Raw genomic sequence first — 144,179 nt, forward strand, 5'->3', positions numbered from 1 at the left:
AATGGAATGGAATAGAATCAACCCGAATGGAATAGTATGGAATGGAATGGAATGGAATGGAAAGCAATGAAATGGAATAGAATCAACCCGCATGGAATAGTATGGAATGGAAAGGAATAGAATGGAATGGAATGGCATGAAATGGAAAGGAATGGAATGGAATAAACCCGAATGTAATGGAATGTAATGGAATGGAATGGAATGGAATGAAACGGAATGGAATCAACAAGAATGGAATGGGTTGCAATGGAATGGAATGGAATGGAATGGAATGGAATGGAATCAACTGGAATGGAATGGAATGGAATGGAAAGGAATGGAATCATCCCGAATGGAATGGAATGGAATACAATGCAATGGAATGGAATGGAATGGAATGGATTGGAATGGAATCTACCCGAATGAAATGGAATGGAATGGAATGAAATGGAATGGAACGGATTTGAATGGAATCAACTTGAATAGAATGGAATGGAATGGAATGGAATGGAATGGAATGGAATGGAATGGAAAGGAATGTAATCAACCAAAAGGAATGCAATGGAAGGGAAAGGAATGGAATGGAATGGAATCAACCCGAATGGAATGGAACGGAATGGAATGGAATCGAATGGAATGGAATGGAATCAGCACGAATTGAATGGAATGGAATGGAATGGAATGGAATGGAATGGAATGGAATGGAATGGAAAAAACCCGAATGGAGTGGAGTAGAATGGAATGGAATGGAATGGATTGGAATGGAATGGAATCAACACGAATCTAATGGAATGGAATGGAATGGAATGGAATTTAATGGAATGGACTGCAGTCAACTCGATTGGAACGGAATGGAATGGAATGGAATGGAATGGAATGGAATGGAATGGAATGGAATCAACCGGAATGGAATGGAAAGGAATGGAATCAACCCGAATCCTATGGAATGGAATGGAACGGAATGGAATGGAATCAACCCGAATTGGATGGAATGGAATGGAATGGAATGGAATGGAATGGAATCAACCCGAATGGAATGGAATGGAATGGCATGGAATGGAAAGGAATGGAATAGAATCAACCCGAATGGAATGGAATGGAAATGAATGGAATGGAATGGAATTGAATGGAATGGAATAACTACGAATGTAATGGAATGGAATTCAATGGAATGGAATGCAATGGAATCAACCCGAATGGAATGGAATGGAATGGAATGCAATGGAATCAACTGGAATGCAATGGAATGGAAAGGAATGGAATGGAATGGAATCAACACGAATGGAATGGAATGCGATGGAACGGAATGGAATCAACCCGAATGGAAAGGAATGGAATGGAATGGAATCAACACGAATCTAATGGAATGGAATGGAATGGAATGGAATGGAATGGAATGGAATCCACACGAATGGAAAGGAATGGAATGGGATGGAATGGAATCCACACGAACGGAATCGAGTGCAATTTAATGGAATGGAATTGAATCAACCGGAATGGAATGGAATGGAATGGAATGGAATGGAATGGAATGCAATGGAAAGGAAAGGAATGGATTGGAATGGAATCAACATGAATGGAGTGGAATGGAATTGAATGGAATGGACTGGAATGGAATGCAATCAACCGGAACGGAATGGAATGGAATGGAATGGAATGGAATGGAATGGAATGGAATGGAAAGGAATCATCCCGAATGGAAAGGAATGGAATGGAATGGAATGGAATGGAATGGTATGGAATGGAATTGAATGGAATCAACCCGAATAGAATGAAATGGAATGGAATGGAATTGAATCAATCCGAATGGAATGGAATGGAATGGGATGGAGTGGAATGGGATGGAATCAACCCGAATGGAATGGAATGGAATGGAAGAGAATGGAATGGAATGGAACGGAATGGAATCAACCCGAATGGAATGGAATGGAATGCAATGGAATGGAATCAACCCGGATGGATTGGAATGGAATGGAATGGAATGGAATGAAATGGAATGGAATGGAATTGACCCAAATGGAATGGAATGGAATGCAATGGAATTGAATCAACACGAATGGAATGGAATGGAATGGAATGGAATGGAATGGAAGGGAATGGAATGGAATGGAATGGAATGGAAAGGAATGGACTGGAATCAACCCGAATGGAATGGAATGGAAAGGAATGGAATGGAATGGAATGGAATGGAATGGAATCAACCCGTATGGAATATAATTTAATTGAATGGAATGGAATGGAATGGAACGAAATGGAATCAAACCGAATGGAATGGAATGGAATGGAATGGAATCAACCCGAATGGAATGGAATGGAATGGCATGGAATGGAATTGAATCAACACGAATGGAATAGAATGAATGGCATGGAATGGAATGGATAGAAATGGAATGGAATGGAATGGAACGAAAGGAATCAACCCGAATGGATTGGAATGGAATGAAATGGAATGGAATGGAATCTACCCAAATGCAATGGAATGGAATGGAATGGAATCCACCCAAATGCAATGGAATGGAATGGAATGGAATAGAATCAACCCGAATGGAATAGTATGGAATGGAATGGAATGGAATGGAAAGCAATGAAATGGAATAGAATCAACCCGCATGGAATAGTATGGAATGGAAAGGAATAGAATGGAATGGAATGGCATGAAATGGAAAGGAATGGAATGGAATAAACCCGAATGTAATGGAATGTAATGGAATGGAATGGAATGGAATGAAACGGAATGGAATCAACAAGAATGGAATGGGTTGCAATGGAATGGAATGGAATGGAATGGAATGGAATGGAATCAACTGGAATGGAATGGAATGGAATGGAAAGGAATGGAATCATCCCGAATGGAATGGAATGGAATACAATGCAATGGAATGGAATGGAATGGAATGGATTGGAATGGAATCTACCCGAATGAAATGGAATGGAATGGAATGAAATGGAATGGAACGGATTTGAATGGAATCAACTTGAATAGAATGGAATGGAATGGAATGGAATGGAATGGAATGGAATGGAATGGAATCAACCGTAATGGAATGGAATGGAATGGAAAGGAATGGAATCAACACGAATGGATTGGAATGGAATGAAATGGAATGGAATGGAATGGAATCAACCCGAATGGATTGGAATGGAATGGAATGAAATGGATCGAAATGGAATCAACCTGAATGGAATGGAATGGATTGGAATGGAATGGAATGGAATGGAATCAACCCGAATGGAATGAAATGGATTGGCATGGAAAGGAATGGAATGGAATGGAATCAACCCGAATGGAATGGAATGGAATGGAATGGAATGCAATGGAATGGAATGGAATGGAATCAACCGGAATGGAATGGAATGGAATGGAATGGAATGGAATGGAATGGAATGGAATGGAATGGCATGGAATAGAATGGAATCAACCCGAATGGAATGGAACGAAATGGAATGGAATGGAATGGAATGGAATGGAATGGAATGGAATGGAATGGAATGGAATCAACACGAATGGAATGGAATGTAATGGAATGGAATGGTATGGAATCAACCCGAATGGAATGGAATGGAATGGAATGGAACGGACTGGAATCAACACGAATGGAATGGAATGGAAGGGAATGGAATGGAAGGGAATGGAATGGAATCAACCCGAATGGAATGGAATGTAATTGAATGGAATGGAATGGAATGGAATGAAATGGAACGAAATGGAATCAACCCGAATGGAATGGAATGCAATAGAATGGAATGGAACGGAATCAACCCGAATGGAATGGAATGTGATAGAATGGAATGGAATGGAACAGAATGAAATGGAACGAAATGGAATCAACCCGAATGGAATGCAATGGAATGCAATGGAATGGAATCAACCTGGATGGATTGGAATGGAATGGAATGGAATGGAATGAAATGGAATGGAATGGAATTGACACAAAGGGAATGGAATGGAATGGAATGGAATTGAATCAACCCGAATGGAATGGAATGGAATGGAATGGAATGGAAAGGAATGGAATCATCCCGAATGGAACGGAATGGAATACAATGCAATGGAATGGAATGGAATGGAATGGATTGGAATGAAATCTACCCAAAGGAAACGGAATGGAATGGAATGAAATGGAATGGAACGGATTTGAATGGAATCAACCTGAATAGAATGGAATGGAATGGAATGGAATGGAATGGAATGGAATGGAATGGAATGGAATGGAATGGAATGGAATCAACCGTAATGGAATGGAATGGAATGGAAAGGAATGGAATCAACACGAATGGAATGGAATGGAATGAAATGGAATGGAATGGAATGGAATCAACCCGAATGGAATGGAATGGAATGGAACGGACTGGAAACAACACCAATGGAATGGAATGGAATGGAATGGAATGGAATGGAATGAAATGGAACAAAATGGAATCAACCTGAATGGAATGGAATGGAATGGAATGGAATGGAATGGAATCAACCCGAATGGAATGAAATGGATTGGCATGGAAAGGAATGGAATGGAATGCAATCAACCCGAATGGAATGGAATGGAATGGAATGGAATGGAATGCAGTGGAATGCAATGGAATGGAAACAACCGGAATGGAATGGAATGGAATGGAATGGAATGGCATGGAATAGAATGGAATCAACCCGAATGGAGTGGAACGAAATGGAATGGAATGGAATGGAATGGAATGGAATGGAATGGAATGGAAAGGAATGGAATCAACCCGAATGGAATGGAATGGAATGGAATGGAACGGACTGGAATCAACACGAATGGAATGGAATGGAAGGGAATGGAATGGAAGGGAATGGAATGGAATCAACCCGAATGGAATGGAATGTAATTGAATGGAATGGAATGAAATTGAACGAAATGGAATCAACCTGAATGGAATGGAATGCAATAGAATGGAATGGAATGGAATCAACCCGAATGGAATGGAATGTAATTGAATGGAATGGAATGGAATAGAATGAAATGGAACGAAATGGAATCAACCCGAATGGAATGGAATGGAATGAAATGGAATGGAATGGAATGGAATCAACCCGAATGGAATTGAATCAACCCGAATGGAGTGGAATGGAATGGAATGGAATGGAATGGAATGGAATGGAATGGAATCAACCCGAATGGAATGGAATGGAAGGGAATGGAATGGAATGGAATGGAATGGAATTAACCTGAATGGAATGGAATGTAATTGAATGGAATGGAATGGAATGGAATGAAATGGAACGAAATGGAATCAACCCGAATGGAAAGGAGTTGAATGGAATGGAATGGAATGGAATCAACCCGAATCGAATGGAATCAACCCGAATGGAATGGAATGGAATAGAATGGAATGGAATGGATTCAACCCGAATAGAATGGAATGTAATTGAATGGAATGGAATGGAATGGAATGAAATGGAACGAAATGGAATCAACCCGAATGGAAAGGAATTGAATGGAATGGAATGGAATGGAATCAACCCGAATGGAATGAAATCAACCCTAACAGAATGGAATGGAATAGAATGGAATGCAACGGACTGGATTCAACACGAATGGAATGGAATGGAAGGGAATGGAATGGAATGGAATCAACCTGAATGGAATGGAATGTAATTGAATGGAATGGAATGGAATGGAATGAAATGGAACGAAATGGAATCAACCCGAATGGAATGGATTGGAATGGAATGAAATGGAACGAAATGGAATCAACCCGAATGGAATGGAATGGAATGGAATGGAATGAAATGGATTCAACCTGAATGGAATGGAATGGAATTGCATGCAATGGAATGGAATGGAATGGTATCAACATGAATGAAATGGAATGGAATGGCGTGAAATGGAATGGAATGGAAGGGAGTCAATCTGAATGGAATGGAATGGAATGGAATGGAATGGAATAGAATGGAATGGATTGGAATGGAATGGCATGGAATGAAATGGAATATAATGGAATGCAATCAACCCGAATGGAATGGAATGCAGTGGAAAGGAATGGAATGGAATCAACACGATTGGAATGGAATGGAATGGAATGGAATAGAATGGAATCAACCCGAATGGAATAAAATGGAATGGAATAGAATGGAATGAAATGGAATCAACACGAATGACATGGAATGGAATGGAATGGAAAGGAATGAAATCAACCCGAATGGAATGGAATGGAATGGAATGGAATGGAATGGAATCAACCTGAAAGGAATGGAATGGAATGGAATGGAAAGAAATGCAATGAAATGGAACGGAATGGAATCAACCCGAAAGGAATGGAATGGAATGGAATGGAATGGAATGAAATGCAATGAAATGGAACGGAATAGAATCAACCCGAATGGAATAGAATGGAATGGCATGGAATGGAATGGAATCGAATGTAATCAACCCGAATGGACTGGAGTGGAATGGAATGGAATGGAATGGAATGGAATGGAATGGAATGGAACGGAATGGAATGGAATGGAATGGAATAGAAAGGAAAGGATTGGAATTGAATGGAATGGAATGAAATGGAATATAATGGAATGGAATCAACCAGAATGGAATGGAATGGAATGGAATGCAATGGAATGGAATGGAATGGAATCAACACGATTGGAATGGAATGGAATGGAATAGAATGGAAACAACCCGAATGGAATGGAATGGAATGGAATGGAATGGAATGGAATGGAATGGAATGGAATCAACCCGAATGGAGTGGAGTGGAATGCAATGGAATGGAATGGAATGGAATGGAATGGAATGGAATGGAATGGAATCAACCCGAATGGAATGGAATGGAATGGAACGGAACGGAGTGGAATGTAATGGAATCAACCTGAATGAAATGGAATGGAATGGAATAAAATGGAAAGGAATCAACCCGAATGGAAGGGAATGGAATGGAATGGAATGGAATGGAATGGAATGGAATGGAATGGAATGGAATGGAATGCAATGCAATGCAATGCAATGGAATCAACCAGAATGGAATGGAATGGAATGCATTGGAATGGAATGGCATGGAATCTAATCAACACGAATGGAATGGAATGGAATGGAATGGAATAGACTTATCACGAATCTAATGGAATGGAATGGAATGGAATGGAATGGAATGGAATGGAATAGAATGGAATCAACCCGAATGGAATGGAATGGGATGGAACGGAATGGAATGAACCCAAATGGAAAGGAATGGAATGGAATGGAATGGAATGCAATGGAATCAACACGAATGAAATGGAATGGAATGGAATGGAATGGAATTAAATCAACCCGAATGAAATGGAATGGAATGGAATGGAATGGAATGGAATGGAATGGAATGGAGTGGAATGGAATCAATCTGAAAGGAATGGAATGGAATGGAATGGAATGAAATGCAATGAAATGGAACGGAGTGGAACCAACGCGAATGGAATGGAATGGAATGGCATGGAATGGAATGGAATGGAATGTAATCAACCCGAATGGAGTGGAGTGGAATGCAATGGAATGGAATGGAATGGAATGGAATGGAATGGAATGGAATGGAATGGAATCAACCCGAATGGAATGGAACGGAATGGAATGGAATGGAATCAATCAGAATGGAATGGAATGCAATGGCATGAAATGGAATGGAATCAACCAGAATGGAATGGAATGGAATGGCATGTAATGGAATCAACACGAATGGAACGGAATGGAATGGAATGGTATGGAATAGATTCAACACTAATCTAATGGAATGGAATGGAATGGAATGGAATGGAATGGAATGGAATGAAATGGATCGAAATGGAATCAACCCGAATGGAATGAAATGGATTGGCATGGAAAGGAATGGAATGGAATGGAATCAACCCGAATGGAATGGAATGGAATGGAATGGAATGGAATGGAATGGAATGGAATGCAATGGAATGGAATGGAATGGAATCCACCGGAATGGAATGGAATGGAATGGAATGGAATGGAATGGAATGGAATGGAATGGCATGGAATTCAATGGAATCAACACGAATGGAATGGAACGAAATGGAATGGAATGGAATGGAATGGAATCAACACGAATGGAATGGAATGTAATGGAATGGAATGGTATGGAATCAACCCGAATGGAAAGGAATGGAATGGAATGGAACGGACTGGAATCAACACGAATGGAATGGAATGGAAGGGAATGGAATGGAAGGGAATGGAATGGAATCAACCCGAATGGAATGGAATGTAATTGAATGGAATGGAATGGAATGGAATGAAATGGAACGAAATGGAATCAACCCGAATGGAATGGAGTGCAATAGAATGGAATGGAATGGAATCAACCAGAATGGAATGGAATGTAATTGAATGGAATGGAATGGAATAGAATGAAATGGAACGAAATGGAATCAACCCGAAAGGAATGGAATGGAATGCAATGGAATGGAATCAACCCGGATGGATTGGAATGGAATGGAATGGAATGGAATGAAATGGAATGGAATGGAATTGACACAAATGGAATGGAATGGAATGGAATTGAATTGAATCAACCCGAATGGAATGGAACGAAATGGAATGGAATGGAATGGAATGGAATGGAATGGAATGGAATGGAATCAACACGAATGGAATGGAATGTAATGGAATGGAATGGTATGGAATCAACCCGAATGGAATGGAATGGAATGAAATGGAATCAACCCGAATGGAATGGAATGGAATGCAATGGAACGGACTGGAATCAACACGAATGGAATGGAATGGAAGGGAATGGAATGGAAGGGAATGGAATGGAATCAACCCGAATGGAATGGAATGTAATTGAATGGAATGGAATGGAATGGAATGAAATGGAACGAAATGGAATCAACCCGAATGGAATGGAATGTAATTGAATGGAATGGAATGGAATAGAATGAAATGGAACGAAATGGAATCAACCCGAATGGAATGGAATGGAATGAAATGGAATGGAATGGAATGGAATCAACCCGAATGGAATTGAATCAACCCGAATGGAGTGGAATGGAATGGAATGGAATGGAATGGAATGGAATGGAATGCAATGGAATGGAATGGAATGGAATCAACCCGAATGGAATGGAATGGAAGGGAATGGAATGGAATGGAATGGAATGGAATGGAATCAACGTGAATGGAATGGAATGTAATTGAATGGAATGGAATGGAATGGAATGAAATGGAACGAAATGGAATCAACCCGAATGGAATGGAGTTGAATGGAATGGAATGGAATGGAATCAACCCGAATCGAATGGAATCAACCCGAATGGAATGGAATGGAATAGAATGGAATGGAATGGAATCAATCCGAATGGAATGGAATGTAATTGAATGGAATGGAATGGAATGGAATGAAATGGAACGAAATGGAATCAACCCGAATGGAAAGGAATTGAATGGAATGGAATGGAATGGAATGGAATGGAATCAACCCGAATGGAATGAAATCAACCCGAACGGAATGGAATGGATTACAATGGAATGCAACGGACGGGATTCAACACGAATGGAATGGAATGGAAGGGAATGGAATGCAATGGAATGGAATGGAATCAAGCTGAATGGAATGGAATGTAATTGAATGGAATGGAAAGGAATGCAATGAAATGGAACGAAATGGAATCAACCCGAATGGAATGGAATGGAATGGAATGGAATGGAATGAAATGGATTCAACCTGAATGGAATGGAATGGAATGGCATGCAATGGAATGGAATGGAATGGTATCAACATGACTGGAATGGAATGGAATGGCGTGAAATGGAATGGAATGGAAGGGAGTCAATCTGAATGGAATGGAATGGAATGGAATGGAATAGAATGGAATGGATTGGAATGGAATGGAATGGAATGAAATGGAATATAATGGAATGGAATCAACCCGAATGGAATGGAATGCAGTGGAAAGGAATGGAATGGAATCAACACGATAGGAATGGAATGGAATTGAATGGAATGGAATAGAATGGAATCAACCCGAATGGAATAAAATGGAATGCAATAGAATGGAAAGAAATGGAATCAACACGAATGACATGGAATGGAATGCAATGGAAAGGAATGAAATCAACCCGAATGGAATGGAATGGAATGGAATGGAATGGATTGGAATGGAATGGAATGGAATGGAATCAACCTGAAAGGAATGGAATGGAATGGAATGGAAAGAAATGCAATGAAATGGAACGGAATGGAATCAACCCGAAAGGAATGGAATGGAATGGAATGGAATGAAATGCAATGAAATGGAACGGAATAGAATCAACCCGAATGGAATAGAATGGAATGGCATGGAATGGAATGGAATCGAATGTAATCAACCCGAATGGAGTGGAGTGGAATGGTATGGAATGGAAAGGAATGGAATGGAACGGAATGGAATGGAATGGAATGGAATAGAAAGGAAAGGATTGGAATGGAATGGAATGGAATGAAATGGAATACAATGGAATGGAATCAACCCGAATGGAATGGAATTGAATGGAAAGCAATGGAATGGAATGTAATGGAATCAACACGATTGGAATGGAATGGAATGGAATAGAAAGGAAACAACCCGAATGGAATGGAATGGAATCGAATGGAAAGGAATGGAATGGAATCAACACGAATGAAATGGAATGGAATGGAATGGAATGAAATCAACCCAAATGAAATGGAATGGAATGGAATGGAATGGAATGGAATGGAATGGAATGGAATGAACCCGAATGGAGTGGAGTGGAATGCAATGGAATGGAATGGAATGGAATGGAATGGAATGGAATCAACCCGAATGGAATGGAATGGAATGGAACGGAACGGAATGGAATGTAGTGGAATCAACCTGAATGAAATGGAATGGAATGGAATAAAATGGAATGGAATCAACCCGAATGGAAGGGAATGGAATGGAATGGAATGGAATGGAATGGAATGGAATGGAATGGAATGGAATGCAATGGAATCAACCAGAATGGAATGGAATGGAATGGCATGGCATGGAATGGCATGGAAACTAATCAACACGAATGGAACGGAATGGAATGGAATGGAATGGAATGGAATGGAATAGACTTATCACGAATCTAATGGAATGGAATGGAATGGAATGGAATGGAATAGAATGGAATCAACCCGAATGGAATGGAATGGAATGGGATGGAACGGAATGGAATGAACCCAAATGGAAAGGAATGGAATGGAATGGAATGGAATGGAATGGAATGGAATGGAATCAACACGAATGAAATGGAATGGAATGGAATGGAATGGAATTAAATCAACCCGAATGAAATGGAATGGAATGGAATGGAATGGAATGGAATGGAATGGAATAGACTCATCACGAATCTAATGGAATGGAATGGAATGGAATGGAATGGAATGGAATAGAATGGAATCAACCCGAATGGAATGGAATGGGATGGAACGGAATGGAATGAACCCAAATGTAAAGGAATGGAATGGAATGGAATGGAATGGTATGGAATCAACCCGAATGAAATGGAATGGAATGGAATGGAATGGAATGGAATGGAATGGAATGGAATGGAATCAACCCGAAAGGAATGGAATGGAATGGAATGGAATGAAATGCAATGAAATGGAACGGAATGGAATCAACGCGAATGGAATGGAATGGAATGGCATGGAATGGAATGGAATGGAATGTAATCAACCCGAATGGAGTGGAGTGGAATGCAATGGAATGGAATGGAATGGAATGGAATGGAATGGAATGGAATGGAATCAACCCGAATGGAATGGAATGGAATGGAACGGAACGGAATGGAATGGAATGGAATCAACCCGAATGGAATGGAATGCAATGGAATGAAATGCAATGGAATCAACCCGAATGGAATGGAATGGAAGTGTATGGAATGGAATGGAATGCAATGGAATCAACCAGAATGGAATGGAATGGAATGGCATGGCATGGAATGGCATATAATGGAATCAACACGAATGGAACGGAGTGGAATGGAATGGAATGGAATAGATTCAACACGAATCTAATGGAATGGAATTGAATGGATTGGAATGGAATGGAATAGAATGGAATCAACCCGAATCGAATGGAATGGAATGTTATGGAATCAAATGGAATGGAATAGAATGGAATGGAATGGAATTTAATGGAATGGAATCAACCCGAATGGAATGGAATGGGATGGGAGGGAATGGAATCAACCCGAATGGAATGGAATCGGATGGGAGGGAATGGAATCAACCCGAATGGAAAGGAATGGAATGGAATGGAATGGAATGGAATGGAATGGAATGGAATCAACACGAGTCTAATGGAAAGAAATGGAATGGAATGGAATGGAATGGAATGGAACGCAATGAACCCGAATGGAATGGAATGGAATGGAATAGAATCAACTGGAATGGAATGGAATAGAATGGAATGGAATGGAATGGAATGGAATGGAATGGAATGGAATCAACCCCAATGGAATGTAAAGGGATGGAACGGAATGGAATCAACCCACATGGAAAGGAATGGAAAGGAATGGAATGGAATGGAATGGAATGGAATCAACGCGAATGGAATGGAATGGGATGGAACGGAATGAAATCAACCCGAATGGAAAGGAATGGAATGGAATGGAATGGAATGGAATGGAATGGAATCAACACGAGTCTAATGGAAAGAAAAGAAATGGAATGGAATGGAATAGAATGGAATAGAATGGAATCAATCGGAATGGAATGGAATGGAATGGAATGGAATGGAATGGAATGGAATGGAATGGAATCAACTCGAATGGAATGGAACGGAATGGAATTGAAAGGAATGTAATCAACCGGAAAGGAATGCAATGGAAGGGAATGGATTGGAATGGAATGTAATCAACACGAATGGAATGGAATGGAATGGAATGGAATAGAATCGAATGGAATGGAATGGAGTCAGCAGGAATTGAATGGAACGGAATGGAATGGAATGGAATGGAATGGAATGGAATGGAATGGAATGGAATGGAATGGAATGGAGTGGAATCAACCCGAATGGACTGGAGTGCAATGGAATGGAATGGAATGGATTGGAATGGAATGGAAACAAAACGAATCTAACGGAATGGAATGGAATGGAATGGAATTTAGTGGAATGGACTGGAGTCAACTCGATTGGAATGGAATGCAATGGAATGGAATGGAATGGAATCAATCGGAATGGAATGCAATGGAATGGAATCAACCCGAATGGTATGGAATGGAATGCAACGGAATGGAATGGAATGGAATGGAATCAACCCGAATGGAATGGAATGGAATGGAATGGAATGGAATGGACTGGAATGGAATCAACCCGAATGGAATGGAATGGAATGGAATGGAATGGAATGGAATGGAATGGAATGACATGGAATGGAATACACCCGAATGGAATGGAATGGAATGCCATGGAATGGAAAGGAATGGAATGGAATCAACCCGAATGGAATGGAATGGAAATGAATGTAATGGAATGGAATGGAATGGAATGGAATCAACCCGAATGGAATGGAATGGAATGGAATGGAATGGAATGGAATGGTATGGAATGGAATCTAATTGAATGGAATGAACCCGAATGGAATGGAGTGGAAGGGAATGGAATGGAATGGAATGGAACGGAATCAACCTGAATGGAATGGAAAGTAATTGAATGGAATGGAATGGAATGGAATGACATGGAAAGAAATGGAATCAACCCGAATGTAATGGAATGGAATGGAATGGAATGGAATGGAATGGAATGGAATCAACCCAAATGTAATGGAATCAAACCGAATGGAATGGAATGGAATAGAATGGAATGGAATGGAATGAACCCGAATGGATTGGAATGTAATTGAATGGAATGGAATGGAATGGAATGAAATGGAACGAAATGGAATCAACCCGAATGGAATGCAATTGAATGGAATGGAATGGAATGGAATGGAGTGGAATCAACACGAATGGAATGGAATCAACCCGAATGCAATGGAATAGAATAGAATGGAATGGAACGGACTGGAATCAACCCGAACGGAATGGAATGGAAGGGAATGGAATGGAATGGAATGGAATGGAATCAACACGACTGGAATGGAATGGGATGGATTGGAATGGAATCAACCCGAATGGAAAATAAAGGAGTGTAATGGAATGGAATGGAATGGAATGGAATCAACACGAGTCTAATGGAAAGAAATGGAATGGAGTGCAATGGAATGGAATCAACCCGAATGGAATGGAATGGAATGGAATGGACTCAAATGGAATGGAATGGAATGGAATGGAATGGAATGGAATGGAATGGAATGGAATGGAATCAACCCAAATGGAATGGAATGGGATGGAACGGAATGGAATCAACCCGAATGGAAAGGAATGGAATGGAATGGAATGGAATGGAATTGAAAGAATTGGAATCAACATGATTCTAATGGAAAGAAATGGAATGGAATGTAATAGAATGGAATGAATCCGAAAGGAATGGAATGAAATGGAATGGAATGGAATGGAATGGAATGGAATGGAATCAACTCGTATGGAATGCAATGGAATGGAATGGAAAGCAATGTAATCAACCCAAAAGGAATGCAATGGAAGGGAAAGGAATGGAATGGAATGGAATCAACCCGAATGGAATGGAACGGAATGGAATGGAATCGAATGGAATGGAATGTAATCAGCACGAATTGAATGGAATGGAATGGAATGGAATGGAATGGAATGGAATGGAATGGAACGGAATCAACCCGAATGGAGTGGAGTGGAATGCAATGGAATGGAATGGATTGGAATGGAATGGAATCAACACGAATCTAATGGAATGGAATGGAATGGAATGGAAATTAATGGAATGGACTGGAGTCAACTCGATTGGAACGAAACGGAATGGAATGGAATGGAATGGAATGGAATGGAATGGAATCAACCGGAATGGAATGGAAAGGAATGGAATCAACACGAATCGTATGGAATGGAATGGAACGGAATGGAATGCAATGGAATGGAATCAACACGAATGGAATGGAATGGAATGGAATGGAATGGAATGGAATGGAATGGAATGGAATCAAACCGAATGGAATGGAATGGAATGGCATGGAATGGAAAGGAATGGAATAGAATCAACCCGAATGGAATGGAATGGAAATGAATGGAATGGAATGGAATTGAATGGAATGGAATAACTACGAATGTAATGGAATGGAATTCAATGGAATGGAATGCAATGGAATCAACCCGAATGGAATGGAATGGAATGGAATGCAATGGAATCAACTGGAATGCAATGGAATGGAAAGGAATAGAATGGAATGGAATCAACACGAATGGAATGGAATGCGATGGAACGGAATGGAATCAACCCGAATGGAAAGGAATGGAATGGAATGGAATCAACACGAATCTAATGGAATGGAATGGAGTGGAATGGAATGGAATGGAATCCACACGAATGGAATGGAATGGAATGGAATGGAATCCACACGAATGGAATGGAATGCAATTTAATGGAATGGAATGGAATCAACCGGAATGGAATGGAATGGAATGGAATGGAATGGAATGGAATGGAATCAACCCAAAAGGAACGGAATGTGATGGAACGGAATGCAATGGAATGGAATTGAACCAACCGGAATGGAATGGAATGGCATGGAATGGAATGGAATGCAATGGAAAGGAAAGGAATGGATTGGAATGGAATCAACATGAATGGAGTGGAATGGAATGGAATGGAATGGACTGGAATGGAATGCAATCAACCCGAACGGAATGGAATGGAATGGAATGGAATGGAATCAACCCGAATGGAATGGAATGGAATGGAACGGAATGGAATGGAATGGAAGCAACCCGAATGGAATGGAATGCAATGGTATGAAATGGAATGGAATCAACCAGAATGGAATGGAATGGAATGGCATGTAATGGAATCAACACGAATGGAACGGAATGGAATGGGATGGTATGGAATAGATTCAATACGAATCTAATGGAATGGAATGGAATGGAATGGAATGGAATGGAATGGAATGAAATGGATCGAAATGGAATCAACCCGAATGGAATGAAATGGATTGGCATGGAAAGGAATGGAATGGAATGGAATCAACCCGAATGGAATGGAATGGAATGGAATGGAATAGAATGCAATGGAATGGAATGGAATGGAATCAACCGGAATGGAATGGAATGGAATGGAATGGAATGGAATGGAATGGAATGGCATGGAATTGAATGGAATCAACACGAATGGAATGGAACGAAATGGAATGGAATGGAATGGAATGGAATGGAATGGAATCAACACGAATGGAATGGAATGTAATGGAATGGAATGGTATGGAATCAACCCGAATGGAAAGGAATGGAATGGAATGGAACGGACTGGAATCAACACGAATGGAATGGAATGGAAGGGAATGGGATGGAAGTGAATGGAATGGAATCAACCCGAATGGAATGGAATGTAATTGAATGGAATGGAATGGAATGGAATGAAATGGAATGAAATGGAAACAACCCGAATGGAATGGAGTGCAATAGAATGGAATGGAATGGAATCAACCAGAATGGAATGGAATGTAATTGAATGGAATGGAATGGAATAGAATGAAATGGAACGAAATGGAATCAACCCGAAAGGAATGGAATGGAATGCAATGGAATGGAATCAACCCGGATGGATTGGAATGGAATGGAATGGAATGGAATGAAATGGAATGGAATGGAATTGACACAAATGGAATGGAATGGAATGGAATTGAATTAAATCAACCCGAACGGAATGGAATGGAATGGAATGGAAAGGAATGGACTGGAATCAACCCGAATGGAATGGAATGGAAGGGAATGCAATGGAATGGAATGGAATGGAATGGAATGGAATGGAATGCAATGAAATCAACCAGTATGGAATATAATTTAATTGAATGAAATGGAATGGAATGGAATGGAACGAAATGGAATCAAACCGAATGGAATGGAATGGAATGGAATGGAATCAACCCGAATGGAATGGAATAGAATGGCATGGAATGGAATTGAATCAACACGAATGGAATAGAATGAATGGAATGGAATGGAATGGATAGGAATGGAATGGAATGGAATGGAACGAAATGGAATCAACCCGAATGGATTGGAATGGAATGAAATGGAATGGAATGGAATCTACCCAAATGCAATGGAATGGAATGGAATGGAATCAACCCAAATGCAATGGAATGGAATGGAATGGAATAGAATCAACCCGAATGGAATAGTATGGAATGGAATGGAATGGAATGGAATGGAATGGAAAGCAATGAAATGGAATAGAATCAAACAGCATGGAATAGTATGGAATGGAAAGGAATAGAATAGAATGGAATGGCATGAAATGGAAAGGAATGGAATGGAATAAAGCCGAATGGAATGGAATGAAATGGAATGGAATGGAATGGAATGAAACGGAATGGAATCAACAAGAATGGAATGGGTTGCAATGGAATGGAATGGAATGGAATGGAATGGAATGGAATGGAATGGAATGGAATCAACTGGAATGGAATGGAATGGAATGGAGAGGAATGGAATCATCCCGAATGGAACGGAATGGAATACAATGCAATGGAATGGAATGGAATGGAGTGGATTGGAATGGAATCTACCCGAATGAAACGGAATGGAATGGAATGAAATGGAATGGAACGGATTTGAATGGAATCAACCTGAATAGAACGGAATGGAATGGAATGGAATGGAATGGAATGGAATGGAATGGAATCAACCGTAATGGAATGGAATGGAATGGAAAGGAATGGAATCAACACGAATGGAATGGAATGGAATGAAATGGAATGGAATGGAATGGAATCAACCCGAGTGGAATGGAATTGAATGGAAAGGACTGGAAACAACACGAATGGAATGGAATGGAATGGAATGGAATGGAATGGAATGGAATGAAATGGAACGAAATGGAATCAACCTGAATGGAATGGAATGGAATGGAATGGAATGGAATGGAATCAACCCGAATGGAATGAAATGGATTGGCATGGAAAGGAATGGGATGGAATGGAATCAACCCGAATGGAATGGAATGGAATGGAATGGAATGCAATGGAATGGAATGGAATGGAATCAACCGGAATGAAATGGAATGGAATGGAATGGAATGGAATGGCATGGAATAGAATGGAATCAACCCGAATGGAATGGAACGAAATGGAATGGAATGGAATGGAATGGAATGGAATGGAATGGAATGGGATCAACACGAATGGAATGGAATGTAATGGAATGGAATGGTATGGAATCAACCCGAATGGAATGGAATGGAATGAAATGGAATCAACCCGAATGGATTGGAATGGAATGCAATGGAACGGACTGGAATCAACACGAATGGAATGGAATGGAAGGGAATGGAATGGAAGGGAATGGAATGGAATCAACCCGAATGGAATGGAATGTAATTGAATGGAATGGAATGGAATGGAATGAAATGGAACGAAATGTAATCAACCCGAATGGAATGGAATGTAATTGAATGGAATGGAATGGAATAGAATGCAATGGAACGAAATGGAATCAACCCGAATGGAATGGAATGGAATGAAATGGAATGGAATGGAATGGAATCAACCCGAATGGAATTGAATCAACCCGAATGGAGTGGAATGGAATGGAATGGAATGGAATGGAATGCAATGGAATGGAATGGAATGGAATCAACCCGAATGGAATGGAATGGAAGGGAATGGAATGGAATGGAATGGAATGGAATGGAATCAACGTGAATGGAATGGAATGTAATTGAATGGAATGGAATGGAATGGAATGAAATGGAACGAAATGGAATCAACCCGAATGGAATGGAGTTGAATGGAATGGAATGGAATGGAATCAACCCGAATCGAATGGAATCAACCCGAATGGAATGGAATGGAATAGAATGGAATGGAATGGAATCAATCCGAATGGAATGGAATGTAATTGAATGTAATGGAATGGAATGGAATGAAATGGAACGAAATGGAATCAACCCGAATGGAAAGGAATTGAATGGAATGGAATGGAATGGAATGGAATGGAATCAACCCGAATGGAATGAAATCAACCCGAACGGAATGGAATGGATTACAATGGAATGCAACGGACGGGATTCAACAATAATGGAATGGAATGGAAGGGAATGGAATGCAATGGAATGGAATGGAATCAACCTGAATGGAATGGAATGTAATTGAATGGAATGGAAGGGAATGCAATGAAATGGAACGAAATGGAATCAACCCGAATGGAATGGAATGGAATGGAATGGAATGGAATGGATTCAACCTGAATGGAATGGAATGGAATGGCATGCAATGGAATGGAATGGAATGGTATCAACATGAATGGAATGGAATGGAATGGCGTGAAATGGAATGGAATGGAAGGGAGTCAATCTGAATGGAATGGAATGGAATGGAATGGAATGGAATAGAATGGAATGGATTGGAATGGAATGGAATGGAATGAAATGGAATATAATGGAATGGAATCAACCCGAATGGAATGGAATGCAGTGGAAAGGAATGGAATGGAATCAACACGATAGGAATGGAATGGAATTGAATGGAATGGAATAGAATGGAATCAACCCGAATGGAATAAAATGGAATGCAATAGAATGGAATGAAATGGAATCAACACGAATGACATGGAATGGTATGGAATGGAAAGGAATGAAATCAACCCGAATGGAATGGAATGGAATGGAATGGAATGGATTGGAATGGAATGGAATGGAATGGAATCAACCTGAAAGGAATGGAATGGAATGGAATGGAAAGAAATGCAATGAAATGGAACGGAATGGAATCAACCCGAAAGGAATGGAATGGAATGGAATGGAATGAAATGCAATGAAATGGAACGGAATAGAATCAACCCGAATGGAATAGAATGGAATGGCATGGAATGGAATGGAATCGAATGTAATCAACCCGATGGAGTGGAGTGGAATGGAATGGAATGGAAAGGAATGGAATGGAACGGAATGGAATGGAATGGAATGGAATAGAAAGGAAAGGATTGGAATGGAATGGAATGGAATGAAATGGAATACAATGGAATGGAATCAACCCGAATGGAGTGGAATTGAATGGAATGCAATGGAATGGAATGGAATGGAATCAACACGATTGGAATGGAATGGAATGGAATAGAATGGAAACAACCCGAATGGAATGGAATGGAATCGAATGGAAAGGAATGGAATGGAATCAACACGAATGAAATGGAATGGAATGGAATGGAATGAAATCAACCCAAATGAAATGGAATGGAATAGAATGGAATGGAATGGAATGGAATGGAATGGAATGGAATCAACCCGAATGGAATGGAATGGAATGGAACGGAATGGAATGGAATGGAAGCAACCCGAATGGAATGGAATGCAATGGTATGAAATGGAATGGAATCAACCAGAATGGAATGGAATGGAATGGCATGTAATGGAATCAACACGAATGGAACGGAATGGAATGGGATGGTATGGAATAGATTCAATACGAATCTAATGGAATGGAATGGAATGGAATGGAATGGAATGGAATGGAATGAAATGGATCGAAATGGAATCAACCCGAATGGAATGAAATGGATTGGCATGGAAAGGAATGGAATGGAATGGAATCAACCCGAATGGAATGGAATGGAATGGAATGGAATAGAATGCAATGGAATGGAATGGAATGGAATCAACCGGAATGGAATGGAATGGAATGGAATGGAATGGAATGGAATGGAATGGCATGGAATTGAATGGAATCAACACGAATGGAATGGAACGAAATGGAATGGAATGGAATGGAATGGAATGGAATGGAATCAACACGAATGGAATGGAATGTAATGGAATGGAATGGTATGGAATCAACCCGAATGGAAAGGAATGGAATGGAATGGAACGGACTGGAATCAACACGAATGGAATGGAATGGAAGGGAATGGGATGGAAGTGAATGGAATGGAATCAACCCGAATGGAATGGAATGTAATTGAATGGAATGGAATGGAATGGAATGAAATGGAATGAAATGGAAACAACCCGAATGGAATGGAGTGCAATAGAATGGAATGGAATGGAATCAACCAGAATGGAATGGAATGTAATTGAATGGAATGGAATGGAATAGAATGAAATGGAACGAAATGGAATCAACCCGAAAGTAATGGAATGGAATGCAATGGAATGGAATCAACCCGGATGGATTGGAATGGAATGGAATGGAATGGAATGAAATGGAATGGAATGGAATTGACACAAATGGAATGGAATGGAATGGAATTGAATTAAATCAACCCGAACGGAATGGAATGGAATGGAATGGAAAGGAATGGACTGGAATCAACCCGAATGGAATGGAATGGAAGGGAATGCAATGGAATGGAATGGAATGGAATGGAATGGAATGGAATGCAATGAAATCAACCAGTATGGAATATAATTTAATTGAATGAAATGGAATGGAATGGAATGGAACGAAATGGAATCAAACCGAATGGAATGGAATGGAATGGAATGGAATCAACCCGAATGGAATGGAATAGAATGGCATGGAATGGAATTGAATCAACACGAATGGAATAGAATGAATGGAATGGAATGGAATGGATAGGAATGGAATGGAATGGAATGGAACGAAATGGAATCAACCCGAATGGATTGGAATGGAATGAAATGGAATGGAATGGAATCTACCCAAATGCAATGGAATGGAATGGAATGGAATCAACCCAAATGCAATGGAATGGAATGGAATGGAATAGAATCAACCCGAATGGAATAGTATGGAATGGAATGGAATGGAATGGAATGGAATGGAAAGCAATGAAATGGAATAGAATCAAACAGCATGGAATAGTATGGAATGGAAAGGAATAGAATAGAATGGAATGGCATGAAATGGAAAGGAATGGAATGGAATAAAGCCGAATGGAATGGAATGAAATGGAATGGAATGGAATGGAATGAAACGGAATGGAATCAACAAGAATGGAATGGGTTGCAATGGAATGGAATGGAATGGAATGGAATGGAATGGAATGGAATGGAATGGAATCAACTGGAATGGAATGGAATGGAATGGAGAGGAATGGAATCATCCCGAATGGAACGGAATGGAATACAATGCAATGGAATGGAATGGAATGGAGTGGATTGGAATGGAATCTACCCGAATGAAACGGAATGGAATGGAATGAAATGGAATGGAACGGATTTGAATGGAATCAACCTGAATAGAACGGAATGGAATGGAATGGAATGGAATGGAATGGAATGGAATGGAATCAACCGTAATGGAATGGAATGGAATGGAAAGGAATGGAATCAACACGAATGGAATGGAATGGAATGAAATGGAATGGAATGGAATGGAATCAACCCGAGTGGAATGGAATTGAATGGAAAGGACTGGAAACACCACGAATGGAATGGAATGGAATGGAATGGAATGGAATGGAATGGAATGAAATGGAACGAAATGGAATCAACCTGAATGGAATGGAATGGAATGGAATGGAATGGAATGGAATCAACCCGAATGGAATGAAATGGATTGGCATGGAAAGGAATGGGATGGAATGGAATCAACCCGAATGGAATGGAATGGAATGGAATGGAATGCAATGGAATGGAATGGAATGGAATCAACCGGAATGAAATGGAATGGAATGGAATGGAATGGAATGGCATGGAATAGAATGGAATCAACCCGAATGGAATGGAACGAAATGGAATGGAATGGAATGGAATGGAATGGAATGGAATGGAATGGGATCAACACGAATGGAATGGAATGTAATGGAATGGAATGGTATGGAATCAACCCGAATGGAATGGAATGGAATGAAATGGAATCAACCCGAATGGATTGGAATGGAATGCAATGGAACGGACTGGAATCAACACGAATGGAATGGAATGGAAGGGAATGGAATGGAAGGGAATGGAATGGAATCAACCCGAATGGAATGGAATGTAATTGAATGGAATGGAATGGAATGGAATGAAATGGAACGAAATGTAATCAACCCGAATGGAATGGAATGTAATTGAATGGAATGGAATGGAATAGAATGCAATGGAACGAAATGGAATCAACCCGAATGGAATGGAATGGAATGAAATGGAATGGAATGGAATGGAATCAACCCGAATGGAATTGAATCAACCCGAATGGAGTGGAATGGAATGGAATGGAATGGAATGGAATGCAATGGAATGGAATGGAATGGAATCAACCCGAATGGAATGGAATGGAAGGGAATGGAATGGAATGGAATGGAATGGAATGGAATCAACGTGAATGGAATGGAATGTAATTGAATGGAATGGAATGGAATGGAATGAAATGGAACGAAATGGAATCAACCCGAATGGAATGGAGTTGAATGGAATGGAATGGAATGGAATCAACCCGAATCGAATGGAATCAACCCGAATGGAATGGAATGGAATAGAATGGAATGGAATGGAATCAATCCGAATGGAATGGAATGTAATTGAATGTAATGGAATGGAATGGAATGAAATGGAACGAAATGGAATCAACCCGAATGGAAAGGAATTGAATGGAATGGAATGGAATGGAATGGAATGGAATCAACCCGAATGGAATGAAATCAACCCGAACGGAATGGAATGGATTACAATGGAATGCAACGGACGGGATTCAACAATAATGGAATGGAATGGAAGGGAATGGAATGCAATGGAATGGAATGGAATCAACCTGAATGGAATGGAATGTAATTGAATGGAATGGAAGGGAATGCAATGAAATGGAACGAAATGGAATCAACCCGAATGGAATGGAATGGAATGGAATGGAATGGAATGGATTCAACCTGAATGGAATGGAATGGAATGGCATGCAATGGAATGGAATGGAATGGTATCAACATGAATGGAATGGAATGGAATGGCGTGAAATGGAATGGAATGGAAGGGAGTCAATCTGAATGGAATGGAATGGAATGGAATGGAATGGAATAGAATGGAATGGATTGGAATGGAATGGAATGGAATGAAATGGAATATAATGGAATGGAATCAACCCGAATGGAATGGAATGCAGTGGAAAGGAATGGAATGGAATCAACACGATAGGAATGGAATGGAATTGAATGGAATGGAATAGAATGGAATCAACCCGAATGGAATAAAATGGAATGCAATAGAATGGAATGAAATGGAATCAACACGAATGACATGGAATGGTATGGAATGGAAAGGAATGAAATCAACCCGAATGGAATGGAATGGAATGGAATGGAATGGATTGGAATGGAATGGAATGGAATGGAATCAACCTGAAAGGAATGGAATGGAATGGAATGGAAAGAAATGCAATGAAATGGAACGGAATGGAATCAACCCGAAAGGAATGGAATGGAATGGAATGGAATGAAATGCAATGAAATGGAACGGAATAGAATCAACCCGAATGGAATAGAATGGAATGGCATGGAATGGAATGGAATCGAATGTAATCAACCCGATGGAGTGGAGTGGAATGGAATGGAATGGAAAGGAATGGAATGGAACGGAATGGAATGGAATGGAATGGAATAGAAAGGAAAGGATTGGAATGGAATGGAATGGAATGAAATGGAATACAATGGAATGGAATCAACCCGAATGGAGTGGAATTGAATGGAATGCAATGGAATGGAATGGAATGGAATCAACACGATTGGAATGGAATGGAATGGAATAGAATGGAAACAACCCGAATGGAATGGAATGGAATCGAATGGAAAGGAATGGAATGGAATCAACACGAATGAAATGGAATGGAATGGAATGGAATGAAATCAACCCAAATGAAATGGAATGGAATAGAATGGAATGGAATGGAATGGAATGGAATGGAATGGAATCAACCCGAATGGAGTGGAGTGGAATGCAATGGAATGGAATGGAATGGAATGGAATGGAATCAACCCGAATGGAATGGAATGGAATGGAACGGAACGGAATGGAATGTAGTGGAATCAACCTGAATGAAATGGAATGGAATGGAATAAAATGGAATGGAATCAACCCGAATGGAAGGGAATGGAATGGAATGGAATGGAATGGAATGGAATGGAATGGAATGGAATGCAATGGAATCAACCAGAATGGAATGGAATGGAATGGCATGGCATGGAATGGCATGGAATCTAATCAACACGAATGGAACGGAATGGAATGGAATGGAATGGAATGGAATGGAATGGAATGGAATAGACTTATCACGAATCTAATGGAATGGAATGGAATGGAATGGAATGGAATAGAATGGAATCAACCCGAATGGAATGGAATGGAATGGGATGGAACGGAATGGAATGAACCCAAACGGAAAGGAATGGAATGGAATGGAATGGAATGGAATGGAATCAACACGAATGAAATGGAATGGAATGGAATGGAATGGAATTAAATCAACCCGAATGAAATGGAATGGAATGGAATGGAATGGAATGGACTCAAATGGAATGGAATGGAATGGAATGGAATGGAATGGAATGGAATGGAATCAACCCAAATGGAATGGAATGGGATGGAACGGAATGGAATCAACCCGAATGGAAAGGAATGGAATGGAATGGAATGGAATGGAATTGAAAGAATTGGAATCAACATGAGTCTAATGGAAAGAAATGGAATGGAATGTAATAGAATGGAATGAATCCGAATGGAATGGAATGAAATGGAATGGAATGGAATGGAATGGAATGGAATCAACTCGTATGGAATGGAATGGAATGGAATGGAAAGCAATGTAATCAACCCAAAAGGAATGCAATGGAAGGGAAAGGAATGGAATGGAATGGAATCAACCCGAATGGAATGGAACGGAATGGAATGGAATCGAATGGAATGGAATGTAATCAGCACGAATTGAATGGAATGGAATGGAATGGAATGGAATGGAATGGAATGGAATGGAATGGAACGGAATCAACCCGAATGGAGTGGAGTGGAATGCAATGGAATGGAATGGATTGGAATGGAATGGAATCAACACGAATCTAATGGAATGGAATGGAATGGAATGGAAATTAATGGAATGGACTGGAGTCAACTCGATTGGAACGAAACGGAATGGAATGGAATGGAATGGAATGGAATGGAATCAACCGGAATGGAATGGAAAGGAATGGAATCAACACGAATCGTATGGAATGGAATGGAACGGAATGGAATGCAATGGAATGGAATCAACACGAATGGAATGGAATGGAATGGAATGGAATGGAATCAAACCGAATGGAATGGAATGGAATGGCATGGAATGGAAAGGAATGGAATAGAATCAACCCGAATGGAATGGAATGGAAATGAATGGAATGGAATGGAATTGAATGGAATGGAATAACTACGAATGTAATGGAATGGAATTCAATGGAATGGAATGCAATGGAATCAACCCGAATGGAATGGAATGGAATGGAATGCAATGGAATCAACTGGAATGCAATGGAATGGAAAGGAATGGAATGGAATGGAATCAACACGAATGGAATGGAATGCGATGGAACGGAATGGAATCAACCCGAATGGAAAGGAATGGAATGGAATGGAATCAACACGAATCTAATGGAATGGAATGGAGTGGAATGGAATGGAATGGAATCCACACGAATGGAATGGAATGGAATGGAATGGAATCCACACGAATGGAATGGAATGCAATTTAATGGAATGGAATGGAATCAACCGGAATGGAATGGAATGGAATGGAATGGAATGGAATGGAATGGAATGGAATGGAATCAACCCAAAAGGAACGGAATGTGATGGAACGGAATGCAATGGAATGGAATTGAACCAACCGGAATGGAATGGAATGGCATGGAATGGAATGGAATGCAATGGAAAGGAAAGGAATGGATTGGAATGGAATCAACATGAATGGAGTGGAATGGAATGGAATGGAATGGACTGGAATGGAATGCAATCAACCCGATCGGAATGGAATGGAATGGAATGGAATGGAATCAACCCGAATGGAATGGAATGGAATGGAATGGAACGGAATGGAATGGAATGGAAGCAACCCGAATGGAATGGAATGCAATGGTATGAAATGGAATGGAATCAACCAGAATGGAATGGAATGGAATGGCATGTAATGGAATCAACACGAATGGAACGGAATGGAATGGGATGGTATGGAATAGATTCAATACGAATCTAATGGAATGGAATGGAATGGAATGGAATGGAATGGAATGGAATGGAATGAAATGGATCGAAATGGAATCAACCCGAATGGAATGAAATGGATTGGCATGGAAAGGAATGGAATGGAATGGAATCAACCCGAATGGAATGGAATGGAATGGAATGGAATAGAATGCAATGGAATGGAATGGAATGGAATCAACCGGAATGGAATGGAATGGAATGGAATGGAATGGAATGGAATGGAATGGCATGGAATTGAATGGAATCAACACGAATGGAATGGAACGAAATGGAATGGAATGGAATGGAATGGAATGGAATGGAATCAACACGAATGGAATGGAATGTAATGGAATGGAATGGTATGGAATCAACCCGAATGGAAAGTAATGGAATGGAATGGAACGGACTGGAATCAACACGAATGGAATGGAATGGAAGGGAATGGAATGGAAGTGAATGGAATGGAATCAACCCGAATGGAATGGAATGTAATTGAATGGAATGGAATGGAATGGAATGAAATGGAATGAAATGGAATCAACCCGAATGGAATGGAGTGCAATAGAATGGAATGGAATGGAATCAACCAGAATGGAATGGAATGTAATTGAATGGAATGGAATGGAATAGAATGAAATGGAACGAAATGGAATCAACCCGAAAGGAATGGAATGGAATGCAATGGAATGGAATCAACCCGGATGGATTGGAATGGAATGGAATGGAATGGAATGAAATGGAATGGAATGGAATTGACACAAATGGAATGGAATGGAATGGAATTGAATTAAATCAACCCGAATGGAATGGAATGGAATGGAATGGAAAGGAATGGACTGGAATCAACCCGAATGGAATGGAATGGAAGGGAATGCAATGGAATGGAATGGAATGGAATGGAATGGAATGGAATGCAATGAAATCAACCAGTATGGAATATAATTTAATTGAATGAAATGGAATGGAATGGAATGGAACGAAATGGAATCAAACCGAATGGAATGGAATGGAATGGAATGGAATGGAATCAACCCGAATGGAATGGAATAGAATGGCATGGAATGGAATTGAATCAACACGAATGGAATAGAATGAATGGAATGGAATGGAATGGATAGGAATGGAATGGAATGGAATGGAACGAAATGGAATCAACCCGAATGGATTGGAATGGAATGAAATGGAATGGAATGGAATCTACCCAAATGCAATGGAATGGAATGGAATGGAATCAACCCAAATGCAATGGAATGGAATGGAATGGAATAGAATCAACCCGAATGGAATGGAATAGAATGGCATGGAATGGAATTGAATCAACACGAATGGAATAGAATGAATGGAATGGAATGGAATGGATAGGAATGGAATGGAATGGAATGGAACGAAATGGAATCAACCCGAATGGATTGGAATGGAATGAAATGGAATGGAATGGAATCTACCCAAATGCAATGGAATGGAATGGAATGGAATCAACCCAAATGCAATGGAATGGAATGGAATGGAATAGAATCAACCCGAATGGAATAGTATGGAATGGAATGGAATGGAATGGAATGGAATGGAAAGCAATGAAATGGAATAGAATCAAACAGCATGGAATAGTATGGAATGGAAAGGAATAGAATAGAATGGAATGGCATGAAATGGAAAGGAATGGAATGGAATAAAGCCGAATGGAATGGAATGAAATGGAATGGAATGGAATGGAATGAAACGGAATGGAATCAACAAGAATGGAATGGGTTGCAATGGAATGGAATGGAATGGAATGGAATGGAATGGAATGGAATCAACTGGAATGGAATGGAATGGAATGGAGAGGAATGGAATCATCCCGAATGGAACGGAATGGAATACAATGCAATGGAATGGAATGGAATGGAGTGGATTGGAATGGAATCTACCCGAATGAAACGGAATGGAATGGAATGAAATGGAATGGAACGGATTTGAATGGAATCAACCTGAATAGAACGGAATGGAATGGAATGGAATGGAATGGAATGGAATGGAATGGAATCAACCGTAATGGAATGGAATGGAATGGAAAGCAATGGAATCAACACGAATGGAATGGAATGGAATGAAATGGAATGGAATGGAATGGAATGGAATGAAATGGAACGAAATGGAATCAACCTGAATGGAATGGAATGGAATGGAATGGAATGGAATGGAATCAACCCGAATGGAATGAAATGGATTGGCATGGAAAGGAATGGGATGGAATGGAATCAACCCGAATGGAATGGAATGGAATGGAATGGAATGCAATGGAATGGAATGGAATGGAATCAACCGGAATGAAATGGAATGGAATGGAATGGAATGGAATGGCATGGAATAGAATGGAATCAACCCGAATGGAATGGAACGAAATGGAATGGAATGGAATGGAATGGAATGGAATGGAATGGAATGGAATGGAATGGGATCAACACGAATGGAATGGAATGTAATGGAATGGAATGGTATGGAATCAACCCGAATGGAATGGAATGGAATGAAATGGAATCAACCCGAATGGAATGGAATGGAATGCAATGGAACGGACTGGAATCAACACGAATGGAATGGAATGGAAGGGAATGGAATGGAAGGGAATGGAATGGAATCAACCCGAATGGAATGGAATGTAATTGAATGGAATGGAATGGAATGGAATGAAATGGAACGAAATGTAATCAACCCGAATGGAATGGAATGTAATTGAATGGAATGGAATGGAATAGAATGAAATGGAACGAAATGGAATCAACCCGAATGGAATGGAATGGAATGAAATGGAATGGAATGGAATGGAATCAACCCGAATGGAATTGAATCAACCCGAATGGAGTGGAATGGAATGGAATGGAATGGAATGGAATGCAATGGAATGGAATGGAATGGAATCAACCCGAATGGAATGGAATGGAAGGGAATGGAATGGAATGGAATGGAATCAACGTGAATGGAATGGAATGTAATTGAATGGAATGGAATGGAATGGAATGAAATGGAACGAAATGGAATCAACCCGAATGGAATGGAGTTGAATGGAATGGAATGGAATGGAATCAACCCGAATCGAATGGAATCAACCCGAATGGAATGGAATGGAATAGAATGGAATGGAATGGAATCAATCCGAATGGAATGGAATGTAATTGAATGTAATGGAATGGAATGGAATGAAATGGAACGAAATGGAATCAACCCGAATGGAAAGGAATTGAATGGAATGGAATGGAATGGAATGGAATGGAATCAACCCGAATGGAATGAAATCAACCCGAACGGAATGGAATGGATTACAATGGAATGCAACGGACGGGATTCAACAATAATGGAATGGAATGGAAGGGAATGGAATGCAATGGAATGGAATGGAATCAACCTGAATGGAATGGAATGTAATTGAATGGAATGGAAGGGAATGCAATGAAATGGAACGAAATGGAATCAACCCGAATGGAATGGAATGGAATGGAATGGAATGGAATGGATTCAACCTGAATGGAATGGAATGGAATGGCATGCAATGGAATGGAATGGAATGGTATCAACATGAATGGAATGGAATGGAATGGCGTGAAATGGAATGGAATGGAAGGGAGTCAATCTGAATGGAATGGAATGGAATGGAATGGAATGGAATAGAATGGAATGGATTGGAATGGAATGGAATGGAATGAAATGGAATATAATGGAATGGAATCAACCCGAATGGAATGGAATGCAGTGGAAAGGAATGGAATGGAATCAACACGATAGGAATGGAATGGAATTGAATGGAATGGAATAGAATGGAATCAACCCGAATGGAATAAAATGGAATGCAATAGAATGGAATGAAATGGAATCAACACGAATGACATGGAATGGAATGGAATGGAAAGGAATGAAATCAACCCGAATGGAATGGAATGGAATGGAATGGAATGGATTGGAATGGAATGGAATGGAATGGAATCAACCTGAAAGGAATGGAATGGAATGGAATGGAAAGAAATGCAATGAAATGGAACGGAATGGAATCAACCCGAAAGGAATGGAATGGAATGGAATGGAATGAAATGCAATGAAATGGAACGGAATAGAATCAACCCGAATGGAATAGAATGGAATGGCATGGAATGGAATGGAATCGAATGTAATCAACCCGAATGGAGTGGAGTGGAATGGAATGGAATGGAAAGGAATGGAATGGAACGGAATGGAATGGAATGGAATGGAATAGAAAGGAAAGGATTGGAATGGAATGGAATGGAATGAAATGGAATACAATGGAATGGAATCAACCCGAATGGAGTGGAATTGAATGGAATGCAATGGAATGGAATGGAATGGAATCAACACGATTGGAATGGAATGGAATGGAATAGAATGGAAACAACCCGAATGGAATGGAATGGAATCGAATGGAAAGGAATGGAATGGAATCAACACGAATGAAATGGAATGGAATGGAATGGAATGAAATCAACCCAAATGAAATGGAATGGAATAGAATGGAATGGAATGGAATGGAATGGAATGGAATGGAATCAACCCGAATGGAGTGGAGTGGAATGCAATGGAATGGAATGGAATGGAATGGAATGGAATCAACCCGAATGGAATGGAATGGAATGGAACGGAACGGAATGGAATGTAGTGGAATCAACCTGAATGAAATGGAATGGAATGGAATAAAATGGAATGGAATCAACCCGAATGGAAGGGAATGGAATGGAATGGAATGGAATGGAATGGAATGGAATGGAATGCAATGGAATCAACCAGAATGGAATGGAATGGAATGGCATGGCATGGAATGGCATGGAATCTAATCAACACGAATGGAACGGAATGGAATGGAATGGAATGGAATGGAATGGAATGGAATAGACTTATCACGAATCTAATGGAATGGAATGGAATGGAATGGAATGGAATAGAATGGAATCAACCCGAATGGAATGGAATGGAATGGGATGGAATAGACTCATCACGAATCTAATGGAATGGAATGGAATGGAATGGAATGGAATGGAATGGAATGGAATGGAATAGAATGGAATCAACCCGAATGGAATGGAATGGGATGGAATGGAATGAAATGTACCCAAATGTAAAGGAATGGAATGGAATGGAATGGAATGGAATGGAATCAACACGAATGAAATGGAATGGAATGGAATGGAATGGAATTAAATCAACCCGAATGAAATGGAATGGAATGGAATGGAATGGAATGGAATGGAATGGAATGGAATGGAATAGACTCATCACGAATCTAATGGAATGGAATGGAATGGAATGGAATGGAATGGAATGGAATGGAATGGAATAGAATGGAATCAACCCGAATGGAATGGAATGGGATGGAATGGAATGAAATGTACCCAAATGTAAAGGAATGGAATGGAATGGAATGGAAAGGTATGGAATCAACACGAATGAAATGGAATGGAATGGAATTAAAACAACCCGAATGAAATGGAATGGAATGGAATGGAATGGAATGGAATGGAATGGAATGGAATCAACCCGAAAGGAATGGAATGGAATGGAATGGAATGAAATGCAATGAAATGGAACGGAATGGAATCAACGCGAATGGAATGGAATGGAATGGCATGGAATGGAATGGAATGGAATGGAATCAACCCGAATGGAGTGGAGTGGAATGCAATGGAATGGAATGGAATGGAATGGAATGGAATGGAAAGGAATGGAATGGAATGGAATCAACCCGAATGGAATGGAATGGAATGGAATGGAACGGAACGGAATGGAATGGAATGGAATCAACCCGAATGGAATGGAATGCAATGGAATGAAATGCAATGGAATCAACCTGAATGGAATGGAATGGAAGGGTATGGAATGGAATGGAATGCAATGGAATCAACCAGAATGGAATGGAATGGAATGGCATGGCATGGAATGGCATGTAATGGAATCAACACGAATGGAACGGAGTGGAATGGAATGGAATGGAATAGATTCAACACGAATCTAATGGAATGGAATTGAATGGATTGGAATGGAATGGAATAGAATGGAATCAACCCGAATCGAATGGAATGGAATGTTATGGAATCAAATGGAATGGAATAGAATGGAATGGAATGGAATATAATGGAATGGAATCAACCCGAATGGAATGGAATGGGATGGGAGGGAATGGAATCAACCCGAATGGAAAGGAATGGAATTGAATGGAATGGAATGGAATGGAATGGAATGGAATCAACACGAGTCTAATGGAAAGAAATGGAATGGAATGGAATGGAATGGAATGGAATGGAATAGAATGAACCCGAATGGAATGGAATGGAATGGAATAGAATCAACTGGAATGGAATGGAATAGAATGGAATGGAATGGAATGGAATGGAATGGAATGGAATGGAATGGAATCAACCCCAATGGAATGTAAAGGGATGGAACGGAATGGAATCAACCCACATGGAAAGGAATGGAAAGGAATGGAATGGAATGGAATGGAATGGAATCAACGCGAATGGAATGGAATGGGATGGAACGGAATGAAATCAACCCGAATGGAAAGGAATGGAATGGAATGGAATGGAATGGAATGGAATGGAATGCAATGGAATCAACACGAGTCTAATGGAAAGAAAAGAAATGGAATGGAATGGAATAGAATGGAATAGAATGGAATCAATCGGAATGGAATGGAATGGAATGGAATGGAATGGAATGGAATGGAATGGAATCAACTCGAATGGAATGGAACGGAATGGAATGGAAAGGAATGTAATCAACCGGAAAGGAATGCAATGGAAGGGAATGGATTGGAATGGAATGTAATCAACACGAATGGAATGGAATGGAATGGAATGGAATGGAATGGAATCGAATGGAATGGAATGGAGTCAGCAGGAATTGAATGGAACGGAATGGAATGGAATGGAATGGAATGGAATGGAATGGAATGGAATGGAATGGAATGGAATGGAGTGGAATCAACCCGAATGGACTGGAGTGCAATGGAATGGAATGGAATGGATTGGAATGGAATGGAAACAAAACGAATCTAACGGAATGGAATGGAATGGAATGGAATTTAGTGGAATGGACTGGAGTCAACTCGATTGGAATGGAATGCAATGGAATGGAATGGAATGGAATCAATCGGAATGGAATGCAATGGAATGGAATCAACACGAATGGTATGGAATGGAATGGAACGGAATGGAATGGAATGGAATGGAATCAACCCGAATGGAATGGAATGGAATGGAATGGAATGGAATGGAATGGAATGGAATGGAATGGACTGGAATGGAATCAACCCGAATGGAATGGAATGGAATGGAATGGAATGGAATGGAATGGAATGGAATGGAATGACATGGAATGGAATACAACCGAATGGAATGGAATGGAATGCCATGGAATGGAAAGGAATGGAATGGAATCAACCCGAATGGAATGGAATGGAAATGAATGTAATGGAATGGAATGGAATGGAATGGAATCAACCCGAATGGAATGGAATGGAATGGAATGGAATGGAATGGAATGGTATGGAATGGAATCTAATTGAATGGAATGAACCCGAATGGAATGGAGTGGAAGGGAATGGAATGGAATGGAATGGAACGGAATCAACCTGAATGGAATGGAAAGTAATTGAATGGAATGGAATGGAATGGAATGACATGGAAAGAAATGGAATCAACCCGAATGTAATGGAATGGAATGGAATGGAATGGAATGGAATGGAATGGAATCAACCCAAATGTAATGGAATCAAACCGAATGGAATGGAATGGAATAGAATGGAATGGAATGGAATGGAATGAACCCGAATGGATTGGAATGTAATTGAATGGAATGGAATGGAATGGAATGAAATGGAACGAAATGGAATCAACCCGAATGGAATGCAATTGAATGGAATGGAATGGAATGGAATGGAGTGGAATCAACACGAATGGAATGGAATCAACCCGAATGCAGTGGAATAGAATAGAATGGAATGGAACGGACTGGAATCAACCCGAACGGAATGGAATGGAAGGGAATGGAATGGAATGGAATGGAATGGAATCAACACGACTGGAATGGAATGGGATGGATTGGAATGGAATCAACCCGAATGGAAAATAAAGGAGTGTAATGGAATGGAATGGAATGGAATGGAATCAACACGAGTCTAATGGAAAGAAATGGAATGGAGTGCAATGGAATGGAATCAACCCGAATGGAATGGAATGGAATGGAATGGACTCAAATGGAATGGAATGGAATGGAATGGAATGGAATGGAATGGAATGGAATGGAATGGAATGGAATCAACCCAAATGGAATGGAATGGGATGGAACGGAATGGAATCAACCCGAATGGAAAGGAATGGAATGGAATGGAATGGAATGGAATGGAATTGAAAGAATTGGAATCAACATGAGTCTAATGGAAAGAAATGGAATGGAATGGAATAGAATGGAATGAATCCGAATGGAATGGAATGAAATGGAATGGAATGGAATGGAATGGAATGGAATGGAATCAACTCGTATGGAATGGAATGGAATTGAATGGAAAGCAATGTAATCAACCCAAAAGGAATGCAATAGAAGGGAAAGGAATGGAATGGAATGGAATCAACCCGAATGGAATGGAACGGAATGGAATGGAATAGAATGGAATGGAATGGAATCAGCACGAATTGAATGGAATGGAATGGAATGGAATGGAATGGAATGGAATGGAATCAACCCGAATGGAGTGGAGTGGAATGCAATGGAATGGAATGGATTGGAATGGAATGGAATCAACACGAATCTAATGGAATGGAATGGAATGGAATGGAAATTAATGGAATGGACTGGAGTCAACTCGATTGGAACGAAACGGAATGGAATGGAATGGAATGGAATGGAATGGAATCAACCGGAATGGAATGGAAAGGAATGGAATCAACACGAATCGTATGGAATGGAATGGAACGGAATGGAATGCAATGGAATGGAATCAACACGAATGGAATGGAATGGAATGGAATGGAATGGAATGGAATGGAATGGAATGGAATCAAACCGAATGGAATGGAATGGAATGGCATGGAATGGAAAGGAATGGAATAGAATCAACCCGAATGGAATGGAATGGAAATGAATGGAATGGAATGGAATGGAACGGAATGGAATAACTACGAATGTAATGGAATGGAATTCAATGGAATGGAATGCAATGGAATCAACCCGAATGGAATGGAATGGAATGGAATGCAATGGAATCAACTGGAATGCAATGGAATGGAAAGGAATGGAATGGAATGGAATCAACACGAATGGAATGGAATGCGATGGAACGGAATGGAATCAACCCGAATGGAAAGGAATGGAATGGAATGGAATCAACACGAATCTAATGGAATGGAATGGAGTGGAATGGAATGGAATGGAATCCACACGAATGGAATGGAATGGAATGGAATGGAATCCACACGAATGGAATGGAATGCAATTTAATGGAATGGAATGGAATCAACCGGAATGGAATGGAATGGAATGGAATGGAATGGAATGGAATGGAATGGAATGGAATCAACCCAAAAGGAACGGAATGTGATGGAACGGAATGCAATGGAATGGAATTGAACCAACCGGAATGGAATGGAATGGCATGGAATGGAATGGAATGCAATGGAAAGGAAAGGAATGGATTGGAATGGAATCAACATGAATGGAGTGGAATGGAATGGAATGGAATGGACTGGAATGGAATGCAATCAACCCGAACGGAATGGAATGGAATGGAATGGAATGGAATGGAATCAACCCGAATGGAATGGAATGGAATGGAATGGAACGGAATGGAATGGAATGGAAGCAACCCGAATGGAATGGAATGCAATGGTATGAAATGGAATGGAATCAACCAGAATGGAATGGAATGGAATGGCATGTAATGGAATCAACACGAATGGAACGGAATGGAATGGGATGGTATGGAATAGATTCAACACGAATCTAATGGAATGGAATGGAATGGAATGGAATGGAATGGAATGGAATGAAATGGATCGAAATGGAATCAACCCGAATGGAATGAAATGGATTGGCATGGAAAGGAATGGAATGGAATGGAATCAAACCGAATGGAATGGAATGGAATGGAATGGAATAGAATGCAATGGAATGGAATGGAATGGAATCAACCGGAATGGAATGGAATGGAATGGAATGGACTGGAATGGAATGGCATGGAATTGAATGGAATCAACACGAATGGAATGGAACGAAATGGAATGGAATGGAATGGAATGGAATGGAATGGAATCAACACGAATGGAATGGAATGTAATTGAATGGAATGGTATGGAATCAACCCGAATGGAAAGGAATGGAATGGAATGGAACGGACTGGAATCAACACGAATGGAATGGAATGGAAGGGAATGGAATGGAAGTGAATGGAATGGAATCAACCCGAATGGAATGGAATGTTATTGAATGGAATGGAATGGAATGGAATGGAATGAAATGGAACGAAATGGAATCAACCCGAATGGAATGGAGTGCAATAGAATGGAATGGAATGGAATCAACCAGAATGGAATGGAATGTAATTGAATGGAATGGAATGGAATAGAATGAAATGGAACGAAATGGAATCAACCCGAAAGGAATGGAATGGAATGCAATGGAATGGAATCAACCCGGATGGATTGGAATGGAGTGGAATGGAATGGAATGAAATGGAATGGAATGGAATTGACACAAATGGAATGGAATGGAATGGAATTGAATTAAATCAACCCGAATGGAATGGAATGGAATGGAATGGAAAGGAATGGACTGGAATCAACCCGAATGGAATGGAATGGAAGGGAATGGAATGGAATGGAATGGAATGGAATGGAATGGAATGGAATGCAATGAAATCAACCAGTATGGAATATAATTTAATTGAATGTAATGGAATGGAATGGAATGGAACGAAATGGAATCAAACCGAATGGAATGGAATGGAATGGAATGGAATCAACCCGAATGGAATGGAATGGAATGGCATGGAATGGAATTGAATCAACACGAATGGAATAGAATGAATGGAATGGAATGGAATGGATAGGAATGGAATGGAATGGAATGGAACGAAATGGAATCAACCCGAATGGATTGGAATGGAATGAAATGGAATGGAATGGAATCTACCCAAATGCAATGGAATGGAATGGAATGGAATCAACCCAAATGCAATGGAATGGAATGGAATGGAATAGAATCAACCCGAATGGAATAGTATGGAATGGAATGGAATGGAATGGAAAGCAATGAAATGGAATAGAATCAAACAGCATGGAATAGTATGGAATGGAAAGGAATAGAATAGAATGGAATGGCATGAAATGGAAAGGAATGGAATGGAATAAAGCCGAATGGAATGGAATGAAATGGAATGGAATGGAATGGAATGAAACGGAATGGAATCAACAAGAATGGAATGGGTTGCAATGGAATGGAATGGAATGGAATGGAATGGAATGGAATGGAAGGGAATGGAATGGAATCAACTGGAATGGAATGGAATGGAATGGAGAGGAATGGAATCATCCCGAATGGAACGGAATGGAATACAATGCAATGGAATGGAATGGAATGGAGTGGATTGGAATGGAATCTACCCGAATGAAACGGAATGGAATGGAATGAAATGGAATGGAACGGATTTGAATGAAATCAACCTGAATAGAACGGAATGGAATGGAATGGAATGGAATGGAATGGAATCAACCGTAATGGAATGGAATGGAATGGAAAGGAATGGAATCAACACGAATGGAATGGAATGGAATGAAATGGAATGGAATGGAATGGAATCAACCCGAATGGAATGGAATTGAATGGAAAGGACTGGAAACAACACGAATGGAATGGAATGGAATGGAATGGAATGGAATGGAATGGAATGAAATGGAACGAAATGGAATCAACCTGAATGGAATGGAATGGAATGGAATGGAATGCAATGGAATGGAATGGAATCAACCCGAATGGAATGAAATGGATTGGCACGGAAAGGAATGGAATGGAATGGAATCAACCCGAATGGAATGGAATGGAATGGAATGGAATGCAATGGAATGGAATGGAATGGAATCAACCGGAATGAAATGGAATGGAATGGAATGGAATGGAATGGCATGGAATAGAATGGAATCAACCCGAATGGAATGGAACGAAATGGAATGGAATGGAACGGAATGGAATGGAATGGAATGGAATGGAATGGAATGGAATGGAATGGGATCAACACGAATGGAATGGAATGTAATGGAATGGAATGGTATGGAATCAACCCGAATGGAATGGAATGGAATGAAATGGAATCAACCCGAATGGAATGGAATGGAATGCAATGGAACGGACTGGAATCAACACGAATGGAATGGAATGGAAGGGAATGGAATGGAAGGGAATGGAATGGAATCAACCCGAATGGAATGGAATGTAATTGAATGGAATGGAATGGAATGGAATGGAATGAAATGGAACGAAATGGAATCAACCCGAATGGAATGGAATGTAATTGAATGGAATGGAATGGAATAGAATGAAATGGAACGAAATGGATTCAACCCGAATGGAATGGAATGGAATGAAATGGAATGGAATGGAATGGAATCAACCCGAATGGAATTGAATCAACCCGAATGGAGTGGAATGGAATGGAATGGAATGGAATGGAATGCAATGGAATGGAATGGAATGGAATCACCCCGAATGGAATGGAATGGAAGGGAATGGAATGGAATGGAATGGAATGGAATGGAATCAACGTGAATGGAATGGAATGTAATTGAATGGAATGGAATGGAATGGAATGAAATCGAACGAAATGGAATCAACCCGAATGGAATGGAGTTGAATGGAATGGAATGGAATGGAATCAACCCGAATCAAATGGAATCAACCCGAATGGAATGGAATGGAATAGAATGGAATGGAATGGAATCAATCCGAATGGAATGGAATGTAATTGAATGGAATGGAATGGAATGGAATGAAATGGAACGAAATGGAATCAACCCGAATGGAAAGGAATTGAATGGAATGGAATGGAATGGAATGGAATCAACCCGAATGGAATGAAATCAACCCGAACGGAATGGAATGGATTACAATGGAATGCAACGGACGGGATTCAACAAGAATGGAATGGAATGGAAGGGAATGGAATGCAATGGAATGGAATGGAATCAACCTGAATGGAATGGAATGTAATTGAATGGAATGGAAGGGAATGCAATGAAATGGAACGAAATGGAATCAACCCGAATGGAATGGAATGGAATGGAATGGAATGGAATGGAATGGATTCAACCTGAATGGAATGGAATGGAATGGCATGCAATGGAATGGAATGGAATGGTATCAACATGAATGGAATGGAATGGAATGGCGTGAAATGGAATGGAATGGAAGGGAGTCAATCTGAATGGAATGGAATGGAATGGAATAGAATGGAATGGATTGGAATGGAATGGAATGGAATGAAATGGAATATAATGGAATGGAATCAACCTGAAAGGAATGGAATGGAATGGAATGGAAAGAAATGCAATGAAATGGAACGGAATGGAATCAACCCGAAAGGAATGGAATGGAATGGAATGGAATGAAATGCAATGAAATGGAACGGAATAGAATCAACCCGAATGGAATAGAATGGAATGGAATGGAACGGAATGGAATGGAATGGAATGGAATAGAAAGGAAAGGATTGGAATGGAATGGAATGGAATGAAATGGAATACAATGGAATGGAATCAACCCGAATGGAGTGGAATTGAATGGAATGCAATGGAATGGAATGGAATGGAATCAACACGATTGCAATGGAATGGAATGGAATAGAATGGAAACAACCCGAATGGAATGGAATGGAATCGAATGGAAAGGAATGGAATGGAATCAACACGAATGAAATGGAATGGAATGGAATGGAATGAAATCAACCCAAATGAACTGGAATGGAATGGAATGGAATGGAATGGAATGGAATGGAATGGAATGGAATCAACCCGAATGGAGTGGAGTGGAATGCAATGGAATGGAATGGAATGGAATGGAATGGAATGGAATCAACCCGAATGGAATGGAATGGAATGGAACGGAACGGAATGGAATGTAGTGGAATCAACCTGAATGAAATGGAATGGAATGGAATAAAATGGAATGGAATCAACCCGAATGGAAGGGAATGGAATGGAATGGAATGGAATGGAATGGAATGGAATGGAATGCAATGGAATCAACCAGAATGGAATGGAATGGAATGGCATGGCATGGAATGGCATGGAATCTAATCAACACGAATGGAACGGAATGGAATGGAATGGAATGAAATAGACTTATCACGAATCTAATGGAATGGAATGGAATGGAATGGAATGGAATAGAATGGAATCAACCCGAATGGAATGGAATGGAATGGGATGGAACGGAATGGAATGAACCCAAATGGAAAGGAATGGAATGGAATGGAATGGAATGGAATGGAATCAACACGAATGAAATGGAATGGAATGGAATGGAATGGAATTAAATCAACCCGAATGAAATGGAATGGAATGGAATGGAATGGAATGGAATAGACTCATCACGAATCTAATGGAATGGAATGTAATGGAATGGAATGGAATGGAATGGAATGGAATGGAATAGAATGGAATCAACCCGAATGGAATGGAATGGGATGGAATGGAATGGAATGTACCCAAATGTAAAGGAATGGAATGGAATGGAATGGAAAAGTATGGAATCAACACGAATGAAATGGAATGGAATGGAATTAAAACAACCCGAATGAAACGGAATGGAATGGAATGGAATGGAATGGAATGGAATGGAATGGAATGGAATGGAATCAACCCGAAAGGAATGGAATGGAATGGAATGGAATGAAATGCAATGAAATGGAACGGAATGGAATCAACGCTAATGGAATGGAATGGAATGGCATGGAATGGAATGGAATGGAATGTAATCAACCCGAATGGAGTGGAGTGGAATGCAATGGAATGGAATGGAATGGAATGGAATGGAATGGAATGGAATGGAATGGAATCAACCAGAATGGAATGGAATGGAATGGAATGGAACGGAACGGAATGGAACGGAATGGAATCAACCCGAATGGAATGGAATGCAATGGAATGAAATGCAATGGAATCAACCCGAATGGAATGGAATGGAAGGGTATGGAATGGAATGGAATGCAGTGGAATCAACCAGAATGGAATGGAATGGAATGGCATGGCATGGAATGGCATGTAATGGAATCAACACGAATGGAACGGAGTGGAATGGAATGGAATGGAATAGATTCAACACGAATCTAATGGAATGGAATTGAATGGATTGGAATGGAATGGAATAGAATGGAATCAACCCGAATCGAATGGAATGGAATGTTATGGAATCAAATGGAATGGAATAGAATGGAATGGAATGGAATATAATGGAATGGAATCAACCCGAATGGAATGGAATGGGATGGGAGGGAATGGAATCAACCCGAATGGAAAGGAATGGAATTGAATGGAATGGAATGGAATGGAATGGAATGGAATCAACACGAGTCTAATGGAAAGAAATGGAATGGAATGGAATGGAATGGAATGGAATGGAATGGAATGAACCCGAATGGAATGGAATGGAATGGAATAGAATCAACTGGAATGGAATGGAATAGAATGGAATGGAATGGAATGGAATGGAATGGAATGGAATAAACCCCAATGGAATGTAAAGGGATGGAACGGAATGGAATCAACCCACGTGGAAAGGAATGGAAAGGAATGGAATGGAATGGAATGGAATGGAATCAACGCGAATGGAATGGAATGGGATGGAACGGAATGAAATCAACCCGAATGGAAAGGAATGGAATGGAATGGAATGGAATGGAATGGAATGGAATGGAATGGAATCAACACGAGTCTAATGGAAAGAAAAGAAATGGAATGGAATGGAATAGAATGGAATAGAATGGAATCAATCGGAATGGAATGCAATGGAATGGAATGGAATGGAATGGAATGGAATGGAATCAACTCGAATGGAATGGAACGGAATGGAATGGAAAGGAATGTAATCAACCGGAAAGGAATGCAATGGAAGGGAATGGATTGGAATGGAATGTAATCAACACGAATGGAATGGAATGGAATGGAATGGAATGGAATGGAATGGAATGGAATGGAGTCAGCAGGAATTGAATGGAACGGAATGGAATGGAATGGAATGGAATGGAATGGAATGGAATGGAGTGGAATCAACCCGAATGGACTGGAGTGCAATGGAATGGAATGGAATGGATTGGAATGGAATGGAAACAAAACGAATCTAACGGAATGGAATGGAATGGAATGGAATTTAGTGGAATGGACTGGAGTCAACTCGATTGGAATGGAATGCAATGGAAAGGAATGGAATGGAATCAATCGGAATGGAATGCAATGGAATGGAATCAACCCGAATGGTATGGAATGGAATGGAACGGAATGGAATGGAATGGAATGGAATCAACCCGAATGGAATGGAATGGAATGGAATGGAATGGACTGGAATGGAATCAACCCGAATGGAATGGAATGGAATGGAATGGAATGGAATGGAATGGAATGGAATGGAATGACATGGAATGGAATACACCCGAATGGAATGGAATGGAATGCCATGGAATGAAAGGAATGGAATGGAATCAACCCGAATGGAATGGAATGGAAATGAATGGAATGGAATGGAATGGAATGGAATGGAATCAACCCGAATGGAATGGAATGGAATGGAATGGAATGGAATGGTATGGAATGGAATCTAATTGAATGGAATGAACCCGAATGGAATGGAGTGGAAGGGAATGGAATGGAATGGAATGGAACGGAATCAACCTGAATGGAATGGAAAGTAATTGAATGGAATGGAATGGAATGGAATGACATGGTAAGAAATGGAATCAACCCGAATGTAATGGAATGGAATGGAATGGAATGGAATCAACCCAAATGGAATGGAATCAAACCGAATGGAATGGAATGGAATAGAATGGAATGGAATGGAATGAACCCGAATGGATTGGAATGTAATTGAATGGAATGGAATGGAATGGAATGAAATGGAACGAAATGGAATCAACCCGAATGGAATGCAATTGAATGGAATGGAATGGAATGGAATGGAATGGAGTGGAATCAACACGAATGGAATGGAATCAACCCGAATGCAATGGAATAGACTAGAATGGAATGGAACGGACTGGAATCAACCCGAACGGAATGGAAGGGAATGGAATGGAATGGAATGGAATGGAATGGAATCAACACGAATGGAATGGTATGGGATGGATCGGAATGGAATCAACCCGAATGGAAAATAAAGGAGGGTAATGGAATGGAATGGAATGGAATGGAATCAACACGAGTCTAATGGAAAGAAATGGAATGGAGTGCAATGGAATGGAATCAACCCGAATGGAATGGAATGGAATGGAATGGACTCAAATGGAATGGAATGGAATGGAATGGAATGGAATGGAATGGAATCAACCCAAATGGAATGGAATGGGATGGAAAGGAATGGAATCAACCCGAATGGAAAGGAATGGAATGGAATGGAATGGAATGGAATGGAATGGAATGGAATTGAAAGAATTGGAATCAACATGAGTCTAATGGAAAGAAATGGAATGGAATGGAATAGAAAGGAATGAATCCGAATGGAATGGAATGAAATGGAATGGAGTGGAATGGAATGAAATGGAATCAACTCGTATGGAATGGAATGGAATGGAATGGAAAGCAATGTAATCAACCCAAAAGGAATGCAATGGAAGGGAAAGGAATGGAATGGAATGGAATCAACCCGAATGGAATGGAACGGAATGGAATGGAATCGAATGGAATGGAAAGGAATCAGCACGAATTGAATGGAATGGAATGGAATAGAATGGAATGGAATGGAATGGAATGGAATGGAATCAACCAGAATGAAGTGGAGTGGAATGCAATGGAATGGAATGGATTGGAATGGAATGGAATCAACACGAATCTAATGGAATGGAATGGAATGGAATGGAATGGAAATTAATGGAATGGACTGGAGTCAACTCGATTGGAATGGAACGGAATGGAATGGAATGGAATGGAATGGAATGGAATCAACCGGAATGGAATGGAAAGGAATGGAATCAACACGAATCGTATGGAATTGAATGGAACGGAATGGAATGCAATGGAATGGAATCAACACGAATGGAATGGAATGGAATGGAATGGAATGGAATGGAATGGAATCAAACCGAATGGAATGGAATGGAATGGCATGGAATGGAAAGGAATGGAATAGAATCAACCCGAATGGAATGGAATGGAAATGAATGGAATGGAATGGAATTGAATGGAATGGAATAACTACGAATGTAATGGAATGGAATTCAATGGAATGGAATGCAATGGAATCAACCCGAATGGAATGGAATGGAATGGAATGCAATGGAATCAACTGGAATGCAATGGAATGGAAAGGAATGGAATGGAATGGAATCAACACGAATGGAATGGAATGCGATGGAACGGAATGGAATCAACCCGAATGGAAAGGAATGGAATGGAATGGAATCAACACGAATCTAATGGAATGGAATGGAATGGAATGGAATGGAATGGAATCCACACGAATGGAATGGAATGGAATGGAATGGAATCCACACGAATGGAATGGAATGCAATTTAATGGAATGGAATGGAATCAACCGGAATGGAATGGAATGGAATGGAATAGAATGGAATGGAATGGAATGGAATGGAATCAACCCAAAAGGAATGGAATGTGATGGAACGGAATGCAATGGAATGGAATTGAACAAACCGGAATGGAATGGAATGGCATGGAATGGAATGGAATGCAATGGAAAGGAAAGGAATGGATTGGAATGGAATCAACATGAATGGAGTGGAATGGAATGGAATGGAATGGACTGGAATGGAATGCAATCAACCCGAACGGAATGGAATGGAATGGAATGGAATGGAATGGAATGGAAAGGAATCATCCCGAAAGGAAAGGAATGGAATGGAATGGCATGGAATGGTATGGAATGGAATTGAATGGAATCAACCCGAATAGAATGAAATGGAATGGAATGGAATGGAATCAATCCGAATGGATTGGAATGGAATGGAATGGAGTGGAATGGGATGGAATCAACCCGAATGGAATGGAATGGAATGGAAGAGAATGGAATGGAATGGAACGGAATGGAATCAACCCTAATGGAATAGAATGGAATGCAATGGAATGGAATCAACCCGGATGGATTGGAATGGAATGGAATGGAATGGAATGAAATGGAATGGAATGGAATTGACCCAAATGGAATGGAATGGAATGGAATGGAATTGAATCAACCCGAATGGAATGGAATGGAATGGAATGGAATGGAATGGAATGGAATGGAAAGGAATGGACTGGAATCAACCCGAATGGAATGGAATGGAATGGAATGGAATGGAATGGAATGGAATGGAATCAACCCGTATGGAATATAATTTAATTGAATGTAATGGAATGGAATGGAATGGAACGAAATGGAATCAAACCGAATGGAATGGAATGGAATGGAATCAACCCGAATGGAATGGAATGGAATGGCATGGAATGGAATTGAATCAACACGAATGGAATACAATGAATGGCATGGAATGGAATGGATATGAATGGAATGGAATGGAATGGAACGAAATGGAATCAACCCGAATGGATTGGAATGGAATGAAATGGAATGGAATGGAATATACCCAAATGCAATGGAATGGAATGGAATGGAAACAACCCAAATGCAATGGAATGGAATGGAATGGAATAGAATCAACCCGAATGGAATAGTATGGAATGGAATGGAATGGAAAGGAATGGAATGCAATGAAATGGAATAGAGTCAACCCGCATGGAATAGTATGGAATGGAAAGGAATAGAATGGAATGGAATGGCATGAAATGGAAAGGAATGGAATGGAATAAACCCGAATGGAATGGAATGAAATGGAATGGAATGGAATGGAATGGAATGGAATGGAATGGAATGGAATGAAACGGAATGGAATCAACAAGAATGGAATGGGTTGCAGTGGAATGGAATGGAATGGAATGGAATCAACTGGAATGGAATGGAATGGAAAGGAATGGAATCATCCCGAATGGAATGGAATGGAATACAATGCAATGGAATGGAATTTAATGGAATGGATTGGAATGGAATCTAGCCGAATGAAATCAAATGCAATGGAATGAAATGGAATGGAACGGATTTGAATGGAATCAACCTGAATAGAATGGAATGGAATGGAATGCAATGGAATGCAATGGAATCAACCGTAATGGAATGGAATGGAATGAAATGGAATGGAATGGAATGGAATCAACCCGAATGGAATGGAATCAACCAGAATGGAATGGAATGGAATGGAATGGAATGGAATGGAATGGAATGGAATGGAATGGAATCAAACCGAATGGAATGGAATGGAATGGCATGGAATGGAAAGGAATGGAATAGAATCAACCCGAATGGAATGGAATGGAAATGAATGGAATGGAATGGAATTGAATGGAATGGAATAACTACGAATGTAATGGAATGGAATTCAATGGAATGGAATGCAATGGAATCAACCCGAATGGAATGGAATGGAATGGAATGCAATGGAATCAACTGGAATGCAATGGAATGGAAAGGAATGGAATGGAATGGAATCAACACGAATGGAATGGAATGCGATGGAACGGAATGGAATCAACCCGAATGGAAAGGAATGGAATGGAATGGAATCAACACGAATCTAATGGAATGGAATGGAATGGAATGGAATGGAATGGAATCCACACGAATGGAATGGAATGGAATGGAATGGAATCCACACGAATGGAATGGAATGCAATTTAATGGAATGGAATGGAATCAACCGGAATGGAATGGAATGGAATGGAATGGAATGGAATGGAATGGAATGGAATCAACCCAAAAGGAATGGAATGTAATGGAACGGAATGCAATGGAATGGAATTGAACCAACCGGAATGGAATGGAATGGCATGGAATGGAATGGAATGCAATGGAAAGGAAAGGAATGGATTGGAATGGAATCAACATGAATGGAGTGGAATGGAATGGAATGGAATGGACTGGAATGGAATGCAATCAACCCGAACGGAATGGAATGGAATGGAATGGAATGGAATGGAATGGAATGGAAAGGAATCATCCCGAAAGGAAAGGAATGGAATGGAATGGCATGGAATGGTATGTAATGGAATTGAAAGGAATCAACCCGAATAGAATGAAATGGAATGGAATGGAATGGAATCAATCCGAATGGATTGGAATGGAATGGAATGGAGTGGAATGGGATGGAATCAACCCGAATGGAATGGAATGGAATGGAAGAGAATGGAATGGAATGGAACGGAATGGAATCAACCCGAATGGAATAGAATGGAATGCAATGGAATGGAATCAACCCGGATGGATTGGAATGGAATGGAATGGAATGGAATGAAATGGAATGGAATGGAATTGACCCAAATGGAATGGAATGGAATGGAATGGAATTGAATCAACCCGAATGGAATGGAATGGAATGGAATGCAATGGAATGGAATGGAATGGAATGGAATGGACTGGAATCAATCCGAATGGAATGGAATGGAATGGAATGGAATGGAATGGAATCAACCCGTATGGAATATAATTTAATTGAATGGAATGGAATGGAATGGAATGGAACGAAATGGAATCAAACCGAATGGAATGGAATGGAATGGAATCAACCCGAATGGAATGGAATGGAATGGCATGGAATGGAATTGAATCAACACGAATGGAATACAATGAATGGCATGGAATGGAATGGATATGAATGGAATGGAATGGAATGGAACGAAATGGAATCAACCCGAATGGATTGGAATGGAATGAAATGGAATGGAATGGAATATACCCAAATGCAATGGAATGGAATGGAATGGAAACAACCCAAATGCAATGGAATGGAATGGAATGGAATAGAATCAACCCGAATGGAATAGTATGGAATGGAATGGAATGGAAAGGAATGGAATGCAATGAAATGGAATAGAGTCAACCCGCATGGAATAGTATGGAATGGAAAGGAATAGAATGGAATGGAATGGCATGAAATGGAAAGGAATGGAATGGAATAAACCCGAATGGAATGGAATGAAATGGAATGGAATGGAATGGAATGGAATGGAATGGAATGGAATGAAACGGAATGGAATCAACAAGAATGGAATGGGTTGCAGTGGAATGGAATGGAATGGAATGGAATCAACTGGAATGGAATGGAATGGAAAGGAATGGAATCATCCCGAATGGAATGGAATGGAATACAATGCAATGGAATGGAATTTAATGGAATGGATTGGAATGGAATCTAGCCGAATGAAATGAAATGCAATGGAATGAAATGGAATGGAACGGATTTGAATGGAATCAACCTGAATAGAATGGAATGGAATGGAATGGAATGGAATGCAATGGAATCAACCGTAATGGAATGGAATGGAATGAAATGGAATGGAATGGAATGGAATCAACCCGAATGGAATGGAATCAACCAGAATGGAATGGAATGGAATGGAATGGAATGGAATGGAATGGAATGGAATGGAATGGAATCAACCAGAATGGAATGGAATGGAATGAAATGGAATGGAATGGAACGGACTGAAATCATCCCGAATGGAATGGAATGGAAGGGAGTGGAATGGAATGGAATGGAATGGAATCAACCCGAATGGAATGGAATGGAATGGCATCAAATGGAATGGAATGGAATGGAGTCAATCCGAATGGAATGGAATGGAATGGAATGGAACGGAATGGATTGGAATGGAATGGAATGGAATGAAATGGGATATAATGGAATGGAATCAACCCGATTGGATTGGAATGGAATGGAATAGAATGGAATCAACCCGAATGGAATGGAATGGAATGGAATGGAATAGAATGGAATGGAATGGAATCAACCCGAATGAAATGGAACGGAATGGAATGGAATGGAATGGAATGGAATGGAATGGAATGGAATGGAATGGAATCAACCCGAATCAAATGGAATGGAATGGAATGGAATGGAATGGAATCAACCCGAAAGGAATGGAATGGTAGGGAAGGGCATGGAAAAGAATAGAATGGAATGGATTCAACTCGAATGGAATGGAATGGAATGGAATGAAATGCAATGAAATGGAACGGAATGGAATCAACCCGAATGGAATGGAATGGAATGGCATGGAATGGAATGGAATGGAATGGAATGGAATCAACCCGAATGGACTGGAGTAGAATGGAATGGAATGGAATGGATTCAACAAGAATGGAATTGAATGAAATGGAAAGGAAAGGAATGGAATGGAATGAAACAAACCCGAATGGAATGGAATGGAATGGAATGGAATGGAATGGAATGGAATGGAATGGAATGGAATCAACCCCAATGGAGTGGAATGGAATGGAATGGAATGGAATGGAATGGAATGGAATGGAATGGAATGGAATCAACCAGAATGGAATGCAATGGAATGGCGTGGCATGGAATGGCAAGTAATGGAATCAACACGAATGGAACGGAATGGAATGGAATGGAATGGAGTAGCATGGAATCAAACCGAATGGAATGCAATGGAATGGAATGGAATGGAATGGAATGGAATAAACACGAATGAAATGGAAAGGAAAGGAATGGAATGGAATGAAACCAACCCGAATGGAATGGAATGGAATGGAATGGAATGGAATGGAATGGAATGGAATCAACCCGAAAGGAATGGAATGGAATGGAATGGAATGAAATGCAATGAAATGGAACGGAATGCAATCAACGCGAATGGAATGGAATGGAATGGCATGGAATGGAATGGAATGGAATGTAATCAACCCGAATGGAGTGGAGTGGAATGCAATGGAATGGAATGGAATGGAATGGAATGGAATGGAATGGAATGAAATCAACCCGAATGGAATGGAATGGAATGGAACGGAACGGAATGGAATGGAATGGAATCAACCCGAATGGAATGGAATGCAATGGAATGAAATGGAATGGAATCAACCCGAATGGAATGGAATGGAATGGAAGGGTATGGAATGGAATGGAATGCAATGGAATCAACCAGAATGGAATGGAATGGAATGGAATGGCATGGAATGGCATGTAATGGAATCAACACGAATGGAACAGAATGGAATGGAATGGAATGGAATAGATTCAACACGAATCTAATGGAATGGAATGGAATGGATTGGAATGGAATGGAATAGAATGGAATCATCCCGAATTTAATGGAATGGAATGTTATGGAATCAAATGGAATGGAATAGAATGGAATGGAATGGAATATAATGGAATGGAATCAACCCGAATGGAATGGAATGGGATGGAACGGAATGGAATCAACCTGAATGGAAAGGAATGGAATGGAATGGAATGGAATGGAATGGAATGGAATGGAATGGAATCAACACGAGTCTAATGGAAAAAAATGGAATGGAATGGAATGGAATGGAATGAACCCGAAAGGAATGGAGTATAATGGAATCAACTGGAATGGAATGGAATGGAATGGAATGGAATGGAATGGAATCAACCCCAATGGAATGTAAAGCGATGGAACGGAATGGAATCAACCCGCATGGAAAGGAATGGAAAGGAATGGAATGGAATGGAATGGAATGGAATGGAATGGAATCAACACGAGTCTAATGGAAAGAAATGGAATGGAAAGGAATGGAATGGAATGGAATGGAATGGAATAGAATGGAATCAATCCGAATGGAATGGAATGGAAGGGAATGGAATGGAATGGATTGGAATGGAATGAAATGGAATGAAATGGAATATAATGGAAAGGAATCAACCCGAATGTAATGGAATGGAATGGAATGCAATGGAATGCAATGGAATGGAATCAACACGATTGGAATGGAATGGAATGGAATGGAATGGAATGGAATAGAATGGAATCAACCCGAATGGAATGGAATGGAATCGAATGGAATGGATTCAACCCGAATGTAATGGAATGTAATGGAATGGAATGGAATGCAATGAAATGGAATGGAATGGAATCAACACGACTGGAGTGGAATGGAATGGAATGAAATCAACCCGAATGAAATGGAATGGAATGGAATGGAATGGAATGGAATGGAATGGAATGGGATGGAATCAACCCGAAAGGAATGGAATGGAATGGAATGGAATGAAATGCAATGAAATGGAACGGAATGGAATCAACCCGAATGGAATGGAATGGAATGGCATGGAATAGAATGGAATGGAATGTAATCAAACCGAATGGAGTGGAATGGAATGGAATGGAATGGAATGGAATGGAATGGAATGGAATCAACCCGAATGGAATGGAATGGAATGGAAAGAAAAGGAAAGGAATCAACCCGAATGGAGTGGAATGGAATGGAATGGAATGGAATGCAATGGAATGCAATGGAATCAACCAGAATGGAATGGAATGGAATGGCATGGCATGGAATGGCATGGAATGGAATCAACACGAATGGAACGGAATGGAATGGAATGGAATGGAATGGAATGGAATGGAATGGAATAGATTCAACACGAATCTAATGGAATGGAATGGAATGGAACGGAATGGAATGGAATAGAATGGAATCAACCCGAATGGAATGGAATGGAATGGAATGTTATGGAATCAACTGGAATGGAATGGAATGGAATGGAATGGAATGGAATGGTATATAACGAATTGGAATCAACCCGAATGGAAAGGAATGGAATGGAATGGAATGGAATGGAATGGAATGGAATGGAATCAACACGAGTCTAATGGAAAGAAATGGAATGGAATGGAATGGAATGAACCCGAATGGAATGGAATGGAATGGAATGGAATCAACTGGAATGGAATGGAATGGAATGGAATGGAATGGAATGGAATGGAATGGAATGGAATGGAATCAACCCGAATGGAATGGAATGGGATGGAACGGAATGGAATCAACCCGAATGGAAAGCAATGGAATGAAATGGAATGGAATGGAATGGAATCAACTCGAATGGAATGGAACGGAATGGAATGGAAAGGAATGTAATCAACCGGAAAGGAATGCAATGGAAGGGAATGGATTGGAATGGAATGTAATCAACACGAATGGAATGGAATGGAATGGAATGGAATGGAATCGAATGGAATGGAATGGAGTCAGCAGGAATTCAATGGAACGGAATGGAATGGAATGGAATGGAATGGAATGGAATGGAATGGAGTGGAATCAACCCGAATGGACTGGAGTGCAATGGAATGGAATGGAATGGATTGGAATGGAATGGAATCAAAACGAATCTAACGGAATGGAATGGAATGGAATTATTGGAATGGACCGGAGTCAACTCGATTGGAATGGAATGCAATGGAATGGAATGGAATGGAATCAATCGGAATGGAATGCAATGGAATGGAATCAACCCGAATGGTATGGAATGGAATGGAACGGAATGGAATGGAATGGAATGGAATCAACACGAATGGAATGGAATGGAATCAACCCGAATGGAATGGAATGGAATGGAATGACATGGAATGGAATCAACCCGAATGGAATGGAATGGAATGCCATGGAATGGAAAGGAATGGAATGGAATCAACCCGAATGGAATGGAATGGAAATGAATGTAATGTAATGGAATGGAATGGAATGGAATCAACCCGAATGGAATGGAATGGAATGGAATGGTATGGAATGGAATCGAATTGAATGGAATGAACCCGAATGGAATGGAGTGGAAGGAAATGGAATGGAATGGAATGGAACGGAATCAACCTGAATGGAATGGAAAGTAATTGAATGGAATGGAATGGAATGGAATGAAATGGAAAGAAATGGAGTCAACCCGAATGTAATGGAATGGAATGGAATGGAATCAACCCAAATGGAAAGGAATCAACCCGAATGGAATGGAATGGAATAGAATGGAATGGAATGGAATGAACCCGAATGGATTGAATGTAATTGAATGGAATGGAATGGAATGGAATGAAATTGAACGAAATGTAATCAACCCGAATGGAATGGAATGGAATGGAATGGGATGGAATGGAATGGAATGGAGTGGAATCAACCCGAATGGAATGGAATAGAATAGAATGGAATGGAACGGACTGGAATCAACCAGAATGGAATGGAATGGAAGGGAATGGAATGGAATGGAATGGAATGGAATCAACACGAATGGAATGGAATGGGATGGATCGGAATGGAATCAACACGAATGGAAAGGAAAGAAGTGTAATGGAATGGAATGGAATGGAATGGAATAAACACGAGTCTAATGGAATGAAATGGAATGGAGTGCAATGGAATGGAATCAACCCGAATGGAATGGAATGGAATGGAATGGACTGGAATCAACTGGAATGGAATGGAATGGAATGGAATGGAATGGAATGGAATGGAATGGAATGGAATGGAATGGAATGGAATCAAGCCAAATGGAATGGAATGGGATGGAACGGAATGGAATCAACCCGAATGGAAAGGAATGGAATGGAATGCAATGGAATGGAATGGAATTGAAAGAATTGGAATCAACACGAGTCTAATGGAAAGAAATGGAATGTAATGGAATAGAATGGAATCAATCCGAATGGAATGGAATGAAATGGAATGGAATGGAATGGAATGGAATCAACTCGAATGGAATGGAATGGAATGGAATGGAAAGGAATGTAATCAACCCAAAAGGAACGCAATGGAAGGGAAAGGAATGGAATGGAATGGAATCAACCCAAGTGGAATGGAACGGAATGGAATGGAATCGAATAGAATGGAATGGAATCATCACGAATGGAATGGAATGGAATGGAATGGAATGGAATGGAATGGAATGGAATGGAATGGAATCAACCCGAATGGAGTGGAGTGGAATGGAATGGAATGGATTGGAATGGAATGGAATCAACACGAATCTAATGGAATGGAATGGAATGGAATGGAATTTAATGGAATGGACTGGAGTCAACTCTATTGGAACGGAATGGAATGGAATGGAATGGAATGGAATGGAATGGAATGGAATCAACCGGAATGGAATGGAAAGGAATGGAATCAACCCGAATCGTATGGAATGGAATGGAACGGAATGGAATGCAATGGAATGGAATCAACACGAATGGAATGGAATGGAATGGAATGGAATGGAATGGAATGGAATGGAATGGAATCAACCCGAATGAGATGGAATGGAATGGAATGGAATGGAATGGAATGGAATGGAATCAACCCGAATGGAATGTAATGGAATGGCATGGAATGGAAAGGAATGGAATGGAATCAACCCGAATGGAATGGAATGGAAATGAATGGAATGGAATGGAATTGAATGGAATGGAATAACTACGAATGTAATGGAATGGAATTCATTGGAATGGAAAGCAATGGAATCAACCCGAATGGAATGGAATGGAATGGAATGCAATGGAATCAACTGGAATGCAATGGAATGGAAAGGAATGGAATGGAATGGAATCAACACGAATGGAATGGTATGCGATGGAACGGAATTGAATCAACCCGAATGGAAAGGAATGGAATGGAATGGAATCAACACGAATCTAATGGAATGGAATGGAATGGAATCCACACGAATGGAATGGAATGGAATGGAATGGAATCCACACGAATGGAATGGAATGCAATTTAATGGAATGGAATGGAATCAACCGGAATGGAATGGAATGGAATGGAATGGAATGGAATGGAATGGAATGCAATGGAAAGGAAAGGAATGGATTGGAATGGAATCAACATGAATGGAGTGGAATGGAATGGAATGGAATGGACTGGAACGGAATGCAATCAACCCGAACGGAATGGAATGGAATGGAATGGAATGGAATGGAATGGAAAGGAATCATCCCGAATGGAAAGGAATGGAATGGAATGGAATGGAATGGTATGGAATGGAATTGAATGGAATCAACCCGAATAGAATGAAATGGAATGGAATGGAATGGAATCAATCCGAATGGAATGGAATGGAATGGAATGGAGTGGAATGGGATGGAATCAACCCGAATGGAATGGAATGGAATGGAAGAGAATGGAATGGAATGGAACGGAATGGAATCAACCCGAATGGAATGGAATGGAATGCAATGGAATGGAATCAACCCGGATGGATTGGAATGGAATGGAATGGAATGGAATGAAATGGAATGGAATGGAATTGACCCAAATGGAATGGAATGGAATGGAATGGAATGGAATCAACCCGAATGGAATGGAATGCAATGGAATGCAATGGAATGGAATGGAAAGGAATGGACTGGAATTAACCCGAATGGAATGGAATGGAAGGGAATGGAATGGAGTGGAATGGAATGGAATGGAATGGAATGGAATGGAATGGAATGGAATCAACCCGTATGGAATATAATTTAATTGAATGTAATGGAATGGAATGGAATGGAACGCAATGGAATCAAACCGAATGGAATGGAATGGAATGGAATGGAATGGAATCAACCCGAATGGAATGGAATGGAATGGCATGGAATGGAATTGAATCAACACGAATGGAATAGAATGAATGGCATGGAATGGAATGGATAGGAATGGAATGGAATGGAATGGAATGGAACGAAATGGAATCAACCCGAATGGATTGGAATGGAATGAAATGGAATGGAATGGAATCTACCCAAATGCAATGGAATGGAATGGAATGGAATCAACCCAAATGCAATGGAATGGAATGGAATGGAATAGAATCAACCCGAATGGAATAGTATGGAATGGAATGGAATGGAATGGAATGGAATGCAATGAAATGGAATAGAATCAACCCGCATGGAATAGTATGGAATGGAAAGGAATAGAATGGAATGGAATGGCATGAAATGGAAAGGAATGGAATGGAATAAACCCGAATGGAATGGAATGAAATGGAATGGAATGGAATGGAATGGAATGAAACGGAATGGAATCAACAAGAATGGAATGGGTTGCAATGGAATGGAATGGAATGGAATGGAATGGAATGGAATGGAATGGAATCAACTGGAATGGAATGGAATGGAATGGAAAGGAATGGAATCATCCCGAATGGAATGGAATGGAATAGAATGCAATGGAATGGAATGGAATGGAATGGATTGGAATGGAATCTACCCGAATGAAATGGAATGGAATGGAATGAAATGGAATGGAACGGATTTGAATGGAATCAACATGAATAGAATGGAATGGAATGGAATGGAATGGCATGGAATGGAATCAACCGTAATGGAATGGAATGGAATGGAAAGGAATGGAATCAACACGAATGGAATGGAATGGAATGAAATGGAATGGAATGGAATGGAATCAACCCGAATGGAATGGAATGGAATGGAACGGACTGGAAACAACACAAATGGAATGGAATGGAATGCAATGGAATGGAATGGAATGGAATGAAATGGAACGAAATGGAATCAACCTGAATGGAATGGAATGGAATGGAATGGAATGGAATGGAATGGAATCAACCGGAATGGAATGAAATGGATTGGCATGGAAAGGAATGGAATGGAATGGAATCAACCCGAATGTAATGGAATGGAATGGAATGGAATGCAATGGAATGGAATGGAATGGAATCAACCGGAATGGAATGGAATGGAATGGAATGGAATGGAATGGCATGGAATAGAATGGAATCAACCCGAATGGAATGGAACGAAATAGAATGGAATGGAATGGAATGGAATGGAATGGAATGGAATGGAATGGAATGGAAAGGAATCAACACGAATGGAATGGAATATAATGGAATGGAATGGTATGGAATCAACCCGAATGGAATGGAATAGAATGGAATGGAATGGAACGGACTGGATTCAACACGAATGGAATGGAATGGAAGGGAATGGAATGGAAGGGAATGGAATGGAATCAACCCGAATGGAATGGAAAGTAATTGAATGGAATGGAATGGAATGGAATGAAATGCAGCGAAATGGAATCAACCCGAATGGAATGGAATGGAATGGAATGGAATGGAATGGAACGGACTGGATTCAACACGAATGGAATGGAATGGAAGGGAATGGAATGGAAGGGAATGGAATGGAATCAACCCGAATGGAATGGAAAGTAATTGAATGGAATGGAATGGAATGGAATGAAATGCAACGAAATGGAATCAACCCGAATGGAATGGAATGGAATAGAATGGAATGGAATGGAATCAACCCGAGTGGAATGGAATGTAATTGAATGGAATGGAATGCAAAGGAATCAAATGGAACGAAATGGAATCAACCCGAATGGAATGGAATTGAATGGAATGGAATGGAATGGAATGGAATCAACCTGAATGGAATGGAATCAACCAGAATGGAATGGAATGGAATGGAATGGAATGGAATGGAATGGAATCAACCAGAAGGGAATGGAAAGGAATGAAATGGAATGGAATGGAACGGACTGGAATCAACCCGAATGGAATGGAATGGAAGGGAATGGAATGGAATGGAATGGAATTGAATCAACCCGAATGGAGTGGAGTGGAATGCAATGGAATGGAATGGATTGGAATGGAATGGAATCAACACGAATCTAATGGAATGGAATGGAATGGAATGGAAATTAATGGAATGGACTGGAGTCAACTCGATTGGAATGGAACGGAATGGAATGGAATGGAATGGAATGGAATGGAATCAACCGGAATGGAATGGAAAGGAATGGAATCAACACGAATCGTATGGAATGGAATGGAACGGAATGGAATGCAATGGAATGGAATCAACACGAATGGAATGGAATGAAATGGAATGGAATGGAATGGAATGGAATGGAATGGAATGGAATCAAACCGAATGGAATGGAATGGAATGGCATGGAATGGAAAGGAATGGAATAGAATCAACCCGAATGGAATTGAATGGAAATGAATGGAATGGAATGGAATTGAATGGAATGGAATAACTACGAATGTAATGGAATGGAATTCAATGGAATGGAATGCAATGGAATCAACCCGAATGGAATGGAATGGAATGGAATGCAATGGAATCAACTGGAATGCAATGGAATGGAAAGGAATGGAATGGAATGGAATCAACACGAATGGAATGGAATGCGATGGAACGGAATGGAATCAACCCGAATGGAAAGGAATGGAATGGAATGGAATGGAATCCACACGAATGGAATGGAATGGAATGGAATGGAATCCACACGAATGGAATGGAATGCAATTTAATGGAATGGAATGGAATCAACCGGAATGGAATTTAATGGAATGGAATGGAATGGAATCAACCCAAAAGGAATGGAATGCGATGGAACGGAATGCAATGGAATGGAATTGAACCAACCGGAATGGAATGGAATGGCATGGAATGGAATGGAATGCAATGGAAAGGAAAGGAATGGATTGGAATGGAATCAACATGAATGGAGTGGAATGGAATGGAATGGAATGGACTGGAATGGAATGCAATCAACCCGAACGGAATGGAATGGAATGGAATGGAATGGAATGGAATGGAAAGGAATCATCCCGAAAGGAAAGGAATGGAATGGAATGGCATGGAATGGTATGGAATGGAATTGAATGGAATCAACCCGAATAGAATGAAATGGAATGGAATGGAATTGAATCAATCCGAATGGATTGGAATGGAATGGAATGGAGTGGAATGGGATGGAATCAACCCGAATGGAATGGAATGGAATGGAAGAGAATGGAATGGAATGGAACGGAATGGAATCAACCCGAATGGAATAGAATGGAATGCAATGGAATGGAATCAACCCGGATGGATTGGAATGGAATGGAATGAAATGGAATGGAATGGAATTGACCCAAATGGAATGGAATGGAATGGAATGGAATTGAATCAACCCGAATGGAATGGAATGGAATGGAATGGAATGGAATGGAATGGAAAGGAATGGACTGGAATCAACCCGAATGGAATGGAATGGAATGGAATGGAATGGAATGGAATGGAATGGAATCAACCCGTATGGAATATAATTTAATTGAATGTAATGGAATGGAATGGAATGGAACGAAATGGAATCAAACCGAATGGAATGGAATGGAATGGAATGGAATGGAATGGAATGGAATGGAATCAACCCGAATGGAATGGAATGGAATGGCATGGAATGGAATTGAATCAACACGAATGGAATACAATGAATGGCATGGAATGGAATGGATATGAATGGAATGGAATGGAATGGAACGAAATGGAATCAACCCGAATGGATTGGAATGGAATGAAATGGAATGGAATGGAATATACCCAAATGCAATGGAATGGAATGGAATGGAATCAACCCAAATGCAATGGAATGGAATGGAATGGAATAGAATCAACCCGAATGGAATAGTATGGAATGGAATGGAATGGAAAGGAATGGAATGCAATGAAATGGAATAGAGTCAACCCGCATGGAATAGTATGGAATGGAAAGGAATAGAATGGAATGGAATGGCATGAAATGGAAAGGAATGGAATGGAATAAACCCGAATGGAATGGAATGAAATGGAATGGAATGGAATGGAATGGAATGGAATGGAATGAAACGGAATGGAATCAACAAGAATGGAATGGGTTGCAGTGGAATGGAATGGAATGGAATGGAATGGAATGGAATCAAGTGGAATGGAATGGAATGGAATGGAAAGAATGGAATCATCCCGAATGGAATGGAATGGAATACAATGCAATGGAATGGAATTTAATGGAATGGATTGGAATGGAATCTAGCCGAATGAAATGAAATGCAATGGAATGAAATGGAATGGAACGGATTTGAATGGAATCAACCTGAATAGAATGGAATGGAATGGAATGGAATGGAATGCAATGGAATCAACCGTAATGGAATGGAATGGAATGGAAAGGAATGGAATCAACACGAATGGAATGGAATGGAATGAAATGGAATGGAATGGAATGGAATCAACCCGAATGGAATGGAATCAACCAGAATGGAATGGAATGGAATGGAATGGAATGGAATGGAATGGAATGGAATGGAATGGAATCAACCAGAATGGAATGGAATGGAATGAAATGGAATGGAATGGAACGGACTGAAATCAACCCGAATGGAATGGAATGGAAGGGAGTGGAATGGAATGGAATGGAATGGAATCAACCCGAAAGGAATGGAATGGAATGGAATGGAATGGAATGGAATGGAATCAACCAGAATGGAATGGAATGGAATGAAATGGAATGGAATGGAACGGACTGAAATCAACCCGAATGGAATGGAATGGAAGGGAGTGGAATGGAATGGAATGGAATGGAATCAACCCGAATGGAATGGAATGGAATGGCATCAAATGGAATGGAATGGAATGGAGTCAATCCGAATGGAATGGAATGGAATGGAATGGAACGGAATGGATTGGAATGGAATGGAATGGAATGAAATGGGATATAATGGAATGGAATCAACCCGATTGGATTGGAATGGAATGGAATAGAATGGAATCAACCCGAATGGAATGGAATGGAATGGAATGGAATAGAATGGAATGGAATGGAATCAACCCGAATGAAATGGAACGGAATGGAATGGAATGGAATGGAATGGAATGGAATGGAATGGAATCAACCCGAATCAAATGGAATGGAATGGAATGGAATGGAATGGAATGGAATGGAATCAACCCGAAAGGAATGGAATGGTAGGGAAGGGCATGGAAAAGAATAGAATGGAATGGATTCAACTCGAATGGAATGGAATGGAATGGAATGAAATGCAATGAAATGGAACGGAATGGAATCAACCCGAATGGAATGGAATGGAATGGCATGGAATGGAATGGAATGGAATGGAATGGAATCAACCCGAATGGAATGGAATGGAATGGCATGGAATGGAATTGAATCAACACGAATGGAATAGAATGAATGGCATGGAATGGAATGGATAGGAATGGAATGGAATGGAATGGAATGGAACGAAATGGAATCAACCCGAATGGATTGGAATGGAATGAAATGGAATGGAATGGAATCTACCCAAATGCAATGGAATGGAATGGAATGGAATCAACCCAAATGCAATGGAATGGAATGGAATGGAATAGAATCAACCCGAATGGAATAGTATGGAATGGAATGGAATGGAATGGAATGGAATGGAATGCAATGAAATGGAATAGAATCAACCCGCATGGAATAGTATGGAATGGAAAGGAATGGAATGGAATGGAATGGCATGAAATGGAAAGGAATGGAATGGAATAAACCCGAATGGAATGGAATGAAATGGAATGGAATGGAATGGAATGGAATGGAATGAAACGGAATGGAATCAACAAGAATGGAATGGGTTGCAATGGAATGGAATGGAATGGAATGGAATGGAATGGAATCAACTGGAATGGAATGGAATGGAATGGAAAGGAATGGAATCATCCCGAATGGAATGGAATGGAATACAATGCAATGGAATGGAATGGAATGGAATGGATTGGAATGGAATCTACCCGAATGAAATGGAATGGAATGGAATGAAATGGAATGGAACGGATTTGAATGGAATCAACATGAATAGAATGGAATGGAATGGAATGGAATGGAATGGCATGGAATGGAATCAACTGTAATGGAATGGAATGGAATGGAAAGGAATGGAATCAACACGAATGGAATGGAATGGAATGAAATGGAATGGAATGGAATGGAATCAACCCGAATGGAATGGAATGGAATGGAACGGACTGGAAACAACACAAATGGAATGGAATGGAATGCAATGGAATGGAATGGAATGGAATGAAATGGAACGAAATGGAATCAACCTGAATGGAATGGAATGGAATAGAATGGAATGGAATGGAATCAACCGGAATGGAATGAAATGGATTGGCATGGAAAGGAATGGAATGGAATGGAATCAACCCGAATGTAATGGAATGGAATGGAATGGAATGCAATGGAATGGAATGGAATGGAATCAACCGGAATGGAATGGAATGGAATGGAATGGAATGGAATGGCATGGAATAGAATGGAATCAACCCGAATGGAATGGAACGAAATAGAATGGAATGGAATGGAATGGAATGGAATGGAATGGAATCAACACGAATGGAATGGAATATAATGGAATGGAATGGTATGGAATCAACCCGAATGGAATGGAATGGAATGGAATGGAATGGAACGGACTAGATTCAACACGAATGGAATGGAATGGAAGGGAATGGAATGGAAGGGAATGGAATGGAATCAACCCGAATGGAATGGAAAGTAATTGAATGGAATGGAATGGAATGGAATGAAATGCAACGAAATGGAATCAACCCGAATGGAATGGAATGGAATGGAATGGAATGGAACGGACTGGATTCAACACGAATGGAATGGAATGGAAGGGAATGGAATGGAAGGGAATGGAATGGAATCAACCCGAATGGAATGGAAAGTAATTGAATGGAATGGAATGGAATGGAATGAAATGCAACGAAATGGAATCAACCCGAATGGAATGGAATGGAATAGAATGGAATGGAATGGAATCAACCCGAGTGGAATGGAATGTAATTGAATGGAATGGAATGCAAAGGAATCAAATGGAACGAAATGGAATCAACCCGAATGGAATGGAATTGAATGGAATGGAATGGAATGGAATGGAATCAACCCGAATGGAATGGAATCAACCAGAATGGAATGGAATGGAATGGAATGGAATGGAATGGAATGGAATCAACCAGAAGGGAATGGAAAGGAATGAAATGGAATGGAATGGAACGGACTGGAATCAACCCGAATGGAATGGAATGGAAGGGAATGGAATGGAATGGAATGGAATTGAATCAACCCGAATGGAGTGGAGTGGAATGCAATGGAATGGAATGGATTGGAATGGAATGGAATCAACACGAATCTAATGGAATGGAATGGAATGGAATGGAAATTAATGGAATGGACTGGAGTCAACTCGATTGGAATGGAACGGAATGGAATGGAATGGAATGGAATGGAATGGAATGGAATCAACCGGAATGGAATGGAAAGGAATGGAATCAACACGAATCGTATGGAATGGAATGGAACGGAATGGAATGCAATGGAATGGAATCAACACGAATGGAATGGAATGAAATGGAATGGAATGGAATGGAATGGAATGGAATGGAATGGAATGGAATCAAACCGAATGGAATGGAATGGAATGGCATGGAATGGAAAGGAATGGAATAGAATCAACCCGAATGGAATGGAATGGAAATGAATGGAATGGAATGGAATTGAATGGAATGGAATAACTACGAATGTAATGGAATGGAATTCAATGGAATGGAATGCAATGGAATCAACCCGAATGGAATGGAATGGAATGGAATGCAATGGAATCAACTGGAATGCAATGGAATGGAAAGGAATGGAATGGAATGGAATCAACACGAATGGAATGGAATGCGATGGAACGGAATGGAATCAACCCGAATGGAAAGGAATGGAATGGAATGGAATGGAATCCACACGAATGGAATCGAATGGAATGGAATGGAATCCACACGAATGGAATGGAATGCAATTTAATGGAATGGAATGGAATCAACCGGAATGGAATTTAATGGAATGGAATGGAATGGAATGGAATGGAATCAACCCAAAAGGAATGGAATGCGATGGAACGGAATGCAATGGAATGGAATTGAACCAACCGGAATGGAATGGAATGGCATGGAATGGAATGGAATGCAATGGAAAGGAAAGGAATGGATTGGAATGGAATCAGCATGAATGGAGTGGAATGGAATGGAATGGAATGGACTGGAATGGAATGCAATCAACCCGAACGGAATGGAATGGAATGGAATGGAATGGAATGGAATGGAATGGAAAGGAATCATCCCGAAAGGAAAGGAATGGAATGGAATGGCATGGAATGGTATGGAATGGAATTGAATGGAATCAACCCGAATAGAATGAAATGGAATGGAATGGAATGGAATCAATCCGAATGGATTGGAATGGAATGGAATGGAGTGGAATGGGATGGAATCAACCCGAATGGAATGGAATGGAATGGAATAGAATGGAATGGAATGGAACGGAATGGAATCAACCCGAATGGAATAGAATGGAATGCAATGGAATGGAATCAACCCGGATGGATTGGAATGGAATGGAATGAAATGGAATGGAATGGAATTGACCCAAATGGAATGGAATGGAATGGAATGGAATTGAATCAACCCGAATGGAATGGAATGGAATGGAATGGAATGGAATGGAATGGAAAGGAATGGACTGGAATCAACCCGAATGGAATGGAATGGAATGCAATGGAATGGAATGGAATGGAATGGAATGGAATCAACCCGTATGGAATATAATTTAATTGAATGTAAAGGAATGGAATGGAATGGAACGAAATGGAATCAAACCGAATGGAATGGAATGGAATGGAATGGAATGGAATGGAATGGAATGGAATCAACCCGAATGGAATGGAATGGAATGGCATGGAATGGAATTGAATCAACACGAATGGAATACAATGAATGGCATGGAATGGAATGGATATGAATGGAATGGAATGGAATGGAACGAAATGGAATCAACCCGAATGGATTGGAATGGAATGAAATGGAATGGAATGGAATCTACCCAAATGCAATGGAATGGAATGGAATGGAATCAACCCAAATGCAATGGAATGGAATGGAATGGAATAGAATCAACCCGAATGGAATAGTATGGAATGGAATGGAATGGAAAGGAAAGGAATGCAATGAAATGGAATAGAGTCAACCCGCATGGAATAGTATGGAATGGAAAGGAATAGAATGGAATGGAATGGCATGAAATGGAAAGGAATGGAATGGAATAAACCCGAATGGAATGGAATGAAATGGAATGGAATGGAATGGAATGGAATGGAATGGAATGGAATGAAACGGAATGGAATCAACAAGAATGGAATGGGTTGCAGTGGAATGGAATGGAATGGAATGGAATGGAATGGAATCAACTGGAATGGAATGGAATGGAATCGAAAGAATGGAATCATCCCGAATGGAATGGAATGGAATACAATGCAATGGAATGGAATTTAATGGAATGGATTGGAATGGAATCTAGCCGAATGAAATGAAATGCAATGGAATGAAATGGAATGGAACGGATTTGAATGGAATCAACCTGAATAGAATGGAATGGAATGGAATGGAATGGAATGGAATGCAATGGAATCAACCGTAATGGAATGGAATGGAATGGAAAGGAATGGAATCAACACGAATGGAATGGAATGGAATGAAATGGAATGGAATGGAATGGAATCAACCCGAATGGAATGGAATCAACCAGAATGGAATGGAATGGAATGGAATGGAATGGAATGGAATGGAATGGAATGGAATCAACCAGAATGGAATGGAATGGAATGAAATGGAATGGAATGGAACGGACTGAAATCAACCCGAATGGAATGGAATGGAAGGGAGTGGAATGGAATGGAATGGAATGGAATCAACCCGAATGGAATGGAATGGAATGGCATCAAATGGAATGGAATGGAATGGAGTCAATCCGAATTGAATGGAATGGAATGGAATGGAACGGAATGGATTGGAATGGAATGGAATGGAATGAAATGGGATATAATGGAATGGAATCAACCCGATTGGATTGGAATGGAATGGAATAGAATGGAATCAACCCGAATGGAATGGAATGGAATGGAATGGAATGGAATAGAATGGAATGGAATGGAATCAACCCGAATGAAATGGAACGGAATGGAATGGAATGGAATGGAATGGAATGGAATGGAATGGAATGGAATCAACCCGAATCAAATGAAATGGAATGGAATGGAATGGAATGGAATGGAATGGAATCAACCCGAAAGGAATGGAATGGTAGGGAAGGGCATGGAAGAGAATAGAATGGAATGGATTCAACTCGAATGGAATGGAATGGAATGGAATGAAATGCAATGAAATGGAACGGAATGGAATCAACCCGAATGGAATGGAATGGAATGGCATGGAATGGAATGGAATGGAATGGAATGGAATGGAATCAACCCGAATGGAATGGAATGGAATGGCATGGAATGGAATTGAATCAACACGAATGGAATAGAATGAATGGCATGGAATGGAATGGATAGGAATGGAATGGAATGGAATGGAATGGAACGAAATGGAATCAACCCGAATGGATTGGAATGGAATGAAATGGAATGGAATGGAATCTACCCAAATGCAATGGAATGGAATGGAATGGAATCAACCCAAATGCAATGGAATGGAATGGAATGGAATAGAATCAACCCGAATGGAATAGTATGGAATGGAATGGAATGGAATGGAATGGAATGGAATGCAATGGAATAGAGTCAACCCGCATGGAATAGTATGGAATGGAAAGGAATAGAATGGAATGGAATGGCATGAAATGGAAAGGAATGGAATGGAATAAACCCGAATGGAATGGAATGAAATGGAATGGAATGGAATGGAATGGAATGAAACGGAATGGAATCAACAAGAATGGAATGGGTTGCAATGGAATGGAATGGAATGGAATGGAATGGAATGGAATCAACTGGAATGGAATGGAATGGAATGGAAAGGAATGGAATCATCCCGAATGGAATGGAATGGAATAGAATGCAATGGAATGGAATGGAATGGAATGGATTGGAATGGAATCTACCCGAATGAAATGGAATGGAATGGAATGAAATGGAATGGAACGGATTTGAATGGAATCAACATGAATAGAATGGAATGGAATGGAATGGAATGGAATGGAATGGAATGGCATGGAATGGAATCAACTGTAATGGAATGGAATGGAATGGAAAGGAATGGAATCAACACGAATGGAATGGAATGGAATGAAATGGAATGGAATGGAATGGAATCAACCCGAATGGAATGGAATGGAATGGAACGGACTGGAAACAACACAAATGGAATGGAATGGAATGCAATGGAATGGAATGGAATGGAATGAAATGGAACGAAATGGAATCAACCTGAATGGAATGGAATGGAATGGAATGGAATGGAATGGAATCAACCGGAATGGAATGAAATGGATTGGCATGGAAAGGAATGGAATGGAATGGAATCAACCCGAATGTAATGGAATGGAATGGAATGGAATGCAATGGAATGGAATGGAATGGAATCAACCGGAATGGAATGGAATGGAATGGAATGGAATGGAATGGCATGGAATAGAATGGAATCAACCCGAATGGAATGGAACGAAATAGAATGGAATGGAATGGAATGGAATGGAATGGAATGGAATCAACACGAATGGAATGGAATATAATAGAATGGAATGGTATGGAATCAACCCGAATGGAATGGAATGGAATGGAATGGAATGGAATGGAACGGACTGGATTCAACACGAATGGAATGGAATGGAAGGGAATGGAATGGAAGGGAATGGAATGGAATCAACCCGAATGGAATGGAAAGTAATTGAATGGAATGGAATGGAATGGAATGAAATGCAACGAAATGGAATCAACCCGAATGGAATGGAATGGAATAGAATGGAATGGAATGGAATCAACCCGAGTGGAATGGAATGTAATTGAATGGAATGGAATGCAAAGGAATCAAATGGAACGAAATGGAATCAACCCGAATGGAATGGAATTGAATGGAATGGAATGGAATGGAATGGAATCAACCCGAATGGAATGGAATCAACCAGAATGGAATGGAATGGAATGGAATGGAATGGAATGGAATGGAATCAACCGGAAGGGAATGGAAAGGAATGACATGGAATGGAATGGAACGGACTGGAATCAACCCGAATGGAATGGAATGGAAGGGAATGGAATGGAATGGAACGGAATTGAATCAACCCGAATGGAGTGGAGTGGAATGCAATGGAATGGAATGGATTGGAATGGAATGGAATCAACACGAATCTAATGGAATGGAATGGAATGGAATGGAAATTAATGGAATGGACTGGAGTCAACTCGATTGGAATGGAACGGAATGGAATGGAATGGAATGGAATGGAATGGAATCAACCGGAATGGAATGGAAAGGAATGGAATCAACACGAATCGTATGGAATGGAATGGAACGGAATGGAATGCAATGGAATGGAATCAACACGAATGGAATGGAATGAAATGGAATGGAATGGAATGGAATGGAATGGAATGGAATGGAATGGAATCAAACCGAATGGAATGGAATGGAATGGCATGGAATGGAAAGGAATGGAATAGAATCAACCCGAATGGAATTGAATGGAAATGAATGGAATGGAATGGAATTGAATGGAATGGAATAACTACGAATGTAATGGAATGGAATTCAATGGAATGGAATGCAATGGAATCAACCCGAATGGAATGGAATGGAATGGAATGCAATGGAATCAACTGGAATGCAATGGAATGGAAAGGAATGGAATGGAATGGAATCAACACGAATGGAATGGAATGCGATGGAACGGAATGGAATCAACCCGAATGGAAACGAATGGAATGGAATGGAATGGAATCCACACGAATGGAATGGAATGGAATGGAATGGAATCCACACGAATGGAATGGAATGCAATTTAATGGAATGGAATGGAATCAACCGGAATGGAATTTAATGGAATGGAATGGAATGGAATCAACCCAAAAGGAATGGAATGCGATGGAACGGAATGCAATGGAATGGAATTGAACCAACCGGAATGGAATGGAATGGCATGGAATGGAATGGAATGCAATGGAAAGGAAAGGAATGGATTGGAATGGAATCAACATGAATGGAGTGGAATGGAATGGAATGGAATGGACTGGAATGGAATGCAATCAACCCGAACGGAATGGAATGGAATGGAATGGAATGGAATGGAATGGAATGGAATGGAAAGGAATCATCCCGAAAGGAAAGGAATGGAATGGCATGGCATGGAATGGTATGGAATGGAATTGAATGGAATCAACCCGAATAGAATGAAATGGAATGGAATGGAATGGAATCAATCCGAATGGATTGGAATGGAATGGAATGGAGTGGAATGGGATGGAATCAACCCGAATGGAATGGAATGGAATGGAAGAGAATGGAATGGAATGGAACGGAATGGAATCAACCCGAATGGAATAGAATGGAATGCAATGGAATGGAATCAACCCGGATGGATTGGAATGGAATGGAATGAAATGGAATGGAATGGAATTGACCCAAATGGAATGGAATGGAATGGAATGGAATTGAATCAACCCGAATGGAATGGAATGGAAGGGAATGGAATGGAATGGAATGGAAAGGAATGGACTGGAATCAACCCGAATGGAATGGAATGGAATGGAATGGAATGGAATAGAATGGAATGGAATGGAATGGAATCAACCCGTATGGAATATAATTTAATTGAATGTAATGGAATGGAATGGAATGGAACGAAATGGAATCAAACCGAATGGAATGGAATGGAATGGAATGGAATGGAATGGAATGGAATCAACCCGAATGGAATGGAATGGAATGGCATGGAATGGAATTGAATCAACACGAATGGAATACAATGAATGGCATGGAATGGAATGGATATGAATGGAATGGAATGGAATGGAACGAAATGGAATGAACCCGAATGGTTTGGAATGGAATGAAATGGAATGGAATGGAATATACCCAAATGCAATGGAATGGAATGGAATGGAATCAACCCAAATGCAATGGAATGGAATGGAATGGAATAGAATCAACCCGAATGGAATAGTATGGAATGGAATGGAATGGAAAGGAATGGAATGCAATGAAATGGAATAGAGTCAACCCGCATGGAATAGTATGGAATGGAAAGGAATAGAATGGAATGGAATGGCATGAAATGGAAAGGAATGGAATGGAATAAACCCGAATGGAATGGAATGAAATGGAATGGAATGGAATGGAATGGAATGGAATGAAACGGAATGGAATCAACAAGAATGGAATGGGTTGCAGTGGAATGGAATGGAATGGAATGGAATCAACTGGAATGGAATGGAATGGAATGGAAAGAATGGAATCATCCCGAATGGAATGGAATGGAATACAATGCAATGGAATGGAATTTAATGGAATGGATTGGAATGGAATCTAGCCGAATGAAATGAAATGCAATGGAATGAAATGGAATGGAACGGATTTGAATGGAATCAACCTGAATAGAATGGAATGGAATGGAATGGAATGGAATGCAATGGAATCAACCGTAATGGAATGGAATGGAATGGAAAGGAATGGAATCAACACGAATGGAATGGAATGGAATGAAATGGAATGGAATGGAATGGAATCAACCCGAATGGAATGGAATCAACCAGAATGGAATGGAATGGAATGGAATGGAATGGAATGGAATGGAATGGAATGGAATCAACCAGAATGGAATGGAATGGAATGAAATGGAATGGAATGGAACGGACTGAAATCAACCCGAATGGAATGGAATGGAAGGGAGTGGAATGGAATGGAATGGAATGGAATCAACCCGAAAGGAATGGAATGGAATGGAATGGAATGGAATGGAATGGAATCAACCAGAATGGAATGGAATGGAATGAAATGGAATGGAATGGAACGGACTGAAATCAACCCGAATGGAATGGAATGGAAGGGAGTGGAATGGAATGGAATGGAATGGAATCAACCCGAATGGAATGGAATGGAATGGCATCAAATGGAATGGAATGGAATGGAGTCAATCCGAATGGAATGGAATGGAATGGAATGGAACGGAATGGATTGGAATGGAATGGAATGGAATGAAATGGGATATAATGGAATGGAATCAACCCGATTGGATTGGAATGGAATGGATTAGAATGGAATCAACCCGAATGGAATGGAATGGAATGGAATGGAATAGAATGGAATGGAATGGAATCAACCCGAATGAAATGGAACGGAATGGAATGGAATGGAATGGAATGGAATGGAATGGAATGGAATGGAATGGAATGGAATGGAATCAACCCGAATCAAATGGAATGGAATGGAATGGAATGGAATGGAATGGAATGGAATCAACCCGAAAGGAATGGAATGGTAGGGAAGGGCATGGAAAAGAATAGAATGGAATGGATTCAACTCGAATGGAATGGAATGGAATGGAATGAAATGCAATGAAATGGAACGGAATGGAATCAACCCGAATGGAATGGAATGGAATGGCATGGAATGGAATGGAATGGAATGGAATGGAATCAACCCGAATGGAATGGAATGGAATGGCATGGAATGGAATTGAATCAACACGAATGGAATAGAATGAATGGCATGGAATGGAATGGATAGGAATGGAATGGAATGGAATGGAATGGAACGAAATGGAATCAACCCGAATGGATTGGAATGGAATGAAATGGAATGGAATGGAATCTACCCAAATGCAATGGAATGGAATGGAATGGAATCAACCCAAATGCAATGGAATGGAATGGAATGGAATAGAATCAACCCGAATGGAATAGTATGGAATGGAATGGAATGGAATGGAATGGAATGGAATGGAATGCAATGAAATGGAATAGAATCAACCCGCATGGAATAGTATGGAATGGAAAGGAATAGAATGGAATGGAATGGCAAGAAATGGAAAGGAATGGAATGGAATAAACCCGAATGGAATGGAATGAAATGGAATGGAATGGAATGGAATGGAATGAAACGGAATGGAATCAACAAGAATGGAATGGGTTGCAATGGAATGGAATGGAATGGAATGGAATGGAATGGAATCAACTGGAATGGAATGGAATGGAATGGAAAGGAATGGAATCATCCCGAATGGAATGGAATGGAATACAATGCAATGGAATGGAATGGAATGGAATGGATTGGAATGGAATCTACCCGAATGAAATGGAATGGAATGGAATGAAATGGAATGGAACGGATTTGAATGGAATCAACATGAATAGAATGGAATGGAATGGAATGGAATGGAATGGCATGGAATGGAATCAACTGTAATGGAATGGAATGGAATGGAAAGGAATGGAATCAACACGAATGGAATGGAATGGAATGAAATGGAATGGAATGGAATGGAATCAACCCGAATGGAATGGAATGGAATGGAACGGACTGGAAACAACACAAATGGAATGGAATGGAATGCAATGGAATGTAATGGAATGGAATGAAATGGAACGAAATGGAATCAACCTGAATGGAATGGAATGGAATGGAATGGAATGGAATGGAATCAACCGGAATGGAATGAAATGGATTGGCATGGAAAGGAATGGAATGGAATGGAATCAACCCGAATGTAATGGAATGGAATGGAATGGAATGCAATGGAATGGAATGGAATGGAATCAACCGGAATGGAATGGAATGGAATGGAATGGAATGGAATGGAATGGAATGGAATGGAATGGCATGGAATAGAATGGAATCAACCCGAATGGAATGGAACGAAATAGAATGGAATGGAATGGAATGGAATGGAATGGAATGGAATCAACACGAATGGAATGGAATATAATGGAATGGAATGGTATGGAATCAACCCGAATGGAATGGAATGGAATGGAATGGAATGGAACGGACTGGATTCAACACGAATGGAATGGAATGGAAGGGAATGGAATGGAAGGGAATGGAATGGAATCAACCCGGATGGATTGGAATGGAATGGAATGAAATGGAATGGAATGGAATTGACCCAAATGGAATGGAATGGAATGGAATGGAATTGAATCAACCCGAATGGAATGGAATGGAATGGAATGGAATGGAATGGAATGGAAAGGAATGGACTGGAATCAACCCGAATGGAATGGAATGGAATGGAATGGAATGGAATGGAATGGAATGGAATCAACCCGTATGGAATATAATTTAATTGAATGTAATGGAATGGAATGGAATGGAACGAAATGGAATCAAACCGAATGGAATGGAATGGAATGGAATGGAATGGAATGGAATGGAATCAACCCGAATGGAATGGAATGGAATGGCATGGAATGGAATTGAATCAACACGAATGGAATACAATGAATGGCATGGAATGGAATGGATATGAATGGAATGGAATGGAATGGAACGAAATGGAATCAACCCGAATGGATTGGAATGGAATGAAATGGAATGGAATGGAATATACCCAAATGCAATGGAATGGAATGGAATGGAATCAACCCAAATGCAATGGAATGGAATGGAATGGAATAGAATCAACCCGAATGGAATAGTATGGAATGGAATGGAATGGAAAGGAATGGAATGCAATGAAATGGAATAGAGTCAACCCGCATGGAATAGTATGGAATGGAAAGGAATAGAATGGAATGGAATGGCATGAAATGGAAAGGAATGGAATGGAATAAACCCGAATGGAATGGAATGAAATGGAATGGAATGGAATGGAATGGAATGGAATGAAACGGAATGGAATCAACAAGAATGGAATGGGTTGCAGAGGAATGGAATGGAATGGAATGGAATGGAATGGAATGGAATCAACTGGAATGGAACGGAATGGAATGGAAAGGAATGGAATCATCCCGAATGGAATGGAATGGAATACAATGCAATGGAATGGAATGGAATGGAATGGATTGGAATGGAATCTACCCGAATGAAATGGAATGGAATGGAATGAAATGGAATGGAACGGATTTGAATGGAATCAACATGAATAGAATGGAATGGAATGGAATGGAATGGAATGGCATGGAATGGAATCAACTGTAATGGAATGGAATGGAATGGAAAGGAATGGAATCAACACGAATGGAATGGAATGGAATGAAATGGAATGGAATGGAATGGAATCAACCCGAATGGAATGGAATGGAATGGAACGGACTGGAAACAACACAAATGGAATGGAATGGAATGCAATGGAATGGAATGGAATGGAATGAAATGGAACGAAATGGAATCAACCTGAATGGAATGGAATGGAATGGAATGGAATGGAATGGAATCAACCGGAATGGAATGAAATGGATTGGCATGGAAAGGAATGGAATGGAATGGAATCAACCCGAATGTAATGGAATGGAATGGAATGGAATGCAATGGAATGGAATGGAATGGAATCAACCGGAATGGAATGGAATGGAATGGAATGGAATGGAATGGCATGGAATAGAATGGAATCAACCCGAATGGAATGGAACGAAATAGAATGGAATGGAATGGAATGGAATGGAATGGAATGGAATCAACACGAATGGAATAGAATATAATGGAATGGAATGGTATGGAATCAACCCGAATGGAATGGAATGGAATGGAATGGAATGGAACGGACTAGATTCAACACGAATGGAATGGAATGGAAGGGAATGGAATGGAAGGGAATGGAATGGAATCAACCCGAATGGAATGGAAAGTAATTGAATGGAATGGAATGGAATGGAATGAAATGCAACGAAATGGAATCAACCCGAATGGAATGGAATGGAATGGAATGGAATGGAACGGACTGGATTCAACACGAATGGAATGGAATGGAAGGGAATGGAATGGAAGGGAATGGAATGGAATCAACCCGAATGGAATGGAAAGTAATTGAATGGAATGGAATGGAATGGAATGAAATGCAACGAAATGGAATCAACCCGAATGGAATGGAATGGAATAGAATGGAATGGAATGGAATCAACCCGAGTGGAATGGAATGTAATTGAATGGAATGGAATGCAAAGGAATCAAATGGAACGAAATGGAATCAACCCGAATGGAATGGAATTGAATGGAATGGAATGGAATGGAATGGAATCAACCCGAATGGAATGGAATCAACCAGAATGGAATGGAATGGAATGGAATGGAATGGAATGGAATGGAATCAACCAGAAGGGAATGGAAAGGAATGAAATGGAATGGAATGGAACGGACTGGAATCAACCCGAATGGAATGGAATGGAAGGGAATGGAATGGAATGGAATGGAATTGAATCAACCCGAATGGAGTGGAGTGGAATGCAATGGAATGGAATGGATTGGAATGGAATGGAATCAACACGAATCTAATGGAATGGAATGGAATGGAATGGAAATTAATGGAATGGACTGGAGTCAACTCGATTGGAATGGAACGGAATGGAATGGAATGGAATGGAATGGAATGGAATGGAATCAACCGGAATGGAATGGAAAGGAATGGAATCAACACGAATCGTATGGAATGGAATGGAACGGAATGGAATGCAATGGAATGGAATCAACACGAATGGAATGGAATGAAATGGAATGGAATGGAATGGAATGGAATGGAATGGAATGGAATGGAATGGAATGGAATGGAATCAAACCGAATGGAATGGAATGGAATGGCATGGAATGGAAAGGAATGGAATAGAATCAACCCGAATGGAATGGAATGGAAATGAATGGAATGGAATGGAATTGAATGGAATGGAATAACTACGAATGTAATGGAATGGAATTCAATGGAATGGAATGCAATGGAATCAACCCGAATGGAATGGAATGGAATGGAATGCAATGGAATCAACTGGAATGCAATGGAATGGAAAGGAATGGAATGGAATGGAATCAACACGAATGGAATGGAATGCGATGGAACGGAATGGAATCAACCCGAATGGAAAGGAATGGAATGGAATGGAATGGAATCCACACGAATGGAATCGAATGGAATGGAATGGAATCCACACGAATGGAATGGAATGCAATTTAATGGAATGGAATGGAATCAACCGGAATGGAATTTAATGGAATGGAATGGAATGGAATGGAATGGAATCAACCCAAAAGGAATGGAATGCGATGGAACGGAATGCAATGGAATGGAATTGAACCAACCGGAATGGAATGGAATGGCATGGAATGGAATGGAATGCAATGGAAAGGAAAGGAATGGATTGGAATGGAATCAGCATGAATGGAGTGGAATGGAATGGAATGGAATGGACTGGAATGGAATGCAATCAACCCGAACGGAATGGAATGGAATGGAATGGAATGAAATGGAATGGAAAGGAATCATCCCGAAAGGAAAGGAATGGAATGGAATGGCATGGAATGGTATGGAATGGAATTGAATGGAATCAACCCGAATAGAATGAAATGGAATGGAATGGAATGGAATCAATCCGAATGGATTGGAATGGAATGGAATGGAGTGGAATGGGATGGAATCAACCCGAATGGAATGGAATGGAATGGAATGGAATGGAATGGAATGGAACGGAATGGAATCAACCCGAATGGAATAGAATGGAATGCAATGGAATGGAATCAACCCGGATGGATTGGAATGGAATGGAATGAAATGGAATGGAATGGAATTGACCCAAATGGAATGGAATGGAATGGAATGGAATTGAATCAACCCCAATGGAATGGAATGGAATGGAATGGAATGGAATGGAATGGAAAGGAATGGACTGGAATCAACCCGAATGGAATGGAATGGAATGCAATGGAATGGAATGGAATGGAATGGAATGGAATCAACCCGTATGGAATATAATTTAATTGAATGTAATGGAATGGAATGGAATGGAACGAAATGGAATCAAACCGAATGGAATGGAATGGAATGGAATGGAATGGAATGGAATGGAATGGAATCAACCCGAATGGAATGGAATGGAATGGCATGGAATGGAATTGAATCAACACGAATGGAATACAATGAATGGCATGGAATGGAATGGATATGAATGGAATGGAATGGAATGGAACGAAATGGAATCAACCCGAATGGATTGGAATGGAATGAAATGGAATGGAATGGAATCTACCCAAATGCAATGGAATGGAATGGAATGGAATCAACCCAAATGCAATGGAATGGAATGGAATGGAATAGAATCAACCCGAATGGAATAGTATGGAATGGAATGGAATGGAAAGGAATGGAATGCAATGAAATGGAATAGAGTCAACCCGCATGGAATAGTATGGAATGGAAAGGAATAGAATGGAATGGAATGGCATGAAATGGAAAGGAATGGAATGGAATAAACCCGAATGGAATGGAATGGAATGGAATGGAATGGAATGGAATGGAATGGAATGGAATGGAATGAAACGGAATGGAATCAACAAGAATGGAATGGGTTGCAGTGGAATGGAATGGAATGGAATGGAATGGAATGGAATCAACTGGAATGGAATGGAATGGAATGGAAAGAATGGAATCATCCCGAATGGAATGGAATGGAATACAATGCAATGGAATGGAATTTAATGGAATGGATTGGAATGGAATCTAGCCGAATGAAATGAAATGCAATGGAATGAAATGGAATGGAACGGATTTGAATGGAATCAACCTGAATAGATTGGAATGGAATGGAATGGAATGGAATGGAATGCAATGGAATCAACCGTAATGGAATGGAATGGAATGGAAAGGAATGGAATCAACACGAATGGAATGGAATGGAATGAAATGGAATGGAATGGAATGGAATCAACCCGAATGGAATGGAATCAACCAGAATGGAATGGAATGGAATGGAATGGAATGGAATGGAATGGAATGGAATCAACCAGAATGGAATGGAATGGAATGAAATGGAATGGAATGGAACGGACTGAAATCAACCCGAATGGAATGGAATGGAAGGGAGTGGAATGGAATGGAATGGAATGGAATCAACCCGAATGGAATGGAATGGAATGGCATCAAATAGAATGGAATGGAATGGAGTCAATCCGAATTGAATGGAATGGAATGGAATGGAACGGAATGGATTGGAATGGAATGGAATGGAATGAAATGGGATATAATGGAATGGAATCAACCCGATTGGATTGGAATGGAATGGAATAGAATGGAATCAACCTGAATGGAATGGAATGCAATGGAATGGAATGGAATAGAATGGAATGGAATGGAATCAACCCGAATGAAATGGAACGGAATGGAATGGAATGGAATGGAATGGAATGGAATGGAATGGAATGGAATGGAATCAACCCGAATCAAATGGAATGGAATGGAATGGAATGGAATGGAATGGAATGGAATCAACCCGAAAGGAATGGAATGGTAGCGAAGGGCATGGAAGAGAATAGAATGGAATGGATTCAACTCGAATGGAATGGAATGGAATGGAATGAAATGCAATGAAATGGAACGGAATGGAATCAACCCGAATGGAATGGAATGGAATGGCATGGAATGGAATGGAATGGAATGGAATGGAATGGAATCAACCCGAATGGAATGGAATGGAATGGCATGGAATGGAATTGAATCAACACGAATGGAATAGAATGAATGGCATGGAATGGAATGGATAGGAATGGAATGGAATGGAATGGAATGGAACGAAATGGAATCAACCCGAATGGATTGGAATGGAATGAAATGGAATGGAATGGAATCTACCCAAATGCAATGGAATGGAATGGAATGGAATCAACCCAAATGCAATGGAATGGAATGGAATGGAATAGAATCAACCCGAATGGAATAGTATGGAATGGAATGGAATGGAATGGAATGGAATGCAATGGAATAGAATCAACCCGCATGGAATAGTATGGAATGGAAAGGAATAGAATGGAATGGAATGGCATGAAATGGAAAGGAATGGAATGGAATAAACCCGAATGGAATGGAATGAAATGGAATGGAATGGAATGGAATGGAATGAAACGGAATGGAATCAACAAGAATGGAATGGGTTGCAATGGAATGGAATGGAATGGAATGGAATGGAATGGAATCAACTGGAATGGAATGGAATGGAATGGAAAGGAATGGAATCATCCCGAATGGAATGGAATGGAATAGAATGCAATGGAATGGAATGGAATGGAATGGATTGGAATGGAATCTACCCGAATGAAATGGAATGGAATGGAATGAAATGGAATGGAACGGATTTGAATGGAATCAACATGAATAGAATGGAATGGAATGGAATGGAATGGAATGGAATGGAATGGCATGGAATGGAATCAACTGTAATGGAATGGAATGGAATGGAAAGGAATGGAATCAACACGAATGGAATGGAATGGAATGAAATGGAATGGAATGGAATGGAATCAACCCGAATGGAATGGAATGGAATGGAACGGACTGGAAACAACACAAATGGAATGGAATGGAATGCAATGGAATGGAATGGAATGGAATGAAATGGAACGAAATGGAATCAACCTGAATGGAATGGAATGGAATGGAATGGAATGGAATGGAATCAACCGGAATGGAATGAAATGGATTGGCATGGAAAGGAATGGAATGGAATGGAATCAACCCGAATGTAATGGAATGGAATGGAATGGAATGCAATGGAATGGAATGGAATGGAATCAACCGGAATGGAATGGAATGGAATGGAATGGAATGGAATGGCATGGAATAGAATGGAATCAACCCGAATGGAATGGAACGAAATAGAATGGAATGGAATGGAATGGAATGGAATGGAATGGAATCAACACGAATGGAATGGAATATAATGGAATGGAATGGTATGGAATCAACCCGAATGGAATGGAATGGAATGGAATGGAATGGAACGGACTGGATTCAACACGAATGGAATGGAATGGAAGGGAATGGAATGGAAGGGAATGGAATGGAATCAACCCGAATGGAATGGAAAGTAATTGAATGGAATGGAATGGAATGGAATGAAATGCAACGAAATGGAATCAACCCGAATGGAATGGAATGGAATAGAATGGAATGGAATGGAATCAACCCGAGTGGAATGGAATGTAATTGAATGGAATGGAATGCAAAGGAATCAAATGGAACGAAATGGAATCAACCCGAATGGAATGGAATTGAATGGAATGGAATGGAATGGAATGGAATCAACCCGAATGGAATGGAATCAACCAGAATGGAATGGAATGGAATGGAATGGAATGGAATGGAATGGAATCAACCAGAAGGGAATGGAAAGGAATGACATGGAATGGAATGGAACGGACTGGAATCAACCCGAATGGAATGGAATGGAAGGGAATGGAATGGAATGGAACGGAATTGAATCAACCCGAATGGAGTGGAGTGGAATGCAATGGAATGGAATGGATTGGAATGGAATGGAATCAACACGAATCTAATGGAATGGAATGGAATGGAATGGAAATTAATGGAATGGACTGGAGTCAACTCGATTGGAATGGAACGGAATGGAATGGAATGGAATGGAATGGAATGGAATCAACCGGAATGGAATGGAAAGGAATGGAATCAACACGAATCGTATGGAATGGAATGGAACGGAATGGAATGCAATGGAATGGAATCAACACGAATGGAATGGAATGAAATGGAATGGAATGGAATGGAATGGAATGGAATGGAATGGAATGGAATCAAACCGAATGGAATGGAATGGAATGGCATGGAATGGAAAGGAATGGAATAGAATCAACCCGAATGGAATTGAATGGAAATGAATGGAATGGAATGGAATTGAATGGAATGGAATAACTACGAATGTAATGGAATGGAATTCAATGGAATGGAATGCAATGGAATCAACCCGAATGGAATGGAATGGAATGGAATGCAATGGAATCAACTGGAATGCAATGGAATGGAAAGGAATGGAATGGAATGGAATCAACACGAATGGAATGGAATGCGATGGAACGGAATGGAATCAACCCGAATGGAAAGGAATGGAATGGAATGGAATGGAATCCACACGAATGGAATGGAATGGAATGGAATGGAATCCACACGAATGGAATGGAATGCAATTTAATGGAATGGAATGGAATCAACCGGAATGGAATTTAATGGAATGGAATGGAATGGAATGGAATGGAATCAACCCAAAAGGAATGGAATGCGATGGAACGGAATGCAATGGAATGGAATTGAACCAACCGGAATGGAATGGAATGGCATGGAATGGAATGGAATGCAATGGAAAGGAAAGGAATGGATTGGAATGGAATCAACATGAATGGAGTGGAATGGAATGGAATGGAATGGACTGGAATGGAATGCAATCAACCCGAACGGAATGGAATGGAATGGAATGGAATGGAATGGAATGGAATGGAAAGGAATCATCCCGAAAGGAAAGGAATGGAATGGCATGGCATGGAATGGTATGGAATGGAATTGAATGGAATCAACCCGAATAGAATGAAATGGAATGGAATGGAATGGAATCAATCCGAATGGATTGGAATGGAATGGAATGCAGTGGAATGGGATGGAATCAACCCGAATGGAATGGAATGGAATGGAAGAGAATGGAATGGAATGGAACGGAATGGAATCAACCCGAATGGAATAGAATGGAATGCAATGGAATGGAATCAACCCGGATGGATTGGAATGGAATGGAATGAAATGGAATGGAATGGAATTGACCCAAATGGAATGGAATGGAATGGAATGGAATTGAATCAACCCGAATGGAATGGAATGGAAGGGAATGGAATGGAATGGAATGGAAAGGAATGGACTGGAATCAACCCGAATGGAATGGAATGGAATGGAATGGAATGGAATGGAATAGAATGGAATGGAATGGAATGGAATCAACCCGTATGGAATATAATTTAATTGAATGTAATGGAATGGAATGGAATGGAACGAAATGGAATCAAACCGAATGGAATGGAATGGAATGGAATGGAATGGAATGGAATGGAATCAACCCGAATGGAATGGAATGGAATGGCATGGAATGGAATTGAATCAACACGAATGGAATACAATGAATGGCATGGAATGGAATGGATATGAATGGAATGGAATGGAATGGAACGAAATGGAATGAACCCGAATGGTTTGGAATGGAATGAAATGGAATGGAATGGAATATACCCAAATGCAATGGAATGGAATGGAATGGAATCAACCCAAATGCAATGGAATGGAATGGAATGGAATAGAATCAACCCGAATGGAATAGTATGGAATGGAATGGAATGGAAAGGAATGGAATGCAATGAAATGGAATAGAGTCAACCCGCATGGAATAGTATGGAATGGAAAGGAATAGAATGGAATGGAATGGCATGAAATGGAAAGGAATGGAATGGAATAAACCCGAATGGAATGGAATGAAATGGAATGGAATGGAATGGAATGGAATGGAATGAAACGGAATGGAATCAACAAGAATGGAATGGGTTGCAGTGGAATGGAATGGAATGGAATGGAATCAACTGGAATGGAATGGAATGGAATGGAAAGAATGGAATCATCCCGAATGGAATGGAATGGAATACAATGCAATGGAATGGAATTTAATGGAATGGATTGGAATGGAATCTAGCCGAATGAAATGAAATGCAATGGAATGAAATGGAATGGAACGGATTTGAATGGAATCAACCTGAATAGAATGGAATGGAATGGAATGGAATGGAATGCAATGGAATCAACCGTAATGGAATGGAATGGAATGGAAAGGAATGGAATCAACACGAATGGAATGGAATGGAATGAAATGGAATGGAATGGAATGGAATCAACCCGAATGGAATGGAATCAACCAGAATGGAATGGAATGGAATGGAATGGAATGGAATGGAATGGAATGGAATGGAATCAACCAGAATGGAATGGAATGGAATGAAATGGAATGGAATGGAACGGACTGAAATCAACCCGAATGGAATGGAATGGAAGGGAGTGGAATGGAATGGAATGGAATGGAATCAACCCGAAAGGAATGGAATGGAATGGAATGGAATGGAATGGAATGGAATCAACCAGAATGGAATGGAATGGAATGAAATGGAATGGAATGGAACGGACTGAAATCAACACGAATGGAATGGAATGGAAGGGAGTGGAATGGAATGGAATGGAATGGAATCAACCCGAATGGAATGGAATGGAATGGCATCAAATGGAATGGAATGGAATGGAGTCAATCCGAATGGAATGGAATGGAATGGAATGGAACGGAATGGATTGGAATGGAATGGAATGGAATGAAATGGGATATAATGGAATGGAATCAACCCGATTGGATTGGAATGGAATGGATTAGAATGGAATCAACCCGAATGGAATGGAATGGAATGGAATGGAATAGAATGGAATGGAATGGAATCAACCCGAATGAAATGGAACGGAATGGAATGGAATGGAATGGAATGGAATGGAATGGAATGGAATCAACCCGAATCAAATGGAATGGAATGGAATGGAATGGAATGGAATGGAATGGAATCAACCCGAAAGGAATGGAATGGTAGGGAAGGGCATGGAAAAGAATAGAATGGAATGGATTCAACTCGAATGGAATGGAATGGAATGGAATGAAATGCAATGAAATGGAACGGAATGGAATCAACCCGAATGGAATGGAATGGAATGGCATGGAATGGAATGGAATGGAATGGAATGGAATCAACCCGAATGGAATGGAATGGAATGGCATGGAATGGAATTGAATCAACACGAATGGAATAGAATGAATGGCATGGAATGGAATGGATAGGAATGGAATGGAATGGAATGGAATGGAACGAAATGGAATCAACCCGAATGGATTGGAATGGAATGAAATGGAATGGAATGGAATCTACCCAAATGCAATGGAATGGAATGGTATGGAATCAACCCAAATGCAATGGAATGGAATGGAATGGAATAGAATCAACCCGAATGGAATAGTATGGAATGGAATGGAATGGAATGGAATGGAATGGAATGGAATGCAATGAAATGGAATAGAATCAACCCGCATGGAATAGTATGGAATGGAAAGGAATAGAATGGAATGGAATGGCATGAAATGGAAAGGAATGGAATGGAATAAACCCGAATGGAATGGAATGAAATGGAATGGAATGGAATGGAATGGAATGAAACGGAATGGAATCAACAAGAATGGAATGGGTTGCAATGGAATGGAATGGAATGGAATGGAATGGAATGGAATCAACTGGAATGGAATGGAATGGAATGGAAAGGAATGGAATCATCCCGAATGGAATGGAATGGAATACAATGCAATGGAATGGAATGGAATGGAATGGATTGGAATGGAATCTACCCGAATGAAATGGAATGGAATGGAATGAAATGGAATGGAACGGATTTGAATGGAATCAACATGAATAGAATGGAATGGAATGGAATGGAATGGAATGGCATGGAATGGAATCAACTGTAATGGAATGGAATGGAATGGAAAGGAATGGAATCAACACGAATGGAATGGAATGGAATGAAATGGAATGGAATGGAATGGAATCAACCCGAATGGAATGGAATGGAATGGAACGGACTGGAAACAACACAAATGGAATGGAATGGAATGCAATGGAATGGAATGGAATGGAATGAAATGGAACGAAATGGAATCAACCTGAATGGAATGGAATGGAATGGAATGGAATGGAATGGAATCAACCGGAATGGAATGAAATGGATTGGCATGGAAAGGAATGGAATGGAATGGAATCAACCCGAATGTAATGGAATGGAATGGAATGGAATGCAATGGAATGGAATGGAATGGAATCAACCGGAATGGAATGGAATGGAATGGAATGGAATGGAATGGAATGGAATGGAATGGAATGGAATGGCATGGAATAGAATGGAATCAACCCGAATGGAATGGAACGAAATAGAATGGAATGGAATGGAATGGAATGGAATGGAATGGAATCAACACGAATGGAATGGAATATAATGGAATGGAATGGTATGGAATCAACCCGAATGGAATGGAATGGAATGGAATGGAATGGAATGGAACGGACTGGATTCAACACGAATGGAATGGAATGGAAGGGAATGGAATGGAAGGGAATGGAATGGAATCAACCCGGATGGATTGGAATGGAATGGAATGAAATGGAATGGAATGGAATTGACCCAAATGGAATGGAATGGAATGGAATGGAATTGAATCAACCCGAATGGAATGGAATGGAATGGAATGGAATGGAATGGAATGGAAAGGAATGGACTGGAATCAACCCGAATGGAATGGAATGGAATGGAATGGAATGGAATGGAATGGAATGGAATGGAATGGAATCAACCCGTATGGAATATAATTTAATTGAATGTAATGGAATGGAATGGAATGGAACGAAATGGAATCAAACCGAATGGAATGGAATGGAATGGAATGGAATGGAATGGAATGGAATGGAATCAACCCGAATGGAATGGAATGGAATGGCATGGAATGGAATTGAATCAACAAGAATGGAATACAATGAATGGCATGGAATGGAATGGATATGAATGGAATGGAATGGAATGGAACGAAATGGAATCAACCCGAATGGATTGGAATGGAATGAAATGGAATGGAATGGAATATACCCAAATGCAATGGAATGGAATGGAATGGAATCAACCCAAATGCAATGGAATGGAATGGAATGGAATAGAATCAACCCGAATGGAATAGTATGGAATGGAATGGAATGGAAAGGAATGGAATGCAATGAAATGGAATAGAGTCAACCCGCATGGAATAGTATGGAATGGAAAGGAATAGAATGGAATGGAATGGCATGAAATGGAAAGGAATGGAATGGAATAAACCCGAATGGAATGGAATGAAATGGAATGGAATGGAATGGAATGGAATGGAATGAAACGGAATGGAATCAACAAGAATGGAATGGGTTGCAGTGGAATGGAATGGAATGGAATGGAATGGAATGGAATGGAATCAACTGGAATGGAATGGAATGGAATGGAAAGAATGGAATCATCCCGAATGGAATGGAATGGAATACAATGCAATGGAATGGAATTTAATGGAATGGATTGGAATGGAATCTAGCCGAATGAAATGAAATGCAATGGAATGAAATGGAATGGAACGGATTTGAATGGAATCAACCTGAATAGAATGGAATGGAATGGAATGGAATGGAATGGAATGCAATGGAATCAACCGTAATGGAATGGAATGGAATGGAAAGGAATGGAATCAACACGAATGGAATGGAATGGAATGAAATGGAATGGAATGGAATGGAATCAACCCGAATGGAATGGAATCAACCAGAATGGAATGGAATGGAATGGAATGGAATGGAATGGAATGGAATCAACCAGAATGGAATGGAATGGAATGAAATGGAATGGAATGGAACGGACTGAAATCAACCCGAATGGAATGGAATGGAAGGGAGTGGAATGGAATGGAATGGAATGGAATCAACCCGAATGGAATGGAATGGAATGGCATCAAATGGAATGGAATGGAATGGAGTCAATCCGAATGGAATGGAATGGAATGGAATGGAATGGAACGGAATGGATTGGAATGGAATGGAATGGAATGAAATGGGATATAATGGAATGGAATCAACCCGATTGGATTGGAATGGAATGGAATAGAATGGAATCAACCCGAATGGAATGGAATGGAATGGAATGGAATAGAATGGAATGGAATGGAATCAACCCGAATGAAATGGAACGGAATGGAATGGAATGGAATGGAATGGAATGGAATGGAATGGAATGGAATGGAATGGAATGGAATCAACCCGAATCAAATGGAATGGAATGGAATGGAATGGAATGGAATGGAATGGAATCAACCCGAAAGGAATGGAATGGTAGGGAAGGGCATGGAAAAGAATAGAATGGAATGGATTCAACTCGAATGGAATGGAATGGAATGGAATGAAATGCAATGAAATGGAACGGAATGGAATCAACCCGAATGGAATGGAATGGAATGGCATGGAATGGAATGGAATGGAATGGAATGGAATCAACCCGAATGGAATGGAATGGAATGGCATGGAATGGAATTGAATCAACACGAATGGAATAGAATGAATGGCATGGAATGGAATGGATAGGAATGGAATGGAATGGAATGGAATGGAACGAAATGGAATCAACCCGAATGGATTGGAATGGAATGAAATGGAATGGAATGGAATCTACCCAAATGCAATGGAATGGAATGGAATGGAATCAACCCAAATGCAATGGAATGGAATGGAATGGAATAGAATCAACCCGAATGGAATAGTATGGAATGGAATGGAATGGAATGGAATGGAATGCAATGAAATGGAATAGAATCAACCCGCATGGAATAGTATGGAATGGAAAGGAATAGAATGGAATGGAATGGCATGAAATGGAAAGGAATGGAATGGAATAAACCCGAATGGAATGGAATGAAATGGAATGGAATGGAATGGAATGGAATGAAACGGAATGGAATCAACAAGAATGGAATGGGTTGCAATGGAATGGAATGGAATGGAATGGAATGGAATGGAATCAACTGGAATGGAATGGAATGGAATGGAAAGGAATGGAATCATCCCGAATGGAATGGAATGGAATACAATGCAATGGAATGGAATGGAATGGAATGGATTGGAATGGAATCTACCCGAATGAAATGGAATGGAATGGAATGAAATGGAATTTAACGGATTTGAATGGAATCAACATGAATAGAATGGAATTGAATGGAATGGAATGGAATGGCATGGAATGGAATCAACTGTAATGGAATGGAATGGAATGGAAAGGAATGGAATCAACACGAATGGAATGGAATGGAATGAAATGGAATGGAATGGAATGGAATCAACCCGAATGGAATGGAATGGAATGGAACGGACTGGAAACAACACAAATGGAATGGAATGGAATGCAATGGAATGGAATGGAATGGAATGAAATGGAACGAAATGGAATCAACCTGAATGGAATGGAATGGAATGGAATGGAATGGAATGGAATCAACCGGAATGGAATGAAATGGATTGGCATGGAAAGGAATGGAATGGAATGGAATCAACCCGAATGTAATGGAATGGAATGGAATGGAATGCAATGGAATGGAATGGAATGGAATCAACCGGAATGGAATGGAATGGAATGGAATGGAATGGAATGGCATGGAATAGAATGGAATCAACCCGAATGGAATGGAACGAAATAGAATGGAATGGAATGGAATGGAATGGAATGGAATGGAATGGAATCAACACGAATGGAATGGAATATAATGGAATGGAATGGTATGGAATCAACCCGAATGGAATGGAATGGAATGGAATGGAATGGAACGGACTGGATTCAACATGAATGGAATGGAATGGAAGGGAATGGAATGGAAGGGAATGGAATGGAATCAACCCGAATGGAATGGAAAGTAATTGAATGGAATGGAATGGAATGGAATGAAATGCAACGAAATGGAATCAACCCGAATGGAATGGAATGGAATAGAATGGAATGGAATGGAATCAACCCGAGTGGAATGGAATGTAATTGAATGGAATGGAATGCAAAGGAATCAAATGGAACGAAATGGAATCAACCCGAATGGAATGGAATTGAATGGAATGGAATGGAATGGAATGGAATCAACCCGAATGGAATGGAATCAACCAGAATGGAATGGAATGGAATGGAATGGAATGGAATGGAATGGAATCAACCAGAAGGGAATGGAAAGGAATGAAATGGAATGGAATGGAACGGACTGGAATCAACCCGAATGGAATGGAATGGAAGGGAATGGAATGGAATGGAATGGAATTGAATCAACCCGAATGGAGTGGAGTGGAATGCAATGGAATGGAATGGATTGGAATGGAATGGAATCAACACGAATCTAATGGAATGGAATGGAATGGAATGGAAATTAATGGAATGGACTGGAGTCAACTCGATTGGAATGGAACGGAATGGAATGGAATGGAATGGAATGGAATGGAATCAACCGGAATGGAATGGAAAGGAATGGAATCAACACGAATCGTATGGAATGGAATGGAACGGAATGGAATGCAATGGAATGGAATCAACACGAATGGAATGGAATGGAATGGAATGGAATGGAATGGAATGGATTGGAATGGAATCAAACCGAATGGAATGGAATGGAATGGAATGGCATGGAATGGAAAGGAATGGAATAGAATCAACCCGAATGGAATTGAATGGAAATGAATGGAATGGAATGGAATTGAATGGAATGGAATAACTACGAATGTAATGGAATGGAATTCAATGGAATGGAATGCAATGGAATCAACCCGAATGGAATGGAATGGAATGGAATGCAATGGAATCAACTGGAATGCAATGGAATGGAAAGGAATGGAATGGAATGGAATCAACACGAATGGAATGGAATGCGATGGAACGGAATGGAATCAACCCGAATGGAAAGGAATGGAATGGAATGGAATGGAATCCACACGAATGGAATGGAATGGAATGGAATGGAATCCACACGAATGGAATGGAATGCAATTTAATGGAATGGAATGGAATCAACCGGAATGGAATTTAATGGAATGGAATGGAATGGAATGGAATGGAATCAACCCAAAAGGAATGGAATGCGATGGAACGGAATGCAATGGAATGGAATTGAACCAACCGGAATGGAATGGAATGGCATGGAATGGAATGGAATGCAATGGAAAGGAAAGGAATGGATTGGAATGGAATCAACATGAATGGAGTGGAATGGAATGGAATGGAATGGACTGGAATGGAATGCAATCAACCCGAACGGAATGGAATGGAATGGAATGGAATGGAATGGAATGGAATGGAATGGAATGGAATGGAAAGGAATCATCCCGAAAGGAAAGGAATGGAATGGCATGGCATGGAATGGTATGGAATGGAATTGAATGGAATCAACCCGAATAGAATGAAATGGAATGGAATGGAATGGAATCAATCCGAATGGATTGGAATGGAATGGAATGGAGTGGAATGGGATGGAATCAACCCGAATGGAATGGAATGGAATGGAAGAGAATGGAATGGAATGCAACGGAATGGAATCAACCCGAATGGAATGGAATGGAATGCAATGGAATGGAATCAACCCGGATGGATTGGAATGGAATGGAATGAAATGGAATGGAATGGAATTGACCCAAATGGAATGGAATGGAATGGAATGGAATTGAATCAACGCGAATGGAATGGAATGGAAGGGAATGGAATGGAATGGAATGGAAAGGAATGGACTGGAATCAACCCGAATGGAATGGAATGGAATGGAATGGAATGGAATGGAATGGAATGGAATGTAATGGAATGGAATAGAATGGAATGGAATGGAATGGAATCAACCCGTATGGAATATAATTTAATTGAATGTAATGGAATGGAATGGAATGGAACGAAATGGAATCAAACCGAATGGAATGGAATGGAATGGAATGGAATGGAATGGAATGGAATCAACCCGAATGGAATGGAATGGAATGGCATGGAATGGAATTGAATCAACACGAATGGAATACAATGAATGGCATGGAATGGAATGGATATGAATGGAATGGAATGGAATGGAACGAAATGGAATCAACCCGAATGGTTTGGAATGGAATGAAATGGAATGGAATGGAATCTACCCAAATGCAATGGAATGGAATGGAATGGAATCAACCCAAATGCAATGGAATGGAATGGAATGGAATAGAATCAACCCGAATGGAATAGTATGGAATGGAATGGAATGGAAAGGAATGGAATGCAATGAAATGGAATAGAGTCAACCCGCATGGAATAGTATGGAATGGAAAGGAATAGAATGGAATGGAATGGCATGAAATGGAAAGGAATGGAATGGAATAAACCCGAATGGAATGGAATGAAATGGAATGGAATGGAATGGAATGGAATGGAATGGAATGAAACGGAATGGAATCAACAAGAATGGAATGGGTTGCAGTGGAATGGAATGGAATGGAATGGAATCAACTGGAATGGAATGGAATGGAATGGAAAGAATGGAATCATCCCGAATGGAATGGAATGGAATACAATGCAATGGAATGGAATTTAATGGAATGGATTGGAATGGAATCTAGCCGAATGAAATGAAATGCAATGGAATGAAATGGAATGGAACGGATTTGAATGGAATCAACCTGAATAGAATGGAATGGAATGGAATGGAATGGAATGCAATGGAATCAACCGTAATGGAATGGAATGGAATGGAAAGGAATGGAATCAACACGAATGGAATGGAATGGAATGAAATGGAATGGAATGGAATGGAATCAACCCGAATGGAATGGAATCAACCAGAATGGAATGGAATGGAATGGAATGGAATGGAATGGAATGGAATCAACCAGAATGGAATGGAATGGAATGAAATGGAATGGAATGGAACGGACTGAAATCAACCCGAATGGAATGGAATGGAAGGGAGTGGAATGGAATGGAATGGAATGGAATCAACCCGAATGGAATGGAATGGAATGGCATCAAATGGAATGGAATGAAATGGAGTCAATCCGAATGGAATGGAATGGAATGGAATGGAACGGAATGGATTGGAATGGAATGGAATGGAATGAAATGGGATATAATGGAATGGAATCAACCCGATTGGATTGGAATGGAATGGAATAGAATGGAATCAACCCGAATGGAACGGAATGGAATGGAATGGAATAGAATGGAATGGAATGGAATCAACCCGAATGAAATGGAACGGAATGGAATGGAATGGAATGGAATGGAATGGAATGGAATGGAATGGAATGGAATCAACCCGAATCAAATGGAATGGAATGGAATGGAATGGAATGGAATGGAATGGAATCAACCCGAAAGGAATGGAATGGTAGGGAAGGGCATGGAAAAGAATAGAATGGAATGGATTCAACTCGAATGGAATGGAATGGAATGGAATGAAATGCAATGAAATGGAACGGAATGGAATCAACCCGAATGGAATGGAATGGAATGGCATGGAATGGAATGGAATGGAATGGAATGGAATCAACACGAATGGAATGGAGTAGAATGGAATGGAATGGAATGGATTCAACAAGAATGGAATTGAATGAAATGGAAAGGAAAGGAATGGAATGGAATGAAACAAACCAGAATGGAATGGAATGGAATGGAATGGAATGGAATGGAATGGAATGGAATCAACCCCAATGGAGTGGAATGGAATGGAATGGAATGGAATGGAATGGAATGGAATGGAATCAACCAGAATGGAATGGAATGGAATGGCATGGCATGGAATGGCAAGTAATGGAATCAACACGAATGGAACGGAATGGAATGGAATGGAATGGAATGGAGTAGCATGGAATCAACCCGAATGGAATGCAATGGAATGGAATGGAATGGAATGGAATGGAATCAACACGAGTGAAATGGAAAGGAAAGGTATGGAATGGAATGAAACCAACCCGAATGGAATGGAATGGAATGGAATGGAATGGAATGGAATCAACCCGAAAGGAATGGAATTGAATGGAATGGAATGAAATGCAATGAAATGGAACGGAATGGAATCAACGCGAATGGAATGGAATGGAATGGCATGGAATGGAATGGAATGGAATGTAATCAACCCGAATGGAGTGGAGTGGAATGCAATGGAATGGAATGGAATGGAATGGAATGGAATGGAATGGAATGAAATCAACCCGAATGGAATGGAATGGAATGGAACGGAACGGAATGGAATGGAATGGAATCAACCCGAATGGAATGGAATGCAATGGAATGAAATGGAATGGAATCAACCCGAATGGAATGGAATGGAATGGAAGGGTATGGAATGGAATGGAATGCAATGGAATCAACCAGAATGGAATGGGATGGAATGGAATGGCATGGAATGGCATGTAATGGAATCAACACGAATGGAACAGAATTGAATGGAATGGAATGGAATAGATTCAACACGAATCTAATGGAATGGAATGGAATGGATTGGAATGGAATGGAATAGAATGGAATCAACCCGAATTTAATGGAATGGAATGTTATGGAATCAACTGGAATGGAATAGAATGGAATGGAATGGAATATAATGGAATGGAATCAACACGAATGGAATGGAATGGGATGGAACGGAATGGAATCAACCTGAATGGAAAGGAATGGAATGGAATGGAATGGAATGGAATGGAATGGAATGGAATGGAATCAACACGAGTCTAATAGAAAGAAATGGATTGGAATGGAATGGAATGGAATGAACCCGAAAGGAATGGAGTGTAATGGAATCAACTGGAATGGAATGGAATGGAATGGAATGGAATGGAATGGAATCAACCCCAATGGAATGTAAAGGGATGGAACGGAATGGAATCAACCCGCATGGAAAGGAATGGAAAGGAATGGAATGGAATGGAATGGAATGGAATGGAATGGAATGGAATCAACACGAGTCTAATGGAAAGAAATGGAATGGAAAGGAATGGAATGGAATGGAATGGAATGGAATGGAATAGAATGGAATCAATCCGAATGGAATGGAATGGAAGGGAATGGAATGGAATGGATTGGAATGGAATGAAATGGAATGAAATGGAATATAATGGAAAGGAATCAACCCGAATGTAATGGAATGGAATGGAATGCAATGGAATGGAATGGAATGGAATCAACACGATTGGAATGGAATGGAATGGAATGAATGGAATAGAATGGAATCAACCCGAATGGAATGGAATGGAATCGAATGGAATGGATTCAACCCGAATGTAATGGAATGTAATGGAATGGAATGGAATGCAATGAAATGGAATGGAATGGAATCAACACGACTGGAGTGGAATGGAATGGAATGAAATCAACCCGAATGAAATGGAATGGAATGGAATGGAATGGAATGGAATGGAATGGAATGGAATGGAATGGAATGGGATGGAATCAACCCGAAAGGAATGGAATGGAATGGAATGAAATGCAATGAAATGGAACGGAATGGAATCAACCCGAATGGAATGGAATGGAATGGCATGGAATAGAATGGAATGGAATGTAATCAAACCGAATGGAGTGGAATGGAATGGAATGGAATGGCATGGAATGGAATGGAATGGAATCAACCCGAATGGAATGGAATGGAATGGAAAGAAAAGGAAAGGAATCAACCCGAATGGAGTGGAATGGAATGGAATGGAATGGAATGCAATGGAATGCAATGGAATCAACCAGAATGGAATGGAATGGAATGGCATGGCATGGAATGGCATGGAATGGAATCAACACGAATGGAACGGAATGGAATGGAATGGAATGGAATGGAATGGAATGGAATGGAATAGATTCAACACGAATCTAATGGAATGAAATGGAATGGAACGGAATGGAATGGAATAGAATGGAATCAAACCGAATGGAATGGAATGGAATGGAATGGAATGTTATGGAATCAACTGGAATGGAATGGAATGGTATATAACGAATTGGAATCAACGCGAATGGAAAGGAATTGAATGGAATGGAATTGAATGGAATGGAATGGAATGGAATGGAATCAACACGAGTCTAATGGAAAGAAATGGAATGGAATGGAATGGAATGAACCCGAATGGAATGGAATGGAATGGAATGGAATCAACTGGAATGGAATGGAATGGAATGGAATGGAATGGAATGGAATGGAATCAACCCGAATGGAATGGAATGGGATGGAACGGAATGGAATCAACCCGAATGGAAAGCAATGGAATGAAATGGAATGGAATGGAATGGAATCAACTCGAATGGAATGGAACGGAATGGAATGGAAAGGAATGTAATCAACCGGAAAGGAATGCAATGGAAGGGAATGGATTGGAATGGAATGTAATCAACACGAATGGAATGGAATGGAATGGAATGGAATGGAATCGAATGGAATGGAATGGAGTCAGCAGGAATTGAATGGAACGGAATGGAATGGAATGGAATGGAATGGAATGGAATGGAATGGAATGGAGTGGAATCAACCCGAATGGACTGGAGTGCAATGGAATGGAATGGAATGGATTGGAATGGAATGGAATCAAAACGAATCTAACGGAATGGAATGGAATGGAATGGAATTATTGGAATGGACTGGAGTCAACTCGATTGGAATGGAATGCAATGGAATGGAATGGAATGGAATCAATCGGAATGGAATGCAATGGAATGGAATCAACCCGAATGGTATGGAATGGAATGGAACGGAATGGAATGGAATGGAATGGAATCAACACGAATGGAATGGAATGGAATCAACCCGAATTGAATGGAATGGAATGGAATGACATGGAATGGAATCAACCCGAATGGAATGGAATGGAATGCCATGGAATGGAAAGGAATGGAATGGAATCAACCCGAATGGAATGGAATGGAAATGAATGTAATGGAATGGAATGGAATGGAATGGAATCAACCCGAATGGAATGGAATGGAATGGAATGGTATGGAATGGAATCGAATTGAATGGAATGAACCCGAATGGAATGGAGTGGAAGGAAATGGAATGGAATGGAATGGAACGGAATCAACCTGAATGGAATGGAAAGTAATTGAATGGAATGGAATGGAATGGAATGAAATGGAATGAAATGGAGTCAACCCGAATGTAATGGAATGGAATGGAATGGAATGGAATGGAATGGAATGGAATCAACCCAAATGGAAAGGAATCAACCCGAATGGAATGGAATGGAATAGAATGGAATGGAATGGAATGAACCCGAATGGATTGGAATGTAATTGAATGGAATGGAATGGAATGGAATGAAATTGAACGAAATGTAATCAACCCGAATGGAATGGAATGGAATGGAATGGAATGGAATGGAATGGAGTGGAATCAACCCGAATGGAATGGAATCAACCCGAATGGAATGGAATAGAATAGAATGGAATGGAACGGACTGGAATCAACCCGAATGGAATGGAATGGAAGGGAATGGAATGGAATGGAATGGAATGGAATGGAATGGAATCAACACGAATGGAATGGAATATAATGGAATGGAATGGTATGGAATCAACCCGAATGGAATGGAATGGAATGGAATGGAATGGAACGGACTGGATTCAACACGAATGGAATGGAATGGAAGGGAATGGAATGGAAGGGAATGGAATGGAATCAACCCGAATGGAATGGAAAGTAATTGAATGGAATGGAATGGAATGGAATGAAATGCAACGAAATGGAATCAACCCGAATGGAATGGAATGGAATAGAATGGAATGGAATGGAATCAACCCGAGTGGAATGGAATGTAATTGAATGGAATGGAATGCAAAGGAATCAAATGGAACGAAATGGAATCAACCCGAATGGAATGGAATTGAATGGAATGGAATGGAATGGAATGGAATCAACCCGAATGGAATGGAATCAACCAGAATGGAATGGAATGGAATGGAATGGAATGGAATGGAATGGAATGGAATCAACCAGAAGGGAATGGAAAGGAATGAAATGGAATGGAATGGAACGGACTGGAATCAACCCGAATGGAATGGAATGGAAGGGAATGGAATGGAATGGAATGGAATTGAATCAACCCGAATGGAGTGGAGTGGAATGCAATGGAATGGAATGGATTGGAATGGAATGGAATCAACACGAATCTAATGGAATGGAATGGAATGGAATGGAAATTAATGGAATGGACTGGAGTCAACTCGATTGGAATGGAATGGAATGGAATGGAATGGAATGGAATGGAATGGAATGGAATCAACCGGAATGGAATGGAAAGGAATGGAATCAACACGAATCGTATGGAATGGAATGGAACGGAATGGAATGCAATGGAATGGAATCAACACGAATGGAATGGAATGAAATGGAATGGAATGGAATGGAATGGAATGGATTGGAATGGAATCAAACCGAATGGAATGGAATGGAATGGCATGGAATGGAAACGAATGGAATAGAATCAACCCGAATGGAATTGAATGGAAATGAATGGAATGGAATGGAATTGAATGGAATGGAATAACTACGAATGTAATGGAATGGAATTCAATGGAATGGAATGCAATGGAATCAACCCGAATGGAATGGAATGGAATGGAATGCAATGGAATCAACTGGAATGCAATGGAATGGAAAGGAATGGAATGGAATGGAATCAACACGAATGGAATGGAATGCGATGGAACGGAATGGAATCAACCCGAATGGAAAGGAATGGAATGGAATGGAATGGAATCCACACGAATGGAATGGAATGGAATGGAATGGAATCCACACGAATGGAATGGAATGCAATTTAATGGAATGGAATGGAATCAACCGGAATGGAATTTAATGGAATGGAATGGAATGGAATGGAATGGAATCAACCCAAAAGGAATGGAATGCGATGGAACGGAATGCAATGGAATGGAATTGAACCAACCGGAATGGAATGGAATGGCATGGAATGGAATGGAATGCAATGGAAAGGAAAGGAATGGATTGGAATGGAATCAACATGAATGGAGTGGAATGGAATGGAATGGAATGGACTGGAATGGAATGCAATCAACCCGAACGGAATGGAATGGAATGGAATGGAATGGAATGGAATGGAATGGAATGGAATGGAATGGAATGGAAAGGAATCATCCCGAAAGGAAAGGAATGGAATGGCATGGCATGGAATGGTATGGAATGGAATTGAATGGAATCAACCCGAATAGAATGAAATGGAATGGAATGGAATGGAATCAATCCGAATGGATTGGAATGGAATGGAATGGAGTGGAATGGGATGGAATCAACCCGAATGGAATGGAATGGAATGGAAGAGAATGGAATGGAATGGAACGGAATGGAATCAACCCGAATGGAATAGAATGGAATGCAATGGAATGGAATCAACCCGGATGGATTGGAATGGAATGGAATGAAATGGAACGGAATGGAATTGACCCAAATGGAATGGAATGGAATGGAATGGAATTGAATCAACCCGAATGGAATGGAATGGAAGGGAATGGAATGGAATGGAATGGAAAGGAATGGACTGGAATCAACCCGAATGGAATGGAATGGAATGGAATGGAATGGAATGGAATAGAATGGAATGGAATGGAATGGAATCAACCCGTATGGAATATAATTTAATTGAATGTAATGGAATGGAATGGAATGGAACGAAATGGAATCAAACCGAATGGAATGGAATGGAATGGAATGGAATGGAATGGAATGGAATGGAATCAACCCGAATGGAATGGAATGGAATGGCATGGAATGGAATTGAATCAACACGAATGGAATACAATGAATGGCATGGAATGGAATGGATATGAATGGAATGGAATGGAATGGAACGAAATGGAATCAACCCGAATGGTTTGGAATGGAATGAAATGGAATGGAATGGAATATACCCAAATGCAATGGAATGGAATGGAATGGAATCAACCCAAATGCAATGGAATGGAATGGAATGGAATAGAATCAACCCGAATGGAATAGTATGGAATGGAATGGAATGGAAAGGAATGGAATGCAATGAAATGGAATAGAGTCAACCCGCATGGAATAGTATGGAATGGAAAGGAATAGAATGGAATGGAATGGCATGAAATGGAAAGGAATGGAATGGAATAAACCCGAATGGAATGGAATGAAATGGAATGGAATGGAATGGAATGGAATGGAATGAAACGGAATGGAATCAACAAGAATGGAATGGGTTGCAGTGGAATGGAATGGAATGGAATGGAATCAACTGGAATGGAATGGAATGGAATGGAAAGAATGGAATCATCCCGAATGGAATGGAATGGAATACAATGCAATGGAATGGAATTTAATGGAATGGATTGGAATGGAATCTAGCCGAATGAAATGAAATGCAATGGAATGAAATGGAATGGAACGGATTTGAATGGAATCAACCTGAATAGAAAGGAATGGAATGGAATGGAATGGAATGCAATGGAATCAACCGTAATGGAATGGAATGGAATGGAAAGGAATGGAATCAACACGAATGGAATGGAATGGAATGAAATGGAATGGAATGGAATGGAATCAACCCGAATGGAATGGAATCAACCAGAATGGAATGGAATGGAATGGAATGGAATGGAATGGAATGGAATCAACCAGAATGGAATGGAATGGAATGAAATGGAATGGAATGGAACGGACTGAAATCAACCCGAATGGAATGGAATGGAAGGGAGTGGAATGGAATGGAATGGAATGGAATCAACCCGAATGGAATGAAATGGAATGGCATCAAATGGAATGGAATGGAATGGAGTCAATCCGAATGGAATGGATTGGAATGGAATGGAACGGAATGGATTGGAATGGAATGGAATGGAATGAAATGGGATATAATGGAATGGAATCAACCCGATTGGATTGGAATGGAATGGAATAGAATGGAATCAACCCGAATAGAACGGAATGGAATGGAATGGAATAGAATGGAATGGAATGGAATCAACCCGAATGAAATGGAACGGAATGGAATGGAATGGAATGGAATGGAATGGAATGGAATGGAATGGAATGGAATCAACCCGAATCAAATGGAATGGAATGGAATGGAATGGAATGGAATGGAATCAACCCGAAAGGAATGGAATGGTAGGGAAGGGCATGGAAAAGAATAGAATGGAATGGATTCAACTCGAATGGAATGGAATGGAATGGAATGAAATGCAATGAAATGGAACGGAATGGAATCAACCCGAATGGAATGGAATGGAATGGCATGGAATGGAATGGAATGGAATGGAATGGAATCAACACGAATGGAATGGAGTAGAATGGAATGGAATGGAATGGATTCAACAAGAATGGAATTGAATGAAATGGAAAGGAAAGGAATGGAATGGAATGAAACAAACCAGAATGGAATGGAATGGAATGGAATGGAATGGAATGGAATGGAATGGAATCAACCCCAATGGAGTGGAATGGAATGGAATGGAATGGAATGGAATGGAATGGAATGGAATGGAATGGAATCAACCAGAATGGAATGGAATGGAATGGCATGGCATGGAATGGCAAGTAATGGAATCAACACGAATGGAACGGAATGGAATGGAATGGAATGGAATGGAGTAGCATGGAATCAACCCGAATGGAATGCAATGGAATGGAATGGAATGGAATGGAATGGAATCAACACGAGTGAAATGGAAAGGAAAGGAATGGAATGGAATGAAACCAACCCGAATGGAATGGAATGGAATGGAATGGAATGGAATGGAATGGAATCAACCCGAAAGGAATGGAATGGAATGGAATGGAATGAAATGCAATGAAATGGAACGGAATGGAATCAACGCGAATGGAATGGAATGGAATGGCATGGAATGGAATGGAATGGAATGTAATCAACCCGAATGGAGTGGAGTGGAATGCAATGGAATGGAATGGAATGGAATGGAATGGAATGGAATGGAATGGAATGAAATCAACCCGAATGGAATGGAATGGAATGGAACGGAACGGAATGGAATGGAATGGAATCAACCCGAATGGAATGGAATGCAATGGAATGAAATGGAATGGAATCAACCCGAATGGAATGGAATGGAATGGAAGGGTATGGAATGGAATGGAATGCAATGGAATCAACCAGAATGGAATGGGATGGAATGGAATGGCATGGAATGGCATGTAATGGAATCAACACGAATGGAACAGAATTGAATGGAATGGAATGGAATAGATTCAACACGAATCTAATGGAATGGAATGGAATGGATTGGAATGGAATGGAATAGAATGGAATCAACCCGAATTTAATGGAATGGAATGTTATGGAATCAACTGGAATGGAATAGAATGGAATGGAATGGAATATAATGGAATGGAATCAACACGAATGGAATGGAATGGGATGGAACGGAATGGAATCAACCTGAATGGAAAGGAATGGAATGGAATGGAATGGAATGGAATGGAATGGAATGGAATGGAATCAACACGAGTCTAATAGAAAGAAATGGAATGGAATGGAATGGAATGGAATGAACCCGAAAGGAATGGAGTGTAATGGAATCAACTGGAATGGAATGGAATGGAATGGAATGGAATGGAATGGAATCAACCCCAATGGAATGTAAAGGGATGGAACGGAATGGAATCAACCCGCATGGAAAGGAATGGAAAGGAATGGAATGGAATGGAATGGAATGGAATGGAATGGAATGGAATCAACACGAGTCTAATGGAAAGAAATGGAATGGAAAGGAATGGAATGGAATGGAATGGAATGGAATGGAATAGAATGGAATCAATCCGAATGGAATGGAATGGAAGGGAATGGAATGGAATGGATTGGAATGGAATGAAATGGAATGAAATGGAATATAATGGAAAGGAATCAACCCGAATGTAATGGAATGGAAAGGAATGCAATGGAATGGAATGGAATGGAATCAACACGATTGGAATGGAATGGAATGGAATGAATGGAATAGAATGGAATCAACCCGAATGGAATGGAATGGAATCGAATGGAATGGATTCAACCCGAATGTAATGGAATGTAATGGAATGGAATGGAATGCAATGAAATGGAATGGAATGGAATCAACACGACTGGAGTGGAATGGAATGGAATGAAATCAACCCGAATGAAATGGAATGGAATGGAATGGAATGGAATGGAATGGAATGGAATGGAATGGAATGGGATGGAATCAACCCGAAAGGAATGGAATGGAATGGAATGAAATGCAATGAAATGGAACGGAATGGAATCAACCCGAATGGAATGGAATGGAATGGCATGGAATAGAATGGAATGGAATGTAATCAAACCGAATGGAGTGGAATGGAATGGAATGGAATGGCATGGAATGGAATGGAATGGAATCAACCCGAATGGAATGGAATGGAATGGAAAGAAAAGGAAAGGAATCAACCCGAATGGAGTGGAATGGAATGGAATGGAATGGAATGCAATGGAATGCAATGGAATCAACCAGAATGGAATGGAATGGAATGGCATGGCATGGAATGGCATGGAATGGAATCAACACGAATGGAACGGAATGGAATGGAATGGAATGGAATGGAATGGAATGGAATAGATTCAACACGAATCTAATGGAATGAAATGGAATGGAACGGAATGGAATGGAATAGAATGGAATCAAACCGAATGGAATGGAATGGAATGGAATGGAATGTTATGGAATCAACTGGAATGGAATGGAATGGTATATAACGAATTGGAATCAACGCGAATGGAAAGGAATTGAATGGAATGGAATTGAATGGAATGGAATGGAATGGAATGGAATCAACACGAGTCTAATGGAAAGAAATGGAATGGAATGGAATGGAATGAACCCGAATGGAATGGAATGGAATGGAATGGAATCAACTGGAATGGAATGGAATGGAATGGAATGGAATGGAATGGAATGGAATCAACCCGAATGGAATGGAATGGGATGGAACGGAATGGAATCAACCCGAATGGAAAGCAATGGAATGAAATGGAATGGAATGGAATGGAATCAACTCGAATGGAATGGAACGGAATGGAATGGAAAGGAATGTAATCAACCGGAAAGGAATGCAATGGAAGGGAATGGATTGGAATGGAATGTAATCAACACGAATGGAATGGAATGGAATGGAATGGAATGGAATCGAATGGAATGGAATGGAGTCAGCAGGAATTGAATGGAACGGAATGGAATGGAATGGAATGGAATGGAATGGAATGGAATGGAATGGAGTGGAATCAACCCGAATGGACTGGAGTGCAATGGAATGGAATGGAATGGATTGGAATGGAATGGAATCAAAACGAATCTAACGGAATGGAATGGAATGGAATGGAATTATTGGAATGGACTGGAGTCAACTCGATTGGAATGGAATGCAATGGAATGGAATGGAATGGAATCAATCGGAATGGAATGCAATGGAATGGAATCAACCCGAATGGTATGGAATGGAATGGAACGGAATGGAATGGAATGGAATGGAATCAACACGAATGGAATGGAATGGAATCAACCCGAATTGAATGGAATGGAATGGAATGACATGGAATGGAATCAACCCGAATGGAATGGAATGGAATGCCATGGAATGGAAAGGAATGGAATGGAATCAACCCGAATGGAATGGAATGGAAATGAATGTAATGGAATGGAATGGAATGGAATGGAATCAACCCGAATGGAATGGAATGGAATGGAATGGTATGGAATGGAATCGAATTGAATGGAATGAACCCGAATGGAATGGAGTGGAAGGAAATGGAATGGAATGGAATGGAACGGAATCAACCTGAATGGAATGGAAAGTAATTGAATGGAATGGAATGGAATGGAATGAAATGGAATGAAATGGAGTCAACCCGAATGTAATGTAATGGAATGGAATGGAATGGAATGGAATGGAATGGAATGGAATCAACCCAAATGGAAAGGAATCAACCCGAATGGAATGGAATGGAATAGAATGGAATGGAATGGAATGAACCCGAATGGATTGGAATGTAATTGAATGGAATGGAATGGAATGGAATGAAATTGAACGAAATGTAATCAACCCGAATGGAATGGAATGGAATGGAATGGAATGGAATGGAGTGGAATCAACCCGAATGGAATGGAATCAACCCGAATGGAATGGAATAGAATAGAATGGAATGGAACGGACTGGAATCAACCCGAATGGAATGGAATGGAAGGGAATGGAATGGAATGGAATGGAATGGAATGGAATGGAATGGAATGGAATGGAATGGAATCAACACGAATGGAATGGAATGGGATGGATCGGAAGGGAATCAACACGAATGGAAAGGAAAGGAATGTAATGGAATGGAATGGAATGGAATGGAATAAACACGAGTCTAATGGAAAGAAATGGAATGGAGTGCAATGGAATGGAATCAACCCGAATGGAATGGAATGGAATGGACTGGAATCAACTGGAATGGAATGCAATGGAATGGAATGGAATGGAATGGAATCAACCCAAATGGAATGGAATGGGATGGAACGGAATGGAATCAACCCGAATGGAAAGGAATGGAATGGAATGCAATGGAGTGGAATGGAATTGAAAGAATTGGAATCAACACGAGTCTAATGGAAAGAAATGGAATGTAATGGAATAGAATGGAATCAATCCGAATGGAATGGAATGAAATGGAATGGAATGTTATGGAATGGAATCAACTCGAATGGAATGGAATGGAATGGAATGGAAAGGAATGTAATCAACCCAAAAGGAACGCAATGGAAGGGAAAGGAATGGAATGGAATGGAATCAACCCGAATGGAATGGAACGGAATGGAATGGAATCGAATGGAATGGAATGGAATCATCACGAATGGAATGGAATGGAATGGAATGGAATGGAATGGAATGGAATGGAATCAACCCGAATGGAGTGGAGTGGAATGGAATGGAATGGATTGGAATGGAGTGGAATCAACACGAATCTAATGGAATGGAATGGAATGGAATGGAATTTAATGGAATGGACTGGAGTCAACTCTATTGGAACGGAATGGAATGGAATGGAATGGAATGGAATGGAATGGAATGGAATGGAATCAACCGGAATGGAATGGAAAGGAATGGAATCAACCCGAATCGTATGGAATGGAATGGAACGGAATGGAATGCAATGGAATGGAATCAACACGAATGGAATGGAATGGAATGGAATGGAATGGAATGGAATGGAATGGAATGGAATCAACCCGAATGGGATGGAATGGAATGGAATGGAATGGAATGGAATGGAATGGAATCAACCCGAATGGAATGTAATGGAATGGCATGGAATGGAAAGGATTGGAATGGAATCAACCCGAATGGAATGGAATGGAAATGAATGGAATGGAATGGAATAGAATGGAATGGAATAACTACGAATGGAATGGAATGGAATTCAATGGAATGGAATGCAATGGAATCAACCCGAATGGAATGGAATGGAATGGAATGCAATGGAATCAACTGGAATGCAATAGAATGGAAAGGAATGGAATGCAATGGAATCAACAGGAATGGAATGGTATGCGATGGAACGGAATTGAATCAACCCGAATGGAAAGGAATGGAATGGAATGGAATCAACACGAATCTAATGGAATGGAATGGAATGGAATGGAATGGAATGGAATGGAATGGAATCCACACGAATGGAATGGAATGGAATGGAATGGAATCCACACGAATGGAATGGAATGCAATTTAATGGAATGGAATGGAATCAACCGGAAAGGAATGGAATGGAATGGAATAGAATGGAAAGGAATGGAATGCAATGGAAAGGAAAGGAATGGATTGGAATGGAATCAACATGAATGGAGTGGAATGGAATGGAATGGAATGGACTGGAACGGAATGCAATCAACCCGAACGGAATGGAATGGAATGGAATGGAATGGAATGGAATGGAATGGAAAGGAATCATCCCGAATGGAAAGGAATGGAATGGAATGGAATGGAATGGTAGGGAATGGAATTGAATGGAATCAACCCGAATAGAATGAAATGGAATGGAATGAAATGGAATCAATCCGAATGGAATGGAATGGAATGGAATGGAGTGGAATGGGATGGAATCAACCCGAATGGAATGGAATGGAATGGAAGAGAATGGAATGGAATGGAACGGAATGGAATCAACCCGAATGGAATGGAATGGAATGCAATGGAATGGAATCAACCCGGATGGATTGGAATGGAATGGAATGGAATGGAATGAAATGGAATGGAATGGAATTGACCCAAATGGAATGGAATGGAATGGAATGGAATGGAATCAACCCGAATGGAATGGAATGGAATGCAATGGAATGGAATGGAAAGGAATGGACTGGAATCAACCCGAATGGAATGGAATGGAAGGGAATGGAATGGAATGGAATGGAATGGAATGGAATGGAATGGAATGGAATCAACCCGTACGGAATATAATTTAATTGAATGTAATGGAATGGAATGGAATGGAACGCAATGGAATCAAACCGAATGGAATGGAATGGAATGGAATGGAATGGAATGGAATGGAATGGAATCAACCCGAATGGAATGGAATGGAATGGCATGGAATGGAATTGAATCAACACGAATGGAATAGAATGAATGGCATGGAATGGAATGGATAGGAATGGAATGGAATGGAATGGAATGGAACGAAATGGAATCAACCCGAATGGATTGGAATGGAATGAAATGGAATGGAATGGAATCTACCCAAATGCAATGGAATGGAATGGAATGGAATCAACCCAAATGCAATGGAATGGAATGGAATGGAATAGAATCAACCCGAATGGAATAGTATGGAATGGAATGGAATGGAATGGAATGGAATGGAATGCAATGAAATGGAATAGAATCAACCCGCATGGAATAGTATGGAATGGAAAGGAATAGAATGGAATGGAATGGCATGAAATGGAAAGGAATGGAATGGAATAAACCCGAATGGAATGGAATGAAATGGAATGGAATGGAATGGAATGGAATGGAATGAAAGGGAATGGAATCAACAAGAATGGAATGGGTTGCAATGGAATGGAATGGAATGGAATGGAATGGAATGGAATGGAATGGAATCAACTGGAATGGAATGGAATGGAATGGAAAGGAATGGAATCATCCCGAATGGAATGGAATGGAATACAATGCAATGGAATGGAATGGAATGGAATGGATTGGAATGGAATCTACCCGAATGAAATGGAATGGAATGGAATGAAATGGAATGGAAAGGATTTGAATGGAATCAACCTGAATAGAATGGAATGGAATGGAATGGAATGGAATGGCATGGAATGGAATCAACCGTAATGGAATGGAATGGAATGGAAAGGAATGGAATCAACACGAATGGAATGGAATGGAATGAAATGGAATGGAATGGAATGGAATCAACCCGAATGGAATGGAATGGAATGGAACGGACTGGAAACAACACAAATGGAATGGAATGGAATGCAATGGAATGGAATGGAATGGAATGAAATGGAACGAAATGGAATCAACCTGAATGGAATGGAATGGAATGGAATGGAATCAACCGGAATGGAATGAAATGGATTGGCATGGAAAGGAATGGAAGGGAATGGAATCAACCCGAATGTAATGGAATGGAATGGAATGGAATGCAATGGAATGGAATGGAATCAACTGGAATGGAATGGAATGGAATGGAATGGAATGGAATGGCATGGAATAGAATGGAATCAACCCGAATGGAATGGAACGAAATAGAATGGAATGGAATGGAATGGAATGGAATGGAATGGAATGGAATGGAATGGAATGGAATGGAATCAACACGAATGGAATGGAATGTAATGGAATGGAATGGTATGGAATCAACCTGAATGGAATGGAATGGAATGGAATGGAATGGAATGGAACGGACTGGATTCAACACGAATGGAATGGAATGGAAGGGAATGGAATGGAAGGGAATGGAATGGAATCAACCCGAATGGAATGGAAATTAATTGAATGGAATGGAATGGAATGGAATGAAATGGAACGAAATGGAATCAACCCGAATGGAATGGAATGGAATAGAATGGAATGGAATGGAATCAACCCGAGTGGAATGGAATGTAATTGAATGGAATGGAATGAAAAGGAATCAAATGGAACGAAATGGAATCAACCCGAATGGAATGGAATTGAATGGAATGGAATGGAATGGAATGGAATCAACCCAAATGGAATGGAATCAACCAGAATGGAATGGAATGGAATGGAATGGAATGGAATGGAATCAACCAGAAGGGAATGGAAAGGAATGAAATGGAATGGAATGGAACGGACTGGAATCAACCCGAATGGAATGGAATGGAAGGGAATGGAATGGAATGGAAAGGAATGGAATCAACCCGAATGGAATGGAATGGAATGGCATCAAATGGAATGGAATGGAATGGAGTCAATCCGAATGGCAAGGAATGGAGTGGAATGGAACGGAATGGATTGGAATGGAATGGAATGGAATGAAATGGGATATAATGGAATGGAATTAACCCGATTGGAATGGAATGGAATGGAATAGAATGGAATCAACCCGAATGGAATGGAATAGAATAGAATGGAATGGAATGGAATCAACCCGAATGAAATGGAATGGAATGGAATGGAATGCAATGGAATGGAATGGAATCAACCCGAATCAAATGGAATGGAATGGAATGGAATGGAATGGAATGGAATGGAATCAACCCGAAAAGAATGGAATGGTAGGGAAGGGCATGGAAAAGAATAGAATGGAATGGATTCAACTCGAATGGATTGGGATGGAATGGAATGGAATGGAAAGAAATGCAATGAAATGGAACGGAATGGAATCAACCCGAATGGAATGGAATGGAATGACATGGAATGGAATGGAATGGAATGGAATGGAATCAACCCGATTGGAGTGGAGTAGAATGGAATGGAATGGAATGGATTCAACCCGAATGGAATTGAATGAAATGGAAAGGAAAGGAATGGAATGGAATGAAACCAACCCGAATGGAATGGAATGGAATGGAATGGAATGGAATGGAATGGAATCAACCCCAATGGAGTGGAATGGAATGGAATGGAATGGAATCAACCAGAATGGAATGGAGTGGAATGGCATGGAATGGAAGGGAATGGAATGGAATCAACCCGAATGGAACGGAATGGAATGGAATGGAATGGAATGGAATGGAATGGAATGGAATGGGGTAGCATGGAATCAACCCGAATGGAATGCAATGGAATGGAATGGAATGGAATGGAATGGAATCAACCCAAATGAAATGGAATGGGATGGAATGGAATGGAATGGAATTGAATGGAATGGAATCAACAGGAGTCTAATGGAATGGAATGGAATGGAATCAACACGAATGGAATGGAATGGAATGGAATGGAATGGAATGGAATCAACCGCAATGGAATGGAATGGAATGGAATGGAATGGAATGGAATCAATCCGAATGGAATGGAATGGAATGGAATGGAATGGAATGGAATCAACTCGAATGAAATGGAATGGAATGGAATGGAATGGAATGGAATGGAATGGAATGGAATGGAATGGAAAGGAATGTAATCCACCCGAAAGAATTGAATGGAAGTGAATGGAATGGAATTGAATGGAATGGAAAGGAATCAACCCGAATGGAGTGGAGTGGAATGGAATGGAATGGAATGGATTGGAATGCAACGGAATCAACACGAATCTAATGGAATGGAATGGAATGGAATGGAATTTAATGGAATGGACTGGAATCAACTCGATTGGAGCGGAACGGAATGTAAAGGAATGGAATGGAGTGGAATCAACTGGAATGGAATGGAATGGAATGGAATCAACCCGAATGGAATGGAATGGATTGGAGTGGAATGGAATGGAATCAACCCGAATGGAATGGAATGGAATGCAATGGAATGGAACGGAATGGACTCAACACGAATGGAATGGAATGGAATGGCATGGAATGGAATGGAATGGAATGGAATCAACCCGAATGGAATGGAATGGAATGGAATGGAATTGAATGGAATGGAATCACCACGAATCTTATGGAATGGAATTGAATGGAATGGAATGCAATGGAATCAACCCGAATGGAATGGAATGGAATGGAATGGAATGGAATGGAATGGAATGGAATGCAATGGAATCAACTGGAATGGAATGGAATGGAATCAACACGAATGGAATGGAATGCGATGGAACGGAATGGAATCAACCCGAATGGAAAGGAATGGAATGGAATTGAATCAACACGAATCTAATGGAATGGAATGGAATGGAATGGAATGGAATGGAATGGAATGGAATGGAATCCACACGAATGGAGTGGAATGGAATGGAATGGAATGGAGTGGAATGGAATGGAATGGAATCAACCGGAATGGAATGGAAAGCAATGGAATGGAATGGAATGGAATCAACCCGAATGGAGTGGAGTGGAATGGAATGGAATGGAATGGATTGGAATGGAACGGAATCAACACTAATCAAATGGAAGGGAATTGAATGGAATGGAATTTAATGGAATGGACTGGAATCAACTCGATTGGAACGGAACGGAGTGGAAAGGAATGGAATGGAGTGGAATCAACTGGAATGGAATGGAATGGAATGGAATCAACCCGAATGCAATGGAATGGATTGGAGTGGAATGGAATGGAATCAACCCGAATGGAATGGAATGGAATGCAATGGAATGGAATGGAATGGACTCAACACGAATGGAATGGAATGGAATGGCATGGATGGAATGGAATGGAATGGAATCAACCCGAATGGAATGGAATGGAATGGAATGGAATGCAATGGAATGGAATTGAATGGAATGGAATCACCACGAATCTTATGGAATGCAATTGAATGGAATGGAATGCAATGGAATCAACCCGAATGGAATGGAATGGATTGGAATGGAATGGAATGGAATGGAATGCAATGGAATCAACTGGAATGGAATGGAATGGAATGGAATGGAATGAAATGCAACGAAATGGAATCAACCCGAATGGAATGGAATGGAATAGAATGGAATGGAATGGAATCAACCCGAGTGGAATGGAATGTAATTGAATGGAATGGAATGCAAAGGAATCAAATGGAACGAAATGGAATCAACCCGAATGGAATGGAATTGAATGGAATGGAATGGAATGGAATGGAATCAACCCGAATGGAATGGAATCAACCAGAATGGAATGGAATGGAATGGAATCAACCAGAAGGGAATGGAAAGGAATGAAATGGAATGGAATGGAACGGACTGGAATCAACCCGAATGGAATGGAATGGAAGGGAATGGAATGGAATGGAATGGAATTGAATCAACCCGAATGGAGTGGAGTGGAATGCAATGGAATGGAATGGATTGGAATGGAATGGAATCAACACGAATCTAATGGAATGGAATGGAATGGAATGGAAATTAATGGAATGGACTGGAGTCAACTCGATTGGAATGGAACGGAATGGAATGGAATGGAATGGAATGGAATGGAATCAACCGGAATGGAATGGAAAGGAATGGAATCAACACGAATCGTATGGAATGGAATGGAACGGAATGGAATGCAATGGAATGGAATCAACACGAATGGAATGGAATGAAATGGAATGGAATGGAATGGAATGGAATGGAATGGAATGGAATGGAATCAAACCGAATGGAATGGAATGGAATGGCATGGAATGGAAAGGAATGGAATAGAATCAACCCGAATGGAATGGAATGGAAATGAATGGAATGGAATGGAATTGAATGGAATGGAATAACTACGAATGTAATGGAATGGAATTCAATGGAATGGAATGCAATGGAATCAACCCGAATGGAATGGAATGGAATGGAATGCAATGGAATCAACTGGAATGCAATGGAATGGAAAGGAATGGAATGGAATGGAATCAACACGAATGGAATGGAATGCGATGGAACGGAATGGAATCAACCCGAATGGAAAGGAATGGAATGGAATGGAATGGAATCCACACGAATGGAATGGAATGGAATGGAATGGAATCCACACGAATGGAATGGAATGCAATTTAATGGAATGGAATGGAATCAACCGGAATGGAATTTAATGGAATGGAATGGAATGGAATGGAATGGAATCAACCCAAAAGGAATGGAATGCGATGGAACGGAATGCAATGGAATGGAATTGAACCAACCGGAATGGAATGGAATGGCATGGAATGGAATGGAATGCAATGGAAAGGAAAGGAATGGATTGGAATGGAATCAGCATGAATGGAGTGGAATGGAATGGAATGGAATGGACTGGAATGGAATGCAATCAACCCGAACGGAATGGAATGGAATGGAATGGAATGGAATGGAATGGAATGGAAAGGAATCATCCCGAAAGGAAAGGAATGGAATGGAATGGCATGGAATGGTATGGAATGGAATTGAATGGAATCAACCCGAATAGAATGAAATGGAATGGAATGGAATGGAATCAATCCGAATGGATTGGAATGGAATGGAATGGAGTGGAATGGGATGGAATCAACCCGAATGGAATGGAATGGAATGGAATAGAATGGAATGGAATGGAACGGAATGGAATCAACCCGAATGGAATAGAATGGAAAGCAATGGAATGGAATCAACCCGGATGGATTGGAATGGAATGGAATGAAATGGAATGGAATGGAATTGACCCAAATGGAATGGAATGGAATGGAATGGAATTGAATCAACCCGAATGGAATGGAATGGAATGGAATGGAATGGAATGGAATGGAATGGAAAGGAATGGACTGGAATCAACCCGAATGGAATGGAATGGAATGGAATGGAATGGAATGGAATGGAATGGAATGGAATGGAATCAACCCGTATGGAATATAATTTAATTGAATGTAATGGAATGGAATGGAATGGAACGAAATGGAATCAAACCGAATGGAATGGAATGGAATGGAATGGAATCAACCCGAATGGAATGGAATGGAATGGCATGGAATGGAATTGAATCAACACGAATGGAATACAAAGAATGGCATGGAATGGAATGGATATGAATGGAATGGAATGGAATGGAACGAAATGGAATCAACCCGAATGGATTGGAATGGAATGAAATGGAATGGAATGGAATATACCCAAATGCAATGGAATGGAATGGAATGGAATCAACCCAAATGCAATGGAATGGAATGGAATGGAATAGAATCAACCCGAATGGAATAGTATGGAATGGAATGGAATGGAAAGGAATGGAATGCAATGAAATGGAATAGAGTCAACCCGCATGGAATAGTATGGAATGGAAAGGAATAGAATGGAATGGAATGGCATGAAATGGAAAGGAATGGAATGGAATAAACCCGAATGTAATGGAATGAAATGGAATGGAATGGAATGGAATGGAATGGAATGAAACGGAATGGAATCAACAAGAATGGAATGGGTTGCAGTGGAATGGAATGGAATGGAATGGAATGGAATGGAATCAACTGGAATGGAATGGAATGGAATGGAAAGAATGGAATCATCCCGAATGGAATGGAATGGAATACAATGCAATGGAATGGAATTTAATGGAATGGATTGGAATGGAATCTAGCCGAATGAAATGAAATGCAATGGAATGAAATGGAATGGAACGGATTTGAATGGAATCAACCTGAATAGAATGGAATGGAATGGAATGGAATGGAATGGAATGCAATGGAATCAACCGTAATGGAATGGAATGGAATGGAAAGGAATGGAATCAACACGAATGGAATGGAATGGAATGAAATGGAATGGAATGGAATGGAATCAACCCGAATGGAATGGAATCAACCAGAATGGAATGGAATGGAATGGAATGGAATGGAATGGAATGGAATCAACCAGAATGGAATGGAATGGAATGAAATGGAATGGAATGGAACGGACTGAAATCAACCCGAATGGAATGGAATGGAAGGGAGTGGAATGGAATGGAATGGAATGGAATCAACCCGAATGGAATGGAATGGAATGGCATCAAATGGAATGGAATGGAATGGAGTCAATCCGAATGGAATGGAATGGAATGGAATGGAACGGAATGGATTGGAATGGAATGGAATGGAATGAAATGGGATATAATGGAATGGAATCAACCCGATTGGATTGGAATGGAATGGAATAGAATGGAATCAACCCGAATGGAATGGAATGGAATGGAATGGAATAGAATGGAATGGAATGGAATCAACCCGAATGAAATGGAACGGAATGGAATGGAATGGAATGGAATGGAATGGAATGGAATGGAATGGAATGGAATGGAATGGAATCAACCCGAATCAAATGGAATGGAATGGAATGGAATGGAATGGAATGGAATGGAATGGAATCAACCCGAAAGGAATGGAATGGTAGGGAAGGCCATGGAAAAGAATAGAATGGAATGGATTCAACTCGAATGGAATGGAATGGAATGGAATGAAATGCAATGAAATGGAACGGAATGGAATCAACCCGAATGGAATGGAATGGAATGGCATGGAATGGAATGGAATGGAATGGAATGGAATCAACCCGAATGGAATGGAATGGAATGGCATGGAATGGAATTGAATCAACACGAATGGAATAGAATGAATGGCATGGAATGGAATGGATAGGAATGGAATGGAATGGAATGGAATGGAACGAAATGGAATCAACCCGAATGGATTGGAATGGAATGAAATGGAATGGAATGGAATCTACCCAAATGCAATGGAATGGAATGGAATGGAATCAACCCAAATGCAATGGAATGGAATGGAATGGAATAGAATCAACCCGAATGGAATAGTATGGAATGGAATGGAATGGAATGGAATGGAATGCAATGAAATGGAATAGAATCAACCCGCATGGAATAGTATGGAATGGAAAGGAATAGAATGGAATGGAATGGCATGAAATGGAAAGGAATGGAATGGAATAAACCCGAATGGAATGGAATGAAATGGAATGGAATGGAATGGAATGGAATGAAACGGAATGGAATCAACAAGAATGGAATGGGTTGCAATGGAATGGAATGGAATGGAATGGAATGGAATGGAATCAACTGGAATGGAATGGAATGGAATGGAAAGGAATGGAATCATCCCGAATGGAATGGAATGGAATACAATGCAATGGAATGGAATGGAATGGAATGGATTGGAATGGAATCTACCCGAATGAAATGGAATGGAATGGAATCAAATGGAATGGAACGGATTTGAATGGAATCAACATGAATAGAATGGAATGGAATGGAATGGAATGGAATGGCATGGAATGGAATCAACTGTAATGGAATGGAATGGAATGGAAAGGAATGGAATCAACACGAATGGAATGGAATGGAATGAAATGGAATGGAATGGAATGGAATCAACCCGAATGGAATGGAATGGAATGGAACGGACTGGAAACAACACAAATGGAATGGAATGGAATGCAATGGAATGGAATGGAATGGAATGAAATGGAACGAAATGGAATCAACCTGAATGGAATGGAATGGAATGGAATGGAATGGAATGGAATGGAATCAACCGGAATGGAATGAAATGGATTGGCATGGAAAGGAATGGAATGGAATGGAATCAACCCGAATGTAATGGAATGGAATGGAATGGAATGCAATGGAATGGAATGGAATGGAATCAACCGGAATGGAATGGAATGGAATGGAATGGAATGGAATGGCATGGAATAGAATGGAATCAACCCGAATGGAATGGAACGAAATAGAATGGAATGGAATGGAATGGAATGGAATGGAATGGAATGGAATCAACACGAATGGAATGGAATATAATGGAATGGAATGGTATGGAATCAACCCGAATGGAATGGAATGGAATGGAATGGAATGGAATGGAACGGACTGGATTCAACACGAATGGAATGGAATGGAAGGGAATGGAATGGAAGGGAATGGAATGGAATCAACCCGAATGGAATGGAAAGTAATTGAATGGAATGGAATGGAATGGAATGAAATGCAACGAAATGGAATCAACCCGAATGGAATGGAATGGAATAGAATGGAATGGAATGGAATCAACCCGAGTGGAATGGAATGTAATTGAATGGAATGGAATGCAAAGGAATCAAATGGAACGAAATGGAATCAACCCGAATGGAATGGAATTGAATGGAATGGAATGGAATGGAATGGAATCAACCCGAATGGAATGGAATCAACCAGAATGGAATGGAATGGAATGGAATGGAATGGAACGGAATGGACTCAACACGAATGGAATGGAATGGAATGGCATGGAATGGAATGGAATGGAATGGAATCAACCCGAATGGAATGGAATGGAATGGAATGGAATTGAATGGAATGGAATCACCACGAATCTTATGGAATGGAATTGAATGGAATGGAATGCAATGGAATCAACCCGAATGGAATGGAATGGAATGGAATGGAATGGAATGGAATGGAATGGAATGCAATGGAATCAACTGGAATGGAATGGAATGGAATCAACACGAATGGAATGGAATGCGATGGAACGGAATGGAATCAACCCGAATGGAAAGGAATGGAATGGAATTGAATCAACACGAATCTAATGGAATGGAATGGAATGGAATGGAATGGAATGGAATGGAATGGAATGGAATGGAATCCACACGAATGGAGTGGAATGGAATGGAATGGAATGGAGTGGAATGGAATGGAATGGAATCAACCGGAATGGAATGGAAAGCAATGGAATGGAATGGAATGGAATCAACCCGAATGGAGTGGAGTGGAATGGAATGGAATGGAATGGATTGGAATGGAACGGAATCAACACTAATCAAATGGAAGGGAATTGAATGGAATGGAATTTAATGGAATGGACTGGAATCAACTCGATTGGAACGGAACGGAGTGGAAAGGAATGGAATGGAGTGGAATCAACTGGAATGGAATGGAATGGAATGGAATCAACCCGAATGCAATGGAATGGATTGGAGTGGAATGGAATGGAATCAACCCGAATGGAATGGAATGGAATGCAATGGAATGGAATGGAATGGACTCAACACGAATGGAATGGAATGGAATGGCATGGATGGAATGGAATGGAATGGAATCAACCCGAATGGAATGGAATGGAATGGAATGGAATGCAATGGAATGGAATTGAATGGAATGGAATCACCACGAATCTTATGGAATGCAATTGAATGGAATGGAATGCAATGGAATCAACCCGAATGGAATGGAATGGATTGGAATGGAATGGAATGGAATGGAATGCAATGGAATCAACTGGAATGGAATGGAATGGAATGGAATGGAATGAAATGCAACGAAATGGAATCAACCCGAATGGAATGGAATGGAATAGAATGGAATGGAATGGAATCAACCCGAGTGGAATGGAATGTAATTGAATGGAATGGAATGCAAAGGAATCAAATGGAACGAAATGGAATCAACCCGAATGGAATGGAATTGAATGGAATGGAATGGAATGGAATGGAATCAACCCGAATGGAATGGAATCAACCAGAATGGAATGGAATGGAATGGAATCAACCAGAAGGGAATGGAAAGGAATGAAATGGAATGGAATGGAACGGACTGGAATCAACCCGAATGGAATGGAATGGAAGGGAATGGAATGGAATGGAATGGAATTGAATCAACCCGAATGGAGTGGAGTGGAATGCAATGGAATGGAATGGATTGGAATGGAATGGAATCAACACGAATCTAATGGAATGGAATGGAATGGAATGGAAATTAATGGAATGGACTGGAGTCAACTCGATTGGAATGGAACGGAATGGAATGGAATGGAATGGAATGGAATGGAATCAACCGGAATGGAATGGAAAGGAATGGAATCAACACGAATCGTATGGAATGGAATGGAACGGAATGGAATGCAATGGAATGGAATCAACACGAATGGAATGGAATGAAATGGAATGGAATGGAATGGAATGGAATGGAATGGAATGGAATGGAATCAAACCGAATGGAATGGAATGGAATGGCATGGAATGGAAAGGAATGGAATAGAATCAACCCGAATGGAATGGAATGGAAATGAATGGAATGGAATGGAATTGAATGGAATGGAATAACTACGAATGTAATGGAATGGAATTCAATGGAATGGAATGCAATGGAATCAACCCGAATGGAATGGAATGGAATGGAATGCAATGGAATCAACTGGAATGCAATGGAATGGAAAGGAATGGAATGGAATGGAATCAACACGAATGGAATGGAATGCGATGGAACGGAATGGAATCAACCCGAATGGAAAGGAATGGAATGGAATGGAATGGAATCCACACGAATGGAATGGAATGGAATGGAATGGAATCCACACGAATGGAATGGAATGCAATTTAATGGAATGGAATGGAATCAACCGGAATGGAATTTAATGGAATGGAATGGAATGGAATGGAATGGAATCAACCCAAAAGGAATGGAATGCGATGGAACGGAATGCAATGGAATGGAATTGAACCAACCGGAATGGAATGGAATGGCATGGAATGGAATGGAATGCAATGGAAAGGAAAGGAATGGATTGGAATGGAATCAGCATGAATGGAGTGGAATGGAATGGAATGGAATGGACTGGAATGGAATGCAATCAACCCGAACGGAATGGAATGGAATGGAATGGAATGGAATGGAATGGAATGGAATGGAAAGGAATCATCCCGAAAGGAAAGGAATGGAATGGAATGGCATGGAATGGTATGGAATGGAATTGAATGGAATCAACCCGAATAGAATGAAATGGAATGGAATGGAATGGAATCAATCCGAATGGATTGGAATGGAATGGAATGGAGTGGAATGGGATGGAATCAACCCGAATGGAATGGAATGGAATGGAATAGAATGGAATGGAATGGAACGGAATGGAATCAACCCGAATGGAATAGAATGGAAAGCAATGGAATGGAATCAACCCGGATGGATTGGAATGGAATGGAATGAAATGGAATGGAATGGAATTGACCCAAATGGAATGGAATGGAATGGAATGGAATTGAATCAACCCGAATGGAATGGAATGGAATGGAATGGAATGGAATGGAATGGAATGGAAAGGAATGGACTGGAATCAACCCGAATGGAATGGAATGGAATGGAATGGAATGGAATGGAATGGAATGGAATGGAATCAACCCGTATGGAATATAATTTAATTGAATGTAATGGAATGGAATGGAATGGAACGAAATGGAATCAAACCGAATGGAATGGAATGGAATGGAATGGAATCAACCCGAATGGAATGGAATGGAATGGCATGGAATGGAATTGAATCAACACGAATGGAATACAATGAATGGCATGGAATGGAATGGATATGAATGGAATGGAATGGAATGGAACGAAATGGAATCAACCCGAATGGATTGGAATGGAATGAAATGGAATGGAATGGAATATACCCGAATGCAATGGAATGGAATGGAATGGAATCAACCCAAATGCAATGGAATGGAATGGAATGGAATAGAATCAACCCGAATGGAATAGTATGGAATGGAATGGAATGGAAAGGAATGGAATGCAATGAAATGGAATAGAGTCAACCCGCATGGAATAGTATGGAATGGAAAGGAATAGAATGGAATGGAATGGCATGAAATGGAAAGGAATGGAATGGAATAAACCCGAATGTAATGGAATGAAATGGAATGGAATGGAATGGAATGGAATGGAATGAAACGGAATGGAATCAACAAGAATGGAATGGGTTGCAGTGGAATGGAATGGAATGGAATGGAATGGAATGGAATCAACTGGAATGGAATGGAATGGAATGGAAAGAATGGAATCATCCCGAATGGAATGGAATGGAATACAATGCAATGGAATGGAATTTAATGGAATGGATTGGAATGGAATCTAGCCGAATGAAATGAAATGCAATGGAATGAAATGGAATGGAACGGATTTGAATGGAATCAACCTGAATAGAATGGAATGGAATGGAATGGAATGGAATGGAATGGAATGCAATGGAATCAACCGTAATGGAATGGAATGGAATGGAAAGGAATGGAATCAACACGAATGGAATGGAATGGAATGAAATGGAATGGAATGGAATGGAATCAACCCGAATGGAATGGAATCAACCAGAATGGAATGGAATGGAATGGAATGGAATGGAATGGAATGGAATCAACCAGAATGGAATGGAATGGAATGAAATGGAATGGAATGGAACGGACTGAAATCAACCCGAATGGAATGGAATGGAAGGGAGTGGAATGGAATGGAATGGAATGGAATCAACCCGAATGGAATGGAATGGAATGGCATCAAATGGAATGGAATGGAATGGAGTCAATCCGAATGGAATGGAATGGAATGGAATGGAACGGAATGGATTGGAATGGAATGGAATGGAATGAAATGGGATATAATGGAATGGAATCAACCCGATTGGATTGGAATGGAATGGAATAGAATGGAATCAACCCGAATGGAATGGAATGGAATGGAATGGAATAGAATGGAATGGAATGGAATCAACCCGAATGAAATGGAACGGAATGGAATGGAATGGAATGGAATGGAATGGAATGGAATGGAATGGAATGGAATGGAATCAACCCGAATCAAATGGAATGGAATGGAATGGAATGGAATGGAATGGAATGGAATGGAATGGAATCAACCCGAAAGGAATGGAATGGTAGGGAAGGCCATGGAAAAGAATAGAATGGAATGGATTCAACTCGAATGGAATGGAATGGAATGGAATGAAATGCAATGAAATGGAACGGAATGGAATCAACCCGAATGGAATGGAATGGAATGGCATGGAATGGAATGGAATGGAATGGAATGGAATCAACCCGAATGGAATGGAATGGAATGGCATGGAATGGAATTGAATCAACACGAATGGAATAGAATGAATGGCATGGAATGGAATGGATAGGAATGGAATGGAATGGAATGGAATGGAACGAAATGGAATCAACCCGAATGGATTGGAATGGAATGAAATGGAATGGAATGGAATCTACCCAAATGCAATGGAATGGAATGGAATGGAATCAACCCAAATGCAATGGAATGGAATGGAATGGAATAGAATCAACCCGAATGGAATAGTATGGAATGGAATGGAATGGAATGGAATGGAATGCAATGAAATGGAATAGAATCAACCCGCATGGAATAGTATGGAATGGAAAGGAATAGAATGGAATGGAATGGCATGAAATGGAAAGGAATGGAATGGAATAAACCCGAATGGAATGGAATGAAATGGAATGGAATGGAATGGAATGGAATGAAACGGAATGGAATCAACAAGAATGGAATGGGTTGCAATGGAATGGAATGGAATGGAATGGAATGGAATGGAATCAACTGGAATGGAATGGAATGGAATGGAAAGGAATGGAATCATCCCGAATGGAATGGAATGGAATACAATGCAATGGAATGGAATGGAATGGAATGGATTGGAATGGAATCTACCCGAATGAAATGGAATGGAATGGAATGAAATGGAATGGAACGGATTTGAATGGAATCAACATGAATAGAATGGAATGGAATGGAATGGAATGGAATGGCATGGAATGGAATCAACTGTAATGGAATGGAATGGAATGGAAAGGAATGGAATCAACACGAATGGAATGGAATGGAATGAAATGGAATGGAATGGAATGGAATCAACCCGAATGGAATGGAATGGAATGGAACGGACTGGAAACAACACAAATGGAATGGAATGGAATGCAATGGAATGGAATGGAATGGAATGAAATGGAACGAAATGGAATCAACCTGAATGGAATGGAATGGAATGGAATGGAATGGAATGGAATCAACCGGAATGGAATGAAATGGATTGGCATAGAAAGGAATGGAATGGAATGGAATCAACCCGAATGTAATGGAATGGAATGGAATGGAATGCAATGGAATGGAATGGAATGGAATCAACCGGAATGGAATGGAATGGAATGGAATGGAATGGAATGGCATGGAATAGAATGGAATCAACCCGAATGGAATGGAACGAAATAGAATGGAATGGAATGGAATGGAATGGAATGGAATGGAATGGAATCAACACGAATGGAATGGAATATAATGGAATGGAATGGTATGGAATCAACCCGAATGGAATGGAATGGAATGGAATGGAATGGAATGGAACGGACTGGATTCAACACGAATGGAATGGAATGGAAGGGAATGGAATGGAAGGGAATGGAATGGAATCAACCCGAATGGAATGGAAAGTAATTGAATGGAATGGAATGGAATGGAATGAAATGCAACGAAATGGAATCAACCCGAATGGAATGGAATGGAATAGAATGGAATGGAATGGAATCAACCCGAGTGGAATGGAATGTAATTGAATGGAATGGAATGCAAAGGAATCAAATGGAACGAAATGGAATCAACCCGAATGGAATGGAATTGAATGGAATGGAATGGAATGGAATGGAATCAACCCGAATGGAATGGAATCAACCAGAATGGAATGGAATGGAATGGAATGGAATGGAATGGAATGGAATGGAATGGAATGGAATCAACCAGAAGGGAATGGAAAGGAATGAAATGGAATGGAATGGAACGGACTGGAATCAACCCGAATGGAATGGAATGGAAGGGAATGGAATGGAATGGAATGGAATTGAATCAACCAGAATGGAGTGGAGTGGAATGCAATGGAATGGAATGGATTAGAATGGAATGGAATCAACACGAATCTAATGGAATGGAATGGAATGGAATGGAAATTAATGGAATGGACTGGAGTCAACTCGATTGGAATGGAACGGAATGGAATGGAATGGAATGGAATGGAATGGAATCAACCGGAATGGAATGGAAAGGAATGGAATCAACACGAATCGTATGGAATGGAATGGAACGGAATGGAATGCAATGGAATGGAATCAACACGAATGGAATGGAATGAAATGGAATGGAATGGAATGGAATGGAATGGAATGGAATGGAATCAAACCGAATGGAATGGAATGGAATGGCATGGAATGGAAAGGAATGGAATAGAATCAACCCGAATGGAATTGAATGGAAATGAATGGAATGGAATGGAATTGAATGGAATGGAATAACTACGAATGTAATGGAATGGAATTCAATGGAATGGAATGCAATGGAATCAACCCGAATGGAATGGAATGGAATGGAATGCAATGGAATCAACTGGAATGCAATGGAATGGAAAGGAATGGAATGGAATGGAATCAACACGAATGGAATGGAATGCGATGGAACGGAATGGAATCAACCCGAATGGAAAGGAATGGAATGGAATGGAATGGAATCCACACGAATGGAATGGAATGGAATGGAATGGAATCCACACGAATGGAATGGAATGCAATTTAATGGAATGGAATGGAATCAACCGGAATGGAATTTAATGGAATGGAATGGAATGGCATGGAATGGAACGGAATGGAATGGAATGGAATCAACACGAATGGAATGGAGTAGAATGGAATGGAATGGAATGGATTCAACAAGAATGGAATTGAATGAAATGGAAAGGAAAGGAATGGAATGGAATGAAACAAACCCGAATGGAATGGAATGGAATGGAATGGAATGGAATGGAATGGAATGGAATGGAATCAACCCCAATGGAGTGGAATGGAATGGAATGGAATGGAATGGAATGGAATGGAATGGAATCAACCAGAATGGAATGGAATGGAATGGCATGGCATGGAATGGCAAGTAATGGAATCAACACGAATGGAACGGAATGCAATGGAATGGAATGGAATGGAATGGAATGGAATCAACACGAGTGAAATGGAAAGGAAAGGAATGGAATGGAATGAAACCAACCCGAATGGAATGGAATGGAATGGAATGGAATGGAATGGAATCAACCCGAAAGGAATGGAATGGAATGGAATGGAATGAAATGCAATGAAATGCAACGGAATGGAATCAACGCGAATGGAATGGAATGGAATGGCATGGAATGGAATGGAATGGAATGTAATCAACCCGAATGGAGTGGAGTGGAATGCAATGGAATGGAATGGAATGGAATGGAATGGAATGGAATGGAATGGAATGGAATGGAATGAAATCAACCCGAATGGAATGGAATGGAATGGAACGGAACGGAATGGAATGGAATGGAATCAACCCGAATGGAATGGAATGCAATGGAATGAAATGGAATGGAATCAACCCGAATGGAATGGAATGGAATGGAAGGGTATGGAATGGAATGGAATGCAATGGAATCAACCAGAATGGAATGGGATGGAATGGAATGGCATGGAATGGCATATAATGGAATCAACACGAATGGAACAGAATTGAATGGAATGGAATGGAATAGATTCAACACGAATCTAATGGAATGGAATGGAATGGATTGGAATGGTATGGAATAGAATGGAATCAACCCGAATTTAATGGAATGGAATGTTATGGAATCAACTGGAATGGAATAGAATGGAATGGAATGGAATATAATGGAATGGAATCAACCCGAATGGAATGGAATGGGATGGAACGGAATGGAATCAACCTGAATGGAAAGGAATGGAATGGAATGGAATGGAATGGAATGGAATGGAATGGAATGGAATCAACACGAGTCTAATAGAAAGAAATGGAATGGAATGGAATGGAATGGAATGAACCCGAAAGGAATGGAGTGTAATGGTATCAACTGGAATGGAATGGAATGGAATGGAATGGAATGGAATGGAATCAACCCCAATGGAATGTAAAGGGATGGAACGGAATGGAATCAACCCGCATGGAAAGGAATGGAAAGGAATGGAATGGAATGGAATGGAATGGAATGGAATGGAATCAACACGAGTCTAATGGAAAGAAATGGAATAGAAAGGAATGGAATGGAATGGAATGGAATGGAATGGAATGGAATAGAATGGAATCAATCCTAATGGAATGGAATGGAAGGGAATGGAATGGAATGGATTGGAATGGAATGAAATGGAATGAAATGGAATATAATGGAAAGGAATCAACCCGAATGTAATGGAATGGAATGGAATGCAATGGAATGGAATGGAATGGAATCAACACGATTGGAATGGAATGGAATGGAATGGAATGGAATGGAATGGAATAGAATGGAATCAACCCGAATGGAATGGAATGGAATCGAATGGAATGGATTCAACCCGAATGTAATGGAATGTAATGGAATGGAATGGAATGCAATGAAATGGAATGGAAAGGAATCAACACGACTGGAGTGGAATGGAATGGAATGAAATCAACCCAAATGAAATGGAATGGAATGGAATGGAATGGAATGGAATGGAATGGAATGGAATGGAATGGAATGGGATGGAATCAACCCGAAAGGAATGGAATGGAATGGAATGAAATGCAATGAAATGGAACGGAATGGAATCAACCCGAATGGAATGGAATGGAATGGCATGGAATAGAATGGAATGGAATGTAATCAAACCGAATGGAGTGGAATGGAATGGAATGGAATGGCATGGAATGGAATGGAATGGAATCAACCCGAATGGAATGGAATGGAATGGAAAGAAAAGGAAAGGAATCAACCCGAATGGAGTGGAATGGAATGGAATGGAATGGAATGCAATGGAATGCAATGGAATCAACCAGAATGGAATGGAATGGAATGGCATGGCATGGAATGGCATGGAATGGAATCAACACGAATGGAACGGAATGGAATGGAATGGAATGGAATGGAATGGAATAGATTCAACACGAATCTAATGGAATGAAATGGAATGGAACGGAATGGAATGGAATAGAATGGAATCAACCCGAATGGAATGGAATGGAATGGAATGGAATGTTATGGAATCAACTGGAATGGAATGGAATGGTATATAACGAATTGGAATCAACGCGAATGGAAAGGAATTGAATGGAATGGAATGGAATGGAATGGAATGGAATGGAATGGAATCAACACGAGTCTAATGGAAAGAAATGGAATGGAATGGAATGGAATGAACCCGAATGGAATGGAATGGAATGGAATGGAATCAACTGGAATGGAATGGAATGGAATGGAATGGAATGGAATGGAATGGAATGGAATCAACCCGAATGGAATGGAATGGGATGGAACGGAATGGAATCAACCCGAATGGAAAGCAATGGAATGAAATGGAATGGAATGGAATGGAATCAACTCGAATGGAATGGAACGGAATGGAATGGAAAGGAATGTAATCAACCGGAAAGGAATGCAATGGAAGGGAATGGATTGGAATGGAATGTAATCAACACGAATGGAATGGAATGGAATGGAATGGAATGGAATCGAATGGAATGGAATGGAGTCAGCAGGAATTGAATGGAACGGAATGGAATGGAATGGAATGGAATGGAATGGAATGGAATGGAATGGAGTGGAATCAACCCGAATGGACTGGAGTGCAATGGAATGGAATGGAATGGATTGGAATGGAATGGAATCAAAACGAATCTAACGGAATGGAATGGAATGGAATGGAATTATTGGAATGGACTGGAGTCAACTCGATTGGAATGGAATGCAATGGAATGGAATGGAATGGAATCAATCGGAATGGAATGCAATGGAATGGAATCAACCCGAATGGTATGGAATGGAATGGAACGGAATGGAATGGAATGGAATGGAATCAACACGAATGGAATGGAATGGAATCAACCCGAATGGAATGGAATGGAATGGAATGACATGGAATGGAATCAACCCGAATGGAATGGAATGGAATGCCATGGAATGGAAAGGAATGGAATGGAATCAACCCGAATGGAATGGAATGGAAATGAATGTAATGGAATGGAATGGAATGGAATGGAATCAACCCGAATGGAATGGAATGGAATGGAATGGTATGGAATGGAATCGAATTGAATGGAATGAACCCGAATGGAATGGAGTGGAAGGAAATGGAATGGAATGGAATGGAACGGAATCAACCTGAATGGAATGGAAAGTAATTGAATGGAATGGAATGGAATGGAATGAAATGGAATGAAATGGAGTCAACCCGAATGTAATGGAATGGAATGGAATGGAATGGAATGGAATGGAATGGAATCAACCCAAATGGAAAGGAATCAACCCAAATGGAAAGGAATCAACCCGAATGGAATGGAATGGAATAGAATGGAATGGAATGGAATGAACCCGAATGGACTGGAATGTAATTGAATGGAATGGAATGGAATGGAATGAAATTGAACTAAATGTAATCAACCCGAATGGAATGGAATGGAATGGAATGGAATGGAATGGAATGGAGTGGAATCAACCCGAATGGAATGGAATCAACCCGAATGGAATGGAATAGAATAGAATGGAATGGAACGGACTGGAATCAACCCGAATGGAATGGAATGGAAGGGAATGGAATGGAATGGAATGGAATGGAATGGAATCAACACGAATGGAATGGAATGGGATGGATCGGAAGGGAATCAACACGAATGGAAAGGAAAGGAGTGTAATGGAATGGAATGGAATGGAATGGAATAAACACGAGTCTAATGGAAAGAAATGGAATGGAGTGCAATGGAATGGAATCAACCCGAATGGAATGGAATGGAATGGACTGGAATCAACTGGAATGGAATGGAATGGAATGGAATGGAATGGAATGGAATCAACCCAAATGGAATGGAATGGGATGGAACGGAATGGAATCAACCCGAATGGAAAGGAATGGAATGGAATGCAATGGAATGGAATGGAATTGAAAGAATTGGAATCAACACGAGTCTAATGGAAAGAAATGGAATGTAATGGAATAGAATGGAATCAATCCGAATGGAATGAAATGAAATGGAATGGAATGTTATGGAATGGAATCAACTCGAATGGAATGGAATGGAATGGAATGGAAAGGAAAGGAATGTAATCAACCCAAAAGGAACGCAATGGAAGGGAAAGGAATGGAATGGAATGGAATCAACCCGAATGGAATGGAACGGAATGGAATGGAATCGAATGGAATGGAATGGAATCATCACGAATGGAATGGAATGGAATGGAATGGAATGGAATGGAATGGAATGGAATCAACCCGAATGGAGTGGAGTGGAATGGAATGGAATGGATTGGAATGGAGTGGAATCAACACGAATCTAATGGAATGGAATGGAATGGAATGGAATTTAATGGAATGGACTGGAGTCAACTCTATTGGAACGGAATGGAATGGAATGGAATGGAATGGAATGGAATCAACCGGAATGGAATGGAAAGGAATGGAATCAACCCGAATCGTATGGAATGGAATGGAACGGAATGGAATGCAATGGAATGGAATCAACACGAATGGAATGGAATGGAATGGAATGGAATGGAATGGAATGGAATGGAATGGAATCAACCCGAATGGGATGGAATGGAATGGAATGGAATGGAATGGAATGGAATGGAATGGAATCAACCCGAATGGAATGTAATGGAATGGCATGGAATGGAAAGGAATGGAATGGAATCAACCCGAATGGAATGGAATGGAAATGAATGGAATGGAAAGGAATTGAATGGAATGGAATAACTACGAATGGAATGGAATGGAATTCAATGGAATGGAATGCAATGGAATCAACCCGAATGGAATGGAATGGAATGGAATGCAATGGAATCAACTGGAATGCAATAGAATGGAAAGGAATGGAATGCAATGGAATCAACACGAATGGAATGGTATGCGATGGAACGGAATTGAATCAACCCGAATGGAAAGGAATGGAATGGAATGGAATCAACACGAATCTAATGGAATGGAATGGAATGGAATGGAATGGAATGGAATCCACACGAATGGAATGGAATGGAATGGAATGGAATCCACACGAATGGAATGGAATGCAATTTAGTGGAATGGAATGGAATCAACCGGAAAGGAATGGAATGGAATGGAATAGAATGGAAAGGAATGGAATGCAATGGAAAGGAAAGGAATGGATTGGAATGGAATCAACATGAATGGAGTGGAATGGAATGGAATGGAATGGACTGGAACGGAATGCAATCAACCCGAACGGAATGGAATGGAATGGAATGGAATGGAATGGAATGGAATGGAATGGAAAGGAATCATCCCGAATGGAAAGGAATGGAATGGAATGGAATGGAATGGTAGGGAATGGAATTGAATGGAATCAACCCGAATAGAATGAAATGGAATGGAATGAAATGGAATCAATCCGAATGGAATGGAATGGAATGGAATGGAGTGGAATGGGATGGAACCAACCCGAATGGAATGGAATGGAATGGAAGAGAATGGAATGGAATGGAACGGAATGGAATCAACCCGAATGGAATGGAATGGAATGCAATGGAATGGAATCAACCCGGATGGATTGGAATGGAATGGAATGGAATGGAATGAAATGGAATGGAATGGAATTGACCCAAATGGAATGGAATGGAATGGAATGGAATGGAATCAACCCGAATGGAATGGAATGGAATGCAATGGAATGGAATGGAAAGGAATGGACTGGAATCAACCCGAATGGAATGGAATGGAAGGGAATGGAATGGAATGGAATTGAATGGAATGGAATGGAATGGAATGGAATGGAATGGAATCAACCCGTACGGAATATAATTTAATTGAATGTAATGGAATGGAATGGAATGGAACGCAATGGAATCAAACCGAATGGAATGGAATGGAATGGAATGGAATGGAATGGAATGGAATGGAATGGAATGGAATCAACCCGAATGGAATGGAATGGAATGGCATGGAATGGAATTGAATCAACACGAATGGAATAGAATGAATGGCATGGAATGGAATGGATAGGAATGGAATGGAATGGAATGGAATGGAACGAAATGGAATCAACCCGAATGGATTGGAATGGAATGAAATGGAATGGAATGGAATCTACCCAAATGCAATGGAATGGAATGGAATGGAATCAACCCAAATGCAATGGAATGGAATGGAATGGAATAGAATCAACCCGAATGGAATAGTATGGAATGGAATGGAATGGAATGGAATGCAATGCAATGAAATGGAATAGAATCAACCCGCATGGAATAGTATGGAATGGAAAGGAATAGAATGGAATGGAATGGCATGAAATGGAAAGGAATGGAATGGAATAAACCCGAATGGAATGGAATGAAATGGAATGGAATGGAATGGAATGGAATGGAATGAAAGGGAATGGAATCAACAAGAATGGAATGGGTTGCAATGGAATGGAATGGAATGGAATGGAATGGAATGGAATGGAATGGAATCAACTGGAATGGAATGGAATGGAATGGAAAGGAATGGAATCATCCCGAATGGAATGGAATGGAATACAATGCAATGGAATGGAATGGAATGGAATGGATTGGAATGGAATCTCCCCGAATGAAATGGAATGGAATGGAATGAAATGGAATGGAAAGGATTTGAATGGAATCAACCTGAATAGAATGGAATGGAATGGAATGGAATGGAATGGCATGGAATGGAATCAACCGTAATGGAATGGAATGGAATGGAAAGGAATGGAATCAACACGAATGGAATGGAATGCAATGAAATGGAATGGAATGGAATGGAATCAACCCGAATGGAATGGAATGGAATGGAACGGACTGGAAACAACACAAATGGAATGGAATGGAATGCAATGGAATGGAATGGAATGGAATGAAATGGAACGAAATGGAATCAACCTGAATGGAATGGAATGGAATGGAATGGAATCAACCGGAATGGAATGAAATGGATTGGCATGGAAAGGAATGGAAGGGAATGGAATCAACCCGAATGTAATGGAATGGAATGGAATGGAATGCAATGGAATGGAATGGAATGGAATCAACCGGAATGGAATGGAATGGAATGGAATGGAATGGAATGGCATGGAATAGAATGGAATCAACCCGAATGGAATGGAACGAAATAGAATGGAATGGAATGGAATGGAATGGAATGGAATGGAATGGAATGGAATCAACACGAATGGAATGGAATGTAATGGAATGGAATGGTATGGAATCAACCCGAATGGAATGGAATGGAATGGAATGGAATGGAATGGAACGGACTGGATTCAACACGAATGGAATGGAATGGAAGGGAATGGAATGGAAGGGAATGGAATGGAATCAACCCGAATGGAGTGGAAAGTAATTGAATGGAATGGAATGGAATGGAATGAAATGGAACGAAATGGAATCAACCCGAATGGAATGGAATGGAATAGAATGGAATGGAATGGAATCAACCCGAGTGGAATGGAATGTAATTGAATGGAATGGAATGAAAAGGAATCAAATGGAACGAAATGGAATCAACCCGAATGGAATGGAATTGAATGGAATGGAATGGAATGGAATGGAATCAACCCGAATGGAATGGAATCAACCAGAATGGAATGGAATGGAATGGAATGGAATGGAATGGAATCAACCAGAAGGGAATGGAAAGGAATGAAATGGAATGGAATGGAACGGACTGGAATCAACCCGAATGGAATGGAATGGAAGGGAATGGAATGGAATGGAAAGGAATGGAATCAACCCGAATGGAATGGAATGGAATGGCATCAAATGGAATGGAATGGAATGGAGTCAATCCGAATGGCAAGGAATGGAGTGGAATGGAACGGAATGGATTGGAATGGAATGGAATGGAATGAAATGGGATATAATGGAATGGAATTAACCCGATTGGAATGGAATGGAATGGAATAGAATGGAATCAACCCGAATGGAATGGAATAGAATAGAATGGAATGGAATGGAATCAACCCGAATGAAATGGAATGGAATGGAATGGAATGGAATGGAATGGAATCAACCCGAATCAAATGGAATGGAATGGAATGGAATGGAATGGAATGGAATCAACCCGAAAGGAATGGAATGGTAGGGAAGGGCATGGAAAAGAATAGAATGGAATGGATTCAACTCGAATGGATTGGGATGGAATGGAATGGAATGGAAAGAAATGCAATGAAATGGAACGGAATGGAATCAACCCGAATGGAATGGAATGGAATGACATGGAATGGAATGGAATGGAATGGAATGGAATCAACCCGATTGGAGTGGAGTAGAATGGAATGGAATGGAATGGATTCAACCCGAATGGAATTGAATGAAATGGAAAGGAAAGGAATGGAATGGAATGAAACCAACCCGAATGGAATGGAATGGAATGGAATGGAATGGAATGGAATGGAATGGAATCAACCCCAATGGAGTGGAATGGAATGGAATGGAATGGAATCAACCAGAATGGAATGGAGTGGAATGGCATGGAATGGAAGGGAATGGAATGGAATCAACCCGAATGGAACGGAATGGAATGGAATGGAATGGAATGGAATGGAATGGAATGGGGTAGCATGGAATCAACCCGAATGGAATGCAATGGAATGGAATGGAATGGAATGGAATGGAATCAACCCGAATGAAATGGAATGGGATGGAATGGAATGGAATGGAATTGAATGGAATGGAATCAACAGGAGTCTAATGGAATGGAATGGAATGGAATCAACACGAATGGAATGGAATGGAATGGAATGGAATGGAATCAACCGCAATGGAATGGAATGGAATGGAATGGAATGGAATGGAATCAATCCGAATGGAATGGAATGGAATGGAATGGAATGGAATGGAATGGAATCAACTCGAATGAAATGGAATGGAATGGAATGGAATGGAATGGAATGGAATGGATTGGAATGGAATGGAATGGAAAGGAATGTAATCCACCCGAAAGAATTGAATGGAAGTGAATGGAATGGAATTGAATGGAATGGAAAGGAATCAACCCGAATGGAGTGGAGTGGAATGGAATGGAATGGAATGGATTGGAATGCAACGGAATCAACACGAATCTAATGGAATGGAATGGAATGGAATGGAATTTAATGGAATGGACTGGAATCAACTCGATTGGAGCGGAACGGAATGTAAAGGAATGGAATGGAGTGGAATCAACTGGAATGGAATGGAATGGAATGGAATCAACCCGAATGGAATGGAATGGATTGGAGTGGAATGGAATGGAATCAACCCGAATGGAATGGAATGGAATGCAATGGAATGGAACGGAATGGACTCAACACGAATGGAATGGAATGGAATGGCATGGAATGGAATGGAATGGAATGGAATCAACCCGAATGGAATGGAATGGAATGGAATGGAATGGAATGGAATGGAATCACCACGAATCTTATGGAATGGAATTGAATGGAATGGAATGCAATGGAATCAACCCGAATGGAATGGAATGGAATGGAATGGAATGGAATGGAATGGAATGCAATGGAATCAACTGGAATGGAATGGAATGGAATCAACACGAATGGAATGGAATGCGATGGAACGGAATGGAATCAACCCGAATGGAAAGGAATGGAATGGAATTGAATCAACACGAATCTAATGGAATGGAATGGAATGGAATGGAATGGAATGGAATGGAATGGAATCCACACGAATGGAGTGGAATGGAATGGAATGGAATGGAGTGGAATGGAATGGAATGGAATCAACCGGAATGGAATGGAAAGCAATGGAATGGAATGGAATGGAATCAACCCGAATGGAGTGGAGTGGAATGGAATGGAATGGAATGGATTGGAATGGAACGGAATCAACACTAATCAAATGGAACGGAATTGAATGGAATGGAATTTAATGGAATGGACTGGAATCAACTCGATTGGAACGGAACGGAGTGGAAAGGAATGGAATGGAGTGGAATCAACTGGAATGGAATGGAATGGAATGGAATCAACCCGAATGCAATGGAATGGATTGGAGTGGAATGGAATGGAATAAACCCGAATGGAATGGAATGGAATGCAATGGAATGGAATGGAATGGACTCAACATGAATGGAATGGAATGGAATGGCATGGATGGAATGGAATGGAATGGAATCAACCCGAATGGAATGGAATGGAATGGAATGGAATGGAATGGAATGGAATTGAATGGAATGGAATCACCACGAATCTTATGGAATGCAATTGAATGGAATGGAATGCAATGGAATCAACCCGAATGGAATGGAATGGATTGGAATGGAATGGAATGGAATGGAATGCAATGGAATCAACTGGAATGGAATGGAATGGAATGGAATGGAATCAACACGAATGGAATGGAATGCGATGGAACGGAATGGAATCAACCCGAATGGAAAAGAATGGAATGGAATTGAATCAACACGAATCTAATGGAATGGAATGGAATGGAATGGAAAGGAATCCACACGAATGGAGTGGAATGGAATGGAATGGAATCAACCGGAATGGAATGGAATGCAATGTAATGGAATGGAATGGAATCAACCCGAATGGAATGGAATGTGATGGAATGGAATGGAATGGAATGGAATTGAATCAACCCGAATGGAATGGAATGGAATGGAATGGAATGGAATGGAATGGAATGGAATGCAATGGAATGGAATGGAATGGAATGGAATGGAATCAACATGAATAGAGTGGAATGGAGTGGAATGGAATGGACTGGAATGGAAGGGAATCAACCCGAAGGGAATGGGATGGAATGGAAAGGAATGGAGTGGGATGGAATGGAATCATCCCGAATGGAATGGAATGGAATGGAATGGAATTGAATGGAATGGAGTGGTATGGAATGGAATTGAATGGAATCAACCCGAATAGAATGAAATGGAGTGGAATGGAATGGAATCAATCCGAAAGCAATGGAATGCAATGGAATGGAATGGAATCACCACGAATCTAATGGGATGGAATTGAATGGAATGGAATGCAATGGAATCAACCCGAATGGAATGGAATGGAATGGAATGCATTGGAATCAACTGGAATGGAATGGAATGGAATGGAATGGAATGGAATGGAATGGAATGGAATCTACATGAATGCAGTGGAGTGCGATGGAACGGAATGGAATCAACCCGAATGGAAAGGAATGGAATGCAATGGAATCAACACGAATCTAATGGAATGGAATGGAATGGAATGGAATAGAATCCACACGAATGGAGTGGAATGGAATGGAATGGAATCCACACGAATGAAATGGAATGGAATGGCATGGAATGGAATGGAATGGAATGGAATCAACCGGAATGGAATGGAATGGAATGGAATGGAATGGAATGGAATCAAACCGAATGGAATGGATTGTGATGGAAAGGAATGGAATGGAATGGAATGGAATCAACCCGAATGGAATGGAATGGAATGCAATGGAATGGAATGGAATGGAATGGAATGGAATCAACATGAATGGAGTGGAATGGAATGGAATGGAATCATCACGAATGGAATGGAATGGAATCAACATGAATGGAGTGGAATGGAATGGAATGGAATGGAATGGAATCATCCCGAATGGAATGGAATGGAATACAATGGAATGGAATGGAGTGGAATGGAATGGAGTGGATTGGAATGGAATCAACCCGAATGAAATTGAATGGAATGGAATGGAATGGAATGGAACGGATTTGAATGGAATCAATCCGAAAAGAATGGAAGGGAATGGAATGGAATTTAATGGAATGGAATGGAATGGAATGGAATGGAATGGAATGGAATGGAATGGAATCAATCCTAATGGAATGGAATGGAATGGAAAGGAATGGAATCAACCCAAATGGAATGGAATGGAATGAAATGGAATGGAATGGAATGGAATGGAATGAACCCGAATGGAATGGAATGGAATGGAATGTAACGGACTGCAATCAACCCGAATGGAATGGAATGGAATGAAATTGAATGGAATGGAATGGAATGGATTCAACCCGAATGGAATGGAATGGAATGGAATGGAACGGACTGGAATCAAACTGATTGGAATGGAATGGAAGGGAATGGAATGGAATGGAATGGAATCAACCCGAATGGAATGAAATGGAATGAAATGGAACGAAATGGAATCAACCCGAATGGAATGAAATGGATTGGCGTGGAAAGGAATGGAATGGAATGGAATCAACCCGAATGGAATGGAATGGAATGGCATGGAATGGAATGGAATGGAATGGAAGGGAGACAACCCGAATAGAATGGAATGGAATGGAATGGAATGGAACGGAATGGAATCAACCCGTATGGAATAGTATGGAATGGAATGGAATGGAATGGAATGGAATGGCATGGAATGCAATAGAATAAACCCGAATGGAATGGAATGGAATGGAATGGAATGGAATGGCATGGAATGCAATAGAATCAACCCGAATGGAATGGAATGGAATGGAATCAACTCCAATGGAATGGAATGGAATGGAATGGAGTAGAATGGAATCAATCTGAATGGAATGGAATGGATTGGAATGAAATGGAATGAAATGGAATCAACCGAGTGGAATGGAATGGAATGGAATTGAACGGAATGTATTCAACCCGAATGGAATGGAATGGAATGAAATGCAATGAAATGGAACGGAATGGAATCAAACCGAATGGAGTAGTATGGAATGGAATGGAATGGAATAAAATGGAATCAACCCGAATCGAGTGGAATGGAATGGAATGGAATGGAGTGGAATGGAATGGAATGGAATCAACCCGAATGAAATGGAATGGAATGGAATGGAATGGAACGGAATGTAATCAACCTGAATGAAATGCAATGAAATGGAACGGAATGGAATCAACCCGAGTGGAATGGAATGGAATGGAATGGAATGGAATGGAATCAACCCGAATGGAATGGAATGGAATGGCATGGAATGGAATGGAATGGAATGGAATCAACCCGAATGGAGTGGAGTTTAATGGAATGGAATGGAATGGAATGGAAAGGAATGGAATCAACACGAATCTAATGGAATGGAATGGAATGGAATGGAATGGAATGGAATGGAATGGAACGGAATGTAATCAACCTGAATGAAATGCAATGAAATGGAACGGAATGGAATCAACCCGAGTGGAATGGAATGGAATGGAATGGAATGGAATGGAATGGAATGGAATCAACCCGAATGGAATGGAATGGAATGGCATGGAATGGAATGGAATGGAATGGAATCAACCCGAATGGAGTGGAGTTTAATGGAATGGAATGGAATGGAATGGAATGGAAAGGAATGGAATCAACACGAATCTAATGGAATGGAATGGAATGGACTGGAATCAACCCGATTGGAATGGAATGGAGTGGAATGGAATGGAATCGTATCAACCCGAATGGAATGGAATGATAAGGAATGGAATGGAATCAACCCGAATGGAATGGAATGGAATGGAATGGAATGGAATCAACCCGAATGGAATGGAATGGAATGGAATAGAATCAATCCGAATGGAATGGAATGGAATGGAATGGAGTCAACCCAAATGGAGTGGAATGGAATGGAATGGAATGGAATGGAATGGAATGGAATGGAATGGAATGGCATGGAATCAACCCGAATGGACTGGAATGGAATGGAATGGAATGGAATCAACATGAATCTAATAAAATGGAATGGAATGGAATGGAATGGAATGGATTGGAATGGAATGGAATCAACCCAAATGGAATGGAATGGAATGGAATGGAATGGAATGGAATGGAATGGAATGGAATAGAATCAACCCAAATGGACTGGAATGGAATGGAATGGAATCTAATGGAATGGAATGTAATCAACCAGAATGGAATGGAATGGAATGGAATGGAATGGAATGGAATGGAATGGAATCAACCCGAATGGAATGGAATGGAATGGAATAGAATCAATCCGAATGGAATAGAATGGAATGGAATGGAGTCAACCCAAATGGAGTGGAATGGAATGGAATGGAATGGAATGGAATGGAATGGCATGGAATCAACCCGAATGGAATGGACTGGAATGGAATGGAATGGAATCAACCCGAATGGAATGGAATGGAATGGAATAGAATCAATCCGAATGGAATGGAATGGAATGGAATGGAGTCAACCCAAATGGAGTGGAATGGAATGGAATGGAATGGAATGGAATGGAATGGAATGGAATGGCATGGAATCAACCCGAATGGAATGGACTGGAATGGAATGGAATGGAATGGAATCAACATGAATCTAATAAAATGGAATGGAATGGAATGGAATGGAATGGATTGGAATGGAATGGAATCAACCCAAATGGAATGGAATGGAATGGAATGGAATGGAATGGAATGGAATAGAATCAACCCAAATGGACTGGAATGGAATCTAATGGAATGGAATGTAATCAACCAGAATGGAATGGAATGGAATGGAATGGAATGGAATGGAATGGAATGGAATGGAATGGAATCAACCCGAATGGAGTGGATTGGAATGGAATGGAATGGAATGGAATGGAATCGAATCCACCTGTATGGAATGGAATGGAATGGAATGGAATCAACCCGAATGGAATGGAATGGAATGGAATGGAGTTGACTGGAGTGGAGTGGAGAGGAATGCAGTGAAATGGAATGGGATGGAATGTAATGGAGTGTAGTGCAGTGGAGTGGAGTGGAGTGACCTGGAGTGGAGTGGATTTGTTTGGATTGGAGTGGAATGGAGTGGAACGGAATGGAATTGAGTGGAATGGAATGGAATGGAGGGGAGTGGAGTGGAGTGGAGTGGAGGAGAATGGAGTGGAGTGGAATGGAATGGAATAGAATGGAACGGAATGGTGAAAGGAAATGTGAGCTGAGATTGTGCCACTGTATTCCAGCCTTTTTTGACCCAGTGAGATCCTGTCAAAGGAAAAAATGGAATGGAATGGGTTGGAATGGAATGGAGTGGAATGGAATGGAATGGAATGGAGTGAAATGGAAAGGTGAAATGAAATGAGAGCTAAAATTGTGCCACTGCACTCCAGTCTCGGTGACAGAGTGAGATCCTGTCAGAAGAAAATATCGGAATGGAATGGTGTGGAATGGAATGGCATGTAGTGGAGTGGAGTGGAAAGGAGTGGAATGGAATGGGATGGAATGAAATGGAGTGGAGTGGAGTAGTGTGGAATGGAATGGAGTGGAGTTGAGTGGAAAGGAGTGGAGGGGTGTGGAGTGGAATAGAGTGGAATGCAATAGGATGGTGAAAAGAAATGCGTGCTGAAATTGTGCCACTGCGCTACAGCATGTGACAGAGGGAGATCCTGTCGAAGAGAAAGAGTGGAATGGAAGGGATTCGAATGGAATGGAATGGAATGGATTGAAGTTGAGTGGAGTGGAATTGGGTGGAGTGGAGTGGAGTGCAGTGGAATGGAATGAAATGGATTGGAATTGTGAAATAAAATGTGAGCTGTTATTGTGCCACTGCACACCAGCCTAGGTGACAGAGTGAGATCCTGTCAAAAGAAAAGAATGGAATGGAATGGAGTGGAATGGAATGGAAAGGAGTGGAATGGAATGGAATGGAGTGGAATGGAGTGGAATAGAATGGAATGGAGTGGAATTTAATGGAATGGATTCGAGTGGAGTGGAGTGGAAAGAGTGGAATGGAATGGGATGGAATGGATAGGAGTGGAGTGCTGTGGAATGGAGAGGAGTGGATTGGCATGGATAGGAGTGGAGTGGGGTAGAATGGAATGGAATGGAATGGAATGGAGTGGAATGGAATGCAATGGAATGGAATGGAGAAATGAAATGGGAGCTGAGATTGTGTCACTGTGCTCCAGACTGTGTCAGAGAGAGAGATAGTCTCGAAAGAAAGGAATGGAATGGAATGCAGTGGAATGGAATGGAACGGAATGGCGTGGACTGGAGTGGAGTGGAGTGGAGTGAAGTGGAGTGGAGTTGAGTGCAATGGTGAGGAATAGAATGGGATGGAATGGAATTGAATAATGTGGAGTAGAGTCGGGTGAAGTGGAGTTCAGTGGAATGGAGTGGAATGCAGCGGAATGGAATGGGATGGAGTGGAATGGAGTGGAGTGCAGTGGAGAGGAGAGGAGTGGAATTGAGTGGAATGGAATCGGATATAATGGAATGTAATGGAGTAGAGTGGTGTGGAGTGGTGTGGAAAGAAGTGGAATGAAATGGAATTGAATTGAATGGAATGGAATTGAATGCAATGCAATGGAAAGTTGACATGTAATGTGAACTGAGATTGTGCCACTGCACTCCAGCCTGGGTGATACAGTGATATCCTGTCGAAAGAAAGGAATGGAATGCAATGGAGTGTAATGGAATGGAATGGAATGGAATGGAATGGAATGGAATGGAATGGAATGGAGTGGAGTGGAGGGGAGTTGAGTGGAGTGGACGGGAGAGAAATGGAGTCAAATGGAATGGGATGGAGTGAAATGGAATGGAGTGGAGTGGACTAGAGTGAAATAGAGTGGAATGGAATTGGATGGAATGGGATGCAATGGAATAGTGAAAAGAAATTTGAGCTGAGATTGTGCCACTGCACTCCAGCCTTTGTGAAAGAGTGAGATCCTGTGGAAAGAAAGGAATGTGATGGAATGGAGTGGAATTGTATGGAATGGAATGAAGTGAAGTGGAGTGGAGTGAAGTGGAGTGGATTGGAGTCGAGTGCAATGGATTGGAATGTAATGGGATGGAAAGGAATGGCATGGAGTGGAGTAGAGAGGAGTGGATTGGAGTGGAGTAGATTAGCATGGAGTGGAATGGAATGGGATGGAATTGAATGCCATGGAATGAGGTGGAGTGGAGTGGACTGGAGTGGAGTGGAGTGGACTGGATTGGAGTGGAGTAGAGTGGAATGGAGTGGAGTGGAATGGAATGGAATGGAATAGAATGGAAAGCAGTGGAAAGCAATGGAATGGAATGCAATGGAATAGATTGGAATGGAGTGGTGAAATGAAATGTGAGCTGAGTTTGTGCCAATGCCCGCCAGTCTGGTTGACAAGGTTACATGGTGTCAAAAGAAAGGAATGGAATGGAATGAATTGGAGTGGAGATGAGTGGAGTGGAGTGGTGTGGAGTGGAATGGAGTGGAATGGAATGGGATGGAGTGGAATGGAATGGAGTGCATTAAGTGGAGTGGCATGGAGTGAAATGCAGTGGAAAGGAATGCGATGGAATGGGATGGAATGGAATGGAGTGGAGTGGAGAGGTGTGGAGTGATGTGGAGTGGAATGGAGTGGAATGGCGGGGTGTGGAGTGATGTGGAGTGGAATGGAGTGTAATGGAATGGGATGGATTTGAATGGAAGAAGTGTAGTGTAGTGGATTGGAGTGGGGTGGATTGGAATGGAATGGAATGGAATGTTGTGGAGTGTATTGGAATGGAGTTGAATGGAGTGTAATGTAATGTAGTGGAATGGAGTGGAGTGGAGTGCAGTGGAGAAGGGTGTAGGGGAATGGAATGGAATAGTGAAATGAAATGTGGGCTGAGATTCTCCCTCTGCACTCCAGACTGTGTGACAGAATGAGATCCTGTCGAATTGAATTGAATAGAGTGGAATGGAATGGAGTGCAGTGGAGTGGAGCAGAGGGGAGTGGAGTGGAGTGGAATGGAATGGAATGGGATGGAATCGAATGGTATGAAGTGGAGGGGAGTGGAGTTGAGTGGCGGGACGAGGAGTTGAATGGAATGGAATTGGATGGAATGGGATGGAGTGGAGTGGAGTGGGGTGGAGAGTAGTGGAGTCGAGTGGAATGGAATGGAATGCAATGGAATGGAGTGGAGTGGAGTAGAGTGGATTGGAGTTTAATGGAATAGAATGGAATGGATAGGAATGGAATGGTATAGAATGGAATGATGAAATGAAATATGAGCTGAGATTGTGCCACTGCACTCCAGCCTGGGTGACAGAGTGAGATCCTGTTAAAGGAAAGGAATGGAATGGAAAGGAGTGGAATGGAATGGAATGGAATGGAATGGAATGGAATGGAAAGGAATGGTATGGATTGATTGGAGTGCAGTGGAGTGGAGGTGAGTGGAGTTCACAGTAGTGCAATGGAATGGAATGGAGTGGAGTCGAGTGCAGTGGAGTGGGTTGGAATGGAATGGAGTGGAATGGAATGGGATGGAACGGAATGGAGTGGAGTAGAGTGGAGTGGAGTGGAATGGAATGGAATGGAATGCAGTGGAGTGGAGTGGAGTTCACAGGAGTACAATGGAATGGGATGGAATGGAATTGAATGGAATGGAATGAAATACAATGGAGTGGAATGCAATGGAATGCAATCGAATGGAATTGTGAAATTAAATGTGAGCTGAGATAGTGCCACTGCACTCCAGCCTGTGTGACAGAGTGAGATCCTGTTGAAAGAAATTAATGGAATGTGAGAGAGGGAATTATGCTGGAATGGAATGGATTGGAGTGGAGTGGAGAGGAATGGAGCGTAATGGAGTGGAAGGGAATGGGAAGGAGTGGAATGGAATGGAGTGGAGTGGAGTGGAGTGGAGTGGAGTTGAGTGGAGAGAAATGGGGTAAAATGCAATGGGATGGACTGGAATGGAGTGAAGTAGAGTGGAGTGAATTGGAATGGATTGGATTTGACTGGATTGCAGTGGAATGAAGTGGAGTGGAATGGAATGGGATGGAATGGAATGGAATGGAATGGAGGGGAGTGGAATGGTGTTGAGGGGAATGGAGTGGAGTGGAATGGAGTGGAATGGAATGGAATGGAATGGTGAAATAAAATGTGAGCTGAGATTGTGCCACTGTGTTCCAGCCTTTTTTGACACAGTGAGATCCCGTCAAAGGAAAGGAATGGAATGGAATGTCGTGGAATGGAATGGATTGGAGTGGATTGGAGTGGAGTGGAGTGGAGTTAAGTGGAACGGAGTGGAATGGAATAGGATGGAATCGAATGGCATGTAGTGGAGTGGGATGGAGTGAATTTCAGTGGATTAGGGTGGAATGGAGTGGAATGGAATGGGATGGAAGGGAATGGAAGGAGTGTAGTGGAGTGGATTGGAGTGGGTTAGAATGGAATTGAATGGAATGGTATGGAATGGAATGGAATGGAATGGAATGGAATGGAATGGAATGGAATGCAGTGGAATGGAATGGTGAAATTGAATGTGAGCTGAGATAGTGCCACTCCACTCCAGCCTGGGTGACAGATTGAGATCCTGTCAAAAGAAAGGAATGGAATTGAATGGAGGGGAATAGAATGGGATGGAGTGGGGTGGAGTGGAGTGGAGTGGAGTGGAGGGGACTGGATTTGAGTGGAATCTAGTGGAACACAGTGGAATGGAATGGGGTGGAGTGGAACGGAATGGAATGGAGAGGAGTGGTGTGGAGTGGAGTGGATTGGAATTCATTGGGATGGAATGGTATGGAGTGGAGTGGAATGGAGTGGAATGGAATGGAATGGAATTGGAATGGAATGGAATGGAGAGGAGAGGAATGGAGTGGAATGTAGTGTAATTGGAAAGGTTGGAATTGAATGGAATGCCATGGAATGGAATGGAATGGAATCGTGAAATGAAATGATAGCTGAGATTATGACACTGCACTCCATCCTGGGTGACAGAGTGAGATCCTGTAGACAGAAAGGAATAGAATGGAATGAGGTGGAATGGAATGGAGTAGAATTCAGTGGAGTGGAGTGGAGTGGAGTGGAATGTAATGTAATGTAATGGGATGGGATGGAGTGGAATGGAATGGAGTGGAGTGGAGCGGAATGGAGTGGGATGGGATGGAATGGAGTGGAGTGGAGTGGAGTGGATTGGAATCGAATGGAATGGAGTGGAGAGGAGTGGAATGGAATGGAATGGAATAGAAGGGAATAGAATGGTGAAATGAAATGTGAGCTGAGATTGTGCCACTGCACTCCATCCTGGGTGACAAGTGAGATTCTATCAAAAAAAAAGGAATGGAACCGATTAGAGTGGAATGGAATGGA

Source organism: Pan paniscus, chromosome 16 (genome assembly GCF_029289425.2).
Source record: "Pan paniscus chromosome 16, NHGRI_mPanPan1-v2.0_pri, whole genome shotgun sequence".
NCBI lineage: Eukaryota > Metazoa > Chordata > Mammalia > Primates > Hominidae > Pan > Pan paniscus.